Here is a 144,179-nt window from a genome sequence, read left to right as displayed (position 1 = left end):
CTAATTTGATGTCGAATTTCAACATTTCTCATATATTTGAGAGAGTTTGCATCTAACTTTGTCAGATATCGTCGATTAACTTCCATTGAAGCCCATTGAGGTCAACTGTCACTTTGTGTTGATTGAAAATTTCTAAAGTCTATCTTCCTAATTTGAAGTCGGATTTTAACATTTCTCATATATTTGAAAGAGTTTGCATCTAACTTTGTCAGATATCGTCGATTAGTATCCATTGAAGCCCATTGAGGTCGATTGTCAATTTGTGTTGATTGAAAATTTTCAAAGTCTATCTTCCTAATTTGAAGTCGAATTTCAACATTTCTCATATATTTGAGAGAGTTTGCATCTAACTTTGTCAGATATCGTCGATTAACATCCACTGAAGCCAATTGAGGTCGACTGTCACTTTGTGTTGATTGAAAATTTTCAAAGTCTATCTTCCTAATTTGAAGTCGAATTTCAACATTTCTCATATATTTGAGTGAGTTTGCATCTAACTTTGTCAGATATACGCGATTAACATCCATTGAAGCCCATTGAGGTCGATTGTCAATTTGTGTTGATTGAAAATTTTCAAAGTCTATCTTCCTAATTTGAAGTCGAATTTCAACATTTCTCATATATTTGAGAGAGTTTGCATCTAGCTTTGTCAGATATCGTAGATTAACTTCCATTGAAGCCCATTGAGGTCACCTGTCACTTTGTGTTGATTGAAAATTTTCAAAGTCTATCTTTCTAATTTGAAGTCGAATTTCAACATTTCTCATATATTTGAGTGAGTTTGCATCTAACTTTGTCAGATATACGCGATTAACATCCATTGAAGCCCATTGAGGTCAACTGTCACTTTGTGTTGATTGAAAATTTTTAAAGTCTATCTTCCTAATTTGAAGTCGAATTTTAACATTTCTTATATATTTGAGTGAGTTCGCATCTAACTTTGTCAGATATCGTCGATTAACATCCATTGAAGTCCATTGAGGTCGATTGTCACTTTGTGTTGATTGAAAATTTTCAAAGTCTATCTTCCTAATTTGAAGTCGAATTTCAACATTTCTCATATATTTGAGAGAGTTTGCATCTAACTTTGTCAGATATACGCGATTAACATCCATTGAAGCCCATTGAGGTCAACTGTCACTTTGTGTTGATTGAAAATTTTCAAAGTCTATCTTCCTAATTTGAAGTCGAATTTCAACATTTCTCATATATTTGAGAGAGTTTGCATCTAACTTTGTCAGATATCGTGGATTAACATCCATTGAAGTCCATTGAGGTCGATTGTCACTTTGTGTTGATTGAAAATTTTCAAAGTCTATCTTCCTAATTTGAAGTCGAATTTCGACATTTCTCATATATTTGAGAGAGTTTGCATCTAACTTTGTCAGATATCGTCGATTAACATCCACTGAAGCCAATTGAGGTCGACTGTCACTTTGTGTTGATTGAAAATTTTCAAAGTCTATCTTCCTAATTTGAAGTCGAATTTCAACATTTCTCATATATTTGAGAGAGTTTGCATCTAACTTTGTCAGATATCGTCGATTAACTTCCATTGAAGCCCATTGAGGTGAACTGTCACTTTGTGTTGATTGAAAATTTTTAAGTCTATCTTCCTAATTTGAAGTCGAATTTTAACATTTCTCATATATTTGAAAGAGTTTGCATCTAACTTTGTCAGATATCGTCGATTAGTATCCATTGAAGCCCATTGAGGTCGATTGTCAATTTGTGTTGATTGAAAATTTTCAAAGTCTATCTTCCTAATTTGAAGTCGAATTTCAACATTTCTCATATATTTGAGTGAGTTCGCATCTAACTTTGTCAGATATCGTCGATTAACTTCCACTGAAGCCCATTGAGGTCAACTGATACTTTGTGTTGATTGAAAATTTTCAAAATCGATCTTCCTAATTTGAAGACGAATTTCGACATTTCTCATATATTTGAGTGAGTTTGCATCTAACTTTGTCAGATATACCCGATTAACATCCATTGAAGCCCATTGAGGTCATCTGTCACTTTGTGTTGATTGAAAATTTTCAAAGTCTATCTTCCTAATTTGAAGACGAATTTCAACATTTCTCATATATTTGAGTGAGTTTGCATCTAACTTTGTCAGATATACCCGATTAACATCCACTGAAGCCAATAGAGGTCGACTGTCACTTTGTGTTGATTGAAAATTTTCAAAGTCTATCTTCCTAATTTGTAGACGAATTTCAACATTTCTCATATATTTGAGTGAGTTTGCATCTAACTTTGTCAGATATACCCGATTAACATCCATTGAAGCCCATTGTGGTAAACTGTCACTTTGTGTTGATTGAAAATTTTCAAAGTCTATCTTCCTAAGTTGAAGTCGAATTTCAACATTTCTTATATATTTGAGAGAGTTTGCATCTAACTTTGTCAGATATCGTCGATTAACATCCACTGAAGCCAATAGAGGTCGACTGTCACTTTGTGTTGATTGAAAATTTTCAAAGTCTATCTTCCTAATTTGAAGTCGAATTTCAACATTCCTCATATATTTGAGAGAGTTTGTATCTAACTTTGTCAGATATCGTCGATTAACATCCATTGAAGCCAATTGAGGTCGACTGTCACTTTGTGTTGATTGAAAATTTTCAAAGTCTATCTTCCTAATTTGAAGTCGAATTTCAACATTTCTCATATATTTGAGTGAGTTTGCATCTAACTTTGTCAGATATCGTCGATTAACATCCATTGAAGCCCATTGAGGTCGATTGTCAATTTGTGTTGATTGAAAATTTTCAAAGTCTATCTTCCTAATTTGAAGTCGAATTTCAACATTTCTTATATATTTAAGAGAGTTTGCATCTAACTTTGTCAGATATCGTCGATTAACTTCCATTGAAGCCCATTGAGGTCAACTGTCACTTTGTGTTGATTGAAAATTTTTAAAGTCTATCTTCCTAATTTGAAGTCGAATTTCAACATTTCTCATATATTTGAGTGAGTTTGCATCTAACTTTGTCAGATATCGTCGATTAGCATCCATTGAAGCCCATTGAGGTCGACTGTCAATTTGTGTTGATTGAAAATTTTCAAAGTCTATCTTCCTAATTTGAAGTCGAATTTCAACATTTCTCATATATTTGTGAGAGTTCGCATCTAACTTTGTAAGATATCGTCGATTAACTTCCATTGAAGCCCATTGAGGTCAACTGTCACTTTGTGTTGATTGAAAATTTTCGAAGTCTATCTTCCTAATTTGAAGTCGAATTTCAACATTTCTTATATATTTGAGAGAGTTTGCATCTAACTTTGTCAGATATTGTCGATTAACATCCACTGAAGCCAATTGAGCTCGACTGTCACTTTGTGTTGATTGAAAATTTTCAAAGTCTATCTTCCTAATTTGAAGTCGAATTTCAACATTTCTCATATATTTGAGTGAGTTCGCATCTAACTTTGTCAGATATCGTCGATTAACATCCACTGAAGCCCATTGGGGTCGACTGTCACTTTGTGTTGATTGAAAATTTTCAAAGTCGATCTTCCTAATTTGAAGACGAATTTCAACATTTCTCATATATTTGAGTGAGTTTGCATCTAACTTTGTCAGATATACCCGATTAACATCCATTGAGGCCCATTGAGCTAAACTGTCACTTTGTGTTGATTGAAAATTTTCAAAGTCTATCTTCCTAATTTGAAGTCGAATTTCAACATTTCTTATATATTCGAGAGAGTTTGCATCTAACTTTGTCAGATATCGTCGATTAACATCCACTGAAGCCAATAGAGGTCGACTGTCACTTTGTGTTGATTGAAAATTTTCAAAGTCTATCTTCCTAATTTGAAGTCGAATTTCAACATTTCTTATATATTTGAGAGAGTTAGCATCTAACTTTGTCAGATATCGTCGATTAACATCCATTGAAGCCAATTGAGGTCGATTGTCACTTTGTGTTGATTGAAAATTTTCAAAGTCTATCTTCCTAATTTGAAGTCGAATTTCAACATTTCTCATATATTTGAGTGAGTTTGCATCTAACTTTGTTAGATATCGTCGATTAACATCCATTGAAGCCCATTGAGGTCGATTGTCAATTTGTGTTGATTGGAAATTTTCAAAGTCTATCTTCCTAATTTGAAGTCGAATTTCAACATTTCTTATATATTTGAGAGAGTTTGCATCTAACTTTGTCAGATATCGTCGATTAACATCCACTGAAGCCAATTGAGGTCGACTGTCACTTTGTTTTGATTGAAAATTTTCAAAGTCTATCTTCCTAATTTGAAGTCGAATTTCAACATTTCTTATATATTTAAGAGAGTTTGCATCTAACTTTGTCAGATATCGTCGATTAATTTCCATTGAAGCCCATTGAGGTCAACTGTCACTTTGTGTTGATTGAAAATTTTCAAAGTCTATCTTCCTAATTTGAAGTCGAATTTCAACATTTCTTATATATTTGAGAGAGTTTGCATCTAACTTTGTCAGATATCGTCGATTAACATCCACTGAAGCCAATTGAGGTCGACTGTCACTTTGTTTTGATTGAAAATTTTCAAAGTCTATCTTCCTAATTTGAAGACGAATTTCAACATTTCTCATATATTTTAGTGAGTTCGCATCTAACTTTGTCAGATATCGTCGATTAACATCCATTGAAGTCCATTGAGGTCGATTGTCACTTTGTGTTGATTGAAAATTTTCAAAGTCTATTTTTCTAATTTGAAGTCGAATTTCAACATTTCTTATATATTTGAGAGAGTTTGCATCTATCTTTGTCAGATATCGTCGATTAACATCCACTGAAGCCAATTGAGGTCGACTGTCACTTTGTGTTGATTGAGAATTTTCAAAGTCTATCTTCCTAATTTGAAGTCGAATTTCAACATTTCTCATATATTTGAGTGAGTTTGCATCTAACTTTGTCAGATATACCCGATTAACATCCATTGAAGCCCATTGAGCTAAACTGTCACTTTGTGTTGATTGAAAATTTTCAAAGTCTATCTTTCTAATTTGAAGTCGAATTTCAACATTTCTCATATATTTGAGTGAGTTTGCGTCTAACTTTGTCAGATATACGCGATTAACATCCATTGAAGCCAATTGAGGTCGACTGTCACTTTGTGTTGATTGAAAATTTTCAAAGTCTATCTTCCTAATTTGAAGTCGAATTTCAACATTTCTCATATATTTGAGTGAGTTTGCATCTAACTTTGTCAGATATACGCGATTAACATCCATTGAAGCCCATTGAGGTCAACTGTCACTTTGTGTTGATTGGAAATTTTTAAAGTCTATCTTCCTAATTTGAAGTCGAATTTCAACATTTCTCATACATTTGAGTGAGTTTGCATCTAACTTTGTCAGATATCGTCGATTAACTTCCATTGAAGCCCATTGAGGTCAACTGTCACTTTGTGTTGATTGAAAATTTGTTGATTGAAAATTTTCAAAGTCTATCTTCCTAATTTGAAGTTGAATTTCAACATTTCTCATATATTTGAGTGAGTTTGCATCTAACTTTGTCAGATATCGTCGATTAACATCCATTGAAGCCCATTGAGGTCGATTGTCACTTTGTGTTGATTTAAAATTTTCAAAGTCTATCTTTCTAATTTGAAGTCGAATTTCAACATTTCTCATATATTTGAGAGAGTTTGCATCTATCTTTGTCAGATATCGTCGATTAACATCCACTGAAGCCAATTGAGGTCGACTGTCACTTTGTGTTGATTGAAAATTTTCAAAGTCTATCTTCCTAATTTGAAGTTGAATTTCAACATTTCTCATATATTTGAGTGAGTTCGCATCTAACTTTGTCAGATATACGCGATCAACATCCATTGAAGCCCATTGAGGTCAACTGTCACTTTGTGTTGATTGAAAATTTTTAAAGTCTATCTTCCTAATTTGAAGTCGAATTTCAACATTTCTCATATATTTGAGTGAGTTTGCATCTAACTTTGTCAGATATCGTCGATTAACTTCCATTGAAGCCCATTGAGGTCAACTGTCACTTTGTGTTGATTGAAAATTTTAAAAGTCTATCTTCCTAATTTGAAGTCGAATTTCAACATTTCTCATATATTTGAGTGAGTTTGCATCTAACTTTGTCAGATATCGTCGATTAACTTCCATTGAAGCCCATTGAGGTCAACTGTCACTTTGTGTTGATTGAAAATTTGTTGATTGAAAATTTTCAAAGTCTATCTTCCTAATTTGAAGTTGAATTTCAACATTTCTCATATATTTGAGTGAGTTCGCATCTAACTTTGTCAGATATACGCGATTAACATCCATTGAAGCCCATTGAGGTCAACTGTCACTTTGTGTTGATTGAAAATTTTTAAAGTCTATCTTCCTAATTTGAAGTCGAATTTCAACATTTCTCATATATTTGAGTGAGTTTGCATCTAACTTTGTCAGATATCGTCGATTAGCTTCCATTGAAGCCCATTGAGGTCAACTGTCACTTTGTGTTGATTGAAAATTTTAAAAGTCTATCTTCCTAATTTGAAGTCGAATTTCAACATTTCTCATATATTTGAGTGAGTTTGCATCTAACTTTGTCAGATATCGTCGATTAACTTCCATTGAAGCCCATTGAGGTCAACTGTCACTTTGTGTTGATTGAAAATTTGTTGATTGAAAATTTTCAAAGTCTATCTTCCTAATTTGAAGACGAATTTCAACATTTCTCATATATTTTAGTGAGTTCGCATCTAACTTTGTCAGATATCGTCGATTAACATCCATTGAAGTCCATTGAGGTCGATTGTCACTTTGTGTTGATTGAAAATTTTCAAAGTCTATTTTTCTAATTTGAAGTCGAATTTCAACATTTCTTATATATTTGAGAGAGTTTGCATCTATCTTTGTCAGATATCGTCGATTAACATCCACTGAAGCCAATTGAGGTCGACTGTCACTTTGTGTTGATTGAAAATTTTCAAAGTCTATCTTCCTAATTTGAAGTCGAATTTCAACATTCCTCATATATTTGAGTGAGTTTGCATCTAACTTTGTCAGATATACGCGATTAACATCCATTGAAGCCCATTGAGGTCAACTGTCACTTTGTGTTGATTGGAAATTTTTAAAGTCTATCTTCCTAATTTGAAGTCGAATTTCAACATTTCTCATATATTTGAGTGAGTTTGCATCTAACTTTGTCAGATATCGTCGATTAGCTTCCATTGAAGCCCATTGAGGTCAACTGTCACTTTGTGTTGATTGAAAATTTTAAAAGTCTATCTTCCTAATTTGAAGTCGAATTTCAACATTTCTCATATATTTGAGTGAGTTTGCATCTAACTTTGTCAGATATCGTCGATTAACTTCCATTGAAGCCCATTGAGGTCAACTGTCACTTTGTGTTGATTGAAAATTTGTTGATTGAAAATTTTCAAAGTCTATCTTCCTAATTTGAAGACGAATTTCAACATTTCTCATATATTTTAGTGAGTTCGCATCTAACTTTGTCAGATATACCCGATTAACATCCATTGAAGCCCATTGAGCTAAACTGTCACTTTGTGTTGATTGAAAATTTTCAAAGTCTATCTTTCTAATTTGAAGTCGAATTTCAACATTTCTCATATATTTGAGTGAGTTTGCGTCTAACTTTGTCAGATATACGCGATTAACATCCATTGAAGCCAATTGAGGTCGACTGTCACTTTGTGTTGATTGAAAATTTTCAAAGTCTATCTTCCTAATTTGAAGTCGAATTTCAACATTCCTCATATATTTGAGTGAGTTTGCATCTAACTTTGTCAGATATACGCGATTAACATCCATTGAAGCCCATTGAGGTCAACTGTCACTTTGTGTTGATTGGAAATTTTTAAAGTCTATCTTCCTAATTTGAAGTCGAATTTCAACATTTCTCATACATTTGAGTGAGTTTGCATCTAACTTTGTCAGATATCGTCGATTAACTTCCATTGAAGCCCATTGAGGTCAACTGTCACTTTGTGTTGATTGAAAATTTGTTGATTGAAAATTTTCAAAGTCTATCTTCCTAATTTGAAGTTGAATTTCAACATTTCTCATATATTTGAGTGAGTTTGCATCTAACTTTGTCAGATATCGTCGATTAACATCCATTGAAGCCCATTGAGGTCGATTGTCACTTTGTGTTGATTTAAAATTTTCAAAGTCTATCTTTCTAATTTGAAGTCGAATTTCAACATTTCTCATATATTTGAGAGAGTTTGCATCTATCTTTGTCAGATATCGTCGATTAACATCCACTGAAGCCAATTGAGGTCGACTGTCACTTTGTGTTGATTGAAAATTTTCAAAGTCTATCTTCCTAATTTGAAGTTGAATTTCAACATTTCTCATATATTTGAGTGAGTTCGCATCTAACTTTGTCAGATATCGTCGATTAACTTCCATTGAAGCCCATTGAGGTCAACTGTCACTTTGTGTTGATTGAAAATTTGTTGATTGAAAATTTTCAAAGTCTATCTTCCTAATTTGAAGTTGAATTTCAACATTTCTCATATATTTGAGTGAGTTTGCATCTAACTTTGTCAGATATCGTCGATTAACATCCATTGAAGTCCATTGAGGTCGATTGTCACTTTGTGTTGATTAAAAATTTTCAAAGTCTATCTTCCTAATTTGAAGTTGAATTTCAACATTTCTCATATATTTGAGTGAGTTTGCATCTTACTTTGTCAGATATACGCGATTAACATCCATTGAAGCCCATTGAGGTCGACTGTCACTTTGTGTTGATTGAAAATTTTCAAAGTCTATCTTCCTAATTTGAAGACGAATTTCAACATTTCTCATATATTTGAGTGAGTTCGCATCTAACTTTGTCAGATATCGTCGATTAACATCCATTGAAGTCCATTGAGGTCGATTGTCACTTTGTGTTGATTAAAAATTTTCAAAGAATATCTTTCTAATTTGAAGTCGAATTTCAACATTTCTCATATATTTGAGTGAGTTTGCATCTAACTTTGTCAGATATCGTCTATTAACTTCCATTGAAGCCCATTGAGGTCAACTGTCACTTTGTGTTGATTGAAAATTTGTTGATTGAAAATTTTCAAAGTCTATCTTCCTAATTTGAAGCCGAATTTCAACATTTCTCATATATTTGAGTGAGTTTGCATCTAACTTTGTCAAATATCGTCGATTAACATCCATTGAAGTCCATTGAGGTCGATTGTCACTTTGTGTTGATTGAAAATTTTCAAAGTCTATCTTCCTAATTTGAAGTCGAATTTCAACATTTCTCATATATTTGAGTGAGTTTGCATCTAACTTTGTCAGATATCGTCGATTAACTTCCATTGAAGCCCATTGAGGTCAACTGTCACTTTGTGTTGATTGAAAATTTTAAAAGTCTATCTTCCTAATTTGAAGTCGAATTTCAACATTTCTCATATATTTGAGGGAGTTTGCATCTAACTTTGTCAGATATCGTCGATTAACTTCCATTGAAGCCCATTGAGGTCAACTGTCACTTTGTGTTGATTGAAAATTTGTTGATTGAAAATTTTCAAAGTCTATCTTCCTAATTTGAAGCCGAATTTCAACATTTCTCATATATTTGAGTGAGTTTGCATCTAACTTTGTCAGATATCGTCGATTAACATCCATTGAAGTCCATTGAGGTCGATTGTCACTTTGTGTTGATAGAAAATTTTCAAAGTCTATCTTCCTAATTTGAAGTTGAATTTCAACATTTCTCATATATTTGAGTGAGTTCGCATCTAACTTTGTCAGATATCGTCGATTAACATCCATTGAAGTCCATTGAGGTCGATTGTCACTTTGTGTTGATTAAAAATTTTCAAAGAATATCTTTCTAATTTGAAGTCGAATTTCAACATTTCTTATATATTTGAGAGAGTTTGCATCTATCTTTGTCAGATATCGTCGATTAACATCCACTGAAGCCAATTGAGGTCGACTGTCACTTTGTGTTGATTGAGAATTTTCAAAGTCTATCTTCCTAATTTGAAGTCGAATTTCAACATTTCTCATATATTTGAGTGAGTTTGCATCTAACTTTGTCAGATATACGCGATTAACATCCATTGAAGCCCATTGAGGTCAACTGTCACTTTGTGTTGATTGAAAATTTTTAAAGTCTATCTTCCTAATTTGTAGTCGAATTTCAACATTTCTCATATATTTGAGTGAGTTTGCATCTAACTTTGTCAGATATACGCGATTAACATCCATTGAAGCCCATTGAGGTCAACTGTCACTTTGTGTTGATTGAAAATTTTCATAGTCTATCTTCCTAATTTGAAGTCGAATTTCAACATTTCTCATATATTTGAGTGAGTTCGCATCTAACTTTGTCAGATATCGTCGATTAACATCCATTGAAGCCCATTGAGGTCAACTGTCACTTTGTGTTGATTGAAAATTTTAAAAGTCTATCTTCCTAATTTGAAGTCGAATTTCAACATTTCTCATATATTTGAGGGAGTTTGCATCTAACATTGTCAGATATCGTCGATTAACTTCCATTGAAGCCCATTGAGGTCAACTGTCACTTTGTGTTGATTGAAAATTTTAAAAGTCTATCTTCCTAATTTGAAGTCGAATTTCAACATTTCTCATATATTTGAGGGAGTTTGCATCTAACATTGTCAGATATCGTCGATTAACTTCCATTGAAGCCCATTGAGGTCAACTGTCACTTTGTGTTGATTGAAAATTTTCAAAGTCTATCTTCCTAATTTGAAGTAGAATTTCAACATTTCTCATATATTTGAGGGAGTTTGCATCTAACTTTGTCAGATATCGTCGATTAACTTCCATTGAAGCCCATTGAGGTCAACTGTCACTTTGTGTTGATTAAAAATTTTCAAAGTCTATCTTCCTAATTTGAAGCCGAATTTCAACATTTCTCATATATTTGAGTGAGTTTGCATCTAACTTTGTCAGATATACGCGATTAATATCCATTGAAGCCCATTGAGGTCAACTGTCACTTTGTGTTGATTGAAAATTTTCAAAGTCTATCTTCCTAATTTGAAGTCGAATTTCAACATTTCTTATATATTTGAGAGAGTTTGCATCTAACTTTGTCAGATATCGTCGAATAACATCCATTGAAGCCAATTGAGGTCGACTGTCACTTTGTGTTGATTGAAAATTTTCAAAGTCTATCTTCCTAATTTGAAGTCGAATTTCAACATTTCTCATATATTTGAGTGAGTTTGCATCTAACTTTGTCAGATATCGTCGATTAACATCCATTGAAGCCCATTGAGGTAAACTGTCACTTTGTGTTGATTGAAAATTTTCAAAGTCTATCTTCCTAATTTGAAGTCGAATTTCAACATTCCTTATATATTTGAGAGAGTTTGCATCTAACTTTGTCAGATATCGTCGATTAACATCCATTGAAGCCAATTGAGGTCGACTGTCACTTTGTGTTGATTGAAAATTTTCAAAGTCTATCTTCCTAATTTGAAGTCGAATTTCAACATTTCTCATATATTTGAGTGAGTTTGCATCTAACTTTGTCAGATATCGTCGATTAACATCCATTGAAGCCCATTGAGGTCGATTGTCAATTTGTGTTGATTGAAAATTTTCAAAGTCTATCTTCCTAATTTGAAGTCGAATTTCAACATTTCTTATATATTTAAGAGAGTTTGCATCTAACTTTGTCAGATATCGTCGATTAACTTCCATTGAAGCCCATTGAGGTCAACTGTCACTTTGTGTTGATTGAAAATTTTTAAAGTCTATCTTCCTAATTTGAAGTCGAATTTCAACATTTCTCATATATTTGAGTGAGTTTGCATCTAACTTTGTCAGATATACGCGATTAACATCCATTGAAGCCCATTGAGGTCGACTGTCACTTTGTGTTGATTGAAAATTTTCAAAGTCTATCTTTCTAATTTGAAGTCGAATTTCAACATTTCTCATATATTTGAGTGAGTTTGCATCTAACTTTGTCAGATATCGTCGATTAGCATCCATTGAAGCCCATTGAGGTCGATTGTCAATTTGTGTTGATTGAAAATTTTCAAAGTCTATCTTCCTAATTTGAAGTCGAATTTCAACATTTCTCATATATTTGAGTGAGTTCGCATCTAACTTTGTCAGATATCGTCGATTAACATCCATTGAAGCCAATTGAGGTCGACTGTCACTTTGTGTTGATTGAAAATTTTCAAAGTCTATCTTCCTAATTTGAAGTCGAATTTCAACATTTCTCATATATTTGAGTGAGTTTGCATCTAACTTTGTCAGATATCGTCGATTAACTTCCATTGAAGCCCATTGAGGTCGACTGTCACTTTGTGTTGTTTGAAAATTTTCAAAGTCTATCTTCCTAATTTGAAGTCGAATTTCAACATTTCTTATATATTCGAGAGAGTTTGCATCTAACTTTGTCAGATATCGTCGATTAACATCCACTGAAGCCAATAGAGGTCGACTGTCACTTTGTGTTGATTGAAAATTTTCAAAGTCTATCTTCCTAATTTGAAGTCGAATTTCAATATTTCTTATATATTTGAGAGAGTTTGCATCTAACTTTGTCAGATATCGTCGATTAACATCCATTGAAGCCAATTGAGGTCGACTGTCACTTTGTGTTGATTGAAAATTTTCAAAGTCTATCTTCCTAATTTGAAGTCGAATTTCAACATTTCTCATATATTTGAGTGAGTTCGCATCTAACTTTGTCAGATATCGTCGATTAACATCCATTGAAGTCCATTGAGGTCGATTGTCACTTTGTGTTGATTAAAAATTTTCATAGTCTATCTTTCTAATTTGAAGTCGAATTTCAACATTTCTTATATATTTGAGAGAGTTTGCATCTAACTTTGTCAGATATCGTCGATTAACATCCACTGAAGCCAATTGAGGTCGACTGTCACTTTGTTTTGATTGAAAATTTTCAAAGTCTATCTTCCTAATTTGGAAACGGATTTCAACATTTCTCATATATTTGAGTGAGTTCGCATCTAACTTCTTTAGATATCGTCGATTAACATCCATTGAAGTCCATTGAGGTCGATTGTCACTTTGTGTTGATTGAAAATTTTCAAAGTCTATCTTTCTAATTTGAAGTCGAATTTCAACATTTCTTATATATTTGAGAGAGTTTGCATCTATCTTTGTCAGATATCGTCGATTAACATCCACTGAAGCCAATTGAGGTCGATTGTCACTTTGTGTTGATTAAAAATTTTCATAGTCTATCTTTCTAATTTGAAGTCGAATTTCAACATTTCTTATATATTTGAGAGAGTTTGCATCTATCTTTGTCAGATATCGTCGATTAACATCCACTGAAGCCCATTGAGGTCGACTGTCACTTTGTGTTGATTGAAAATTTTCAAAGTCGATCTTCCTAATTTGAAGACGAATTTCAACATTTCTCATATATTTGAGTGAGTTTGCATCTAACTTTGTCAGATATACCCGATTAACATCCATTGAAGCCCATTGAGCTAAACTGTCACTTTGTGTTGATTGAAAATTTTCAAAGTCTATCTTCCTAATTTGAAGTCGAATTTCAACATTTCTCATATATTTGAGTGAGTTTGCATCTAACTTTGTCAGATATACGCGATTAACATCCATTGAAGCCCATTGAGGTCAACTGTCACTTTGTGTTGATTGAAAATTTTCAAAGTCTATCTTCCTAATTTGAAGTCGAATTTCAACATTTCTCATATATTTGAGTGAGTTTGCATCTAACTTTGTCAGATATCGTCGATTAACTTCCATTGAAGCCCATTGAGGTCAACTGTCACTTTGTGTTGATTGAAAATTTTCAAAGTCTATCTTCCTAATTTGAAGTCGAATTTCAACATTTCTTATATATTCAAGAGAGTTTGCATCTAACTTTGTCAGATATCGTCGATTAACTTCCATTGAAGCCCATTGAGGTCAACTGTCACTTTGTGTTGATTGAAAATTTTCAAAGTCTATCTTCCTAATTTGAAGTCGAATTTCAACATTTCTTATATATTCAAAAGAGTTTGCATCTAACTTTGTCAGATATCGTCGATTAACTTCCATTGAAGCCCATTGAGGTCAACTGTCACTTTGTGTTTATTGAAAATTTTTAAAGTCTATCTTCCTAATTTGAAGTCGAATTTCAACATTTCTTATATATTCAAGAGAGTTTGCATCTAACTTTGTCAGATATCGTCGATTAACTTCCATTGAAGCCCATTGAGGTCAACTGTCACTTTGTGTTGATTGAAAATTTTCAAAGTCTATCTTCCTAATTTGAAGTCGAATTTCAACATTTCTTATATATTTGAGAGAGTTTGCATCTAACTTTGTCAGATATCGTCGATTAACATCCACTGAAGCCAATTGAGGTCGACTGTCACTTTGTTTTTATTGAAAATTTTCAAAGTCTATCTTCCTAATTTGAAGACGAATTTCAACATTTCTTATATATTTGAGAGAGTTTGCATCAAACTTTGTCAGATATCGTCGATTAACATCCATTGAAGTCCATTGAGGTCGATTGTCACTTTGTGTTGATTGAAAATTTTCAAAGTCTATCTTTCTAATTTGAAGTCGAATTTCAACATTTCTTATATATTTGAGAGAGTTTGCATCTATCTTTGTCAGATATCGTCGATAAACATCCACTGAAGCCAATTGAGGTCGACTGTCACTTTGTGTTGATTGGGAATTTTCAAAAGTCGATCTTCCTAATTTGAAGACGAATTTCAACATTTCTCATATAATATTTGAGTGAGTTTGCATCTAACTTTGTCAGATATACCCGATTAACATCTATTGAAGCCCATTGAGCTAAACTGTCACTTTGTGTTGATTGAAAATTTTCAAAGTCTATCTTCCTAATTTGAAGTCGAATTTCAACATTTCTCATATATTTGAGTGAGTTTGCATCTAACTTTGTCAGATATACGCGATTAACATCCATTGAAGCCCATTGAGGTCAACTGTCACTTTGTGTTGATTGAAAATTTTTAAAGTCTATCTTCCTAATTTGAAGTCGAATTTCAACATTTCTCATATATTTGAGTGAGTTTGCATCTAACTTTGTCAGATATCGTCGATTAACTTCCATTGAAGCCCATTGAGGTCAACTGTCACTTTGTGTTGATTGAAAATTTTTAAAGTCTATCTTCCTAATTTGAAGTCGAATTTTAACATTTCTTATATATTTGAGTGAGTTCGCATCTAACTTTGTCAGATATCGTCGATTAACATCCAATGAAGCCCATTGAGGTCGATTGTCACTTTGTGTTGATTAAAAATTTTCAAAGTCTATCTTCCTAATTTGAAGTCGAATTTCAACATTTCTTATATATTTGAGAGAGTTTGCATCTAACTTTGTCAGATATCGTCGAATAACATCCATTGAAGCCAATTGAGGTCGACTGTCACTTTGTGTTGATTGAAAATTTTCAAAGTCTATCTTCCTAATTTGAAGACGAATTTCAACATTTCTCATATATTTGAGTGAGTTTGCATCTAACTTTGTCAGATATACCCGATTAACATCCATTGAAGCCCATTGAGCTAAACTGTCACTTTGTGTTGATTGAAAATTTTCAAAGTCTATCTTCCTAATTTGAAGTCGAATTTCAACATTTCTCATATATTTGAGTGAGTTTGCATCTAACTTTGTCAGATATACGCGATTAACATCCATTGAAGCCCATTGAGGTCAACTGTCACTTTGTGTTGATTGAAAATTTTCAAAGTCTATCTTCCTAATTTGAAGTCGAATTTCAACATTTCTCATATATTTGAGTGAGTTTGCATCTAACTTTGTCAGATATCGTCGATTAACTTCCATTGAAGCCCATTGAGGTCAACTGTCACTTTGTGTTGATTGAAAATTTTCAAAGTCTATCTTCCTAATTTGAAGTCGAATTTCAACATTTCTTATATATTCAAGAGAGTTTGCATCTAACTTTGTCAGATATCGTCGATTAACTTCCATTGAAGCCCATTGAGGTCAACTGTCACTTTGTGTTGATTGAAAATTTTCAAAGTCTATCTTCCTAATTTGAAGTCGAATTTCAACATTTCTTATATATTCAAGAGAGTTTGCATCTAACTTTGTCAGATATCGTCGATTAACTTCCATTGAAGCCCATTGAGGTCAACTGTCACTTTGTGTTTATTGAAAATTTTTAAAGTCTATCTTCCTAATTTGAAGTCGAATTTCAACATTTCTTATATATTCAAGAGAGTTTGCATCTAACTTTGTCAGATATCGTCGATTAACTTCCATTGAAGCCCATTGAGGTCAACTGTCACTTTGTGTTGATTGAAAATTTTCAAAGTCTATCTTCCTAATTTGAAGTCGAATTTCAACATTTCTTATATATTTGAGAGAGTTTGCATCTAACTTTGTCAGATATCGTCGATTAACATCCACTGAAGCCAATTGAGGTCGACTGTCACTTTGTTTTTATTGAAAATTTTCAAAGTCTATCTTCCTAATTTGAAGACGAATTTCAACATTTCTTATATATTTGAGAGAGTTTGCATCAAACTTTGTCAGATATCGTCGATTAACATCCATTGAAGTCCATTGAGGTCGATTGTCACTTTGTGTTGATTGAAAATTTTCAAAGTCTATCTTTCTAATTTGAAGTCGAATTTCAACATTTCTTATATATTTGAGAGAGTTTGCATCTATCTTTGTCAGATATCGTCGATAAACATCCACTGAAGCCAATTGAGGTCGACTGTCACTTTGTGTTGATTGGGAATTTTCAAAGTCTATCTTCCTAATTTGAAGTCGAATTTCAACATTTCTCATATATTTGAGTGAGTTCGCATCTAACTTTGTCAGATATCGTCGATTAACATCCACTGAAGCCCATTGAGGTCGACTGTCACTTTGTGTTGATTGAAAATTTTCAAAAGTCGATCTTCCTAATTTGAAGACGAATTTCAACATTTCTCATATAATATTTGAGTGAGTTTGCATCTAACTTTGTCAGATATACCCGATTAACATCTATTGAAGCCCATTGAGCTAAACTGTCACTTTGTGTTGATTGAAAATTTTCAAAGTCTATCTTCCTAATTTGAAGTCGAATTTCAACATTTCTCATATATTTGAGTGAGTTTGCATCTAACTTTGTCAGATATACGCGATTAACATCCATTGAAGCCCATTGAGGTCAACTGTCACTTTGTGTTGATTGAAAATTTTTAAAGTCTATCTTCCTAATTTGAAGTCGAATTTCAACATTTCTCATATATTTGAGTGAGTTTGCATCTAACTTTGTCAGATATCGTCGATTAACTTCCATTGAAGCCCATTGAGGTCAACTGTCACTTTGTGTTGATTGAAAATTTTTAAAGTCTATCTTCCTAATTTGAAGTCGAATTTTAACATTTCTTATATATTTGAGTGAGTTCGCATCTAACTTTGTCAGATATCGTCGATTAACATCCACTGAAGCCAATTGAGGTCGACTGTCACTTTGTTTTTATTGAAAATTTTCAAAGTCTATCTTCCTAATTTGAAGACGAATTTCAACATTTCTTATATATTTGAGAGAGTTTGCATCAAACTTTGTCAGATATCGTCGATTAACATCCATTGAAGTCCATTGAGGTCGATTGTCACTTTGTGTTGATTGAAAATTTTCAAAGTCTATCTTTCTAATTTGAAGTCGAATTTCAACATTTCTTATATATTTGAGAGAGTTTGCATCTATCTTTGTCAGATATCGTCGATAAACATCCACTGAAGCCAATTGAGGTCGACTGTCACTTTGTGTTGATTGGGAATTTTCAAAGTCTATCTTCCTAATTTGAAGTCGAATTTCAACATTTCTCATATATTTGAGTGAGTTCGCATCTAACTTTGTCAGATATCGTCGATTAACATCCACTGAAGCCCATTGAGGTCGACTGTCACTTTGTGTTGATTGAAAATTTTCAAAAGTCGATCTTCCTAATTTGAAGACGAATTTCAACATTTCTCATATAATATTTGAGTGAGTTTGCATCTAACTTTGTCAGATATACCCGATTAACATCTATTGAAGCCCATTGAGCTAAACTGTCACTTTGTGTTGATTGACAATTTTCAAAGTCTATCTTCCTAATTTGAAGTCGAATTTCAACATTTCTTATATATTCAAGAGAGTTTGCATCTAACTTTGTCAGATATCGTCGATTAACTTCCATTGAAGCCCATTGAGGTCAACTGTCACTTTGTGTTGATTGAAAATTTTCAAAGTCTATCTTCCTAATTTGAAGTCGAATTTCAACATTTCTTATATATTTGAGAGAGTTTGCATCTAACTTTGTCAGATATCGTCGATTAACATCCACTGAAGCCAATTGAGGTCGACTGTCACTTTGTTTTTATTGAAAATTTTCAAAGTCTATCTTCCTAATTTGAAGACGAATTTCAACATTTCTTATATATTTGAGAGAGTTTGCATCAAACTTTGTCAGATATCGTCGATTAACATCCATTGAAGTCCATTGAGGTCGATTGTCACTTTGTGTTGATTGAAAATTTTCAAAGTCTATCTTTCTAATTTGAAGTCGAATTTCAACATTTCTTATATATTTGAGAGAGTTTGCATCTATCTTTGTCAGATATCGTCGATAAACATCCACTGAAGCCAATTGAGGTCGACTGTCACTTTGTGTTGATTGGGAATTTTCAAAGTCTATCTTCCTAATTTGAAGTCGAATTTCAACATTTCTCATATATTTGAGTGAGTTCGCATCTAACTTTGTCAGATATCGTCGATTAACATCCACTGAAGCCCATTGAGGTCGACTGTCACTTTGTGTTGATTGAAAATTTTCAAAAGTCGATCTTCCTAATTTGAAGACGAATTTCAACATTTCTCATATAATATTTGAGTGAGTTTGCATCTAACTTTGTCAGATATACCCGATTAACATCTATTGAAGCCCATTGAGCTAAACTGTCACTTTGTGTTGATTGAAAATTTTCAAAGTCTATCTTCCTAATTTGAAGTCGAATTTCAACATTTCTCATATATTTGAGTGAGTTTGCATCTAACTTTGTCAGATATACGCGATTAACATCCATTGAAGCCCATTGAGGTCAACTGTCACTTTGTGTTGATTGAAAATTTTTAAAGTCTATCTTCCTAATTTGAAGTCGAATTTCAACATTTCTCATATATTTGAGTGAGTTTGCATCTAACTTTGTCAGATATCGTCGATTAACTTCCATTGAAGCCCATTGAGGTCAACTGTCACTTTGTGTTGATTGAAAATTTTTAAAGTCTATCTTCCTAATTTGAAGTCGAATTTTAACATTTCTTATATATTTGAGTGAGTTCGCATCTAACTTTGTCAGATATCGTCGATTAACATCCAATGAAGCCCATTGAGGTCGATTGTCACTTTGTGTTGATTAAAAATTTTCAAAGTCTATCTTCCTAATTTGAAGTCGAATTTCAACATTTCTTATATATTTGAGAGAGTTTGCATCTAACTTTGTCAGATATCGTCGAATAACATCCATTGAAGCCAATTGAGGTCGACTGTCACTTTGTGTTGATTGAAAATTTTCAAAGTCTATCTTCCTAATTTGAAGACGAATTTCAACATTTCTCATATATTTGAGTGAGTTTGCATCTAACTTTGTCAGATATACCCGATTAACATCCATTGAAGCCCATTGAGCTAAACTGTCACTTTGTGTTGATTGAAAATTTTCAAAGTCTATCTTCCTAATTTGAAGTCGAATTTCAACATTTCTCATATATTTGAGTGAGTTTGCATCTAACTTTGTCAGATATACGCGATTAACATCCATTGAAGCCCATTGAGGTCAACTGTCACTTTGTGTTGATTGAAAATTTTTAAAGTCTATCTTCCTAATTTGAAGTCGAATTTCAACATTTCTCATATATTTGAGTGAGTTTGCATCTAACTTTGTCAGATATCGTCGATTAACTTCCATTGAAGCCCATTGAGGTCAACTGTCACTTTGTGTTGATTGAAAATTTTTAAAGTCTATCTTCCTAATTTGAAGTCGAATTTTAACATTTCTTATATATTTGAGTGAGTTCGCATCTAACTTTGTCAGATATCGTCGATTAACATCCAATGAAGCCCATTGAGGTCGATTGTCACTTTGTGTTGATTAAAAATTTTCAAAGTCTATCTTCCTAATTTGAAGTCGAATTTCAACATTTCTTATATATTTGAGAGAGTTTGCATCTAACTTTGTCAGATATCGTCGAATAACATCCATTGAAGCCAATTGAGGTCGACTGTCACTTTGTGTTGATTGAAAATTTTCAAAGTCTATCTTCCTAATTTGAAGTCGAATTTCAACATTTCTCATATATTTGAGTGAGTTTGCATCTAACTTTGTCAGATATCGTCGATTAACATCCATTGAAGCCCATTGAGGTAAACTGTCACTTTGTGTTGATTGAAAATTTTCAAAGTCTATCTTCCTAAGTTGAAGTCGAATTTCAACATTTCTTATATATTTGAGAGAGTTTGCATCTAACTTTGTCAGATATCGTCGATTAACATCCACTGAAGCCAATAGAGGTCGACTGTCACTTTGTGTTGATTGAAAATTTTCAAAGTCTATCTTCCTAATTTGAAGTCGAATTTCAACATTCCTTATATATTTGAGAGAGTTTGCATCTAACTTTGTCAGATATCGTCGATTAACATCCATTGAAGCCAATTGAGGTCGACTGTCACTTTGTGTTGATTGAAAATTTTCAAAGTCTATCTTCCTAATTTGAAGTCGAATTTCAACATTTCTCATATATTTGAGTGAGTTTGCATCTAACTTTGTCAGATATCGTCGATTAACATCCATTGAAGCCCATTGAGGTCGATTGTCAATTTGTGTTGATTGAAAATTTTCAAAGTCTATCTTCCTAATTTGAAGTCGAATTTCAACATTTCTTATATATTTGAGAGAGTTTGCATCTAACTTTGTCAGATATCGTCGATTAACTTCCATTGAAGCCCATTGAGGTCAACTGTCACTTTGTGTTGATTGAAAATTTTTAAAGTCTATCTTCCTAATTTGAAGTCGAATTTCAACATTTCTCATATATTTGAGTGAGTTTGCATCTAACTTTGTCAGATATACGCGATTAACATCCATTGAAGCCCATTGAGGTCGACTGTCACTTTGTGTTGATTGAAAATTTTCAAAGTCTATCTTTCTAATTTGAAGTCGAATTTCAACATTTCTTATATATTTGAGTGAGTTTGCATCTATCTTTGTCAGATATCGTCGATTAACATCCATTGAAGTCCATTGAGGTCGATTGTCACTTTGTGTTGATTAAAAATTTTCAAAGTCTATCTTCCTAATTTGAAGTCGAATTTCAACATTTCTTTTATATTTGAGAGAGTTTGCATCTATCTTTGTCAGATATCGTCCAATAACATCCACTGAAGCCAATTGAGGTCGACTGTCACTTTGTGTTGATTGAAAATTTTCAAAGTCTATCTTCCTAATTTGAAGTCGAATTTCAACATTTCTTATATATTTGAGAGAGTTTGCATCTAACTTTGTCAGATATCGTCGATTAACATCCATTGAAGCCAATTGAGGTCGACTGTCACTTTGTGTTGATTGAAAATTTTCAAAGTCTATCTTTCTAATTTGAAGTCGAATTTCAACATTTCTCATATATTTGAGTGAGTTTGCATCTAACTTTGTCAGAAATCGTTGATTAACATCCATTGAAGCCCATTGAGGTCGATTGTCAATTTGTGTTGATTGAAAGTTTTCAAAGTCTATCTTCCTAATTTGAAGTCGAATTTCAACATTTCTTATATATTTGAGAGAGTTTGCATCTAACTTTGTCAGATATCGTCGATTAACATCCATTGAAGCCAATTGAGTTCGACTGTCACTTTGTGTTGATTGAAAATTTTCAAAGTCTATCTTCCTAATTTGAAGTCGAATTTCAACATTTCTCATATATTTGAGTGAGTTTGCATCTAACTTTGTCAGATATCGTCGATTAACATCCATTGAAGCCCATTGAGGTCGATTGTCAATTTGTGTTGATTGAAAATTTTCCAATTCTATCTCCCTAATTTGAAGTCGAATTTCAACATTTCTCATATATTTGAGAGAGTTTGCATCTAACTTTGTCAGATATCGTCGATTAACTTCCATTGAAGCCAATTGAGGTCGACTGTCACTTTGTGTTGATTGAAAATTTTCAAAGTCTATCTTCCTAATTTGAAGACGAATTCCAACATTTCTCATATATTTGAGTGAGTTTGCATCTAACTTTGTCAGATATACGCGATTAACATCCATTGAAGCCCATTGAGGTCAACTGTCACTTTGTGTTGATTGAAAATTTTCAAAGTCTATCTTCCTGATTTGAAGTCGAATTTCAACATTTCTTATATATTTGAGAGAGTTTGCATCTGACTTTGTCAGATATCGTCGATTAACATCCACTGAAGCCAATTGAGGTCGACTGTCACTTTGTGTTGATTGAAAATTTTCAAAGTCTATCTTCCTAATTTTAAGTCGAATTTCAACATTTCTTATATATTTGAGAGAGTTTGCATCTAACTTTGTCAGATATCGTCGATTAACATCCACTGAAGCCAATTGAGGTCGACTGTCACTTTGTGTTGATTGAAAATTTTCAAAGTCTATCTTTCTAATTTGAAGTCGAATTTCAACATTTCTCATATATTTGAGTGAGTTTGCATCTAACTTTGTCAGATATCGTCGATTAACATCCATTGAAGCCCATTGAGGTCGATTGTCAATTTGTGTTGATTGAAAATTTTCCAATTCTATCTCCCTAATTTGAAGTCGAATTTCAACATTTCTCATATATTTGAGAGAGTTTGCATCTAACTTTGTCAGATATACGCGATTAACATCCATTGAAGCCCATTGAGGTCGACTGTCACTTTGTGTTGATTGAAAATTTTCAAAGTCTATCTTCCTAATTTGAAGTCGAATTTCAACATTTCTCATATATTTGAGTGAGTTTGCATCTAACTTTGTCAGATATACGCGATTAACATCCATTGAAGCCCATTGAGGTCGACTGTCACTTTGTGTTGATTGAAAATTTTCAAAGTCTATCTTCCTAATTTGAAGTCGAATTTCAACATTTCTCATATATTTGAGTGAGTTCGCATCTAACTTTGTCAGATATCGTCGATTAACTTCCTCTGAAGCCCATTGAGGTCGACTGTCACTTTGTGTTGATTGAAAATTTTCAAAGTCTATCTTCCTAATTTGAAGACGAATTTCAACATTTCTCATATATTTGAGTGAGTTTGCATCTAACTTTGTCAGATATACACGATTAACATCCATTGAAGCCCATTGAGGTCAACTGTCACTTTGTGTTGATTGAAAATTTTCAAAGTCTATCTTCCTAATTTGAAGTCGAATTTCAACATTTCTTATATATTTGAGAGAGTTTGCATCTAACTTTGTCAGATATCGTCGATTAACATCCACTGAAGCTAATTGAGGTCGACTGTCACTTTGTGTTGATTGAAAATTTTCAAAGTCTATCTTCCTAATTTGAAGTCGAATTCCAACATTTCTTATATATTTGAGAGAGTTTGCATCTAACTTTGTCAGATATCGTCGATTAACATCCACTGAAGCCAATTGAGGTCGACTGTCACTTTGTGTTGATTGAAAATTTTCAAAGTCTATCTTTCTAATTTGAAGTCGAATTTCAACATTTCTCATATATTTGAGTGAGTTTGCATCTAACTTTGTCAGATATCGTCGATTAACATCCAATGAAGCCAATTGAGGTCGACTGTCACTTTGTGTTGATTGAAAATTTTCAAAGTCTATCTTCCTAATTTGAAGTCGAATTTCAACATTTCTTATATATTTGAGAGAGTTTGCATCTAACTTTGTCAGATATCGTCGATTAACATCCACTGAAGCCAATTGAGGTCGACTGTCACTTTGTGTTGATTGAAAATTTTCAAAGTCTATCTTCCTAATTTGAAGTCGAATTTCAACATTTCTTATATATTTGAGAGAGTTTGCATCTAACTTCGTCAGATATCGTCGATTAACATCCATTGAAGCCAATTGAGGTCGACTGTCACTTTGTGTTGATTGAAAATTTTCAAAGTCTATCTTTCTAATTTGAAGTCGAATTTCAACATTTCTCATATATTTGAGTGAGTTTGCATCTAACTTTGTCAGAAATCGTCGATTAACATCCATTGAAGCCCATTGAGGTCGATTGTCAATTTGTGTTGATTGAAAGTTTTCAAAGTCTATCTTCCTAATTTGAAGTCGAATTTCAACATTTCTTATATATTTGAGAGAGTTTGCATCTAACTTTGTCAGATATCGTCGATTAACATCCATTGAAGCCAATTGAGTTCGACTGTCACTTTGTGTTGATTGAAAATTTTCAAAGTCTATCTTCCTAATTTGAAGTCGAATTTCAACATTTCTCATATATTCGAGTGAGTTTGCATCTAACTTTGTCAGATATCGTCGATTAACATCCATTGAAGCCCATTGAGGTCGATTGTCAATTTGTGTTGATTGAAAATTTTCAAAGTCTATCTTTCTAATTTGAAGTCGAATTTCAACATTTCTCATATATTTGAGTGAGTTTGCATCTAACTTTGTCAGATATCGTCGATTAACATCCATTGAAGCCCATTGAGGTCGATTGTCAATTTGTGTTGATTGAAAATTTTCCAATTCTATCTCCCTAATTTGAAGTCGAATTTCAACATTTCTCATATATTTGAGAGAGTTTGCATCTAACTTTGTCAGATATCGTCGATTAACTTCCATTGAAGCCAATTGAGGTCGACTGTCACTTTGTGTTGATTGAAAATTTTCAAAGTCTATCTTCCTAATTTGAAGACGAATTTCAACATTTCTCATATATTTCAGTGAGTTTGCATCTAACTTTGTCAGATATACGCGATTAACATCCACTGAAGCCAATTGAGGTCGACTGTCACTTTGTGTTGATTGAAAATTTTCAAAGTCTATCTTCCTAATTTGAAGTCGAATTTCAACATTTCTTATATATTTGAGAGAGTTTGCATCTATCTTTGTCAGATATCGTCGATTAACATCCACTGAAGCCAATTGAGGTCAACTGTCACTTTGTGTTGATTGAAAATTTTTAAAGTCTATCTTCCTAATTTGAAGTCAAATTTCAACATTTCTCATATATTTGAGTGAGTTTGCATCTAACTTTGTCAGATATACGCGATTAACATCCATTGAAGCCCATTGAGGTCAACTGTCACTTTGTGTTGATTGAAAATTTTTAAAGTCTATCTTCCTAATTTGAAGTCGAATTTCAACATTTCTCATATATTTGAGTGAGTTTGCATCTAACTTTGTCAGATATACGCGATTAACATCCATTGAAGCCCATTGAGGTCGACTGTCACTTTGTTTTGATTGAAAATTTTCAAAGTCTATCTTCCTAATTTGAAGACGAATTTCAACATTTCTCATATATTTTAGTGAGTTCGCATCTAACTTTGTCAGATATCGTCGATTAACATCCATTGAAGTCCATTGAGGTCGATTGTCACTTTGTGTTGATTGAAAATTTTCAAAGTCTATTTTTCTAATTTGAAGTCGAATTTCAACATTTCTTATATATTTGAGAGAGTTTGCATCTATCTTTGTCAGATATACGCGATTAACATCCACTGAAGCCAATTGAGGTCGACTGTCACTTTGTTTTGATTGAAAATTTTCAAAGTCTATCTTCCTAATTTGAAGACGAATTTCAACATTTCTTATATATTTGAGAGAGTTTGCATCTGACTTTGTCAGATATCGTCGATTAACATCCACTGAAGCCAATTGAGGTCGACTGTCACTTTGTGTTGATTGAAAATTTTCAAAGTCTATCTTCCTAATTTGAAGTCGAATTTCAACATTTCTTATATATTTGAGAGAGTTTGCATCTAACTTTGTCAGATATCGTCGATTAACATCCACTGAAGCCAATTGAGGTCGACTGTCACTTTGTGTTGATTGAAAATTTTCAAAGTCTATCTTCCTGATTTGAAGTCGAATTTCAACATTTCTTATATATTTGAGAGAGTTTGCATCTGACTTTGTCAGATATCGTCGATTAACATCCACTGAAGCCAATTGAGGTCGATTGTCACTTTGTGTTGATTGAAAATTTTCAAAGTCTATCTTCCTAATTTGAAGTCGAATTTCAACATTTCTTATATATTTGAGAGAGTTTGCATCTAACTTTGTCAGATATCGTCGATTAACATCCACTGAAGCCAATTGAGGTCGACTGTCACTTTGTGTTGATTGAAAATTTTCAAAGTCTATCTTTCTAATTTGAAGTCGAATTTCAACATTTCTCATATATTTGAGTGAGTTTGCATCTAACTTTGTCAGATATCGTCGATTAACATCCATTGAAGCCCATTGAGGTCGATTGTCAATTTGTGTTGATTGAAAATTTTCCAATTCTATCTCCCTAATTTGAAGTCGAATTTCAACATTTCTCATATATTTGAGAGAGTTTGCATCTAACTTTGTCAGATATACGCGATTAACATCCATTGAAGCCCATTGAGGTCGACTGTCACTTTGTGTTGATTGAAAATTTTCAAAGTCTATCTTCCTAATTTGAAGTCGAATTTCAACATTTCTCATATATTTGAGTGAGTTTGCATCTAACTTTGTCAGATATACTCGATTAACATCCATTGAAGCCCATTGAGGTCGACTGTCACTTTGTGTTGATTGAAAATTTTCAAAGTCTATCTTCCTAATTTGAAGTCGAATTTCAACATTTCTCATATATTTGAGTGAGTTCGCATCTAACTTTGTCAGATATCGTCGATTAACTTCCACTGAAGCCCATTGAGGTCGACTGTCACTTTGTGTTGATTGAAAATTTTCAAAGTCTATCTTCCTAATTTGAAGACGAATTTCAACATTTCTCATATATTTGAGTGAGTTTGCATCTAACTTTGTCAGATATACACGATTAACATCCATTGAAGCCCATTGAGGTCAACTGTCACTTTGTGTTGATTGAAAATTTTCAAAGTCTATCTTCCTAATTTGAAGTCGAATTTCAACATTTCTTATATATTTGAGAGAGTTTGCATCTAACTTTGTCAGATATCGTCGATTAACATCCACTGAAGCCAATTGAGGTCGACTGTCACTTTGTGTTGATTGAAAATTTTCAAAGTCTATCTTCCTAATTTGAAGTCGAATTCCAACATTTCTTATATATTTGAGAGAGTTTGCATCTAACTTTGTCAGATATCGTCGATTAACATCCACTGAAGCCAATTGAGGTCGACTGTCACTTTGTGTTGATTGAAAATTTTCAAAGTCTATCTTCCTAATTTGAAGTCGAATTTCAACATTTCTTATATATTTGAGAGAGTTTGCATCTAACTTTGTCAGATATCGTCGATTAACATCCACTGAAGCCAATTGAGGTCGACTGTCACTTTGTGTTGATTGAAAATTTTCAAAGTCTATCTTCCTAATTTGAAGTCGAATTTCAACATTTCTTATATATTTGAGAGAGTTTGCATCTAACTTTGTCAGATATCGTCGATTAACATCCACTGAAGCCAATTGAGGTCGACTGTCACTTTGTGTTGATTGAAAATTTTCAAAGTCTATCTTTCTAATTTGAAGTCGAATTTCAACATTTCTCATATATTTGAGTGAGTTTGCATCTAACTTTGTCAGATATCGTCGATTAACATCCATTGAAGCCCATTGAGGTCGATTGTCAATTTGTGTTGATTGAAAATTTTCCAATTCTATCTCCCTAATTTGAAGTCGAATTTCAACATTTCTCATATATTTGAGAGAGTTTGCATCTAACTTTGTCAGATATACGCGATTAACATCCATTGAAGCCCATTGAGGTCGACTGTCACTTTGTGTTGATTGAAAATTTTCAAAGTCTATCTTCCTAATTTGAAGTCGAATTTCAACATTTCTCATATATTTGAGTGAGTTTGCATCTAACTTTGTCAGATATACTCGATTAACATCCATTGAAGCCCATTGAGGTCGACTGTCACTTTGTGTTGATTGAAAATTTTCAAAGTCTATCTTCCTAATTTGAAGTCGAATTTCAACATTTCTCATATATTTGAGTGAGTTCGCATCTAACTTTGTCAGATATCGTCGATTAACTTCCACTGAAGCCCATTGAGGTCGACTGTCACTTTGTGTTGATTGAAAATTTTCAAAGTCTATCTTCCTAATTTGAAGACGAATTTCAACATTTCTCATATATTTGAGTGAGTTTGCATCTAACTTTGTCAGATATACACGATTAACATCCATTGAAGCCCATTGAGGTCAACTGTCACTTTGTGTTGATTGAAAATTTTCAAAGTCTATCTTCCTAATTTGAAGTCGAATTTCAACATTTCTTATATATTTGAGAGAGTTTGCATCTAACTTTGTCAGATATCGTCGATTAACATCCACTGAAGCCAATTGAGGTCGACTGTCACTTTGTGTTGATTGAAAATTTTCAAAGTCTATCTTCCTAATTTGAAGTCGAATTCCAACATTTCTTATATATTTGAGAGAGTTTGCATCTAACTTTGTCAGATATCGTCGATTAACATCCACTGAAGCCAATTGAGGTCGACTGTCACTTTGTGTTGATTGAAAATTTTCAAAGTCTATCTTCCTAATTTGAAGTCGAATTTCAACATTTCTTATATATTTGAGAGAGTTTGCATCTAACTTTGTCAGATATCGTCGATTAACATCCACTGAAGCCAATTGAGGTCGACTGTCACTTTGTGTTGATTGAAAATTTTCAAAGTCTATCTTCCTAATTTGAAGTCGAATTTCAACATTTCTTATATATTTGAGAGAGTTTGCATCTAACTTCGTCAGATATCGTCGATTAACATCCATTGAAGCCAATTGAGGTCGACTGTCACTTTGTGTTGATTGAAAATTTTCAAAGTCTATCTTTCTAATTTGAAGTCGAATTTCAACATTTCTCATATATTTGAGTGAGTTTGCATCTAACTTTGTCAGAAATCGTCGATTAACATCCATTGAAGCCCATTGAGGTCGATTGTCAATTTGTGTTGATTGAAAGTTTTCAAAGTCTATCTTCCTAATTTGAAGTCGAATTTCAACATTTCTTATATATTTGAAAGAGTTTGCATCTAACTTTGTCAGATATCGTCGATTAACATCCATTGAAGCCAATTGAGTTCGACTGTCACTTTGTGTTGATTGAAAATTTTCAAAGTCTATCTTCCTAATTTGAAGTCGAATTTCAACATTTCTCATATATTTGAGTGAGTTTGCATCTAACTTTGTCAGATATCGTCGATTAACATCCATTGAAGCCCATTGAGGTCGATTGTCAATTTGTGTTGATTGAAAATTTTCAAAGTCTATCTTTCTAATTTGAAGTCGAATTTCAACATTTCTCATATATTTGAGTGAGTTTGCATCTAACTTTGTCAGATATCGTCGATTAACATCCATTGAAGCCCATTGAGGTCGATTGTCAATTTGTGTTGATTGAAAATTTTCCAATTCTATCTCCCTAATTTGAAGTCGAATTTCAACATTTCTCATATATTTGAGAGAGTTTGCATCTAACTTTGTCAGATATCGTCGATTAACTTCCATTGAAGCCAATTGAGGTCGACTGTCACTTTGTGTTGATTGAAAATTTTGAAAGTCTATCTTCCTAATTTGAAGACGAATTTCAACATTTCTCATATATTTCAGTGAGTTTGCATCTAACTTTGTCAGATATACGCGATTAACATCCACTGAAGCCAATTGAGGTCGACTGTCACTTTGTGTTGATTGAAAATTTTCCAATTCTATCTCCCTAATTTGAAGTCGAATTTCAACATTTCTCATATATTTGAGAGAGTTTGCATCTAACTTTGTCAGATATCGTCGATTAACTTCCATTGAAGCCAATTGAGGTCGACTGTCACTTTGTGTTGATTGAAAATTTTGAAAGTCTATCTTCCTAATTTGAAGACGAATTTCAACATTTCTCATATATTTCAGTGAGTTTGCATCTAACTTTGTCAGATATACGCGATTAACATCCACTGAAGCCAATTGAGGTCGACTGTCACTTTGTGTTGATTGAAAATTTTCAAAGTCTATCTTCCTAATTTGAAGTCGAATTTCAACATTTCTTATATATTTGAGAGAGTTTGCATCTATCTTTGTCAGATATCGTCGATTAACATCCACTGAAGCCAATTGAGGTCAACTGTCACTTTGTGTTGATTGAAAATTTTTAAAGTCTATCTTCCTAATTTGAAGTCAAATTTCAACATTTCTCATATATTTGAGTGAGTTTGCATCTAACTTTGTCAGATATACGCGATTAACATCCATTGAAGCCCATTGAGGTCAACTGTCACTTTGTGTTGATTGAAAATTTTTAAAGTCTATCTTCCTAATTTGAAGTCGAATTTCAACATTTCTCATATATTTGAGTGAGTTTGCATCTAACTTTGTCAGATATACGCGATTAACATCCATTGAAGCCCATTGAGGTCGACTGTCACTTTGTTTTGATTGAAAATTTTCAAAGTCTATCTTCCTAATTTGAAGACGAATTTCAACATTTCTCATATATTTTAGTGAGTTCGCATCTAACTTTGTCAGATATCGTCGATTAACATCCATTGAAGTCCATTGAGGTCGATTGTCACTTTGTGTTGATTGAAAATTTTCAAAGTCTATTTTTCTAATTTGAAGTCGAATTTCAACATTTCTTATATATTTGAGAGAGTTTGCATCTATCTTTGTCAGATATACGCGATTAACATCCACTGAAGCCAATTGAGGTCGACTGTCACTTTGTTTTGATTGAAAATTTTCAAAGTCTATCTTCCTAATTTGAAGACGAATTTCAACATTTCTCATATATTTTAGTGAGTTCGCATCTAACTTTGTCAGATATCGTCGATTAACATCCATTGAAGTCCATTGAGGTCGATTGTCACTTTGTGTTGATTGAAAATTTTCAAAGTCTATTTTTCTAATTTGAAGTCGAATTTCAACATTTCTTATATATTTGAGAGAGTTTGCATCTATCTTTGTCAGATATCGTCGATTAACATCCACTGAAGCCAATTGAGGTCGACTGTCACTTTGTGTTGATTGAGAATTTTCAAAGTCTATCTTCCTAATTTGAAGTCGAATTTCAACATTTCTCATATATTTGAGTGAGTTTGCGTCTAACTTTGTCAGATATACGCGATTAACATCCATTGAAGCCAATTGAGGTCGACTGTCACTTTGTGTTGATTGAAAATTTTCAAAGTCTATCTTCCTAATTTGAAGACGAATTTCAACATTTCTCATATATTTGAGTGAGTTTGCATCTAACTTTGTCAGATATACACGATTAACATCCATTGAAGCCCATTGAGGTCAACTGTCACTTTGTGTTGATTGAAAATTTTCAAAGTCTATCTTCCTAATTTGAAGTCGAATTTCAACATTTCTTATATATTTGAGAGAGTTTGCATCTAACTTTGTCAGATATCGTCGATTAACATCCACTGAAGCCAATTGAGGTCGACTGTCACTTTGTGTTGATTGAAAATTTTCAAAGTCTATCTTCCTAATTTGAAGTCGAATTTCAACATTTCTCATATATTTGAGTGAGTTTGCATCTAACTTTGTCAGATATCGTCGATTAACATCCATTGAAGCCCATTGAGGTCGATTGTCAATTTGTGTTGATTGAAAATTTTCAAAGTCTATCTTTCTAATTTGAAGTCTAATTTCAACATTTCTCATATATTTGAGTGAGTTTGCATCTAACTTTGTCAGATATCGTCGATTAACATCCATTGAAGCCCATTGAGGTCGATTGTCAATTTGTGTTGATTGAAAATTTTCCAATTCTATCTCCCTAATTTGAAGTCGAATTTCAACATTTCTCATATATTTGAGAGAGTTTGCATCTAACTTTGTCAGATATCGTCGATTAACTTCCATTGAAGCCAATTGAGGTCGACTGTCACTTTGTGTTGATTGAAAATTTTCAAAGTCTATCTTCCTAATTTGAAGACGAATTCCAACATTTCTCATATATTTGAGTGAGTTTGCATCTAACTTTGTCAGATATACGCGATTAACATCCATTGAAGCCCATTGAGGTCAACTGTCACTTTGTGTTGATAGAAAATTTTCAAAGTCTATCTTCCTGATTTGAAGTCGAATTTCAACATTTCTTATATATTTGAGAGAGTTTGCATCTGACTTTGTCAGATATCGTCGATTAACATCCACTGAAGCCAATTGAGGTCGACTGTCACTTTGTGTTGATTGAAAATTTTCAAAGTCTATCTTCCTAATTTGAAGTCGAATTTCAACATTTCTCATATATTTGAGTGAGTTTGCATCTAACTTTGTCAGATATACGCGATTAACATCCATTGAAGCCCATTGAGGTCGACTGTCACTTTGTGTTGATTGAAAATTTTCAAAGTCTATCTTCCTAATTTGAAGTCGAATTTCAACATTTCTCATATATTTGAGTGAGTTTGCATCTAACTTTGTCAGATATACGCGATTAACATCCATTGAAGCCCATTGAGGTCAACTGTCACTTTGTGTTGATAGAAAATTTTCAAAGTCTATCTTCCTGATTTGAAGTCGAATTTCAACATTTCTTATATATTTGAGTGAGTTTGCATCTAACTTTGTCAGATATACGCGATTAACATCCACTGAAGCCAATTGAGGTCGACTGTCACTTTGTGTTGATTGAAAATTTTCAAAGTCTATCTTCCTAATTTGAAGTCGAATTTCAACATTTCTCATATATTTGAGTGAGTTTGCATCTAACTTTGTCAGATATACGCGATTAACATCCATTGAAGCCCATTGAGGTCGACTGTCACTTTGTGTTGATTGAAAATTTTCAAAGTCTATCTTCCTAATTTGAAGTCGAATTTCAACATTTCTCATATATTTGAGTGAGTTTGCATCTAACTTTGTCAGATATACGCGATTAACATCCATTGAAGCCCATTGAGGTCGACTGTCACTTTGTGTTGATTGAAAATTTTCAAAGTCTATCTTCCTAATTTGAAGTCGAATTTCAACATTTCTCATATATTTGAGTGAGTTCGCATCTAACTTTGTCAGATATCGTCGATTAACTTCCACTGAAGCCCATTGAGGTCGACTGTCACTTTGTGTTGATTGAAAATTTTCAAAGTCTATCTTCCTAATTTGAAGACGAATTTCAACATTTCTCATATATTTGAGTGAGTTCGCATCTAACTTTGTCAGATATCGTCGATTAACATCCATTGAAGTCCATTGAGGTCGATTGTCACTTTGTGTTGATTGAAAATTTTCAAAGTCTATTTTTCTAATTTGAAGTCGAATTTCAACATTTCTTATATATTTGAGAGAGTTTGCATCTATCTTTGTCAGATATACGCGATTAACATCCACTGAAGCCAATTGAGGTCGACTGTCACTTTGTTTTGATTGAAAATTTTCAAAGTCTATCTTCCTAATTTGAAGACGAATTTCAACATTTCTCATATATTTTAGTGAGTTCGCATCTAACTTTGTCAGATATCGTCGATTAACATCCATTGAAGTCCATTGAGGTCGATTGTCACTTTGTGTTGATTGAAAATTTTCAAAGTCTATTTTTCTAATTTGAAGTCGAATTTCAACATTTCTTATATATTTGAGAGAGTTTGCATCTATCTTTGTCAGATATCGTCGATTAACATCCACTGAAGCCAATTGAGGTCGACTGTCACTTTGTGTTGATTGAGAATTTTCAAAGTCTATCTTCCTAATTTGAAGTCGAATTTCAACATTTCTCATATATTTGAGTGAGTTTGCGTCTAACTTTGTCAGATATACGCGATTAACATCCATTGAAGCCAATTGAGGTCGACTGTCACTTTGTGTTGATTGAAAATTTTCAAAGTCTATCTTCCTAATTTGAAGACGAATTTCAACATTTCTCATATATTTGAGTGAGTTTGCATCTAACTTTGTCAGATATACACGATTAACATCCATTGAAGCCCATTGAGGTCAACTGTCACTTTGTGTTGATTGAAAATTTTCAAAGTCTATCTTCCTAATTTGAAGTCGAATTTCAACATTTCTTATATATTTGAGAGAGTTTGCATCTAACTTTGTCAGATATCGTCGATTAACATCCACTGAAGCCAATTGAGGTCGACTGTCACTTTGTGTTGATTGAAAATTTTCAAAGTCTATCTTCCTAATTTGAAGTCGAATTTCAACATTTCTCATATATTTGAGTGAGTTTGCATCTAACTTTGTCAGATATCGTCGATTAACATCCATTGAAGCCCATTGAGGTCGATTGTCAATTTGTGTTGATTGAAAATTTTCAAAGTCTATCTTTCTAATTTGAAGTCTAATTTCAACATTTCTCATATATTTGAGTGAGTTTGCATCTAACTTTGTCAGATATCGTCGATTAACATCCATTGAAGCCCATTGAGGTCGATTGTCAATTTGTGTTGATTGAAAATTTTCCAATTCTATCTCCCTAATTTGAAGTCGAATTTCAACATTTCTCATATATTTGAGAGAGTTTGCATCTAACTTTGTCAGATATCGTCGATTAACTTCCATTGAAGCCAATTGAGGTCGACTGTCACTTTGTGTTGATTGAAAATTTTCAAAGTCTATCTTCCTAATTTGAAGACGAATTCCAACATTTCTCATATATTTGAGTGAGTTTGCATCTAACTTTGTCAGATATACGCGATTAACATCCATTGAAGCCCATTGAGGTCAACTGTCACTTTGTGTTGATAGAAAATTTTCAAAGTCTATCTTCCTGATTTGAAGTCGAATTTCAACATTTCTTATATATTTGAGAGAGTTTGCATCTGACTTTGTCAGATATCGTCGATTAACATCCACTGAAGCCAATTGAGGTCGACTGTCACTTTGTGTTGATTGAAAATTTTCAAAGTCTATCTTCCTAATTTGAAGTCGAATTTCAACATTTCTCATATATTTGAGTGAGTTTGCATCTAACTTTGTCAGATATACGCGATTAACATCCATTGAAGCCCATTGAGGTCGACTGTCACTTTGTGTTGATTGAAAATTTTCAAAGTCTATCTTCCTAATTTGAAGTCGAATTTCAACATTTCTCATATATTTGAGTGAGTTTGCATCTAACTTTGTCAGATATACGCGATTAACATCCATTGAAGCCCATTGAGGTCAACTGTCACTTTGTGTTGATAGAAAATTTTCAAAGTCTATCTTCCTGATTTGAAGTCGAATTTCAACATTTCTTATATATTTGAGTGAGTTTGCATCTAACTTTGTCAGATATACGCGATTAACATCCACTGAAGCCAATTGAGGTCGACTGTCACTTTGTGTTGATTGAAAATTTTCAAAGTCTATCTTCCTAATTTGAAGTCGAATTTCAACATTTCTCATATATTTGAGTGAGTTTGCATCTAACTTTGTCAGATATACGCGATTAACATCCATTGAAGCCCATTGAGGTCGACTGTCACTTTGTGTTGATTGAAAATTTTCAAAGTCTATCTTCCTAATTTGAAGTCGAATTTCAACATTTCTCATATATTTGAGTGAGTTTGCATCTAACTTTGTCAGATATACGCGATTAACATCCATTGAAGCCCATTGAGGTCGACTGTCACTTTGTGTTGATTGAAAATTTTCAAAGTCTATCTTCCTAATTTGAAGTCGAATTTCAACATTTCTCATATATTTGAGTGAGTTCGCATCTAACTTTGTCAGATATCGTCGATTAACTTCCACTGAAGCCCATTGAGGTCGACTGTCACTTTGTGTTGATTGAAAATTTTCAAAGTCTATCTTCCTAATTTGAAGACGAATTTCAACATTTCTCATATATTTGAGTGAGTTTGCATCTAACTTTGTCAGATATACACGATTAAGATCCATTGAAGCCCATTGAGGTCAACTGTCACTTTGTGTTGATTGAAAATTTTCAAAGTCTATCTTCCTAATTTGAAGTCGAATTTCAACATTTCTTATATATTTGAGAGAGTTTGCATCTAACTTTGTCAGATATCGTCGATTAACATCCACTGAAGCCAATTGAGGTCGACTGTCACTTTGTGTTGATTGAAAATTTTCAAAGTCTATCTTCCTAATTTGAAGTCGAATTCCAACATTTCTTATATATTTGAGAGAGTTTGCATCTAACTTTGTCAGATATCGTCGATTAACATCCACTGATGCCAATTGAGGTCGACTGTCACTTTGTGTTGATTGAAAATTTTCAAAGTCTATCTTTCTAATTTGAAGTCGAATTTCAACATTTCTCATATATTTGAGTGAGTTTGCATCTAACTTTGTCAGATATCGTCGATTAACATCCATTGAAGCCCATTGAGGTCGATTGTCAATTTGTGTTGATTGAAAATTTTCAAAGTCTATCTTCCTAATTTGAAGTCGAATTTCAACATTTCTCATATATTTGAGTGAGTTTGCATCTAACTTTGTCAGATATCGTCGATTAACATCCACTGAAGCCAATTGAGGTCGACTGTCACTTTGTGTTGATTGAAAATTTTCAAAGTCTATCTTCCTAATTTGAAGTCGAATTTCAACATTTCTCATATATTTCAGAGAGTTTGCATCTAACTTTGTCAGATATCGTCGATTATCATCCACTGAAGCCAATTGAGGTCGACTGTCACTTTGTGTTGATTGAAAATTTTCAAAGTCTATCTTCCTAATTTGAAGTCGAATTTCAACATTTCTCATATATTTGAGTGAGTTTGCATCTAACTTTGTCAGATATACGCGATTAACATCCATTGAAGCCCATTGAGGTCAACTGTCACTTTGTGTTGATTGAAAATTTTCAAAGTCTATCTTCCTGATTTGAAGTCGAATTTCAACATTTCTTATATATTTGAGAGAGTTTGCATCTGACTTTGTCAGATATCGTCGATTAACATCCACTGAAGCCAATTGAGGTCGACTGTCACTTTGCGTTGATTGAAAATTTTCAAAGTCTATCTTTCTAATTTGAAGTCGAATTTCAACATTTCTCATATATTTGAGTGAGTTTGCATCTAACTTTGTCAGATATCGTCGATTAACATCCATTGAAGCCCATTGAGGTCGATTGTCAATTTGTGTTGATTGAAAATTTTCAAAGTCTATCTTCCTAATTTGAAGTCGAATTTCAACATTTCTCATATATTTGAGTGAGTTTGCATCTAACTTTGTCAGATATCGTCGATTAACATCCACTGAAGCCAATTGAGGTCGACTGTCACTTTTTGTTGATTGAAAATTTTCAAAGTCTATCTTCCTAATTTGAAGTCGAATTTCAACATTTCTCATATATTTTAGAGAGTTTGCATCTAACTTTGTCAGATATCGTCGATTATCATCCACTGAAGCCAATTGAGGTCGACTGTCACTTTGTGTTGATTGAAAATTTTCAAAGTCTATCTTCCTAATTTGAAGTCGAATTTCAACATTTCTCATATATTTGAGTGAGTTCGCATCTAACTTTGTCAGATATACACGATTAACATCCATTGAAGCCCATTGAGGTCAACTGTCACTTTGTGTTGATTGAAAATTTTCAAAGTCTATCTTCCTAATTTGAAGACGAATTCCAACATTTCTCATATATTTGAGTGAGTTTGCATCTAACTTTGTCAGATATACGCGATTAACATCCATTGAAGCCCATTGAGGTCAACTGTCACTTTGTGTTGATTGAAAATTTTCAAAGTCTATCTTCCTGATTTGAAGTCGAATTTCAACATTTCTTATATATTTGAGAGAGTTTGCATCTGACTTTGTCAGATATCGTCGATTAACATCCACTGAAGCCAATTGAGGTCGACTGTCACTTTGTGTTGATTGAAAATTTTCAAAGTCTATCTTCCTAATTTGAAGTCGAATTTCAACATTTCTCATATATTTGAGTGAGTTTGCATCTAACTTTGTCAGATATCGTCGATTAACATCCATTGAAGCCAATTGAGGTCGACTGTCACTTTGTGTTGATTGAAAATTTTCAAAGTCTATCTTCCTAATTTGAAGTCGAATTTCAACATTTCTCATATATTTGAGTGAGTTTGCATCTAACTTTGTCAGATATCGTCGATTAACATCCATTGAAGTCCATTGAGGTCGATTGTCACTTTGTGTTGATTAAAAATTTTCAAAGTCTATCTTCCTAATTTGAAGTCGAATTTCAACATTTCTCATATATTTGAGAGAGTTTGCATCTATCTTTGTCAGATATCGTCGATTAACATCCACTGAAGCCAATTGAGGTCGACTGTCACTTTGTGTTGATTGAAAATTTTCAAAGTCTATCTTCCTAATTTGAAGTCGAATTTCAACATTTCTCATATATTTTAGAGAGTTTGCATCTAACTTTGTCAGATATCGTCGATCATCATCCACTGAAGCCAATTGAGGTCGACTGTCACTTTGTGTTGATTGAAAATTTTCAAAGTCTATCTTCCTAATTTGAAGTCGAATTTCAACATTTCTCATATATTTGAGTGAGTTCGCATCTAACTTTGTCAGATATCGTCGATTAACATCCACTGAAGCCAAATGAGGTCGACTGTCACTTTGTGTTGATTGAAAATTTTCAAAGTCTATCTTCCTAATTTGAAGACGAATTCCAACATTTCTCATATATTTGAGTGAGTTTGCATCTAACTTTGTCAGATATACGCGATTAACATCCATTGAAGCCCATTGAGGTCAACTGTCACTTTGTGTTGATTGAAAATTTTCAAAGTCTATCTTCCTGATTTGAAGTCGAATTTCAACATTTCTTATATATTTGAGAGAGTTTGCATCTGACTTTGTCAGATATCGTCGATTAACATCCACTGAAGCCAATTGAGGTCGACTGTCACTTTGTGTTGATTGAAAATTTTCAAAGTCTATCTTCCTAATTTGAAGTCGAATTTCAACATTTCTTATATATTTGAGAGAGTTTGCATCTAACTTTGTCAGATATCGTCGATTAACATCCACTGAAGCCAATTGAGGTCGACTGTCACTTTGTGTTGATTGAAAATTTTCAAAGTCTATCTTCCTAATTTGAAGTCGAATTTCAACATTTCTCATATATTTGAGAGAGTTTGCATCTAACTTTGTCAGATATCGTCGATTAATTTCCATTGAAGCCCATTGAGGTCAACTGTCACTTTGTGTTGATTGAAAATTTTCAAAGTCTATCTTCCTAATTTGAAGTCGAATTTCAACATTTCTCATATATTTGAGTGAGTTTGCATCTAACTTTGTCAGATATCGTCGATTAACTTCCATTGAAGCCCATTGAGGTCAACTGTCACTTTGTGTTGATTGAAAATTTTCAAAGTCTATCTTCCTAATTTGAAGTCGAATTTTAACATTTCTCATATATTTGAGTGAGTTTGCATCTAACTTTGTCAGATATCGTCGATTAATTTCCATTGAAGCCCATTGAGGTCAACTGTCACTTTGTGTTGATTGAAAATTTTCAAAGTCTATCTTCCTAATTTGAAGTCGAATTTCAACATTTCTCATATATTTGAGTGAGTTTGCATCTAACTTTGTCAGATATCGTCGATTAACATCCACTGAAGCCAATTGAGGTCGACTGTCACTTTGTGTTGATTGAAAATTGTCAAGGTCTATCTTTCTAATTTGAAGTCGAATTTCAACATTTCTCATATATTTGAGTGAGTTTGCATCTAACTTTGTCAGATATCGTCGAGTAACATCCACTGAAGCCAATTGAGGTCGACTGTCACTTTGTGTTGATTGAAAATTGTCAAGGTCTATCTTTCTAATTTGAAGTCGAATTTCAACATTTCTCATATATTTGAGTGAGTTTGCATCTAACTTTGTCAGATATCGTCGATTAACATCCACTGAAGCCAATTGAGGTCGACTGTCACATTGTGTTGATTGAAAATTTTTAAAGTCTATCTTCCTAATTTGAAGCCGAATTTCAACATTTCTCATATATTTGAGTGAGTTTGCATCTAACTTTGTCAGATATACTTGATTAACATCCATTGAAGCCCATTGAGGTCAACTGTCACTTTGTGTTGATTGAAAATTTTTAAAGTCTATCTTCCTAATTTGACGTCGAATTTTAACATTTCTTATATATTTGAGTGAGTTCGCATCTAACTTTGTCAGATATCGTCGATTAACATCCATTGAAGTCCATTGAGGTCGATTGTCACTTTGTGTTGATTAAAAATTTTCAAAGTCTATCTTCCTAATTTGAAGTCGAATTTCAACATTTCTTATATATTTGAGAGAGTTTGCATCTATCTTTGTCAGATATCGTCGATTAACATCCACTGAAGCCAATTGAGGTCGACTGTCACTTTGTGTTGATTGAAAATTTTCAAAGTCTATCTTCCTAATTTGGAGTCGAATTTCAACATTTTTCATATATTTGAGTGAGTTTGCATCTAACTTTGTCAGATATACGCGATTAACATCCATTGAAGCCCATTGAGGTCAACTGTCACTTTGTGTTGATTGAAAATTTTCAAAGTCTATCTTCCTAATTTGAAGTCGAATTTCAACATTTCTTATATATTTGAGAAAGTTTGCATCTAACTTTGTCAGATATACGCGATTAACATCCATTGAAGCCCATTGAGGTCAACTGTCACTTTGTGTTGATTGAAAAATTTTCAAAGTCTATCTTCCTAATTTGAAGTCGAATTTCAACATTTCTTATATATTTGAGAGAGTTTGCATCTAACTTTGTCAGATATCGTCGATTAACATCCACTGAAGCCAATTGAGGTCGACTGTCACTTTGTGTTGATTGAAAATTGTCAAGGTCTATCTTTCTAATTTGAAGTCGAATTTCAACATTTCTCATATATTTGAGTGAGTTTGCATCTAACTTTGTCAGATATCGTCGATTAACATCCACTGGAGCCAATTGAGGTCGACTGTCACTTTGTGTTGATTGAAAATTTTCAAAGTCTATCTTTCTAATTTGGAGTCGAATTTCAACATTTCTCATATATTTGAGTGAGTTTGCATCTAACTTTGTCAGATATCGTCGATTAACATCCACTGAAGCCAATTGAGGTCGACTGTCACTTTGTGTTGATTGAAAATTGTCAAGGTCTATCTTTCTAATTTGAAGTCGAATTTCAACATTTCTCATATATTTGAGTGAGTTTGCATCTAACTTTGTCAGATATCGTCGAGTAACATCCACTGAAGCCAATTGAGGTCGACTGTCACTTTGTGTTGATTGAAAATTTTCAAAGTCTATCTTCCTAATTTGAAGTCGAATTTCAACATTTCTTATATATTTGAGAGAGTTTGCATCTATCTTTGTCAGATATCGTCGATTAACATCCACTGAAGCCAATTGAGGTCGACTGTCACTTTGTGTTGATTGAAAATTTTCAAAGTCTATCTTCCTAATTTGGAGTCGAATTTCAACATTTTTCATATATTTGAGTGAGTTTGCATCTAACTTTGTCAGATATACGCGATTAACATCCATTGAAGCCCATTGAGGTCAACTGTCACTTTGTGTTGATTGAAAATTTTCAAAGTCTATCTTCCTAATTTGAAGTCGAATTTCAACATTTCTTATATATTTGAGAAAGTTTGCATCTAACTTTGTCAGATATACGCGATTAACATCCATTGAAGCCCATTGAGGTCAACTGTCACTTTGTGTTGATTGAAAATTTTCAAAGTCTATCTTCCTAATTTGAAGTCGAATTTCAACATTTCTTATATATTTGAGAGAGTTTGCATCTAACTTTGTCAGATATCGTCGATTAACATCCACTGAAGCCAATTGAGGTCGACTGTCACTTTGTGTTGATTGAAAATTGTCAAGGTCTATCTTTCTAATTTGAAGTCGAATTTCAACATTTCTCATATATTTGAGTGAGTTTGCATCTAACTTTGTCAGATATCGTCGATTAACATCCACTGGAGCCAATTGAGGTCGACTGTCACTTTGTGTTGATTGAAAATTTTCAAAGTCTATCTTTCTAATTTGAAGTCGAATTTCAACATTTCTCATATATTTGAGTGAGTTTGCATCTAACTTTGTCAGATATCGTCGATTAACATCCATTGAAGCCCATTGAGGTCGATTGTCAATTTGTGTTGATTGAAAATTTTCAAAGTCTATCTTCCTAATTTGAAGTCGAATTCCAACATTTCTTATATATTTGAGAGAGTTTGCATCTAACTTTGTCAGATATCGTCGATTAACATCCACTGAAGCCAATTGAGGTCGACTGTCACTTTGTGTTGATTGAAAATTGTCAAGGTCTATCTTTCTAATTTGAAGTCGAATTTCAACATTTCTCATATATTTGAGTGAGTTTGCATCTAACTTTGTCAGATATCGTCGATTAACATCCACTGAAGCCAATTGAGGTCGACTGTCACTTTGTGTTGATTGAAAATTTTCAAAGTCTATCTTTCTAATTTGAAGTCGAATTTCAACATTTCTCATATATTTGAGTGAGTTTGCATCTAACTTTGTCAGATATCGTCGATTAACATCCATTGAAGCCCATTGAGGTCGATTGTCAATTTGTGTTGATTGAAAATTTTCAAAGTCTATCTTCCTAATTTGAAGTCGAATTTCAACATTTCTCATATATTTGAGTGAGTTTGCATCTAACTTTGTCAGATATCGTCGATTAACATCCACTGAAGCCAATTGAGGTCGACTGTCACTTTGTGTTGATTGAAAATTTTCAAAGTCTATCTTTCTAATTTGAAGTCGAATTTCAACATTTCTCATATATTTGAGTGAGTTTGCATCTAACTTTGTCAGATATCGTCGATTAACATCCATTGAAGCCCATTGAGGTCGATTGTCAATTTGTGTTGATTGAAAATTTTCAAAGTCTATCTTCCTAATTTGAAGTCGAATTTCAACATTTCTTATATATTTGAGAGAGTTTGCATCTAACTTTGTCAGATATCGTCGATTAACATCCATTGAAGCCCATTGAGGTCGATTGTCAATTTGTGTTGATTGAAAATTTTCAAAGTCTATCTTCCTAATTTGAAGTCGAATTTCAACATTTCTTATATATTTGAGACAGTTTGCATCTAACTTTGTCAGATATCGTCGATTAACATCCACTGAAGCCAATTGAGGTCGACTGTCACTTTGTGTTGATTGAAAATTTTCAAAGTCTATCTTTCTAATTTGAAGTCGAAATTAACATCCACTGAAGCCAATTGAGGTGGACTGTCACTTTGTGTTGATTGAAAATTTTCAAAGTCTATCTTTCTAATTTGAAGTCGAATTTCAACATTTCTCATATATTTGAGTGAGTTTGCATCTAACTTTGTCAGATATCGTCGATTAACATCCATTGAAGCCCATTGAGGTCGATTGTCAATTTGTGTTGATTGAAAATTTTCAAAGTCTATCTTCCTAATTTGAAGTCGAATTTCAACATTTCTTATATATTTGAGAGAGTTTGCATCTAACTTTGTCAGATATCGTCGATTAACTTCCATTGAAGCCCATTGAGGTCAACTGTCACTTTGTGTTGATTGAAAATTTTCAAAGTCTATCTTCCTAATTAGAAGTCGAATTTCAACATTTCTCATATATTTGAGTGAGTTTGCATCTAACTTTGTCAGATATCGTCGATTAATATCCATTGAAGCCCATTGAGGTCGATTGTCAATTTGTGTTGATTGAAAATTTTCAAAGTCTATCTTCCTAATTTGAAGTCGAATTTCAACATTTCTTATATATTTAAGAGAGTTTGCATCTAACTTTGTCAGATATCGTCGATTAACTTCCATTGAAGCCCATTGAGGTCAACTGTCACTTTGTGTTGATTGAAAATTTTCAAAGTCTATCTTCCTAATTTGAAGTCGAATTTCAACATTTCTTATATATTTGAGAGAGTTTGCATCTAACTTTGTCAGATATCGTCGATTAACATCTACTGAAGCCAATTGAGGTCGACTGTCACTTTGTGTTGATTGAAAATTTTCAAAGTCTATCTTCCTAATTTGAAGTCGAATTTCAACATTTCTCATATATTTGAGTGTGTTTGCATCTTACTTTGTCAGATATACGCGATTAACATCCATTGAAGTCCATTGACGTCAACTGACACTTTGTGTTGATTGAAAATTTTTAAAGTCTATCTTCCTAATTTGAAGTCGAATTTCAACATTTCTCATATATTTCAGTGAGTTTGCATCTAACTTTGTCAGATATAGGCGATTAACATCCATTGAAGCCCATTGAGGTCGATTGTCAATTTGTGTTGATTGAAAATTTTCAAATTCTATCTTCCTAATTTGGAGACGAATTTCAACATTTCTTATATATTTGAGTGAGTTCGCATCTAACTTTGTCAGATATCGTCGATTAATATCCATTGAAGTCCATTGAGGTCAACTGTCACTTTGTGTTGATTGAAAATTTTCAAAGTCTATCTTCCTAATTTGGAGTCGAATTTCAACATTTCTCATATATTTGAGAGAGTTTGCATCAAACTTTGTCAGATATCGTCGATTAACATCCACTGAAGCCCATTGAGGTCAACTGTCACTTTGTGTTGATTGAAAATTTTTAAAGTCTATCTCCCTAATTTGAAGTCGAATTTCAACATTTCTTATATATTTGAGAGAGTTTGCATCTAACTTTGTCAGATATAGGCGATTAACATCCATTGAAGTCCATTGAGGTCAACTGTCACTTTGTGTTGATCGAAAATTTTTAAAGTCTATCTTCCTAATTTGAAGTCGAATTTCAACATTTCTCATATATTTGAGTGAGTTTGCATCTAACTTTGTCAGATATAGGCGATTAACATCCATTGAAGCCCATTGAGGTCGACTGTCACTTTGTGTTGATTGAAAATTTTTAAAGTCTATCTCCCTAATTTGAAGTCAAATTTCAACATTTCTCATATATTTGAGTGTGTTTGCATCTAACTTTGTCAGATATACGCGATTAACATCCATTGAGGTCCATTGAGGTCAACTGTCACTTTGTGTTGATTGAAAATTTTCAAAGTCTATCTTCCTAATTTGAAGTCGAATTTCAACATTTCTCATATATTTGAGAGAGTTTGCATCAAACTTTGTCAGATATCGTCGATTAACATCCACTGAAGCCCATTGAGGTCAACTGTCACTTTGTGTTGATCGAAAATTTTTAAACTCTATCTTCCTAATTTGAAGTCGAATTTCAACATTTCTCATATATTTGAGAGAGTTTGCATCAAACTTTGTCAGATATCGTCGATTAACATCCACTGAAGCCCATTGAGGTCAACTGTCACTTTGTGTTGATCGAAAATTTTTAAAGTCTATCTTCCTAATTTGAAGTCGAATTTCAACATTTCTCATATATTTGAGTGAGTTCGCATCTAACTTTGTCAGATATCGTCGATTAACATCCACTGAAGCCCATTGAGGTCGATTGTCAATTTGTGTTGATTGAAAATTTTCAAAGTCTATCTTCCTAATTTGAAGTCGAATTTCAACATTTCTTATATATTTGAGAGAGTTTGCATCTAACTTTGTCAGATATCGTCGATTAACATCTACTGAAGCCAATTGAGGTCGACTGTCACTTTGTGTTGATTGAAAATTTTCAAAGTCTATCTTCCTAATTTGAAGTCGAATTTCAACATTTCTCATATATTTGAGTGTGTTTGCATCTAACTTTGTCAGATATACGCGATTAACAACCATTGAGGTCCATTGAGGTCAACTGTCACTTTGTGTTGATTGAAAATTTTCAAAGTCTATCTTCCTAATTTGAAGTCGAATTTCAACATTTCTTATATATTTGAGAGAGTTTGCATCATACTTTGTCAGATATCGTCGATTAACATCCACTGAAGCCCATTGAGGTCAACTGTCACTTTGTGTTGATCGAAAATTTTTAAAGTCTATCTTTCTAATTTGAAGTCGAATTTCAACATTTCTCATATATTTGAGTGAGTTTGCATCTAACTTTGTCAGATATAGGCGATTAACATCCATTGAAGCCCATTGAGGTCGATTGTCAATTTGTGTTGATTGAAAATTTTCAAAGTCTATCTTCCTAATTTGGAGTCGAATTTCAACATTTCTTATATATTTGAGAGAGTTTGCATCTAACTTTGTCAGATATAGGCGATTAACATCCATTGAAGCCCATTGAGGTCGATTGTCAATTTGTGTTGATTGAAAATTTTCAAAGTCTATCTTCCTAATTTGGAGTCGAATTTCAACATTTCTTATATATTTGAGAGAGTTTGCATCTAACTTTGTCAGATATAGGCGATTAACATCCACTGAAGCCCATTGAGGTCGATTGTCAATTTGTGTTCATGGAAAATTTTCAAAGTCTCTCTTCCTAATTTGAAGTCGAATTTCAACATTTCTCATATATTTGAGTGAGTTTGCATCTAACTTTGTCAGATATACGCGATTAACATCCATTGAGGTCCATTGAGGTCAACTGTCACTTTGTGTTGATTGAAAATTTTCAAAGCCTATCTTCCTAATTTGAAGTCGAATTTCAACATTTCTTATATATTTGAGAGAGTTTGCATCAAACTTTGTCAGATATCGTCGATTAACATCCACTGAAGCCCATTGAGGTCAACTGTCACTTTGTGTTTATCGAAAATTTTTAAACTCTATCTTCCTAATTTGAAGTCGAATTTCAACATTTCTCATATATTTGAGTGAGTTCGCATCTAACTTTATCAGATATCGTCAATTAACATCCACTGAAGCCCATTGAGGTCGATTGTCAATTTGTGTTGATTGAAAATTTTCAAAGTCTATCTTCCTAATATGAAGTCGAATTCCAACATTCCTCATATATTTGAGTGAGTTTGCATCTAACTTTGTCAGATATAGGCGATTAACATCCATTGAAGCCCATTGAGGTCGACTGTCACTTTGTGTTGATTGAAAATTTTTAAAGTCTATCTCCCTAATTTGAAGTCAAATTTCAACATTTCTCATATATTTGAGTGAGTTTGCATCTAACTTTGTCAGATATAGGCGATTAACATCCATTGAAGCCCATTGAGGTCGATTGTCAATTTGTGTTGATTGAAAATTTTCAAAGTCTATCTTCCTAATTTGAAGTCGAATTTCAACATTTCTTATATATTTGAGTGAGTTTGCATCTAACTTTGTCAGATATAGGCGATTAACATCCATTGAAGCCCATTGAGGTCGATTGTCAATTTGTGTTGATTGAAAATTTTCAAAGTCTATCTCCCTAATTTGAAGTCAAATTTCAACATTTCTCATATATTTGAGTGTGTTTGCATCTAACTTTGTCAAATATACGCGATTAACATCCATTGAAGTCCATTGAGGTCAACTGTCACTTTGTGTTGATTGAAAATTTTCAAAGTCTATCTTCCTAATTTGAAGTCGAATTTCAACATTTCTCATATATTTGAGTGAGTTCGCATCTAACTTTGTCAGATATCGTCGATTAACATCCACTGAAGCCCATTGAGGTCGATTGTTAATTTGTGTTGATTGAAAATTTTGAAAGACTATCTCCCTAATTCGTAGTCAAATTTCAACATTTCTCATATATTTGAGTGTGTTTGCATCTAACTTTGTCAGATATCGTCGATTAACATCCACTGAAGCCCATTGAGGTCGATTGTCAATTTGTGTTGATTGAAAATTTTCAAAGTCTATCTTCCTAATATGAAGTCGAATTCCAACATTCCTCATATATTTGAGTGAGTTTGCATCTAACTTTGTCAGATATAGGCGATTAACATCCATTGAAGCCCATTGAGGTCGATTGTCAATTTTTGTTGATTGAAAATTTTCAAAGTCTATCTCCCTAATTTGAAGTCAAATTTCAACATTTCTCATATATTTGAGTGTGTTTGCATCTAACTTTGTCAGATATACGCGATTAACATCCATTGAAGTCCATTGAGGTCAACTGTCACTTTGTGTTGATTGAAAATTTTCAAAGTCTATCTTCCTAATTTGAAGTCGAATTTCAACATTTCTCATATATTTGAGTGAGTTCGCATCTAACTTTGTCAGATATCGTCGATTAACATCCACTGAAGCCCATTGAGGTCGATTGTCAATTTGTGTTGATTGAAAATTTTCAAAGTCTATCTTCCTAATTTGAAGTCGAATTTCAACATTTCTCATATATTTGAGTGAGTTTCCATCTAACTTTGTCAGATATAGGCGATTAACATCCATTGAAGCCCATTGAGGTCGACTGTCACTTTGTGTTGATTGAAAATTTTTAAAGTCTATCTCCCTAATTCGAAGTCAAATTTCAACATTTCTCATATATTTGAGTGTGTTTGCATCTAACTTTGTCAGATATACGCGATTAACATCCATTGAGGTCCATTGAGGTCAACTGTCACTTTGTGTTGATTGAAAATTTTCAAAGTCTATCTTCCTAATTTGAAGTCGAATTTCAACATTTCTCATATATTTGAGTGAGATCCATCTAACTTTGTCAGATATAGGCGATTAACATCCATTGAGGTCCATTGAGGTCAACTGTCACTTTGTGTTGATTGAAAATTTTCAAAGTCTATCTTCCTAATTTGAAGTCGAATTTCAACATTTCTCATATATTTGAGTGAGATCCATCTAACTTTGTCAGATATAGGCGATTAACATCCATTGAGGTCCATTGAGGTCAACTGTCACTTTGTGTTGATTGAAAATTTCAAAGTCTATCTTCCTAATTTGAAGTCGAATTTCAACATTTCTCATATATTTGAGTGTGTTTGCATCTAACTTTGTCAGATATACGCGATTAACATCCATTGAGGTCCATTGAGGTCAACTGTCACATTGTGTTGATTGAAAATTTTCAAAGTCTATCTTCCTAATTTGAAGTCGAATTTCAACATTTCTTATATATTTGAGAGAGTTTGCATCTAACTTTGTCAGATATCGTCGATTAACATCTACTGAAGCCAATTGAGGTCAACTGACACTTTGTGTTGATTGAAAATTTTCAAAGTCTATCTTCCTAATTTGAAGTCGAATTTCAACATTTCTCATATATTTGAGTGAGTTCGCATCTAACTTTGTCAGATATCGTCGATTAACATCCACTGAAGCCCATTGAGGTCGATTGTCAATTTGTGTTGATTGAAAATTTTCAAAGTCTATCTTCCTAATTTGAAGTCGAATTTCAACATTTCTCATATATTTGAGTGTGTTTGCATCTAACTTTGTCAGATATACGCGATTAACATCCATTGAGGTCCATTGAGGTCAACTGTCACTTTGTGTTGATTGAAAATTTTCAAAGTCTATCTTCCTAATTTGAAGTCGAATTTCAACATTTCTTATATATTTGAGAGAGTTTGCATCAAACTTTGTCAGATATCGTCGATTAACATCCACTGAAGCCCATTGAGGTCAACTGTCACTTTGTGTTGATCGAAAATTTTTAAAGTCTATCTTCCTAATTTGAAGTCGAATTTCAACATTTCTCATATATTTGAGTGAGTTTGCATCTAACTTTGTCAGATATAGGCGATTAACATCCATTGAAGCCCATTGAGGTCGATTGTCAATTTGTGTTGATTGAAAATTTTCAAAGTCTATCTTCCTAATTTGAAGTCGAATTTCAACATTTCTTATATATTTGAGAGAATTTGCATCTAACTTTGTCAGATATCGTCGATTAACATCTACTGAAGACAATTGAGGTCGACTGTCACTTTGTGTTGATTGAAAATTTTCAAAGTCTATCTTCCTAATTTGAAGTCGAATTTCAACATTTCTTATATATTTGAGAGAGTTTGCATCTAACTTTGTCAGATATCGTCGATTAACATCTACTGAGGCCAATTGAGGTCGACTGTCACTTTGTGTTGATTGGAAATTTTCAAAGTCTATCTTCCTAATTTGAAGTCGAATTTCAACATTTCTCATATATTTGAGTGAGTTTGCATCTAACTTTGTCAGATATAGGCGATTAACATCCATTGAAGCCCATTGAGGTCGATTGTCAATTTGTGTTGATTTAAAATTTTCAAAGTCTATCTTCCTAATTTGAAGTCGAATTTCAACATTTCTTATATATTTGAGAGAGTTTGCATCTAACTTTGTCAGATATCGTCGATTAACATTTACTGAAGCCAATTGAGGTCAACCGTCACTTTGTGTTGATTGAAAATTTTCAAAGACTATCTTCCTAATTTGAAGTCGAATTTCAACATTTCTTATATATTTGAGTGAGTTTGCATCTAACTTTGTCAGATATAGGCGATTAACATCCATTGAAGCCCATTGAGGTCGACTGTCACTTTGTGTTGATTGAAAATTTTTAAAGTCTATCTCCCTAATTTGAAGTCAAATTTCAACATTTCTCATATATTTGAGTGTGTTTGCATCTAACTTTGTCAGATATACGCGATTAACATCCATTGAAGCCCATTGAGGTCGACTGTCACTTTGTGTTGATTGAAAATTTTTAAAGTCTATCTCCCTAATTTGAAGTCAAATTTCAACATTTCTCATATATTTGAGTGTGTTTGCATCTAACTTTGTCAGATATACGCGATTAACATCCATTGAAGTCCATTGAGGTCAACTGACACTTTGTGTTGATTGAAAATTTTCAAAGTCTATCTTCCTAATTTGAAGTCGAATTTCAACATTTCTTATATATTTGAGTGAGTTTGCATCTAACTTTGTCAGATATAGGCGATTAACATCCATTGAAGCCCATTGAGGTCGACTGTCACTTTGTGTTGATTGAAAATTTTTAAAGTCTATCTCCCTAATTTGAAGTCGAATTTCAACATTTCTCATATATTTGAGTGTGTTTGCATCTAACTTTGTCAGATATCGTCGATTAACATTTACTGAAGCCAATTGAGGTCAACTGTCACTTTGTGTTGATTGAAAATTCTCAAAGTCTATCTTCCTAATTTGAAGTCGAATTTCAACATTTCTCATATATTTGAGTGTGTTTGCATCTAACTTTGTCAGATATACGCGATTAACATCCATTGAGGTCCATTGAGGTCAACTGTCACTTTGTGTTGATTGAAAATGTTCAAAGTCTATCTTCCTAATTTGAAGTCGAATTTCAACATTTCTTATATATTTGAGAGAGTTTGCATCAAACTTTGTCAGATATCGTCGATTAACATCCACTGAAGCCCATTGAGGTCAACTGTCACTTTGTGTTGATCGAAAATTTTTAAAGTCTATCTTCCTAATTTGGAGTCGAATTTCAACATTTCTCATATATTTGAGTGTGTTTGCATCTAACTTTGTCAGATATACGCGATTAACATCCATTGAAGTCCATTGAGGTCAACTGTCACTTTGTGTTGATTGAAAATTTTCAAAGACTATCTTCCTAATTTGAAGTCGAATTTCAACATTTCTTATATATTTGAGAGAGTTTGCATCTAACTTTGTCAGATATCGTCGATTAACATTTACTGAAGCCAATTGAGGTCAACCGTCACTTTGTGTTGATTGAAAATTTTCAAAGACTTTCTTCCTAATTTGAAGTCAAATTTCAACATTTCTCATATATTTGAGTGTGTTTGCATCTAACTTTGTCAGATATACGCGATTAACATCCATTGAAGTCCATTGAGGTCAACTGACACTTTGTGTTGATTGAAAATTTTCAAAGTCTATCTTCCTAATTTGAAGTCGAATTTCAACATTTCTCATATATTTGAGTGTGTTTGCATCTAACTTTGTCAGATATACGCGATTAACATCCATTGAAGTCCATTGAGGTCAACTGACACTTTGTGTTGATTGGAAATTTTTAAAGTCTATCTTCCTAATTTGAAGTCGAATTTCAACATTTCTCATATATTTGAGTGTGTTTGCATCTAACTTTGTCAGATATCGTCGATTAACATTTACTGAAGCCAATTGAGGTCAACTGTCACTTTGTGTTGATTGAAAATTTTCAAAGTCTATCTTCCTAATTTGAAGTCGAATTTCAACATTTCTCATATATTTGAGTGTGTTTGCATCTAACTTTGTCAGATATACGCGATTAACATCCATTGAGGTCCATTGAGGTCAACTGTCACTTTGTGTTGATTGAAAATGTTCAAAGTCTATCTTCCTAATTTGAAGTCGAATTTCAACATTTCTTATATATTTGAGAGAGTTTGCATCAAACTTTGTCAGATATCGTCGATTAACATCCACTGAAGCCCATTGAGGTCAACTGTCACTTTGTGTTGATCGAAAATTTTTAAAGTCTATCTTCCTAATTTGAAGTCGAATTTCAACATTTCTCATATATTTGAGTGAGTTTGCATCTAACTTTGTCAGATATACGCGATTAACATCCATTGAAGTCCATTGAGGTCAACTGTCACTTTGTGTTGATTGAAAATTTTCAAAGACTATCTTCCTAATTTGAAGTCGAATTTCAACATTTTTTATATATTTGTGTGAGTTTGCATCTAACTTTGTCAGATATAGGCGATTAACATCCATTGAAGCCCATTGAGGTCGACTGTCACTTTGTGTTGATTGAAAATTTTTAAAGTCTATCTCCCTAATTTGAAGTCAAATTTCAACATTTCTCATATATTTGAGTGTGTTTGCATCTAACTTTGTCAGATATACGCGATTAACATCCATTGAAGTCCATTGAGGTCAACTGACACTTTGTGTTGATTGGAAATTTTTAAAGTCTATCTTCCTAATTTGAAGTCGAATTTCAACATTTCTCATATATTTGAGTGTGTTTGCATCTAACTTTGTCAGATATCGTCGATTAACATTTACTGAAGCCAATTGAGGTCAACTGTCACTTTGTGTTGATTGAAAATTTTCAAAGTCTATCTTCCTAATTTGAAGTCGAATTTCAACATTTCTCATATATTTGAGTGTGTTTGCATCTAACTTTGTCAGATATACGCGATTAACATCCATTGAGGTCCATTGAGGTCAACTGTCACTTTGTGTTGATTGAAAATGTTCAAAGTCTATCTTCCTAATTTGAAGTCGAATTTCAACATTTCTTATATATTTGAGAGAGTTTGCATCAAACTTTGTCAGATATCGTCGATTAACATCCACTGAAGCCCATTGAGGTCAACTGTCACTTTGTGTTGATCGAAAATTTTTAAAGTCTATCTTCCTAATTTGAAGTCGAATTTCAACATTTCTCATATATTTGAGTGAGTTTGCATCTAACTTTGTCAGATATAGGCGATTAACATCCATTGAAGCCCATTGAGGTCGATTGTCAATTTGTGTTGATTGAAAATTTTCAAAGTCTATCTTCCTAATTTGAAGTCGAATTTCAACATTTCTTATATATTTGAGAGAGTTTGCATCTAACTTTGTCAGATATCGTCGATTAACATCTACTGAAGCCAATTGAGGTCGACTGTCACTTTGTGTTGATTGAAAATTTTCAAAGTCTATCTTCCTAATTTGAAGTCGAATTTCAACATTTCTCATATATTTGAGTGTGTTTGCATCTAACTTTGTCAGATATACGCGATTAACATCCATTGAAGTCCATTGAGGTCAACTGACACTTTGTGTTGATTGAAAATTTTTAAAGTCTATCTTCCTAATTTGAAGTCGAATTTCAACATTTCTCATATATTTGAGTGAGTTTGCATCTCACTTTGTCAGATATAGGCGATTAACATCCATTGAAGCCCATTGAGGTGGATTGTCAATTTGTGTTGATTGAAAATTTTCAAAGTCTATCTTCCTAATTTGAAGTCGAATTTCAACATTTCTTATATATTTGAGAGAGTTTGCATCTAACTTTGTCAGATATAGGCGATTAACATCCATTGAAGCCCATTGAGGTGGATTGTCAATTTGTGTTGATTGAAAATTTTCAAAGTCTATCTTCCTAATTTGAAGTCGAATTTCAACATTTCTTATATATTTGAGAGAGTTTGCATCTATCTTTGTCAGATATCGTCGATTAACTTCCATTGAAGCCCATTGAGGTCTACTGTCACTTTGTGTTGATTGAAAATTTCAAAGTCTATCTTCCTAATTTGAAGTCGAATTTCAACATTTCTTATATATTTGAGTGAGTTTACATCTAACTTTGTCAGATATAGGCGATTAACATCCATTGAAGCCCATTGAGGTCGATTGTCAATTTGTGTTGATTGAAAATTTTCAAAGTCTATCTTCCTAATTTGAAGTCGAATTTCAACATTTCTTATATATTTGAGAGAGTTTGCATCTATCTTTGTCAGATATCGTCGATTAACTTCCATTGAAGCCCATTGAGGTCTACTGTCACTTTGTGTTGATTGAAAATTTCAAAGTCTATCTTCCTAATTTGAAGTCGAATTTCAACATTTCTTATATATTTGGGAGAGTTTGCATCTAACTTTGTCAGATATCGTCGATTAACATCTACTGAAGCCAATTGAAGTCAACTGTCACTTTGTGTTGATTGAAAATTTTCAAAGTCTATCTTCCTAATTTGAAGTCGAATTTCAACATTTCTTATATATTTGAGTGAGTTTGCATCTAACTTTGTCAGATATAGGCGATTAACATCCATTGAAGCCCATTGAGGTCGACTGTCACTTTGTGTTGATTGAAAATTTTTAAAGTCTATCTCCCTAATTTGAAGTCAAATTTCAACATTTCTCATATATTTGAGTGTGTTTGCATCTAACTTTGTCAGATATACGCGATTAACATCCATTGAAGTCCATTGAGGTCAACTGACACTTTGTGTTGATTGAAAATTTTCAAAGTCTATCTTCCTAATTTGAAGTCGAATTTCAACATTTCTTATATATTTGAGTGAGTTTGCATCTATCTTTGTCAGATATCGTCGATTAACTTCCATTGAAGCCCATTGAGGTCTACTGTCACTTTGTGTTGATTGAAAATTTCAAAGTCTATCTTCCTAATTTGAAGCCGAATTTCAACATTTCTTATATATTTGAGAGAGTTTGCATCTATCTTTGTCAGATATCGTCGATTAACTTCCATTGAAGCCCATTGAGGTCTACTGTCACTTTGTGTTGATTGAAAATTTGAAAGTCTATCTTCCTAATTTGAAGTCGAATTTCAACATTTCTTATATATTTGAGAGAGTTTGCATCTAACTTTGTCAGATATCGTCGATTAACATCTACTGAAACCAATTGAGGTCGACTGTCACTTTGTGTTGATTGAAAATTTTCAAAGTCTATCTTCCTAATTTGAAGTCGAATTTCAACATTTCTCATATATTTGAGTGAGTTTGCATCTAACTTTGTCAGATATAGGCGATTAACATCCATTGAAGTCCATTGAGGTCAACTGTCACTTTGTGTTGATTGAAAATTTTTAAAGTCTATCTCCCTAATTCGAAGTCAAATTTCAACATTTCTCATATATTTGAGTGTGTTTGCATCTAACTTTGTCAGATATACGCGATTAATATCCATTGAGGTCCATTGAGGTCAACTGTCACTTTGTGTTGATTGAAAATTTTCAAAGTCTATCTTCCTAATTTGAAGTCGAATTTCAACATTTCTCATATATTTGAGTGAGTTTGCATCTAACTTTGTCAGATATAGGCGATTAACATCCATTGAAGCCCATTGAGGTCGATTGTCAATTTGTGTTGATTGAAAATTTTCAAAGTCTATCTTCCTAATTTGAAGTCGAATTTCAACATTTCTTATATATTTGAGAGAGTTTGCATCTAACTTTGTCAGATATCGTCGATTAACATCTACTGAAGCCAATTGAGGTCGACTGTCACTTTGTGTTGATTGAAAATTTTCAAAGTCTATCTTCCTAATTTGAAGTCGAATTTCAACATTTCTCATATATTTGAGTGTGTTTGCATCTAACTTTGTCAGATATACGCGATTAACATCCATTGAAGTCCATTGAGGTCAACTGACACTTTGTGTTGATTGAAAATTTTTAAAGTCTATCTTCCTAATTTGAAGTCGAATTTCAACATTTCTCATATATTTGAGTGAGTTTGCATCTAACTTTGTCAGATATAGGCGATTAACATCCATTGAAGCCCATTGAGGTGGATTGTCAATTTGTGTTGATTGAAAATTTTCAAAGTCTATCTTCCTAATTTGAAGTCGAATTTCAACATTTCTTATATATTTGAGAGAGTTTGCATCTAACTTTGTCAGATATAGGCGATTAACATCCATTGAAGCCCATTGAGGTGGATTGTCAATTTGTGTTGATTGAAAATTTTCAAAGTCTATCTTCCTAATTTGAAGTCGAATTTCAACATTTCTTATATATTTGAGAGAGTTTGCATCTATCTTTGTCAGATATCGTCGATTAACTTCCATTGAAGCCCATTGAGGTCTACTGTCACTTTGTGTTGATTGAAAATTTCAAAGTCTATCTTCCTAATTTGAAGTCGAATTTCAACATTTCTTATATATTTGAGTGAGTTTACATCTAACTTTGTCAGATATAGGCGATTAACATCCATTGAAGCCCATTGAGGTCGATTGTCAATTTGTGTTGATTGAAAATTTTCAAAGTCTATCTTCCTAATTTGAAGTCGAATTTCAACATTTCTCATATATTTGAGTGAGTTCGCATCTAACTTTGTCAGATATCGTCGATTAACATCCACTGAAGCCCATTGAGGTCGATTGTCAATTTGTGTTGATTGAAAATTTCAAAGTCTATCTTCCTAATTTGAAGCCGAATTTCAACATTTCTTATATATTTGAGTGAGTTTACATCTAACTTTGTCAGATATAGGCGATTAACATCCATTGAAGCCCATTGAGGTCGATTGTCAATTTGTGTTGATTGAAAATTTTCAAAGTCTATCTTCCTAATTTGAAGTCGAATTTCAACATTTCTTATATATTTGAGAGAGTTTGCATCTATCTTTGTCAGATATCGTCGATTAACTTCCATTGAAGCCCATTGAGGTCTACTGTCACTTTGTGTTGATTGAAAATTTCAAAGTCTATCTTCCTAATTTGAAGTCGAATTTCAACATTTCTTATATATTTGAGAGAGTTTGCATCTAACTTTGTCAGATATCGTCGATTAACATCTACTGAAGCCAATTGAAGTCAACTGTCACTTTGTGTTGATTGAAAATTTTCAAAGTCTATCTTCCTAATTTGAAGTCGAATTTCAACATTTCTTATATATTTGAGTGAGTTTGCATCTAACTTTGTCAGATATACGCGATTAACATCCATTGAAGTCCATTGAGGTCAACTAACACTTTGTGTTGATTGAAAATTTTCAAAGTCTATCTTCCTAATTTGAAGTCAAATTTCAACATTTCTCATATATTTGAGTGTGTTTGCATCTAACTTTGTCAGATATACGCGATTAACATCCATTGAAGTCCATTGAGGTCAACTAACACTTTGTGTTGATTGAAAATTTTCAAAGTCTATCTTCCTAATTTGAAGTCGAATTTCAACATTTCTTATATATTTGAGTGAGTTTGCATCTATCTTTGTCAGATATCGTCGATTAACTTCCATTGAAGCCCATTGAGGTCTACTGTCACTTTGTGTTGATTGAAAATTTCAAAGTCTATCTTCCTAATTTGAAGCCGAATTTCAACATTTCTTATATATTTGAGAGAGTTTGCATCTATCTTTGTCAGATATCGTCGATTAACTTCCATTGAAGCCCATTGAGGTCTACTGTCACTTTGTGTTGATTGAAAATTTGAAAGTCTATCTTCCTAATTTGAAGTCGAATTTCAACATTTCTTATATATTTGAGAGAGTTTGCATCTAACTTTGTCAGATATCGTCGATTAACATCTACTGAAGCCAATTGAGGTCGACTGTCACTTTGTGTTGATTGAAAATTTTCAAAGTCTATCTTCCTAATTTGAAGTCGAATTTCAACATTTCTCATATATTTGAGTGAGTTTGCATCTAACTTTGTCAGATATAGGCGATTAACATCCATTGAAGTCCATTGAGGTCAACTGTCACTTTGTGTTGATTGAAAATTTTCAAAGTCTATCTCCCCAATTCGAAGTCAAATTTCAACATTTCTCATATATTTGAGTGTGTTTGCATCTAACTTTGTCAGATATACGCGATTAACATCCATTGAGGTCCATTGAGGTCAACTGTCACTTTGTGTTGATTGAAAATTTTCAAAGTCTATCTTCCTAATTTGAAGTCGAATTTCAACATTTCTCATATATTTGAGTGAGTTTGCATCTAACTTTGTCAGATATAGGCGATTAACATCCATTGAAGCCCATTGAGGTCGATTGTCAATTTGTTTTGATTGAAAATTTTCAAAGTCTATCTTCCTAATTTGAAGTCGAATTTCAACATTTCTTATATATTTGAGAGAGTTTGCATCTATCTTTGTCAGATATCGTCGATTAACATCTACTGAAGCCAATTGAGGTCGACTGTCACTTTGTGTTGATTGAAAATTTTCAAAGTCTATCTTCCTAAATTGAAGTCGAATTTCAACATTTCTCATATATTTGAGTGAGTTTGCATCTAACTTTGTCAGATATAGGCGATTAATATCCATTGAAGTCCATTGAGGTCAACTGTCACTTTGTGTTGATTGAAAATTTTTAAAGTCTATCTCCCTAATTCGAAGTCAAATTTCAACATTTCTCATATATTTGAGTGTGTTTGCATCTAACTTTGTCAGATATACGCGATTAACATCCATTGAGGTCCATTGAGGTCAACTGTCACTTTGTGTTGATTGAAAATATTCAAAGTCTATCTTCCTAATTTGAAGTCGAATTTCAACATTTCTTATATATTTGAGAGAGTTTGCATCTAACTTTGTCAGATATAGGCGATTAACATCCATTGAAGCCCATTGAGGTCGATTGTCAATTTGTGTTGATTGAAAATTTTCAAAGTCTATCTTCCTAATTTGAAGTCGAATTTCAACATTTCTTATATATTTGAGAGAGTTTGCATCTAACTTTGTCAGATATAGGCGATTAACATCCATTGAAGCCCATTGAGGTCGATTGTCAATTTGTGTTGATTGAAAATTTTCAAAGTCTATCTTCCTAATTTGAAGTCGAATTTCAACATTTCTTATATATTTGAGTGAGTTTGCATCTAACTTTGTCAGATATAGGCGATTAACATCCATTGAAGTCCATTGAGGTCAACTGACACTTTGTGTTGATTGAAAATTTTTAAAGTCTATCTTCCTAATTTGAAGTCGAATTTCAACATTTCTTATATATTTGAGAGAGTTTGCATCTATCTTTGTCAGATATCGTCGATTAACTTCCATTGAAGCCCATTGAGGTCTACTGTCACTTTGTGTTGATTGAAAATTTCAAAGTCTATCTTCCTAATTTGAAGTCGAATTTCAACATTTCTTATATATTTGAGAGAGTTTGCATCTAACTTTGTCAGATATCGTCGATTAACATCTACTGAAGCCAATTGAAGTCAACTGTCACTTTGTGTTGATTGAAAATTTTCAAAGTCTATCTTCCTAATTTGAAGTCGAATTTCAACATTTCTTATATATTTGAGTGAGTTTGCATCTAACTTTGTCAGATATAGGCGATTAACATCCATTGAAGCCCATTGAGGTCGACTGTCACTTTGTGTTGATTGAAAATTTTTAAAGTCTATCTCCCTAATTTGAAGTCAAATTTCAACATTTCTCATATATTTGAGTGTGTTTGCATCTAACTTTGTCAGATATACGCGATTAACATCCATTGAAGTCCATTGAGGTCAACTGACACTTTGTGTTGATTGAAAATTTTCAAAGTCTATCTTCCTAATTTGAAGTCGAATTTCAACATTTCTTATATATTTGAGTGAGTTTGCATCTATCTTTGTCAGATATCGTCGATTAACTTCCATTGAAGCCCATTGAGGTCTACTGTCACTTTGTGTTGATTGAAAATTTCAAAGTCTATCTTCCTAATTTGAAGCCGAATTTCAACATTTCTTATATATTTGAGAGAGTTTGCATCTATCTTTGTCAGATATCGTCGATTAACTTCCATTGAAGCCCATTGAGGTCTACTGTCACTTTGTGTTGATTGAAAATTTGAAAGTCTATCTTCCTAATTTGAAGTCGAATTTCAACATTTCTCATATATTTGAGTGAGTTTGCATCTAACTTTGTCAGATATAGGCGATTAACATCCATTGAAGTCCATTGAGGTCAACTGTCACTTTGTGTTGATTGAAAATTTTTAAAGTCTATCTCCCTAATTCGAAGTCAAATTTCAACATTTCTCATATATTTGAGTGTGTTTGCATCAAACTTTGTCAGATATCGTCGATTAACATCCACTGAAGCCCATTGAGGTCAACTGTCACTTTGTGTTGATCGAAAATTTTTAAAGTCTATCTTCCTAATTTGAAGTCGAATTTCAACATTTCTCATATATTTGAGTGAGTTTGCATCTAACTTTGTCAGATATAGGCGATTAACATCCATTGAAGCCCATTGAGGTCGATTGTCAATTTGTGTTGATTGAAAATTTTCAAAGTCTATCTTCCTAATTTGAAGTCGAATTTCAACATTTCTTATATATTTGAGAGAGTTTGCATCTAACTTTGTCAGATATCGTCGATTAACATCTACTGAAGCCAATTGAGGTCGACTGTCACTTTGTGTTGATTGAAAATTTTCAAAGTCTATCTTCCTAATTTGAAGTCGAATTACAACATTTCTCATATATTTGAGTGTGTTTGCATCTAACTTTGTCAGATATACGCGATTAACATCCATTGAAGTCCATTGAGGTCAACTGACACTTTGTGTTGATTGAAAATTTTTAAAGTCTATCTTCCTAATTTGAAGTCGAATTTCAACATTTCTCATATATTTGAGTGAGTTTGCATCTAACTTTGTCAGATATAGGCGATTAACATCATATATATTGATCTTCCTAATTTGAAGTCGAATTTCAACATTTCTTATATATTTGAGAGAGTTTGCATCTATCTTTGTCAGATATCGTCGATTAACATTTACTGAAGCCAATTGAGGTCAACTGTCACTTTGTGTTGATTGAAAATTTTCAAAGTCTATCTTCCTAATTTGAAGTCGAATTTCAACATTTCTTATATATTTGAGTGAGTTTGCATCTAACTTTGTCAGATATAGGCGATTAACATCCATTGAAGCCCATTGAGGTCGACTGTCACTTTGTGTTGATTGAAAATTTTTAAAGTCTATCTCCCTAATTTGAAGTCAAATTTCAACATTTCTCATATATTTGAGTGTGTTTGCATCTAACTTTGTCAGATATACGCGATTAACATCCATTGAAGTCCATTGAGGTCAACTGACACTTTGTGTTGATTGAAAATTTTTAAAGTCTATCTTCCTAATTTGAAGTCGAATTTCAACATTTCTCATATATTTGAGTGAGTTTGCATCTAACTTTGTCAGATATAGGCGATTAACATCCATTGAAGCCTATTGAGGTCGATTGTCAATTTGTGTTGATTGAAAATTTTCAAAGTCTATCTTCCTAATTTGAAGTCGAATTTCAACATTTCTTATATATTTGAGTGAGTTTGCATCTAACTTTATCAGATATAGGCGATTAACATCCATTGAAGCCCATTGAGGTCGATTGTCAATTTGTGTTGATTGAAAATTTTCAAAATCTATCTTCCTAATTTGAAGTCGAATTTCAACATTTCTTATATATTTGAGAGAGTTTGCATCTAACTTTGTCAGATATCGTCGATTAACATCTACTGAAGACAATTGAGGTCGACTGTCACTTTGTGTTGATTGAAAATTTTCAAAGTCTATCTTCCTAATTTGAAGTCGAATTTCAACATTTCTTATATATTTGAGTGAGTTTGCATCTAACTTTGTCAGATATAGGCGATTAACATCCATTGAAGCCCATTGAGGTCAATTGTCAATTTGTGTTGATTGAAAATTTTCAAAGTCTATCTTCCTAATTTGAAGTCGAATTTCAACATTTCTTATATATTTGAGAGAGTTTGCATCTAACTTTGTCAGATATCGTCGATTAACATCCACTGAAGACAATTCAGGTCGACTGTCACTTTGTGTTGATTGGAAATTTTCAAAGTCTATCTTCCTAATTTGAAGTCGAATTTCAACATTTCTTATATATTTGAGAGAGTTTGCATCTAACTTTGTCAGATATCGTCGATTAACATCTACTGAAGCCAATTGAGGTCGACTGTCACTTTGTGTTGATTGAAAATTTTCAAAGTCTATCTTCCTAATTTGAAGTCGAATTTCAACATTTCTCATATATTTGAGTGAGTTTGCATCTAACTTTGTCAGATATAGGCGATTAACATCCATTGAAGCCCATTGAGGTCGATTGTCAATTTGTGTTGATTGAAAATTTCAAAGTCTATCTTCCTAATTTGAAGTCGAATTTCAACATTTCTTATATATTTGAGAGAGTTTGCATCTATCTTTGTCAGATATCGTCGATTAACATTTACTGAAGCCAATTGAGGTCAACTGTCACTTTGTGTTGATTGAAAATTTTTAAAGTCTATCTTCCTAATTTGAAGTCGAATTTCAACATTTCTCATATATTTGAGTGAGTTTGCATCTAACTTTGTCAGATATAGGCGATTAACATCCATTGAAGCCCATTGAGGTCGATTGTCAATTTGTGTTGATTGAAAATTTTCAAAATCTATCTTCCTAATTTGAAGTCCAATTTCAACATTTCTTATATATTTGAGTGAGTTTGCATCTAACTTTGTCAGATATAGGCGATTAACATCCATTGAAGCTCATTGAGGTCGATTGTCAATTTGTGTTGATTGAAAATTTTCAAAGTCTATCTTCCTAATTTGAAGTCGAATTTCAACATTTCTTATATATTTGAGAGAGTTTGCATCTAACTATGTCAGATATCGTCGATTAACATCTACTGAAGACAATTCAGGTCGACTGTCACTTTGTGTTGATTGAAAATTTTCAAAGTCTATCTTCCTAATTTGAAGTCGAATTTCAACATTTCTTATATATTTGAGAGAGTTTGCATCTAACTTTGTCAGATATCGTCGATTAACATCTACTGAAGCCAATTGAGGTCGACTGTCACTTTGTGTTGATTGAAAATTTTCAAAGTCTATCTTCCTAATTTGAAGTCGAATTTCAACATTTCTCATATATTTGAGTGAGTTTGCATCTAACTTTGTCAGATATAGGCGATTAACATCCATTGAAGCCCATTGAGGTCGATTGTCAATTTGTGTTGATTGAAAATTTTCAAAGTCTATCTTCCTAATTTGAAGTCGAATTTCAACATTTCTTATATATTTGAGAGAGTTTGCATCTATCTTTGTCAGATATCGTCGATTAACTTCCATTGAAGCCCATTGAGGTCTACTGTCACTTTGTGTTGATTGAAAATTTCAAAGTCGATCTTCCTAATTTGAAGTCGAATTTCAACATTTCTTATATATTTGAGAGAGTTTGCATCTATCTTTGTCAGATATCGTCGATTAACATTTACTGAAGCCAATTGAGGTCAACTGTCACTTTGTGTTGATTGAAAATTTTCAAAGTCTATCTTCCTAATTTGAAGTCGAATTTCAACATTTCTTATATATTTGAGTGAGTTTGCATCTAACTTTGTCAGATATAGGCGATTAACATCCATTGAAGCCTATTGAGGTCGATTGTCAATTTGTGTTGATTGAAAATTTTCAAAGTCTATCTTCCTAATTTGAAGTCGAATTTCAACATTTCTTATATATTTGAGTGAGTTTGCATCTAACTTTGTCAGATATAGGCGATTAACATCCATTGAAGCCCATTGAGGTCGATTGTCAATTTGTGTTGATTAAAAATTTTCAAAGTCTATCTTCCTAATTTGAAGTCGAATTTCAACATTTCTTATATATTTGAGAGAGTTTGCATCTAACTTTGTCAGATATCGTCGATTAACATCTACTGAAGCCAATTGAGGTCGACTGTCACTTTGTGTTGATTGAAAATTTTCAAAGTCTATCTTCCTAATTTGAAGTCGAATTTCAACATTTCTTATATATTTGAGTGAGTTTGCATCTAACTTTGTCAGATATAGGCGACTAACACCCATTGAAGCCCATTGAGGTCGATTGTCAATTTGTGTTGATTGAAAATTTTCAAAGTCTATCTTCCTAATTTGAAGTCGAATTTCAACATTTCTCATATATTTGAGTGAGTTCGCATCTAACTTTGTCAGATATAGGCGATTAACATCCATTGAAGCCCATTGAGGTCGATTGTCAATTTGTGTTGATTGAAAATTTTCAAAGTCTATCTTCCTAATTTGAAGTCGAATTTCAACATTTCTTATATATTTGAGAGAGTTTGCATCTAACTTTGTCAGATATCGTCGATTAACATCTACTGAAGACAATTCAGGTCGACTGTCACTTTGTGTTGATTGAAAATTTTCAAAGTCTATCTTCCTAATTTGAAGTCGAATTTCAACATTTCTTATATATTTGAGAGAGTTTGCATCTAACTTTGTCAGATATCGTCGATTAACATCTACTGAAGCCAATTGAGGTCGACTGTCACTTTGTGTTGATTGAAAATTTTCAAAGTCTATCTTCCTAATTTGAAGTCGAATTTCAACATTTCTCATATATTTGAGTGAGTTTGCATCTAACTTTGTCAGATATAGGCGATTAACATCCATTGAAGCCCATTGAGGTCGATTGTCAATTTGTGTTGATTGAAAATTTTCAAAGTCTATCTTCCTAATTTGAAGTCGAATTTCAACATTTCTTATATATTTGAGAGAGTTTGCATCTATCTTTGTCAGATATCGTCGATTAACATTTACTGAAGCCAATTGAGGTCAACTGTCACTTTGTGTTGATTGAAAATTTTCAAAGTCTATCTTCCTAATTTGAAGTCGAATTTCAACATTTCTCATATATTTGAGTGAGTTTGCATCTAACTTTGTCAGATATAGGCGATTAACATCCATTGAAGCCCATTGAGGTCGATTGTCAATTTGTGTTGATTGAAAATTTTCAAAGTCTATCTTCCTAATTTGAAGTCGAATTTCAACATTTCTTATATATTTGAGAGAGTTTGCATCTATCTTTGTCAGATATCGTCGATTAACTTCCATTGAAGCCCATTGAGGTCTACTGTCACTTTGTGTTGATTGAAAATTTCAAAGTCGATCTTCCTAATTTGAAGTCGAATTTCAACATTTCTTATATATTTGAGAGAGTTTGCATCTATCTTTGTCAGATATCGTCGATTAACATTTACTGAAGCCAATTGAGGTCAACTGTCACTTTGTGTTGATTGAAAATTTTCAAAGTCTATCTTCCTAATTTGAAGTCGAATTTCAACATTTCTTATATATTTGAGTGAGTTTGCATCTAACTTTGTCAGATATAGGCGATTAACATCCATTGAAGCCCATTGAGGTCGACTGTCACTTTGTGTTGATTGAAAATTTTTAAAGTCTATCTCCCTAATTTGAAGTCAAATTTCAACATTTCTCATATATTTGAGTGTGTTTGCATCTAACTTTGTCAGATATACGCGATTAACATCCATTGAAGTCCATTGAGGTCAACTGACACTTTGTGTTGATTGAAAATTTTTAAAGTCTATCTTCCTAATTTGAAGTCGAATTTCAACATTTCTCATATATTTGAGTGAGTTTGCATCTAACTTTGTCAGATATAGGCGATTAACATCCATTGAAGCCTATTGAGGTCGATTGTCAATTTGTGTTGATTGAAAATTTTCAAAGTCTATCTTCCTAATTTGAAGTCGAATTTCAACATTTCTTATATATTTGAGTGAGTTTGCATCTAACTTTGTCAGATATAGGCGATTAACATCCATTGAAGCCCATTGAGGTCGATTGTCAATTTGTGTTGATTAAAAATTTTCAAAGTCTATCTTCCTAATTTGAAGTCGAATTTCAACATTTCTTATATATTTGAGAGAGTTTGCATCTAACTTTGTCAGATATCGTCGATTAAAATCTACTGAAGCCAATTGAGGTCGACTGTCACTTTGTGTTGATTGAAAATTTTCAAAGTCTATCTTCCTAATTTGAAGTCGAATTTCAACATTTCTTATATATTTGAGTGAGTTTGCATCTAACTTTGTCAGATATAGGCGACTAACACCCATTGAAGCCCATTGAGGTCGATTGTCAATTTGTGTTGATTGAAAATTTTCAAAGTCTATCTTCCTAATTTGAAGTCGAATTTCAACATTTCTCATATATTTGAGTGAGTTCGCATCTAACTTTGTCAGATATAGGCGATTAACATCCATTGAAGCCCATTGAGGTCGATTGTCAATTTGTGTTGATTGAAAATTTTCAAAGTCTATCTTCCTAATTTGAAGTCGAATTTCAACATTTCTTATATATTTGAGAGAGTTTGCATCTAACTTTGTCAGATATCGTCGATTAACATCTACTGAAGACAATTCAGGTCGACTGTCACTTTGTGTTGATTGAAAATTTTCAAAGTCTATCTTCCTAATTTGAAGTCGAATTTCAACATTTCTTATATATTTGAGAGAGTTTGCATCTAACTTTGTCAGATATCGTCGATTAACATCTACTGAAGCCAATTGAGGTCGACTGTCACTTTGTGTTGATTGAAAATTTTCAAAGTCTATCTTCCTAATTTGAAGTCGAATTTCAACATTTCTTATATATTTGAGTGAGTTTGCATCTAACTTTGTCAGATATAGGCGATTAACATCCATTGAAGCCCATTGAGGTCGATTGTCAATTTGTGTTGATTAAAAATTTTCAAAGTCTATCTTCCTAATTTGAAGTCGAATTTCAACATTTCTTATATATTTGAGAGAGTTTGCATCTAACTTTGTCAGATATCGTCGATTAACATCTACTGAAGCCAATTGAGGTCGACTGTCACTTTGTGTTGATTGAAAATTTTCAAAGTCTATCTTCCTAATTTGAAGTCGAATTTCAACATTTCTCATATATTTGAGTGAGTTTGCATCTAACTTTGTCAGATATAGGCGATTAACATCCATTGAAGCCTATTGAGGTCGATTGTCAATTTGTGTTGATTGAAAATTTTCAAAGTCTATCTTCCTAATTTGAAGTCGAATTTCAACATTTCTCATATATTTGAGTGAGTTCGCATCTAACTTTGTCAGATATAGGCGATTAACATCCATTGAAGCCCATTGAGGTCGATTGTCAATTTGTGTTGATTGAAAATTTTCAAAGTCTATCTTCCTAATTTGAAGTCGAATTTCAACATTTCTTATATATTTGAGAGAGTTTGCATCTAACTTTGTCAGATATCGTCGATTAACATCTACTGAAGACAATTCAGGTCGACTGTCACTTTGTGTTGATTGAAAATTTTCAAAGTCTATCTTCCTAATTTGAAGTCGAATTTCAACATTTCTTATATATTTGAGAGAGTTTGCATCTAACTTTGTCAGATATCGTCGATTAACATCTACTGAAGCCAATTGAGGTCGACTGTCACTTTGTGTTGATTGAAAATTTTCAAAGTCTATCTTCCTAATTTGAAGTCGAATTTCAACATTTCTCATATATTTGAGTGAGTTTGCATCTAACTTTGTCAGATATAGGCGATTAACATCCATTGAAGCCCATTGAGGTCGATTGTCAATTTGTGTTGATTGAAAATTTTCAAAGTCTATCTTCCTAATTTGAAGTCGAATTTCAACATTTCTTATATATTTGAGAGAGTTTGCATCTATCTTTGTCAGATATCGTCGATTAACATTTACTGAAGCCAATTGAGGTCAACTGTCACTTTGTGTTGATTGAAAATTTTCAAAGTCTATCTTCCTAATTTGAAGTCGAATTTCAACATTTCTCATATATTTGAGTGAGTTTGCATCTAACTTTGTCAGATATAGGCGATTAACATCCATTGAAGCCCATTGAGGTCGATTGTCAATTTGTGTTGATTGAAAATTTTCAAAGTCTATCTTCCTAATTTGAAGTCGAATTTCAACATTTCTTATATATTTGAGAGAGTTTGCATCTATCTTTGTCAGATATCGTCGATTAACTTCCATTGAAGCCCATTGAGGTCTACTGTCACTTTGTGTTGATTGAAAATTTCAAAGTCGATCTTCCTAATTTGAAGTCGAATTTCAACATTTCTTATATATTTGAGAGAGTTTGCATCTATCTTTGTCAGATATCGTCGATTAACATTTACTGAAGCCAATTGAGGTCAACTGTCACTTTGTGTTGATTGAAAATTTTCAAAGTCTATCTTCCTAATTTGAAGTCGAATTTCAACATTTCTTATATATTTGAGTGAGTTTGCATCTAACTTTGTCAGATATAGGCGATTAACATCCATTGAAGCCCATTGAGGTCGACTGTCACTTTGTGTTGATTGAAAATTTTTAAAGTCTATCTCCCTAATTTGAAGTCAAATTTCAACATTTCTCATATATTTGAGTGTGTTTGCATCTAACTTTGTCAGATATACGCGATTAACATCCATTGAAGTCCATTGAGGTCAACTGACACTTTGTGTTGATTGAAAATTTTTAAAGTCTATCTTCCTAATTTGAAGTCGAATTTCAACATTTCTCATATATTTGAGTGAGTTTGCATCTAACTTTGTCAGATATAGGCGATTAACATCCATTGAAGCCTATTGAGGTCGATTGTCAATTTGTGTTGATTGAAAATTTTCAAAGTCTATCTTCCTAATTTGAAGTCGAATTTCAACATTTCTTATATATTTGAGTGAGTTTGCATCTAACTTTGTCAGATATAGGCGATTAACATCCATTGAAGCCCATTGAGGTCGATTGTCAATTTGTGTTGATTAAAAATTTTCAAAGTCTATCTTCCTAATTTGAAGTCGAATTTCAACATTTCTTATATATTTGAGAGAGTTTGCATCTAACTTTGTCAGATATCGTCGATTAAAATCTACTGAAGCCAATTGAGGTCGACTGTCACTTTGTGTTGATTGAAAATTTTCAAAGTCTATCTTCCTAATTTGAAGTCGAATTTCAACATTTCTTATATATTTGAGTGAGTTTGCATCTAACTTTGTCAGATATAGGCGACTAACACCCATTGAAGCCCATTGAGGTCGATTGTCAATTTGTGTTGATTGAAAATTTTCAAAGTCTATCTTCCTAATTTGAAGTCGAATTTCAACATTTCTCATATATTTGAGTGAGTTCGCATCTAACTTTGTCAGATATAGGCGATTAACATCCATTGAAGCCCATTGAGGTCGATTGTCAATTTGTGTTGATTGAAAATTTTCAAAGTCTATCTTCCTAATTTGAAGTCGAATTTCAACATTTCTTATATATTTGAGAGAGTTTGCATCTAACTTTGTCAGATATCGTCGATTAACATCTACTGAAGACAATTCAGGTCGACTGTCACTTTGTGTTGATTGAAAATTTTCAAAGTCTATCTTCCTAATTTGAAGTCGAATTTCAACATTTCTTATATATTTGAGAGAGTTTGCATCTAACTTTGTCAGATATCGTCGATTAACATCTACTGAAGCCAATTGAGGTCGACTGTCACTTTGTGTTGATTGAAAATTTTCAAAGTCTATCTTCCTAATTTGAAGTCGAATTTCAACATTTCTTATATATTTGAGTGAGTTTGCATCTAACTTTGTCAGATATAGGCGATTAACATCCATTGAAGCCCATTGAGGTCGATTGTCAATTTGTGTTGATTAAAAATTTTCAAAGTCTATCTTCCTAATTTGAAGTCGAATTTCAACATTTCTTATATATTTGAGAGAGTTTGCATCTAACTTTGTCAGATATCGTCGATTAACATCTACTGAAGCCAATTGAGGTCGACTGTCACTTTGTGTTGATTGAAAATTTTCAAAGTCTATCTTCCTAATTTGAAGTCGAATTTCAACATTTCTTATATATTTGAGTGAGTTTGCATCTAACTTTGTCAGATATAGGCGACTAACACCCATTGAAGCCCATTGAGGTCGATTGTCAATTTGTGTTGATTGAAAATTTTCAAAGTCTATCTTCCTAATTTGAAGTCGAATTTCAACATTTCTCATATATTTGAGTGAGTTCGCATCTAACTTTGTCAGATATAGGCGATTAACATCCATTGAAGCCCATTGAGGTCGATTGTCAATTTGTGTTGATTGAAAATTTTCAAAGTCTATCTTCCTAATTTGAAGTCGAATTTCAACATTTCTTATATATTTGAGAGAGTTTGCATCTAACTTTGTCAGATATCGTCGATTAACATCTACTGAAGACAATTCAGGTCGACTGTCACTTTGTGTTGATTGAAAATTTTCAAAGTCTATCTTCCTAATTTGAAGTCGAATTTCAACATTTCTTATATATTTGAGAGAGTTTGCATCTAACTTTGTCAGATATCGTCGATTAACATCTACTGAAGCCAATTGAGGTCGACTGTCACTTTGTGTTGATTGAAAATTTTCAAAGTCTATCTTCCTAATTTGAAGTCGAATTTCAACATTTCTCATATATTTGAGTGAGTTTGCATCTAACTTTGTCAGATATAGGCGATTAACATCCATTGAAGCCCATTGAGGTCGATTGTCAATTTGTGTTGATTGAAAATTTTCAAAGTCTATCTTCCTAATTTGAAGTCGAATTTCAACATTTCTTATATATTTGAGAGAGTTTGCATCTATCTTTGTCAGATATCGTCGATTAACTTCCATTGAAGCCCATTGAGGTCTACTGTCACTTTGTGTTGATTGAAAATTTCAAAGTCTATCTTCCTAATTTGAAGTCGAATTTCAACATTTCTTATATATTTGAGAGAGTTTGCATCTATCTTTGTCAGATATCGTCGATTAACATTTACTGAAGCCAATTGAGGTCAACTGTCACTTTGTGTTGATTGAAAATTTTCAAAGTCTATCTTCCTAATTTGAAGTCGAATTTCAACATTTCTTATATATTTGAGAGAGTTTGCATCTATCTTTGTCAGATATCGTCGATTAACTTCCATTGAAGCCCATTGAGGTCTACTGTCACTTTGTGTTGATTGAAAATTTCAAAGTCTATCTTCCTAATTTGAAGTCGAATTTCAACATTTCTTATATATTTGAGTGAGTTTGCATCTAACTTTGTCAGATATAGGCGATTAACATCCATTGAAGCCCATTGAGGTCGACTGTCACTTTGTGTTGATTGAAAATTTTTAAAGTCTATCTCCCTAATTTGAAGTCAAATTTCAACATTTCTCAAATATTTGAGTGTGTTTGCATCTAACTTTGTCAGATATACGCGATTAACATCCATTGAAGTCCATTGAGGTCAACTGACACTTTGTGTTGATTGAAAATTTTTAAAGTCTATCTTCCTAATTTGAAGTCGAATTTCAACATTTCTCATATATTTGAGTGAGTTTGCATCTAACTTTGTCAGATATAGGCGATTAACATCCATTGAAGCCTATTGAGGTCGATTGTCAATTTGTGTTGATTGAAAATTTTCAAAGTCTATCTTCCTAATTTGAAGTCGAATTTCAACATTTCTTATATATTTGAGAGAGTTTGCATCTATCTTTGTCAGATATCGTCGATTAACTTCCATTGAAGCCCATTGAGGTCTACTGTCACTTTGTGTTGATTGAAAATTTCAAAGTCTATCTTCCTAATTTGAAGTCGAATTTCAACATTTCTTATATATTTGAGAGAGTTTGCATCTAACTTTGTCAGATATCGTCGATTAACATCTACTGAAGACAATTCAGGTCGACTGTCACTTTGTGTTGATTGAAAATTTTCAAAGTCTATCTTCCTAATTTGAAGTCGAATTTCAACATTTCTTATATATTTGAGAGAGTTTGCATCTAACTTTGTCAGATATCGTCGATTAACATCTACTGAAGCCAATTGAGGTCGACTGTCACTTTGTGTTGATTGAAAATTTTCAAAGTCTATCTTCCTAATTTGAAGTCGAATTTCAACATTTCTCATATATTTGAGTGAGTTTGCATCTAACTTTGTCAGATATAGGCGATTAACATCCATTGAAGCCCATTGAGGTCGATTGTCAATTTGTGTTGATTGAAAATTTTCAAAGTCTATCTTCCTAATTTGAAGTCGAATTTCAACATTTCTTATATATTTGAGAGAGTTTGCATCTATCTTTGTCAGATATCGTCGATTAACTTCCATTGAAGCCCATTGAGGTCTACTGTCACTTTGTGTTGATTGAAAATTTCAAAGTCTATCTTCCTAATTTGAAGTCGAATTTCAACATTTCTTATATATTTGAGAGAGTTTGCATCTATCTTTGTCAGATATCGTCGATTAACATTTACTGAAGCCAATTGAGGTCAACTGTCACTTTGTGTTGATTGAAAATTTTCAAAGTCTATCTTCCTAATTTGAAGTCGAATTTCAACATTTCTTATATATTTGAGTGAGTTTGCATCTAACTTTGTCAGATATAGGCGATTAACATCCATTGAAGCCCATTGAGGTCGACTGTCACTTTGTGTTGATTGAAAATTTTTAAAGTCTATCTCCCTAATTTGAAGTCAAATTTCAACATTTCTCATATATTTGAGTGTGTTTGCATCTAACTTTGTCAGATATACGCGATTAACATCCATTGAAGTCCATTGAGGTCAACTGACACTTTGTGTTGATTGAAAATTTTTAAAGTCTATCTTCCTAATTTGAAGTCGAATTTCAACATTTCTCATATATTTGAGTGAGTTTGCATCTAACTTTGTCAGATATAGGCGATTAACATCCATTGAAGCCTATTGAGGTCGATTGTCAATTTGTGTTGATTGAAAATTTTCAAAGTCTATCTTCCTAATTTGAAGTCGAATTTCAACATTTCTTATATATTTGAGTGAGTTTGCATCTAACTTTGTCAGATATAGGCGATTAACATCCATTGAAGCCCATTGAGGTCGATTGTCAATTTGTGTTGATTAAAAATTTTCAAAGTCTATCTTCCTAATTTGAAGTCGAATTTCAACATTTCTTATATATTTGAGAGAGTTTGCATCTAACTTTGTCAGATATCGTCGATTAACATCCATTGAGGTCAACTGTCACTTTGTTTTGATTGAAAATTTTCAAAGTCTATCTTCCTAATTTGAAGTCGAATTTCAACATTTCTTATATATTTGAGAGAGTTTGCATCTATCTTTGTCAGATATCGTCGATTAACTTCCATTGAAGCCCATTGAGGTCTACTGTCACTTTGTGTTGATTGAAAATTTTCAAAGTCTATCTTCCTAATTTGAAGTCGAATTTCAACATTTCTTATATATTTGAGTGAGTTTGCATCTAACTTTGTCAGATATAGGCGATTAACATCCATTGAAGCCCATTGAGGTCGACTGTCACTTTGTGTTGATTGAAAATTTTTAAAGTCTATCTCCCTAATTTGAGGTCAAATTTCAACATTTCTCATATATTTGAGTGTGTTTGCATCTAACTTTGTCAGATATACGCGATTAACATCCATTGAAGTCCATTGAGGTCAACTGACACTTTGTGTTGATTGAAAATTTTCAAAGTCTATCTTCCTAATTTGAAGTCGAATTTCAACATTTCTCATATATTTGAGTGAGTTTGCATCTAACTTTGTCAGATATAGGCGATTAACATCCATTGAAGCCCATTGAGGTCGATTGTCAATTTGTGTTGATTGAAAATTTTCAAAGTCTATCTTCCTAATTTGAAGTCGAATTTCAACATTTCTTATATATTTGAGAGAGTTTGCATCTATCTTTGTCAGATATCGTCGATTAACTTCCATTGAAGCCCATTGAGGTCTACTGTCACTTTGTGTTGATTGAAAATTTCAAAGTCTATCTTCCTAATTTGAAGTCGAATTTCAACATTTCTTATATATTTGAGAGAGTTTGCATCTAACTTTGTCAGATATCGTCGATTAACATCTACTGAAGCCAATTGAAGTCAACTGTCACTTTGTGTTGATTGAAAATTTTCAAAGTCTATCTTCCTAATTTGAAGTCGAATTTCAACATTTCTTATATATTTGAGTGAGTTTGCATCTAACTTTGTCAGATATAGGCGATTAACATCCATTGAAGCCCATTGAGGTCGACTGTCACTTTGTGTTGATTGAAAATTTTTAAAGTCTATCTCCCTAATTTGAAGTCAAATTTCAACATTTCTCATATATTTGAGTGTGTTTGCATCTAACTTTGTCAGATATACGCGATTAACATCCATTGAAGTCCATTGAGGTCAACTGACACTTTGTGTTGATTGAAAATTTCAAAGTCTATCTTCCTAATTTGAAGTCGAATTTCAACATTTCTTATATATTTGAGAGAGTTTGCATCTAACTTTGTCAGATATCGTCGATTAACATCTACTGAAGCCAATTGAAGTCAACTGTCACTTTGTGTTGATTGAAAATTTTCAAAGTCTATCTTCCTAATTTGAAGTCGAATTTCAACATTTCTAATATATTTGAGTGAGTTTGCATCTATCTTTGTCAGATATCGTCGATTAACTTCCATTGAAGCCCATTGAGGTCTACTGTCACTTTGTGTTGATTGAAAATTTCAAAGTCTATCTTCCTAATTTGAAGTCGAATTTCAACATTTCTTATATATTTGAGAGAGTTTGCATCTATCTTTGTCAGATATCGTCGATTAACTTCCATTGAAGCCCATTGAGGTCTACTGTCACTTTGTGTTGATTGAAAATTTGAAAGTCTATCTTCCTAATTTGAAGTCGAATTTCAACATTTCTTATATATTTGAGAGAGTTTGCATCTAACTTTGTCAGATATAGGCGACTAACACCCATTGAAGCCCATTGAGGTCGATTGTCAATTTGTGTTGATTGAAAATTTTCAAAGTCTATCTTCCTAATTTGAAGTCGAATTTCAACATTTCTCATATATTTGAGTGAGTTCGCATCTAACTTTGTCAGATATCGTCGATTAACATCCACTGAAGCCCATTGAGGTCGATTGTCAATTTGTGTTGATTGAAAATTTTCAAAGTCTATCTTCCTAATTTGAAGTCGAATTTCAACATTTCCCATATATTTCAGTGAGTTTGCATCTAACTTTGTCAGATATAGGCGATTAACATCCATTGAAGCCCATTGAGGTCAACTGTCACTTTGTGTTGATTGAAAATTTTCAAAGTCTATCTTCCTAATTTGAAGTCGAATTTCAACATTTCTCATATATTCGAGAGAGTTTGCATCTAACTTTGTCAGATATCGTCGATTAACATCCATTGAGGTCAACTGTCACTTTGTTTTGATTGAAAATTTTCAAAGTCTATCTTCCTAATTTGAAGTCGAATTTCAACATTTCTTATATATTTGAGAGAGTTTGCATCTATCTTTGTCAGATATCGTCGATTAACTTCCATTGAAGCCCATTGAGGTCTACTGTCACTTTGTGTTGATTGAAAATTTTCAAAGTCTATCTTCCTAATTTGAAGTCGAATTTCAACATTTCTTATATATTTGAGTGAGTTTGCATCTAACTTTGTCAGATATAGGCGATTAACATCCATTGAAGCCCATTGAGGTCGACTGTCACTTTGTGTTGATTGAAAATTTTTAAAGTCTATCTCCCTAATTTGAGGTCAAATTTCAACATTTCTCATATATTTGAGTGTGTTTGCATCTAACTTTGTCAGATATACGCGATTAACATCCATTGAAGTCCATTGAGGTCAACTGACACTTTGTGTTGATTGAAAATTTTCAAAGTCTATCTTCCTAATTTGAAGTCGAATTTCAACATTTCTCATATATTTGAGTGAGTTTGCATCTAACTTTGTCAGATATAGGCGATTAACATCCATTGAAGCCCATTGAGGTCGATTGTCAATTTGTGTTGATTGAAAATTTTCAAAGTCTATCTTCCTAATTTGAAGTCGAATTTCAACATTTCTTATATATTTGAGAGAGTTTGCATCTATCTTTGTCAGATATCGTCGATTAACTTCCATTGAAGCCCATTGAGGTCTACTGTCACTTTGTGTTGATTGAAAATTTCAAAGTCTATCTTCCTAATTTGAAGTCGAATTTCAACATTTCTTATATATTTGAGAGAGTTTGCATCTAACTTTGTCAGATATCGTCGATTAACATCTACTGAAGCCAATTGAAGTCAACTGTCACTTTGTGTTGATTGAAAATTTTCAAAGTCTATCTTCCTAATTTGAAGTCGAATTTCAACATTTCTTATATATTTGAGTGAGTTTGCATCTAACTTTGTCAGATATAGGCGATTAACATCCATTGAAGCCCATTGAGGTCGACTGTCACTTTGTGTTGATTGAAAATTTTTAAAGTCTATCTCCCTAATTTGAAGTCAAATTTCAACATTTCTCATATATTTGAGTGTGTTTGCATCTAACTTTGTCAGATATACGCGATTAACATCCATTGAAGTCCATTGAGGTCAACTGACACTTTGTGTTGATTGAAAATTTTCAAAGTCTATCTTCCTACTTTGAAGTCGAATTTCAACATTTCTTATATATTTGAGTGAGTTTGCATCTATCTTTGTCAGATATCGTCGATTAACTTCCATTGAAGCCCATTGAGGTCTACTGTCACTTTGTGTTGATTGAAAATTTCAAAGTCTATCTTCCTAATTTGAAGTCGAATTTCAACATTTCTTATATATTTGAGAGAGTTTGCATCTATCTTTGTCAGATATCGTCGATTAACTTCCATTGAAGCCCATTGAGGTCTACTGTCACTTTGTGTTGATTGAAAATTTGAAAGTCTATCTTCCTAATTTGAAGTCGAATTTCAACATTTCTTATATATTTGAGAGAGTTTGCATCTAACTTTGTCAGATATCGTCGATTAACATCTACTGAAGCCAATTGAGGTCCACTGTCACTTTGTGTTGATTGAAAATTTTCAAAGTCTATCTTCCTAATTTGAAGTCGAATTTCAACATTTCTCATATATTTGAGTGAGAATGCATCTAACTTTGTCAGATATAGGCAATTAACATCCATTGAAGTCAATTGAGGTCAACTGTCACTTTGTGTTGATTGAAAATTTTTAAAGTCTATCTCCCTAATTCGAAGTCAAATTTCAACATTTCTCATATATTTGAGTGTGTTTGCATCTAACTTTGTCAGATATACGCGATTAACATCCATTGAGGTCCATTGAGGTCAACTGTCACTTTGTGTTGATTGAAAATTTTCAAAGTCTATCTTCCTATTTTGAAGTCAAATTTCAACATTTCTCATATATTTGAGTGAGTTTGCATCTAACTTTGTCAGATATAGGCGATTAACATCCATTGAAGTCCATTGAGGTCAACTGTCACTTTGTGTTGATTGAAAATTTTCAAAGTCTATCTTCCTAATTTGAAGTCAAATTTCAACATTTCTCATATATTTGAGTGAGTTTGCATCTAACTTTGTCAGATATAGGCGATTAACATCCATTGAAGTCCATTGAGATCAACTGTCACTTTGTGTTGATTGAAAATTTTTAAAGTCTATCTCCCTAATTCGAAGTCAAATTTCAACATTTCTCATATATTTGAGTGTGTTTGCATCTAACTTTGTCAGATATACGCGATTAACATCCATTGAGGTCCATTGAGGTCAACTGTCACTTTGTGTTGATTGAAAATATTCAAAGTCTATCTTCCTAATTTGAAGTCGAATTTCAACATTTCTCATATATTTGAGTGAGTTTGCATCTAACTTTGTCAGATATAGGCGATTAACATCCATTGAAGCCCATTGAGGTCGATTGTCAATTTGTGTTGATTGAAAATTTTCAAAGTCTATCTTCCTAATTTGAAGTCGAATTTCAACATTTCTTATATATTTGAGAGAGTTTGCATCTATCTTTGTCAGATATCGTCGATTAACTTCCATTGAAGCCCATTGAGGTCTACTGTCACTTTGTGTTGATTGAAAATTTGAAAGTCTATCTTCCTAATTTGAAGTCGAATTTCAACATTTCTTATATATTTGAGAGAGTTTGCATCTAACTTTGTCAGATATCGTCGATTAACATCTACTGAAGCCAATTGAGGTCGACTGTCACTTTGTGTTGATTGAAAATTTTCAAAGTCTATCTTCCTAATTTGAAGTCGAATTTCAACATTTCTCATATATTTGAGTGAGAATGCATCTAACTTTGTCAGATATAGGCAATTAACATCCATTGAAGTCAATTGAGGTCAACTGTCACTTTGTGTTGATTGAAAATTTTTAAAGTCTATCTTCCTAATTTGAAGTCGAATTTCAACATTTCTCATATATTTGAGTGAGTTTGCATCTAACTTTGTCAGATATACGCGATTAACATCCATTGAGGTCCATTGAGGTCAACTGTAACTTTGTGTTGATTGAAAATTTTTAAAGTCTATCTCCCTAATTCGAAGTCAAATTTCAACATTTCTCATATATTTGAGTGTGTTTGCATCTAACTTTGTCAGATATACGCGATTAACATCCATTGAGGTCCATTGAGGTCAACTGTCACTTTGTGTTGATTGAAAATATTCAAAGTCTATCTTCCTAATTTGAAGTCGAATTTCAACATTTCTCATATATTTGAGTGAGTTTGCATCTAACTTTGTCAGATATAGGCGATTAACATCCATTAAAGCCCATTGAGGTCGATTGTCAATTTGTGTTGATTGAAAATTTTCAAAGTCTATCTTCCTAATTTGAAGTCGAATTTCAACATTTCTCATATATTTGAGTGAGTTTGCATCTAACTTTGTCAGATATAGGCGATTAACATCCATTGAAGCCCATTGAGGTCAACTGTCACTTTGTGTTGATTGAAAATTTTCAAAGTCTATCTTCCTAATTTGAAGTCGAATTTCACCATTTCTCATATATTTGAGTGTGTTTGCATCTAACTTTGTCAGATATACGCGATTAACATCCATTGAGGTCCATTGAGGTCAACTGTCACTTTGTGTTGATTGAAAATTTTCAAAGTCTATCTTCCTAATTTGAAGTCGAATTTCAACATTTCCCATATATTTGAGTGAGTTTGCATCTAACTTTGTCAGATATAGGCGATTAACATCCATTGAAGCCCATTGAGGTCAACTGTCACTTTGTGTTGATTGAAAATTTTCAAAGTCTATCTTCCTAATTTGAAGTCGAATTTCAACATTTCTCATATATTCGAGAGAGTTTGCATCTAACTTTGTCAGATATCGTCGATTAACATCCATTGAGGTCAACTGTCACTTTGTTTTGATTGAAAATTTTTAAAGTCTATCTTCCTAATTTGAAGTCGAATTTCAACATTTCTTATATATTTGAGAGAGTTTGCATCTATCTTTGTCAGATATCGTCGATTAACTTCCATTGAAGCCCATTGAGGTCTACTGTCACTTTGTGTTGATTGAAAATTTCAAAGTCTATCTTCCTAATTTGAAGTCGAATTTCAACATTTCTTATATATTTGAGAGAGTTTGCATCTAACTTTGTCAGATATCGTCGATTAACATCCATTGAAGTCCATTGAGGTTAACTGTCACTTTGTGTTGATTGAAAATTTTCAAAGTCTATCTTCCTAATTTGAAGTCGAATTTCAACATTTCTTATATATTCGAGAGAGTTTGCATCTAACTTTGTCAGATATCGTCGATTAACATCCATTGAAGTCCATTGAGGTCAACTGTCACTTTGTGTTGATTGAAAATTTTCAAAGTCTATCTTCCTAATTTGAAGTCGAATTTCAACATTTCTTATATATTCGAGAGAGTTTGCATCTAACTTTGTCAGATATCGTCGAATAACTTCCATTGAAGCCAATTGAGGTCGACTGTCACTTTGTGTTGATTGAAAATTTCAAAGTCTATCTTCCTAATTTGAAGTCGAATTTCAACATTTCTTATATATTTGAGAGAGTTTGCATCTAACTTTGTCAGATATCGTCGATTAACATCTACTGAAGCCAATTGAAGTCAACTGTCACTTTGTGTTGATTGAAAATTTTCAAAGTCTATCTTCCTAATTTGAAGTCGAATTTCAACATTTCTTATATATTTGAGTGAGTTTGCATCTAACTTTGTCAGATATAGGCGATAAACATCCATTGAAGCCCATTGAGGTCGACTGTCACTTTGTGTTGATTAAAAATTTTTAAAGTCTATCTCCCTAATTTGAAGTCAAATTTCAACATTTCTCATATATTTGAGTGTGTTTGCATCTAACTTTGTCAGATATACGCGATTAACATCCATTGAAGTCCATTGAGGTCAACTGACACTTTGTGTTGATTGAAAATTTTCAAAGTCTATCTTCCTAATTTGAAGTCGAATTTCAACATTTCTTATATATTTGAGTGAGTTTGCATCTAACTTTGTCAGATATAGGCGATTAACATCCATTGAAGCCCATTGAGGTCGACTGTCACTTTGTGTTGATTGAAAATTTTTAAAGTCTATCTCCCTAATTTGAAGTCAAATTTCAACATTTCTCATATATTTGAGTGTGTTTGCATCTAACTTTGTCAGATATACGCGATTAACATCCATTGAAGTCCATTGAGGTCAACTGACACTTTGTGTTGATTGAAAATTTTCAAAGTCTATCTTCCTAATTTGAAGTCGAATTTCAACATTTCTTATATATTTGAGTGAGTTTGCATCTATCTTTGTCAGATATCGTCGATTAACTTCCATTGAAGCCCATTGAGGTCTACTGTCACTTTGTGTTGATTGAAAATTTCAAAGTCTATCTTCCTAATTTGAAGTCGAATTTCAACATTTCTTATATATTTGAGAGAGTTTGCATCTATTTTTGTCAGATATCGTCGATTAACTTCCATTGAAGCCCATTGAGGTCTACTGTCACTTTGTGTTGATTGAAAATTTTCAAAGTCTATCTTCCTAATTTGAAGTCGAATTTCAACATTTCCCATATATTTGAGTGAGTTTGCATCTAACTTTGTCAGATATAGGCGATTAACATCCATTGAAGCCCATTGAGGTCAACTGTCACTTTGTGTTGATTGAAAATTTTCAAAGTCTATCTTCCTAATTTGAAGTCGAATTTCAACATTTCTCATATATTCGAGAGAGTTTGCATCTAACTTTGTCAGATATCGTCGATTAACATCCATTGAGGTCAACTGTCACTTTGTTTTGATTGAAAATTTTTAAAGTCTATCTTCCTAATTTGAAGTCGAATTTCAACATTTCTTATATATTTGAGAGAGTTTGCATCTAACTTTGTCAGATATAGGCGATTAACATCCACTGAAGTCCCATTGAGGTCGATTGTCAATTTGTGTTGATTGAAAATTTTCAAAGTCTATCTTCCTAATTGAAGTCGAATTTCAACATTTCTTATATATTTGAGAGAGTTTGCATCTATCTTTGTCAGATATCGTCGATTAACTTCCATTGAAGCCCATTGAGGTCTACTGTCACTTTGTGTTGATTGAAAATTTCAAAGTCTATCTTCCTAATTTGAAGTCGAATTTCAACATTTCTTATATATTTGAGAGAGTTTGCATCTAACTTTGTCAGATATCGTCGATTAACATCCATTGAAGCCCATTGAGGTCGATTGTCAATTTGTGTTGATTGAAAATTTTCAAAGTCTATCTTCCTAATTTGAAGTCGAATTTCAACATTTCTCATATATTTGAGTGTGTTTGCATCTAACTTTGTCAGATATACGCGATTAACATCCATTGAGGTCCATTGAGGTCAACTGTCACTTTGTGTTGATTGAAAATTTTCAAAGTCTATCTTCCTAATTTGAAGTCGAATTTCAACATTTCTTATATATTCGAGAGAGTTTGCATCTAACTTTGTCAGATATCGTCGATTAACTTCCATTGAAGCCAATTGAGGTCGACTGTCACTTTGTGTTGATTGAAAATTTCAAAGTCTATCTTCCTAATTTGAAGTCGAATTTCAACATTTCTTATATATTTGAGAGAGTTTGCATCTAACTTTGTCAGATATCGTCGATTAACATCTACTGAAGCCAATTGAAGTCAACTGTCACTTTGTGTTGATTGAAAATTTTCAAAGTCTATCTTCCTAATTTGAAGTCGAATTTCAACATTTCTTATATATTTGAGTGAGTTTGCATCTAACTTTGTCAGATATAGGCGATTAACATCCATTGAAGCCCATTGAGGTCAACTGTCACTTTGTGTTGATTGAAAATTTTCAAAGTCTATCTTCCTATTTTGAAGTCGAATTTCAACATTTCTCATATATTTGAGTGAGTTTGCATCTAACTTTGTCAGATATAGGCGATTAACATCCATTGAAGTCCATTGAGGTCAACTGTCACTTTGTGTTGATTGAAAATTTTCAAAGTCTATCTTCCTAATTTGAAGTCGAATTTCAACATTTCTCATATATTTGAGTGTATTTGCATCTAACTTTGTCAGATATACGCGATTAACATCCATTGAGGTCCATTGAGGTCAACTGTCACTTTGTGTTGATTGAAAATTTTCAAAGTCTATCTTCCTAATTTGAAGTCGAATTTCAACATTTCTCATATATTTGAGTGTGTTTGCATCTAACTTTGTCAGATATACGCGATTAACATCCATTGAGGTCCATTGAGGTCAACTGTCACTTTGTGTTGATTGAAAATTTTCAAAGTCTATCTTCCTAATTTGAAGTCGAATTTCAACATTTCTCATATATTTGAGTGAGTTTGCATCTAACTTTGTCAGATATAGGCGATTAACATCCATTGAAGCCCATTGAGGTCGATTGTCAATTTGTGTTGATTGAAAATTTTCAAAGTCTATCTTCCTAATTTGAAGTCGAATTTCAACATTTCTCATATATTTGAGTGTGTTTGCATCTAACTTTGTCAGATATACGCGATTAACATCCATTGAGGTCCATTGAGGTCAACTGTCACTTTGTGTTGATTGAAAATTTTCAAAGTCTATCTTCCTAATTTGAAGTCGAATTTCAACATTTCTCATATATTTGAGTGTATTTGCATCTAACTTTGTCAGATATACGCGATTAACATCCATTGAGGTCCATTGAGGTCAACTGTCACTTTGTGTTGATTGAAAATTTTCAAAGTCTATCTTCCTAATTTGAAGTCGAATTTCAACATTTCTCATATATTTGAGTGTGTTTGCATCTAACTTTGTCAGATATACGCGATTAACATCCATTGAGGTCCATTGAGGTCAACTGTCACTTTGTGTTGATTGAAAATTTTCAAAGTCTATCTTCCTAATTTGAAGTCGAATTTCAACATTTCTCATATATTTGAGAGAGTTTGCATCTAACTTTGTCAGATATCGTCGATTAACATCTACTGAAGCCAATTGAGGTCGACTGTCACTTTGTGTTGATTGAAAATTTTCAAAGTCCATCTTCCTAATTTGAAGTCGAATTTCAACATTTCTCATATATTTGAGTGTGTTTGCATCTAACTTTGTCAGATATACGCGATTAACATCCATTGAAGTCCATTGAGGTCAACTGACACTTTGTGTTGATTGAAAATTTTTAAAGTCTATCTTCCTAATTTGAAGTCGAATTTCAACATTTCTCATATATTTGAGTGAGTTTGCATCTAACTTTGTCAGATATAGGCGATTAACATCCATTGAAGCCCATTGAGGTCGATTGTCAATTTGTGTTGATTGAAAATTTTCAAAGTCTATCTTCCTAATTTGAAGTCGAATTTCAACATTTCTTATATATTCGAGAGAGTTTGCATCTAACTTTGTCAGATATCGTCGATTAACTTCCATTGAAGCCAATTGAGGTCGACTGTCACTTTGTGTTGATTGAAAATTTCAAAGTCTATCTTCCTAATTTGAAGTCGAATTTCAACATTTCTTATATATTTGAGAGAGTTTGCATCTAACTTTGTCAGATATCGTCGATTAACATCTACTGAAGCCAATTGAAGTCAACTGTCACTTTGTGTTGATTGAAAATTTTCAGTCTATCTTCCTAATTTGAAGTCGAATTTCAACATTTCTTATATATTTGAGTGAGTTTGCATCTAACTTTGTCAGATATAGGCGATAAACATCCATTGAAGCCCATTGAGGTCGACTGTCACTTTGTGTTGATTAAAAATTTTTAAAGTCTATCTCCCTAATTTGAAGTCAAATTTCAACATTTCTCATATATTTGAGTGTGTTTGCATCTAACTTTGTCAGATATACGCGATTAACATCCATTGAAGTCCATTGAGGTCAACTGACACTTTGTGTTGATTGAAAATTTTCAAAGTCTATCTTCCTAATTTGAAGTCGAATTTCAACATTTCTTATATATTTGAGTGAGTTTGCATCTAACTTTGTCAGATATAGGCGATTAACATCCATTGAAGCCCATTGAGGTCGACTGTCACTTTGTGTTGATTGAAAATTTTTAAAGTCTATCTCCCTAATTTGAAGTCAAATTTCAACATTTCTCATATATTTGAGTGTGTTTGCATCTAACTTTGTCAGATATACGCGATTAACATCCATTGAAGTCCATTGAGGTCAACTGACACTTTGTGTTGATTGAAAATTTTCAAAGTCTATCTTCCTAATTTGAAGTCGAATTTCAACATTTCTTATATATTTGAGTGAGTTTGCATCTATCTTTGTCAGATATCGTCGATTAACTTCCATTGAAGCCCATTGAGGTCTACTGTCACTTTGTGTTGATTGAAAATTTCAAAGTCTATCTTCCTAATTTGAAGTCGAATTTCAACATTTCTTATATATTTGAGAGAGTTTGCATCTATTTTTGTCAGATATCGTCGATTAACTTCCATTGAAGCCCATTGAGGTCTACTGTCACTTTGTGTTGATTGAAAATTTTCAAAGTCTATCTTCCTAATTTGAAGTCGAATTTCAACATTTCCCATATATTTGAGTGAGTTTGCATCTAACTTTGTCAGATATAGGCGATTAACATCCATTGAAGCCCATTGAGGTCAACTGTCACTTTGTGTTGATTGAAAATTTTCAAAGTCTATCTTCCTAATTTGAAGTCGAATTTCAACATTTCTCATATATTCGAGAGAGTTTGCATCTAACTTTGTCAGATATCGTCGATTAACATCCATTGAGGTCAACTGTCACTTTGTTTTGATTGAAAATTTTTAAAGTCTATCTTCCTAATTTGAAGTCGAATTTCAACATTTCTTATATATTTGAGAGAGTTTGCATCTAACTTTGTCAGATATAGGCGATTAACATCCACTGAAGCCCATTGAGGTCGACTGTCACTTTGTGTTGATTGAAAATTTTTAAAGTCTATCTCCCTAATTTGAAGTCAAATTTCAACATTTCTCATATATTTGAGTGTGTTTGCATCTAACTTTGTCAGATATACGCGATTAACATCCATTGAAGTCCATTGAGGTCAACTGACACTTTGTGTTGATTGAAAATTTTCAAAGTCTATCTTCCTAATTTGAAGTCGAATTTCAACATTTCTCATATATTTGAGTGTGTTTGCATCTAACTTTGTCAGATATACGCGATTAACATCCATTGAGGTCCATTGAGGTCAACTGTCACTTTGTGTTGATTGAAAATTTTCAAAGTCTATCTTCCTAATTTGAAGTCGAATTTCAACATTTCTTATATATTCGAGAGAGTTTGCATCTAACTTTGTCAGATATCGTCGATTAACTTCCATTGAAGCCAATTGAGGTCGACTGTCACTTTGTGTTGATTGAAAATTTCAAAGTCTATCTTCCTAATTTGAAGTCGAATTTCAACATTTCTTATATATTTGAGAGAGTTTGCATCTAACTTTGTCAGATATCGTCGATTAACATCTACTGAAGCCAATTGAAGTCAACTGTCACTTTGTGTTGATTGAAAATTTTCAAAGTCTATCTTCCTAATTTGAAGTCGAATTTCAACATTTCTTATATATTTGAGTGAGTTTGCATCTAACTTTGTCAGATATAGGCGATTAACATCCATTGAAGCCCATTGAGGTCAACTGTCACTTTGTGTTGATTGAAAATTTTCAAAGTCTATCTTCCTATTTTGAAGTCGAATTTCAACATTTCTCATATATTTGAGTGAGTTTGCATCTAACTTTGTCAGATATAGGCGATTAACATCCATTGAAGTCCATTGAGGTCAACTGTCACTTTGTGTTGATTGAAAATTTTCAAAGTCTATCTTCCTAATTTGAAGTCGAATTTCAACATTTCTCATATATTTGAGTGAGTTTGCATCTAACTTTGTCAGATATAGGCGATTAACATCCATTGAAGTCCATTGAGGTCAACTGTCACTTTGTGTTGATTGAAAATTTTCAAAGTCTATCTTCCTAATTTGAAGTCGAATTTCAACATTTCTCATATATTTGAGTGTATTTGCATCTAACTTTGTCAGATATACGCGATTAACATCCATTGAGGTCCATTGAGGTCAACTGTCACTTTGTGTTGATTGAAAATTTTCAAAGTCTATCTTCCTAATTTGAAGTCGAATTTCAACATTTCTCATATATTTGAGTGTGTTTGCATCTAACTTTGTCAGATATACGCGATTAACATCCATTGAGGTCCATTGAGGTCAACTGTCACTTTGTGTTGATTGAAAATTTTCAAAGTCTATCTTCCTAATTTGAAGTCGAATTTCAACATTTCTCATATATTTGAGTGAGTTTGCATCTAACTTTGTCAGATATAGGCGATTAACATCCATTGAAGCCCATTGAGGTCGATTGTCAATTTGTGTTGATTGAAAATTTTCAAAGTCTATCTTCCTAATTTGAAGTCGAATTTCAACATTTCTCATATATTTGAGTGTGTTTGCATCTAACTTTGTCAGATATACGCGATTAACATCCATTGAGGTCCATTGAGGTCAACTGTTACTTTGTGTTGATTGAAAATTTTCAAAGTCTATCTTCCTAATTTGAAGTCGAATTTCAACATTTCTCATATATTTGAGTGTATTTGCATCTAACTTTGTCAGATATACGCGATTAACATCCATTGAGGTCCATTGAGGTCAACTGTCACTTTGTGTTGATTGAAAATTTTCAAAGTCTATCTTCCTAATTTGAAGTCGAATTTCAACATTTCTCATATATTTGAGTGTGTTTGCATCTAACTTTGTCAGATATACGCGATTAACATCCATTGAGGTCCATTGAGGTCAACTGTCACTTTGTGTTGATTGAAAATTTTCAAAGTCTATCTTCCTAATTTGAAGTCGAATTTCAACATTTCTCATATATTTGAGAGAGTTTGCATCTAACTTTGTCAGATATCGTCGATTAACATCTACTGAAGCCAATTGAGGTCGACTGTCACTTTGTGTTGATTGAAAATTTTCAAAGTCCATCTTCCTAATTTGAAGTCGAATTTCAACATTTCTCATATATTTGAGTGTGTTTGCATCTAACTTTGTCAGATATACGCGATTAACATCCATTGAAGTCCATTGAGGTCAACTGACACTTTGTGTTGATTGAAAATTTTTAAAGTCTATCTTCCTAATTTGAAGTCGAATTTCAACATTTCTCATATATTTGAGTGAGTTTGCATCTAACTTTGTCAGATATAGGCGATTAACATCCATTGAAGCCCATTGAGGTCGATTGTCAATTTGTGTTGATTGAAAATTTTCAAAATCTATCTTCCTAATTTGAAGTCGAATTTCAACATTTCTTATATATTTGAGTGAGTTTGCATCTAACTTTGTCAGATATAGGCGATTAACATCCATTGAAGCCCATTGAGGTCGATTGTCAATTTGTGTTGATTGAAAATTTTCAAAGTCTATCTTCCTAATTTGAAGTCGAATTTCAACATTTCTTATATATTTGAGAGAGTTTGCATCTAACTTTGTCAGATATCGTCGATTAACATCTACTGAAGACAATTGATGTCGACTGTCACTTTGTGTTGATTGAAAATTTTCAAAGTCTATCTTCCTAATTTGAAGTCGAATTTCAACATTTCTTATATATTTGAGAGAGTTTGCATCTAACTTTGTCAGATATCGTCGATTAACATCTACTGAAGCCAATTGAGGTCGACTGTCACTTTGTGTTGATTGAAAATTTTCAAAGTCTATCTTCCTAATTTGAAGTCGAATTTCAACATTTCTCATATATTTGAGTGAGTTTGCATCTAACTTTGTCAGATATAGGCGATTAACATCCATTGAAGCCCATTGAGGTCAATTGTCAATTTGTGTTGATTGAAAATTTTCAAAGTCTATCTTCCTAATTTGAAGTCGAATTTCAACATTTCTTATATATTTGAGAGAGTTTGCATCTAACTTTGTCAGATATCGTCGATTAACATTTACTGAAGCCAATTGAGGTCAACTGTCACTTTGTGTTGATTAAAAATTTTTAAAGTCTATCTTCCTAATTTGAAGTCGAATTTCAACATTTCTCATATATTTGAGTGAGTTTGCATCTAACTTTGTCAGATATAGGCGATTAACATCCATTGAAGCCCATTGAGGTCGATTGTCAATTTGTGTTGATTGAAAATTTTCAAAGTCTATCTTCCTAATTTGAAGTCGAATTTCAACATTTCTTATATATTTGAGTGAGTTTGCATCTAACTTTGTCAGATATAGGCGATTAACATCCATTGAAGCCCATTGAGGTCGATTGTCAATTTGTGTTGATTAAAAATTTTCAAAGTCTATCTTCCTAATTTGAAGTCGAATTTCAACATTTCTTATATATTTGAGAGAGTTTGCATCTAACTTTGTCAGATATCGTCGATTAACATCTACTGAATGAAGCCAATTGAGGTCGACTGTCACTTTGTGTTGATTGAAAATTTTCAAAGTCTATCTTCCTAATTTGAAGTCGAATTTCAACATTTCTTATATATTTGAGTGAGTTTGCATCTAACTTTGTCAGATATAGGCGATTAACATCCATTGAAGCCCATTGAGGTTGATTGTCAATTTGTGTTGATTGAAAATTTTCAAAGTCTATCTTCCTAATTTGAAGTCGAATTTCAACATTTCTCATATATTTGAGTGAGTTCGCATCTAACTTTGTCAGATATCGTCGATTAACATCCACTGAAGCCCATTGAGGTCGATTGTCAATTTGTGTTGATTGAAAATATTCAAAGTCTATCTTCCTAATTTGAAGTCGAATTTCAACATTTCTCATATATTTGAGCGAGTTTGCATCTAACTTTGTCAGATATAGGCGATTAACATCCATTGAAGCCCATTGAGGTCGATTGTCAATTTGTGTTGATTGAAAATTTTCAAAGTCTATCTTCCTAATTTGAAGTCGAATTTCAACATTTCTTATATATTTGAGTGAGTTTGCATCTAACTTTGTCAGATATAGGCGATTAACATCCATTGAAGCCCATTGAGGTCGATTGTCAATTTGTGTTGATTAAAAATTTTCAAAGTCTATCTTCCTAATTTGAAGTCGAATTTCAACATTTCTTATATATTTGAGAGAGTTTGCATCTAACTTTGTCAGATATCGTCGATTAACATCTACTGAAGCCAATTGAGGTCGACTGTCACTTTGTGTTGATTGAAAATTTTCAAAGTCTATCTTCCTAATTTGAAGTCGAATTTCAACATTTCTTATATATTTGAGTGAGTTTGCATCTAACTTTGTCAGATATAGGCGATTAACATCCATTGAAGCCCATTGAGGTCGATTGTCAATTTGTGTTGATTGAAAATTTTCAAAGTCTATCTTCCTAATTTGAAGTCGAATTTCAACATTTCTTATATATTTGAGTGAGTTTGCATCTAACTTTGTCAGATATAGGCGATTAACATCCATTGAAGCCCATTGAGGTCGATTGTCAATTTGTGTTGATTAAAAATTTTCAAAGTCTATCTTCCTAATTTGAAGTCGAATTTCAACATTTCTTATATATTTGAGAGAGTTTGCATCTAACTTTGTCAGATATCGTCGATTAACATCTACTGAATGAAGCCAATTGAGGTCGACTGTCACTTTGTGTTGATTGAAAATTTTCAAAGTCTATCTTCCTAATTTGAAGTCGAATTTCAACATTTCTTATATATTTGAGTGAGTTTGCATCTAACTTTGTCAGATATAGGCGATTAACATCCATTGAAGCCCATTGAGGTTGATTGTCAATTTGTGTTGATTGAAAATTTTCAAAGTCTATCTTCCTAATTTGAAGTCGAATTTCAACATTTCTCATATATTTGAGTGAGTTCGCATCTAACTTTGTCAGATATCGTCGATTAACATCCACTGAAGCCCATTGAGGTCGATTGTCAATTTGTGTTGATTGAAAATATTCAAAGTCTATCTTCCTAATTTGAAGTCGAATTTCAACATTTCTCATATATTTGAGCGAGTTTGCATCTAACTTTGTCAGATATAGGCGATTAACATCCATTGAAGCCCATTGAGGTCGATTGTCAATTTGTGTTGATTGAAAATTTTCAAAGTCTATCTTCCTAATTTGAAGTCGAATTTCAACATTTCTTATATATTTGAGTGAGTTTGCATCTAACTTTGTCAGATATAGGCGATTAACATCCATTGAAGCCCATTGAGGTCGATTGTCAATTTGTGTTGATTAAAAATTTTCAAAGTCTATCTTCCTAATTTGAAGTCGAATTTCAACATTTCTTATATATTTGAGAGAGTTTGCATCTAACTTTGTCAGATATCGTCGATTAACATCTACTGAAGCCAATTGAGGTCGACTGTCACTTTGTGTTGATTGAAAATTTTCAAAGTCTATCTTCCTAATTTGAAGTCGAATTTCAACATTTCTTATATATTTGAGTGAGTTTGCATCTAACTTTGTCAGATATAGGCGATTAACATCTACTGAAGCCAATTGAGGTCGATTGTCAATTTGTGTTGATTGAAAATTTTCAAAGTCTATCTTCCTAATTTGAAGTCGAATTTCAACATTTCTTATATATTTGAGTGAGTTTGCATCTAACTTTGTCAGATATAGGCGATTAACATCCATTGAAGCCCATTGAGGTCGATTGTCAATTTGTGTTGATTAAAAATTTTCAAAGTCTATCTTCCTAATTTGAAGTCGAATTTCAACATTTCTTATATATTTGAGAGAGTTTGCATCTAACTTTGTCAGATATCGTCGATTAACATCTACTGAATGAAGCCAATTGAGGTCGACTGTCACTTTGTGTTGATTGAAAATTTTCAAAGTCTATCTTCCTAATTTGAAGTCGAATTTCAACATTTCTTATATATTTGAGTGAGTTTGCATCTAACTTTGTCAGATATAGGCGATTAACATCCATTGAAGCCCATTGAGGTTGATTGTCAATTTGTGTTGATTGAAAATTTTCAAAGTCTATCTTCCTAATTTGAAGTCGAATTTCAACATTTCTCATATATTTGAGTGAGTTCGCATCTAACTTTGTCAGATATCGTCGATTAACATCCACTGAAGCCCATTGAGGTCGATTGTCAATTTGTGTTGATTGAAAATATTCAAAGTCTATCTTCCTAATTTGAAGTCGAATTTCAACATTTCTCATATATTTGAGCGAGTTTGCATCTAACTTTGTCAGATATAGGCGATTAACATCCATTGAAGCCCATTGAGGTCGATTGTCAATTTGTGTTGATTGAAAATTTTCAAAGTCTATCTTCCTAATTTGAAGTCGAATTTCAACATTTCTTATATATTTGAGTGAGTTTGCATCTTTGTCAGATATAGGCGATTAACATCCATTGAAGCCCATTGAGGTCGATTGTCAATTTGTGTTGATTAAAAATTTTCAAAGTCTATCTTCCTAATTTGAAGTCGAATTTCAACATTTCTTATATATTTGAGAGAGTTTGCATCTAACTTTGTCAGATATCGTCGATTAACATTTACTGAAGCCAATTGAGGTCGACTGTCACTTTGTGTTGATTGAAAATTTTCAAAGTCTATCTTCCTAATTTGAAGTCGAATTTCAACATTTCTTATATATTTGAGTGAGTTTGCATCTAACTTTGTCAGATATAGGCGATTAACATCCATTGAAGCCCATTGAGGTCGATTGTCACTTTGTGTTGATTGAAAATTTTTAAAGTCTATCTCCCTAATTCGAAGTCAAATTTCAACATTTCTCATATATTTGAGTGTGTTTGCATCTAACTTTGTCAGATATACGCGATTAACATCCATTGAGGTCCATTGAGGTCAACTGTCACTTTGTGTTGATTGAAAATATTCAAAGTCTATCTTCCTAATTTGAAGTCGAATTTCAACATTTCTCATATATTTGAGTGTGTTTGCATCTAACTTTGTCAGATATAGGCGATTAACATCCATTGAAGCCCATTGAGGTCGATTGTCAATTTGTGTTGATTGAAAATTTTCAAAGTCTATCTTCCTAATTTGAAGTCGAATTTCAACATTTCTTATATATTCGAGAGAGTTTGCATCTAACTTTGTCAGATATCGTCGATTAACATCCATTGAAGTCCATTGAGGTCAACTGTCACTTTGTGTTGATTGAAAATTTTCAAAGTCTATCTTCCTAATTTGAAGTCGAATTTCAACATTTCTTATATATTCGAGAGAGTTTGCATCTAACTTTGTCAGATATCGTCGATTAACTTCCATTGAAGCCAATTGAGGTCGACTGTCACTTTGTGTTGATTGAAAATTTTCAAAGTCTATCTTCCTAATTTGAAGTCGAATTTCAACATTTCTCATATATTTGAGTGTGTTTGCATCTAACTTTGTCAGATATACGCGATTAACATCCATTGAGGTCCATTGAGGTCAACTGTCACTTTGTGTTGATTGAAAATTTTCAAAGTCTATCTTCCTAATTTGAAGTCCAATTTCAACATTTCTTATATATTTGAGAGAGTTTGCATCAAACTTTGTCAGATATCGTCGATTAACATCCACTGAAGCCCATTGAGGTCAACTGTCACTTTGTGTTGATCGAAAATTTTTAAAGTCTATCTTCCTAATTTGAAGTCGAATTTCAACATTTCTCATATATTTGAGTGAGTTTGCATCTAGCTTTGTCAGATATAGGCGATTAACATCCATTGAAGCCCATTGAGGTCGATTGTCAATTTGTGTTGATTGAAAATTTTCAAAGTCTATCTTCCTAATTTGAAGTCGAATTTCAACATTTCTTATATATTTGAGAGAGTTTGCATCTAACTTTGTCAGATATCGTCGATTAACATCTACTGAAGCCAATTGAGGTCGACTGTCACTTTGTGTTGATTGAAAATTTTCAAAGTCTATCTTCCTAATTTGAAGTCGAATTTCAACATTTCTCATATATTTGAGTGTGTTTGCATCTAACTTTGTCAGATATACGCGATTAACATCCATTGAAGTCCATTGAGGTCAACTGACACTTTGTGTTGATTGAAAATTTTTAAAGTCTATCTTCCTAATTTGAAGTCGAATTTCAACATTTCTCATATATTTGAGTGAGTTTGCATCTAACTTTGTCAGATATAGGCGATTAACATCCATTGAAGCCCATTGAGGTCGATTGTCAATTTGTGTTGATTGAAAATTTTCAAAATCTATCTTCCTAATTTGAAGTCGAATTTCAACATTTCTTATATATTTGAGTGAGTTTGCATCTAACTTTGTCAGATATAGGCGATTAACATCCATTGAAGCCCATTGAGGTCGATTGTCAATTTGTGTTGATTGAAAATTTTTAAAGTCTATCTTCCTAATTTGAAGTCGAATTTCAACATTTCTTATATATTTGAGAGAGTTTGCATCTAACTTTGTCAGATATCGTCGATTAACATATACTGAAGACAATTGAGGTCGACTGTCACTTTGTGTTGATTGAAAATTTTCAAAGTCTATCTTCCTAATTTGAAGTCGAATTTCAACATTTCTTATATATTTGAGAGAGTTTGCATCTAACTTTGTCAGATATCGTCGATTAACATCTACTGAAGCCAATTGAGGTCGACTGTCACTTTGTGTTGATTGAAAATTTTCAAAGTCTATCTTCCTAATTTGAAGTCGAATTTCAACATTTCTCATATATTTGAGTGAGTTTGCATCTAACTTTGTCAGATATAGGCGATTAACATCCATTGAAGCCCATTGAGGTCAATTGTCAATTTGTGTTGATTGAAAATTTTCAAAGTCTATCTTCCTAATTTGAAGTCGAATTTCAACATTTCTTATATATTTGAGAGAGTTTGCATCTATCTTTGTCAGATATCGTCGATTAACTTCCATTGAAGCCCATTGAGGTCTACTGTCACTTTGTGTTGATTGAAAATTTCAAAGTCTATCTTCCTAATTTGAAGTCGAATTTCAACATTTCTTATATATTTGAGAGAGTTTGCATCTAACTTTGTCAGATATCGTCGATTAACATTTACTGAAGCCAATTGAGGTCAACTGTCACTTTGTGTTGATTGAAAATTTTCAAAGTCTATCTTCCTAATTTGAAGTCGAATTTCAACATTTCTTATATATTTGAGTGAGTTTGCATCTAACTTTGTCAGATATAGGCGATTAACATCCATTGAAGCCCATTGAGGTCGACTGTCACTTTGTGTTGATTGAAAATTTTTAAAGTCTATCTCCCTAATTTGAAGTCAAATTTCAACATTTCTCATATATTTGAGTGTGTTTGCATCTAACTTTGTCAGATATACGCGATTAACATCCATTGAAGTCCATTGAGGTCAACTGACACTTTGTGTTGATTGAAAATTTTTAAAGTCTATCTTCCTAATTTGAAGTCGAATTTCAACATTTCTTATATATTTGAGATAGTTTGCATCTAACTTTGTCAGATATCGTCGATTAACATCTACTGAAGCCAATTGAGGTCGACTGTCACTTTGTGTTGATTGAAAATTTTCAAAGTCTATCTTCCTAACTTGAAGTCGAATTTCAACATTTCTTATATATTTGAGTGAGTTTGCATCTAACTTTGTCAGATATAGGCGATTAACATCCATTGAAGCCCATTGAGGTCGATTGTCAATTTGTGTTGATTGAAAATATTCAAAGTCTATCTTCCTAATTTGAAGTCGAATTTCAACATTTCTCATATATTTGAGTGAGTTTGCATCTAACTTTGTCAGATATAGGCGATTAACATCCATTGAAGCCCATTGAGGTCGATTGTCAATTTGTGTTGATTGAAAATTTTTAAAGTCTATCTCCCTAATTCGAAGTCAAATTTCAACATTTCTCATATATTTGAGTGTGTTTGCATCTAACTTTGTCAGATATCGTCGATTAACATCCATTGAAGCCCATTGAGGTCGATTGTCAATTTGTGTTGATTGAAAATTTTCAAAGTCTATCTTCCTAATTTGAAGTCGAATTTCAACATTTCTCATATATTTGAGTGTGTTTGCATCTAACTTTGTCAGATATCGTCGATTAACATCCACTGAAGCCCATTGAGGTCGATTGTCAATTTGTGTTGATTGAAAATTTTCAAAGTCTATCTTCCTAATTTGAAGTCGAATTTCAACATTTCTTATATATTTGAGTGAGTTTGCATCTAACTTTGTCAGATATAGGCGATTAACATCCATTGAAGCCCATTGAGGTCAATTGTCAATTTGTGTTGATTGAAAATTTTCAAAGTCTATCTTCCTAATTTGAAGTCGAATTTCAACATTTCTTATATATTTGAGAGAGTTTGCATCTATCTTTGTCAGATATCGTCGATTAACTTCCATTGAAGCCCATTGAGGTCTACTGTCACTTTGTGTTGATTGAAAATTTCAAAGTCTATCTTCCTAATTTGAAGTCGAATTTCAACATTTCTTATATATTTGAGAGAGTTTGCATCTAACTTTGTCAGATATCGTCGATTAACATTTACTGAAGCCAATTGAGGTCAACTGTCACTTTGGGTTGATTGAAAATTTTCAAAGTCTATCTTCCTAATTTGAAGTCGAATTTCAACATTTCTTATATATTTGAGTGAGTTTGCATCTAACTTTGTCAGATATAGGCGATTAACATCCATTGAAGCCCATTGAGGTCGACTGTCACTTTGTGTTGATTGAAAATTTTTAAAGTCTATCTCCCTAATTTGAAGTCAAATTTCAACATTTCTCATATATTTGAGTGTGTTTGCATCTAACTTTGTCAGATATACGCGATTAACATCCATTGAAGTCCATTGAGGTCAACTGACACTTTGTGTTGATTGAAAATTTTTAAAGTCTATCTTCCTAATTTGAAGTCGAATTTCAACATTTCTCATATATTTGAGTGAGTTTGCATCTAACTTTGTCAGATATCGTCGATTAACATCTACTGAAGCCAATTGAGGTCGACTGTCACTTTGTGTTGATTGAAAATTTTCAAAGTCTATCTTCCTAATTTGAAGTCGAATTTCAACATTTCTTATATATTTGAGTGAGTTTGCATCTAACTTTGTCAGATATAGGCGATTAACATCCATTGAAGCCCATTGAGGTCGATTGTCAATTTGTGTTGATTGAAAATTTTCAAAGTCTATCTTCCTAATTTGAAGTCGAATTTCAACATTTCTCATATATTTGAGTGAGTTCGCATCTAACTTTGTCAGATATCGTCGATTAACATCCACTGAAGCCCATTGAGGTCGATTGTCAATTTGTGTTGATTGAAAATATTCAAAGTCTATCTTACTAATTTGAAGTCGAATTTCAACATTTCTCATATATTTGAGTGAGTTTGCATCTAACTTTGTCAGATATAGGCGATTAACATCCATTGAAGCCCATTGAGGTCGACTGTCACTTTGTGTTGATTGAAAATTTTTAAAGTCTATCTCCCTAATTCGAAGTCAAATTTCAACATTTCTCATATATTTGAGTGTGTTTGCATCTAACTTTGTCAGATATCGTCGATTAACATCCATTGAAGCCCATTGAGGTCGATTGTCAATTTGTGTTGATTGAAAATTTTCAAAGTCTATCTTCCTAATTTGAAGTCGAATTTCAACATTTCCCATATATTTGAGTGAGTTTGCATCTAACTTTGTCAGATATAGGCGATTAACATCCATTGAAGCCCATTGAGGTCGACTGTCACTTTGTGTTGATTGAAAATTTTTAAAGTCTATCTCCCTAATTCGAAGTCAAATTTCAACATTTCTCATATATTTGAATGTGTTTGCATCTAACTTTGTCAGATATCGTCGATTAACATCCACTGAAGCCCATTGAGGTCGATTGTCAATTTGTGTTGATTGAAAATATTCAAAGTCTATCTTCCTAATTTGAAGTCGAATTTCAACATTTCTCATATATTTGAGTGTTTTTGCATCTAACTTTGTCAGATATCGTCGATTAACATCCACTGAAGCCCATTGAGGTCGATTGTCAATTTGTGTTGATTGAAAATTTTCAAAGTCTATCTTCCTAATTTGAAGTCGAATTTCAACATTTCTCATATATTCGAGAGAGTTTGCATCTAACTTTGTCAGATATCGTCGATTAACATCCATTGAAGTCCATTGAGGTCAACTGTCACTTTGTTTTGATTGAAAATTTTTAAAGTCTATCTTCCTAATTTGAAGTCGAATTTCAACATTTCTTATATATTTGAGAGAGTTTGCATCAAACTTTGTCAGATATCGTCGATTAACATCCACTGAAGCCCATTGAGGTCGACTGTCACTTTGTGTTGATTGAAAATTTTCAAAGTCTATCTTCCTAATTTGAAGTCGAATTTCAACATTTCTCATATATTTGAGTGAGTTTGCATCTAACTTTGTCAGATATAGGCGATTAACATCCATTGAAGTCCATTGAGGTCAACTGTCACTTTGTGTTGATTGAAAATTTTTAAAGTCTATCTTCCTAATTTGAAGTCGAATTTCAACATTTCTTATATATTTGAGATAGTTTGCATCAAACTTTTTCAGATATCGTCGATTAACATCCACTGAAGCCCATTGAGGTCGATTGTCAATTTGTGTTGATTGAAAATTTTCAAAGTCTATCTTCCTAATTTGAAGTCGAATTTCAACATTTCTCATATATTCGAGAGAGTTTGCATCTAACTTTGTCAGATATCGTCGATTAACATCCATTGAAGTTCATTGAGGTCAACTGTCACTTTGTTTTGATTGAAAATTTTTAAAGTCTATCTTCCTAATTTGAAGTCGAATTTCAACATTTCTTATATATTTGAGAGAGTTTGCATCTAACTTTGTCAGATATAGGCGATTAACATCCACTGAAGCCCATTGAGGTCGATTGTCAATTTGTGTTGATTGAAAATTTTCAAAGTCTATCTTCCTAATTTGAAGTCGAATTTCAACATTTCTTATATATTTGAGAGAGTTTGCATCTATCTTTGTCAGATATCGTCGATTAACTTCCATTGAAGCCCATTGAGGTCTACTGTCACTTTGTGTTGATTGAAAATTTCAAAGTCTATCTTCCTAATTTGAAGTCGAATTTCAACATTTCTTATATATTTGAGATAGTTTGCATCTATCTTTGTCAGATATCGTCGATTAACATCTACTGAAGCCAATTGAAGTCAACTGTCACTTTGTGTTGATTGAAAATTTTCAAAGTCTATCTTCCTAATTTGAAGTCGAATTTCAACATTTCTTATATATTTGAGAGAGTTTGCATCTAACTTTGTCAGATATCGTCGATTAACATATACTGAAGACAATTGAGGTCGACTGTCACTTTGTGTTGATTGAAAATTTTCAAAGTCTATCTTCCTAATTTGAAGTCGAATTTCAACATTTCTTATATATTTGAGAGAGTTTGCATCTAACTTTGTCAGATATCGTCGATTAACATCTACTGAAGCCAATTGAGGTCGACTGTCACTTTGTGTTGATTGAAAATTTTCAAAGTCTATCTTCCTAATTTGAAGTCGAATTTCAACATTTCTCATATATTTGAGTGAGTTTGCATCTAACTTTGTCAGATATAGGCGATTAACATCCATTGAAGCCCATTGAGGTCAATTGTCAATTTGTGTTGATTGAAAATTTTCAAAGTCTATCTTCCTAATTTGAAGTCGAATTTCAACATTTCTTATATATTTGAGAGAGTTTGCATCTATCTTTGTCAGATATCGTCGATTAACTTCCATTGAAGCCCATTGAGGTCTACTGTCACTTTGTGTTGATTGAAAATTTCAAAGTCTATCTTCCTAATTTGAAGTCGAATTTCAACATTTCTTATATATTTGAGAGAGTTTGCATCTAACTTTGTCAGATATCGTCGATTAACATTTACTGAAGCCAATTGAGGTCAACTGTCACTTTGTGTTGATTGAAAATTTTCAAAGTCTATCTTCCTAATTTGAAGTCGAATTTCAACATTTCTTATATATTTGAGTGAGTTTGCATCTAACTTTGTCAGATATAGGCGATTAACATCCATTGAAGCCCATTGAGGTCGACTGTCACTTTGTGTTGATTGAAAATTTTTAAAGTCTATCTCCCTAATTTGAAGTCAAATTTCAACATTTCTCATATATTTGAGTGTGTTTGCATCTAACTTTGTCAGATATACGCGATTAACATCCATTGAAGTCCATTGAGGTCAACTGACACTTTGTGTTGATTGAAAATTTTTAAAGTCTATCTTCCTAATTTGAAGTCGAATTTCAACATTTCTTATATATTTGAGATAGTTTGCATCTAACTTTGTCAGATATCGTCGATTAACATCTACTGAAGCCAATTGAGGTCGACTGTCACTTTGTGTTGATTGAAAATTTTCAAAGTCTATCTTCCTAACTTGAAGTCGAATTTCAACATTTCTTATATATTTGAGTGAGTTTGCATCTAACTTTGTCAGATATAGGCGATTAACATCCATTGAAGCCCATTGAGGTCGATTGTCAATTTGTGTTGATTGAAAATATTCAAAGTCTATCTTCCTAATTTGAAGTCGAATTTCAACATTTCTCATATATTTGAGTGAGTTTGCATCTAACTTTGTCAGATATAGGCGATTAACATCCATTGAAGCCCATTGAGGTCGATTGTCAATTTGTGTTGATTGAAAATTTTTAAAGTCTATCTCCCTAATTCGAAGTCAAATTTCAACATTTCTCATATATTTGAGTGTGTTTGCATCTAACTTTGTCAGATATCGTCGATTAACATCCATTGAAGCCCATTGAGGTCGATTGTCAATTTGTGTTGATTGAAAATTTTCAAAGTCTATCTTCCTAATTTGAAGTCGAATTTCAACATTTCTCATATATTTGAGTGAGTTTGCATCTAACTTTGTCAGATATAGGCGATTAACATCCATTGAATCCCATTGAGGTCGATTGTCAATTTGTGTTGATTGAAAATTTTCAAAGTCTATCTTCCTAATTTGAAGTCGAATTTCAACATTTCCCACATATTTGAGTGAGTTTGCATCTAACTTTGTCAGACATAGGCGATTAACATCCATTGAAGCCCATTGAGGTCGACTGTCACTTTGTGTTGATTGAAAATTTTTAAAGTCTATCTCCCTAATTCGAAGTCAAATTTCAACATTTCTCATATATTTGAGTGTGTTTGCATCTAACTTTGTCAGATATCGTCGATTAACATCCACTGAAGCCCATTGAGGTCGATTGTCAATTTGTGTTGATTGAAAATTTTCAAAGTCTATCTTCCTAATTTGAAGTCGAATTTCAACATTTCTTATATATTTGAGTGAGTTTGCATCTAACTTTGTCAGATATAGGCGATTAACATCCATTGAAGCCCATTGAGGTCAATTGTCAATTTGTGTTGATTGAAAATTTTCAAAGTCTATCTTCCTAATTTGAAGTCGAATTTCAACATTTCTTATATATTTGAGAGAGTTTGCATCTATCTTTGTCAGATATCGTCGATTAACTTCCATTGAAGCCCATTGAGGTCTACTGTCACTTTGTGTTGATTGAAAATTTCAAAGTCTATCTTCCTAATTTGAAGTCGAATTTCAACATTTCTTATATATTTGAGAGAGTTTGCATCTAACTTTGTCAGATATCGTCGATTAACATTTACTGAAGCCAATTGAGGTCAACTGTCACTTTGGGTTGATTGAAAATTTTCAAAGTCTATCTTCCTAATTTGAAGTCGAATTTCAACATTTCTTATATATTTGAGTGAGTTTGCATCTAACTTTGTCAGATATAGGCGATTAACATCCATTGAAGCCCATTGAGGTCGACTGTCACTTTGTGTTGATTGAAAATTTTTAAAGTCTATCTCCCTAATTTGAAGTCAAATTTCAACATTTCTCATATATTTGAGTGTGTTTGCATCTAACTTTGTCAGATATACGCGATTAACATCCATTGAAGTCCATTGAGGTCAACTGACACTTTGTGTTGATTGAAAATTTTTAAAGTCTATCTTCCTAATTTGAAGTCGAATTTCAACATTTCTCATATATTTGAGTGAGTTTGCATCTAACTTTGTCAGATATCGTCGATTAACATCTACTGAAGCCAATTGAGGTCGACTGTCACTTTGTGTTGATTGAAAATTTTCAAAGTCTATCTTCCTAATTTGAAGTCGAATTTCAACATTTCTTATATATTTGAGTGAGTTTGCATCTAACTTTGTCAGATATAGGCGATTAACATCCATTGAAGCCCATTGAGGTCGATTGTCAATTTGTGTTGATTGAAAATTTTCAAAGTCTATCTTCCTAATTTGAAGTCGAATTTCAACATTTCTCATATATTTGAGTGAGTTCGCATCTAACTTTGTCAGATATCGTCGATTAACATCCACTGAAGCCCATTGAGGTCGATTGTCAATTTGTGTTGATTGAAAATATTCAAAGTCTATCTTACTAATTTGAAGTCGAATTTCAACATTTCTCATATATTTGAGTGAGTTTGCATCTAACTTTGTCAGATATAGGCGATTAACATCCATTGAAGCCCATTGAGGTCGACTGTCACTTTGTGTTGATTGAAAATTTTTAAAGTCTATCTCCCTAATTCGAAGTCAAATTTCAACATTTCTCATATATTTGAGTGTGTTTGCATCTAACTTTGTCAGATATCGTCGATTAACATCCATTGAAGCCCATTGAGGTCGATTGTCAATTTGTGTTGATTGAAAATTTTCAAAGTCTATCTTCCTAATTTGAAGTCGAATTTCAACATTTCCCATATATTTGAGTGAGTTTGCATCTAACTTTGTCAGATATAGGCGATTAACATCCATTGAAGCCCATTGAGGTCGACTGTCACTTTGTGTTGATTGAAAATTTTTAAAGTCTATCTCCCTAATTCGAAGTCAAATTTCAACATTTCTCATATATTTGAGTGTGTTTGCATCTAACTTTGTCAGATATCGTCGATTAACATCCACTGAAGCCCATTGAGGTCGATTGTCAATTTGTGTTGATTGAAAATATTCAAAGTCTATCTTCCTAATTTGAAGTCGAATTTCAACATTTCTCATATATTTGAGTGTTTTTGCATCTAACTTTGTCAGATATCGTCGATTAACATCCACTGAAGCCCATTGAGGTCGATTGTCAATTTGTGTTGATTGAAAATTTTCAAAGTCTATCTTCCTAATTTGAAGTCGAATTTCAACATTTCTCATATATTCGAGAGAGTTTGCATCTAACTTTGTCAGATATCGTCGATTAACATCCATTGAAGTCCATTGAGGTCAACTGTCACTTTGTTTTGATTGAAAATTTTTAAAGTCTATCTTCCTAATTTGAAGTCGAATTTCAACATTTCTTATATATTTGAGAGAGTTTGCATCAAACTTTGTCAGATATCGTCGATTAACATCCACTGAAGCCCATTGAGGTCGACTGTCACTTTGTGTTGATTGAAAATTTTCAAAGTCTATCTTCCTAATTTGAAGTCGAATTTCAACATTTCTCATATATTTGAGTGAGTTTGCATCTAACTTTGTCAGATATAGGCGATTAACATCCATTGAAGTCCATTGAGGTCAACTGTCACTTTGTGTTGATTGAAAATTTTTAAAGTCTATCTTCCTAATTTGAAGTCGAATTTCAACATTTCTTATATATTTGAGATAGTTTGCATCAAACTTTTTCAGATATCGTCGATTAACATCCACTGAAGCCCATTGAGGTCGATTGTCAATTTGTGTTGATTGAAAATTTTCAAAGTCTATCTTCCTAATTTGAAGTCGAATTTCAACATTTCTCATATATTCGAGAGAGTTTGCATCTAACTTTGTCAGATATCGTCGATTAACATCCATTGAAGTTCATTGAGGTCAACTGTCACTTTGTTTTGATTGAAAATTTTTAAAGTCTATCTTCCTAATTTGAAGTCGAATTTCAACATTTCTTATATATTTGAGAGAGTTTGCATCTAACTTTGTCAGATATAGGCGATTAACATCCACTGAAGCCCATTGAGGTCGATTGTCAATTTGTGTTGATTGAAAATTTTCAAAGTCTATCTTCCTAATTTGAAGTCGAATTTCAACATTTCTTATATATTTGAGAGAGTTTGCATCTATCTTTGTCAGATATCGTCGATTAACTTCCATTGAAGCCCATTGAGGTCTACTGTCACTTTGTGTTGATTGAAAATTTCAAAGTCTATCTTCCTAATTTGAAGTCGAATTTCAACATTTCTTATATATTTGAGATAGTTTGCATCTATCTTTGTCAGATATCGTCGATTAACATCTACTGAAGCCAATTGAAGTCAACTGTCACTTTGTGTTGATTGAAAATTTTCAAAGTCTATCTTCCTAATTTGAAGTCGAATTTCAACATTTCTTATATATTTGAGTGAGTTTGCATCTAACTTTGTCAGATATAGGCGATTAACATCCATTGAAGCCCATTGAGGTCGACTGTCACTTTGTGTTGATTGAAAATTTTTAAAAGTCTATCTCCCTAATTTGAAGTCAAATTTCAACATTTCTCATATATTTGAGTGTGTTTGCATCTAACTTTGTCAGATATACGCGATTAACATCCATTGAAGTCCATTGAGGTCAACTGACAATTTGTGTTGATTGAAAATTTTCATAGTCTATCTTCCTAATTTGAAGTCGAATTTCAACATTTCTTATATATTTGAGTGAGTTTGCATCTATCTTTGTCAGATATCGTCGATTAACTTCCATTGAAGCCCATTGAGGTCTACTGTCACTTTGTGTTGATTGAAAATTTCAAAGTCTATCTTCCTAATTTGAAGTCGAATTTCAACATTTCTTATATATTTGAGAGAGTTTGCATCTATCTTTGTCAGATATCGTCGATTAACTTCCATTGAAGCCCATTGAGGTCTACTGCCACTTTGTGTTGATTGAAAATTTCAAAGTCTATCTTCCTAATTTGAAGTCGAATTTCAACATTTCTTATATATTTGAGTGAGTTTGCATCTAACTTTGTCAGATATAGGCGATTAACATCCATTGAAGCCCATTGAGGTCGATTGTCAATTTGTGTTGATTGAAAATTTTCAAAGTCTATCTTCCTAATTTGAAGTCGAATTTCAACATTTCTCATATATTCGAGATAGTTTGCATCTAACTTTGTCAGATATCGTCGATTAACATCCATTGAAGTCCATTGAGGTCAACTGTCACTTTGTTTTGATTGAAAATTTTCAAAGTCTATCTTCCTAATTTGAAGTCGAATTTCAACATTTCTCATATATTCGAGAGAGTTTGCATCTAACTTTGTCAGATATCGTCGATTAACATCCATTGAAGTCCATTGAGGTCAACTGTCACTTTGTTTTGATTGAAAATTTTTAAAGTCTATCTTCCTAATTTGAAGTCGAATTTCAACATTTCTTATATATTTGAGAGAGTTTGCATCAAACTTTGTCAGATATCGTCGATTAACATCCACTGAAGCCCATTGAGGTCGACTGTCACTTTGTGTTGATTGAAAATTTTCAAAGTCTATCTTCCTAATTTGAAGTCGAATTTCAACATTTCTCATATATTTGAGTGAGTTTGCATCTAACTTTGTCAGATATAGGCGATTAACATCCATTGAAGTCCATTGAGGTCAACTGTCACTTTGTGTTGATTGAAAATTTTTAAAGTCTATCTTCCTAATTTGAAGTCGAATTTCAACATTTCTTATATATTTGAGATAGTTTGCATCAAACTTTTTCAGATATCGTCGATTAACATCCACTGAAGCCCATTGAGGTCGATTGTCAATTTGTGTTGATTGAAAATTTTCAAAGTCTATCTTCCTAATTTGAAGTCGAATTTCAACATTTCTCATATATTCGAGAGAGTTTGCATCTAACTTTGTCAGATATCGTCGTTTAACATCCATTGAAGTTCATTGAGGTCAACTGTCACTTTGTTTTGATTGAAAATTTTTAAAGTCTATCTTCCTAATTTGAAGTCGAATTTCAACATTTCTTATATATTTGAGAGAGTTTGCATCTAACTTTGTCAGATATAGGCGATTAACATCCACTGAAGCCCATTGAGGTCGATTGTCAATTTGTGTTGATTGAAAATTTTCAAAGTCTATCTTCCTAATTTGAAGTCGAATTTCAACATTTCTTATATATTTGAGAGAGTTTGCATCTATCTTTGTCAGATATCGTCGATTAACTTCCATTGAAGCCCATTGAGGTCTACTGTCACTTTGTGTTGATTGAAAATTTCAAAGTCTATCTTCCTAATTTGAAGTCGAATTTCAACATTTCTTATATATTTGAGATAGTTTGCATCTATCTTTGTCAGATATCGTCGATTAACATCTACTGAAGCCAATTGAAGTCAACTGTCACTTTGTGTTGATTGAAAATTTTCAAAGTCTATCTTCCTAATTTGAAGTCGAATTTCAACATTTCTTATATATTTGAGTGAGTTTGCATCTAACTTTGTCAGATATAGGCGATTAACATCCATTGAAGCCCATTGAGGTCGACTGTCACTTTGTGTTGATTGAAAATTTTTAAAAGTCTATCTCCCTAATTTGAAGTCAAATTTCAACATTTCTCATATATTTGAGTGTGTTTGCATCTAACTTTGTCAGATATACGCGATTAACATCCATTGAAGTCCATTGAGGTCAACTGACAATTTGTGTTGATTGAAAATTTTCATAGTCTATCTTCCTAATTTGAAGTCGAATTTCAACATTTCTTATATATTTGAGTGAGTTTGCATCTATCTTTGTCAGATATCGTCGATTAACTTCCATTGAAGCCCATTGAGGTCTACTGTCACTTTGTGTTGATTGAAAATTTCAAAGTCTATCTTCCTAATTTGAAGTCGAATTTCAACATTTCTTATATATTTGAGAGAGTTTGCATCTATCTTTGTCAGATATCGTCGATTAACTTCCATTGAAGCCCATTGAGGTCTACTGCCACTTTGTGTTGATTGAAAATTTCAAAGTCTATCTTCCTAATTTGAAGTCGAATTTCAACATTTCTTATATATTTGAGTGAGTTTGCATCTAACTTTGTCAGATATAGGCGATTAACATCCATTGAAGCCCATTGAGGTCGATTGTCAATTTGTGTTGATTGAAAATTTTCAAAGTCTATCTTCCTAATTTGAAGTCGAATTTCAACATTTCTCATATATTCGAGATAGTTTGCATCTAACTTTGTCAGATATAGGCGATTAACATCCATTGAAGTCCATTGAGGTCAACTGTCACTTTGTGTTGATTGAAAATTTTTAAAGTCCATCTTCCTAATTTGAAGTCGAATTTCAACATTTCTTATATATTTGAGAGAGTTTGCATCTATCTTTGTCAGATATCGTCGATTAACTTCCATTGAAGCCCATTGAGGTCTACTGCCACTTTGTGTTGATTGAAAATTTCAAAGTCTATCTTCCTAATTTGAAGTCGAATTTCAACATTTCTTATATATTTGAGAGAGTTTGCATCTATCTTTGTCAGATATCGTCGATTAACTTCCATTGAAGCCCATTGAGGTCTACTGCCACTTTGTGTTGATTGAAAATTTCAAAGTCTATCTTCCTAATTTGAAGTCGAATTTCAACATTTCTTATATATTTGAGTGAGTTTGCATCTAACTTTGTCAGATATAGGCGATTAACATCCATTGAAGCCCATTGAGGTCTACTGTCACTTTGTGTTGATTGAAAATTTCAAAGTCTATCTTCCTAATTTGAAGTCGAATTTCAACATTTCTTATATATTTGAGAGAGTTTGCATCTATCTTTGTCAGATATCGTCGATTAACTTCCATTGAAGCCCATTGAGGTCTACTGCCACTTTGTGTTGATTGAAAATTTCAAAGTCTATCTTCCTAATTTGAAGTCGAATTTCAACATTTCTTATATATTTGAGTGAGTTTGCATCTAACTTTGTCAGATATAGGCGATTAACATCCATTGAAGTCCATTGAGGTCAACTGACAATTTGTGTTGATTGAAAATTTTCATAGTCTATCTTCCTAATTTGAAGTCGAATTTCAACATTTCTCATATATTTGAGTGAGTTTGCATCTAACTTTGTCAGATATAGGCGATTAACATCCATTGAAGTCCATTGAGGTCAACTGTCACTTTGTGTTGATTGAAAATTTTTAAAGTCCATCTTCCTAATTTGAAGTCGAATTTCAACATTTCTTATATATTTGAGAGAGTTTGCATCAAACTTTGTCAGATATCGTCGATTAACATCCACTGAAGCCCATTGAGGTCGATTGTCAATTTGTGTTGATTGAAAATTTTCAAAGTCTATCTTCCTAATTTGAAGTCGAATTTCAACATTTCTCATATATTCGAGAGAGTTTGCATCTAACTATGTCAGATATCGTCGATTAACATCCATTGAAGTTCATTGAGGTCAACTGTCACTTTGTTTTGATTGAAAATTTTTAAAGTCTATCTTCCTAATTTGAAGTCGAATTTCAACATTTCTTATATATTTGAGAGAGTTTGCATCTAACTTTGTCAGATATAGGCGATTAACATCCACTGAAGCCCATTGAGGTCGATTGTCAATTTGTGTTGATTGAAAATTTTCAAAGTCTATCTTCCTAATTTGAAGTCAAATTTCAACATTTCTCATATATTCGAGAGAGTTTGCATCTAACTATGTCAGATATCGTCGATTAACATCCATTGAAGTTCATTGAGGTCAACTGTCACTTTGTTTTGATTGAAAATTTTTAAAGTCTATCTTCCTAATTTGAAGTCGAATTTCAACATTTCTTATATATTTGAGAGAGTTTGCATCTATCTTTGTCAGATATCGTCGATTAACTTCCATTGAAGCCCATTGAGGTCTACTGTCACTTTGTGTTGATTGAAAATTTCAAAGTCTATCTTCCTAATTTGAAGTCGAATTTCAACATTTCTTATATATTTGAGAGAGTTTGCATCTAACTTTGTCAGATATCGTCGATTTACATCCATTGAAGTCCATTGAGGTCAACTGTCACTTTGTGTTGATTGAAAATTTTCAAAGTCTATCTTCCTAATTTGAAGTCGAATTTCAATATTTCTTATATATTCGAGAGAGTTTGCATCTAACTTTGTCAGATATCGTCGATTAACATCTACTGAAGCTAATTGAGGTCGACTGTCACTTTGTGTTGATTGAAAATTTTCAAAGTCTATCTTCCTAATTTGAAGTCGAATTTCAATATTTCTCATATATTTGAGTGAGTTTGCATCTAACTTTGTCAGATATAGGCGATTAACATCCATTGAACCCCATTGAGGTCGATTGTCAATTTGTGTTGATTGAAAATTTTCAAAGTCTATCTTCCTAATTTGAAGTCGAATTTCAACATTTCTTATATATTTGAGAGAGTTTGCATCTATCTTTGTCAGATATCGTCGATTAACTTCCATTGAAGCCCATTGAGGTCTACTGTCACTTTGTGTTGATTGAAAATTTCAAAGTCTATCTTCCTAATTTGAAGTCGAATTTCAACATTTCTTATATATTTGAGAGAGTTTGCATCTAACTTTGTCAGATATCGTCGATTAACATCTACTGAAGCCAATTGAAGTCAACTGTCACTTTGTGTTGATTGAAAATTTTCAAAGTCTATCTTCCTAATTTGAAGTCGAATTTCAACATTTCTTATATATTTGAGTGAGTTTGCATCTAACATTGTCAGATATAGGCGATTAACATCCATTGAAGCCCATTGAGGAAGACTGTCACTTTGTGTTGATTGAAAATTTTTAAAGTCTATCTCCCTAATTTGAAGTCAAATTTCAACATTTCTCATATATTTGAATGTGTTTGCATCTAACTTTGTCAGATATCGTCGATTAACATCCATTGAAGTCCATTGAGGTCAACTGACACTTTGTGTTGATTGAAAATTTTCAAAGTCTATCTTCCTAATTTGAAGTCGAATTTCAACATTTCTTATATATTTGAGTGAGTTTGCATCTATCTTTGTCAGATATCGTCGATTAACTTCCATTGAAGCCCATTGAGGTCTTCTGTCACTTTGTGTTGATTGAAAATTTCAAAGTCTATCTTCCTAATTTGAAGTCGAATTTCAACATTTCTTATATATTTGAGAGAGTTTGCATCTAACTTTGTCAGATATCGTCGATTAACATCTACTGAAGCCAATTGAAGTCAACTGTCACTTTGTGTTGATTGAAAATTTTCAAAGTCTATCTTCCTAATTTGAAGTCGAATTTCAACATTTCTTATATATTTGAGTGAGTTTGCATCTAACATTGTCAGATATAGGCGATTAACATCCATTGAAGCCCATTGAGGAAGACTGTCACTTTGTGTTGATTGAAAATTTTTAAAGTCTATCTCCCTAATTTGAAGTCAAATTTCAACATTTCTCATATATTTGAATGTGTTTGCATCTAACTTTGTCAGATATACGCGATTAACATCCATTGAAGTCCATTGAGGTCAACTGACACTTTGTGTTGATTGAAAATTTTCAAAGTCTATCTTCCTAATTTGAAGTCGAATTTCAACATTTCTTATATATTTGAGTGAGTTTGCATCTAACTTTGTCAGATATAGGCGATTAACATCCACTGAAGCCCATTGAGGTCGATTGTCAATTTGTGTTGATTGAAAATTTTCAAAGTCTATCTTCCTAATTTGAAGTCGAATTTCAACATTTCTTATATATTTGAGTGAGTTTGCATCTAACATTGTCAGATATAGGCGATTAACATCCATTGAAGCCCATTGAGGAAGACTGTCACTTTGTGTTGATTGAAAATTTTTAAAGTCTATCTCCCTAATTTGAAGTCAAATTTCAACATTTCTCATATATTTGAATATGTTTGCATCTAACTTTGTCAGATATACGCGATTAACATCCATTGAAGTCCATTGAGGTCAACTGACACTTTGTGTTGATTGAAAATTTTCAAAGTCTATCTTCCTAATTTGAAGTCGAATTTCAACATTTCTTATATATTTGAGTGAGTTTGCATCTAACATTGTCAGATATAGGCGATTAACATCCATTGAAGCCCATTGAGGAAGACTGTCACTTTGTGTTGATTGAAAATTTTTAAAGTCTATCTCCCTAATTTGAAGTCAAATTTCAACATTTCTCATATATTTGAATGTGTTTGCATCTAACTTTGTCAGATATACGCGATTAACATCCATTGAAGTCCATTGAGGTCAACTGACACTTTGTGTTGATTGAAAATTTTCAAAGTCTATCTTCCTAATTTGAAGTCGAATTTCAACATTTCTTATATATTTGAGTGAGTTTGCATCTATCTTTGTCAGATATCGTCGATTAACTTCCATTGAAGCCCATTGAGGTCTTCTGTCACTTTGTGTTGATTGAAAATTTCAAAGTCTATCTTCCTAATTTGAAGTCGAATTTCAACATTTCTTATATATTTGAGAGAGTTTGCATCTATCTTTGTCAGATATCGTCGATTAACTTCCATTGAAGCCCATTGAGGTCGACTGTCACTTTGTGTTGATTGAAAATTTTTAAAGTCTATCTTCCTAATTTGAAGTCGAATTTCAACATTTCTTATATATTTGAGAGAGTTTGCATCTAACTTTGTCAGATATAGGCGATTAACATCCACTGAAGCCCATTGAGGTCGATTGTCAATTTGTGTTGATTGAAAATATTCAAAGTCTATCTCCCTAATTCGAAGTCAAATTTCAACATTTCTCATATATTTGAGTGTGTTTGCATCTAACTTTGTCAGATATCGTCGATTAACATTCACTGAAGCCCATTGAGGTCGATTGTCAATTTGTGTTGATTGAAAATATTCAAAGTCTATCTTCCTAATTTGAAGTCGAATTTCAACATTTCTTATATATTTGAGAGAGTTTGCATCAAACTTTGTCAGATATCGTCGATTAACATCCACTGAAGCCCATTGAGGTCGATTGTCAATTTGTGTTGATTGAAAATTTTTAAAGTCTATCTCCCTAATTTGAAGTCAAATTTCAACATTTCTCATATATTTGAGTGAGTTTGCATCTAACTTTGTCAGATATCGTCGATTAACATCCATTGAAGTTCATTGAGGTCAACTGTCACTTTGTTTTGATTGAAAATTTTTAAAGTCTATCTTCCTAATATGAAGTCGAATTCCAACATTCCTCATATATTTGAGTGAGTTTGCATCTAACTTTGTCAGATATAGGCGATTAACATCCATTGAAGCCCATTGAGGTCGACTGTCACTTTGTGTTGATTGAAAATTTTTAAAGTCTATCTCCCTAATTTGAAGTCAAATTTCAACATTTCTCATATATTTGAGTGAGTTTGCATCTAACTTTGTCAGATATCGTCGATTAACATCCATTGAAGTTCATTGAGGTCAACTGTCACTTTGTTTTGATTGAAAATTTTTAAAGTCTATCTTCCTAATTTGAAGTCGAATTTCAACATTTCTTATATATTTGAGAGAGTTTGCATCTAACTTTGTCAGATATAGGCGATTAACATCCACTGAAGCCCATTGAGGTCGATTGTCAATTTGTGTTGATTGAAAATTTTCAAAGTCTATCTTCCTAATTTGAAGTCGAATTTCAACATTTCTTATATATTTGAGAGAGTTTGCATCTATCTTTGTCAGATATCGTCGATTAACTTCCATTGAAGCCCATTGAGGTCTACTGTCACTTTGTGTTGATTGAAAATTTCAAAGTCTATCTTCCTAATTTGAAGTCGAATTTCAACATTTCTTATATATTTGAGAGAGTTTGCATCTAATTATGTCAGATATCGTCGATTAACATCCATTGAAGTCCATTGAGGTCAACTGTCACTTTGTGTTGATTGAAAATTTTCAAAGTCTATCTTCCTAATTTGAAGTCGAATTTCAACATTTCTCATATATTCGAGAGAGTTTGCATCTAACTTTGTCAGATATCGTCGATTAACATCTACTGAAGCTAATTGAGGTCGACTGTCACTTTGTGTTGATTGAAAATTTTCAAAGTCTATCTTCCTAATTTGAAGTCGAATTTCAACATTTCTCATATATTTGAGTGAGTTTGCATCTAACTTTGTCAGATATAGGCGATTAACATCCATTGAAGCCCATTGAGGTCGATTGTCAATTTGTGTTGATTGAAAATTTTCAAAGTCTATCTTCCTAATTTGAAGTCGAATTTCAACATTTCTTATATATTTGAGATAGTTTGCATCTATCTTTGTCAGATATCGTCGATTAACTTCCATTGAAGCCCATTGAGGTCTACTGTCACTTTGTGTTGATTGAAAATTTCAAAGTCTATCTTCCTAATTTGAAGTCGAATTTCAACATTTCTTATATATTTGAGAGAGTTTGCATCTAACTTTGTCAGATATCGTCGATTAACATCTACTGAAGCCAATTGAAGTCAACTGTCACTTTGTGTTGATTGAAAATTTTCAAAGTCTATCTTCCTAATTTGAAGTCGAATTTCAACATTTCTTATATATTTGAGTGAGTTTGCATCTAACTTTGTCAGATATAGGCGATTAACATCCATTGAAGCCCATTGAGGTCGACTGTCACTTTGTGTTGATTGAAAATTTTTAAAGTCTATCTCCCTAATTTGAAGTCAAATTTCAACATTTCTCATATATTTGAGTGTGTTTGCATCTAACTTTGTCAGATATACGCGATTAACATCCATTGAAGTCCATTGAGGTCAACTGACACTTTGTGTTGATTGAAAATTTTCAAAGTCTATCTTCCTAATTTGGAGTCGAATTTCAACATTTCTTATATATTTGAGTGAGTTTGCATCTATCTTTGTCAGATATCGTCGATTAACTTCCATTGAAGCCCATTGAGGTCGATTGTCAATTTGTGTTGATTGAAAATTTTCAAAGTCTATCTTCCTAATTTGAAGTCGAATTTCAACATTTCTTATATATTTGAGAGAGTTTGCATCTATCTTTTTCAGATATCGTCGATTAACTTCCATTGAAGCCCATTGAGGTCGACTGTCACTTTGTGTTGATTGAAAATTTTTAAAGTCTATCTCCCTAATTCGAAGTCAAATTTCAACATTTCTCATATATTTGAGTGTGTTTGCATCTAACTTTGTCAGATATCGTCGATTAACATCCACTGAAGCCCATTGAGGTCGATTGTCAATTTGTGTTGATTGAAAATATTCAAAGTCTATCTTCCTAATTTGAAGTCGAATTTCAACATTTCTCATATATTTGAGTGTGTTTGCATCTAACTTTGTCAGATATCGTCGATTAACATCCACTGAGGCCCATTGAGGTCGATTGTCAATTTGTGTTGATTGAAAATTTTCAAAGTCTATCTTCCTAATTTGAAGTCGAATTTCAACATTTCTCATATATTCGAGAGAGTTTGCATCTAACTTTGTCAGATATCGTCGATTAACATCCATTGAAGTCCATTGAGGTCAACTGTCACTTTGTTTTGATTGAAAATTTTTAAAGTCTATCTTCCTAATTTGAAGTCGAATTTCAACATTTCTTATATATTTGAGAGAGTTTGCATCAAACTTTGTCAGATATCGTCGATTAACATCCACTGAAGCCCATTGAGGTCGACTGTCACTTTGTGTTGATTGAAAATTTTCAAAGTCTATCTTCCTAATTTGAAGTCGAATTTCAACATTTCTCATATATTTGAGTGAGTTTGCATCTAACTTTGTCAGATATAGGCGATTAACATCCATTGAAGTCCATTGAGGTCAACTGTCACTTTGTGTTGATTGAAATCTTTTAAAGTCTATCTTCCTAATTTGAAGTCGAATTTCAACATTTCTTATATATTTGAGAGAGTTTGCATCAAACTTTGTCAGATATCGTCGATTAACATCCACTGAAGCCCATTGAGGTCGATTGTCAATTTGTGTTGATTGAAAATTTTCAAAGTCTATCTTCCTAATTTGAAGTCGAATTTCAACATTTCTCATATATTCGAGAGAGTTTGCATCTAACTTTGTCAGATATCGTCGATTAACATCTACTGAAGCTAATTGAGGTCGACTGTCACTTTGTGTTGATTGAAAATTTTCAAAGTCTATCTTCCTAATTTGAAGTCGAATTTCAACATTTCTCATATATTTGAGTGAGTTTGCATCTAACTTTGTCAGATATAGGCGATTAACATCCATTGAAGCCCATTGAGGTCGATTGTCAATTTGTGTTGATTGAAAATTTTCAAAGTCTATCTTCCTAATTTGAAGTCGAATTTCAACATTTCTCATATATTCGAGAGAGTTTGCATCTAACTTTGTCAGATATCGTCGATTAACATCCATTGAAGTTCATTGAGGTCAACTGTCACTTTGTTTTGATTGAAAATTTTTAAAGTCTATCTTCCTAATTTGAAGTCGAATTTCAACATTTCTTATATATTTGAGTGAGTTTGCATCTATCTTTGTCAGATATCGTCGATTAACTTCCATTGAAGCCCATTGAGGTCTACTGTCACTTTGTGTTGATTGAAAATTTCAAAGTCTATCTTCCTAATTTGAAGTCGAATTTCAACATTTCTTATATATTTGAGAGAGTTTGCATCTATCTTTGTCAGATATCGTCGATTAACTTCCATTGAAGCCCATTGAGGTCTACTGTCACTTTGTGTTGATTGAAAATTTCAAAGTCTATCTTCCTAATTTGAAGTCGAATTTCAACATTTCTTATATATTTGAGTGAGTTTGCATCTAACTTTGTCAGATATAGGCGATTAACATCCATTGAAGCCCATTGAGGTCGATTGTCAATTTGTGTTGATTGAAAATTTTCAAAGTCTATCTTCCTAATTTGAAGTCGAATTTCAACATTTCTCATATATTCGAGAGAGTTTGCATCTAACTTTGTCAGATATCGTCGATTAACATCCATTGAAGTCCATTGAGGTCAACTGTCACTTTGTTTTGATTGAAAATTTTTAAAGTCTATCTTCCTAATTTGAAGTCGAATTTCAACATTTCTTATATATTTGAGAGAGTTTGCATCAAACTTTGTCAGATATCGTCGATTAACATCCACTGAAGCCCATTGAGTTCGACTGTCACTTTGTGTTGATTGAAAATTTTCAAAGTCTATCTTCCTAATTTGAAGTCGAATTTCAACATTTCTCATATATTTGAGTGAGTTTGCATCTAACTTTGTCAGATATAGGCGATTAACATCCATTGAAGTCCATTGAGGTCAACTGTCACTTTGTGTTGATTGAAAATTTTTAAAGTCTATCTTCCTAATTTGAAGTCGAATTTCAACATTTCTTATATATTTGAGAGAGTTTGCATCAAACTTTGTCAGATATCGTCGATTAACATCCACTGAAGCCCATTGAGGTCGATTGTCAATTTGTGTTGATTGAAAATTTTCAAAGTCTATCTTCCTAATTTGAAGTCGAATTTCAACATTTCTTATATATTTGAGAGAGTTTGCATCTATCTTTGTCAGATATCGTCGATTAACTTCCATTGAAGCCCATTGAGGTCTACTGTCACTTTGTGTTGATTGAAAATTTCAAAGTCTATCTTCCTAATTTGAAGTCGTATTTCAACATTTCTTATATATTTGAGAGAGTTTGCATCTAACTTTGTCAGATATCGTCGATTTACATCCATTGAAGTCCATTGAGGTCAACTGTCACTTTGTGTTGATAGAAAATTTTCAAAGTCTATCTTCCTAATTTGAAGTCGAATTTCAATATTTCTTATATATTCGAGAGAGTTTGCATCTAACTTTGTCAGATATCGTCGATTAACATCTACTGAAGCTAATTGAGGTCGACTGTCACTTTGTGTTGATTGAAAATTTTCAAAGTCTATCTTCCTAATTTGAAGTCGAATTTCAACATTTCTCATATATTTGAGTGAGTTTGCATCTAACTTTGTCAGATATAGGCGATTAACATCCATTGAAGCCCATTGAGGTCGATTGTCAATTTGTGTTGATTGAAAATTTTCAAAGTCTATCTTCCTAATTTGAAGTCGAATTTCAACATTTCTTATATATTTGAGAGAGTTTGCATCTATCTTTGTCAGATATCGTCGATTAACTTCCATTGAAGCCCATTGAGGTCTACTGTCACTTTGTGTTGATTGAAAATTTCAAAGTCTATCTTCCTAATTTGAAGTCGAATTTCAACATTTCTTATATATTTGAGAGAGTTTGCATCTAACTTTGTCAGATATCGTCGATTAACATCTACTGAAGCCAATTGAAGTCAACTGTCACTTTGTGTTGATTGAAAATTTTCAAAGTCTATCTTCCTAATTTGAAGTCGAATTTCAACATTTCTTATATATTTGAGTGAGTTTGCATCTAACTTTGTCAGATATAGGCGATTAACATCCATTGAAGCCCATTGAGGTCGACTGTCACTTTGTGTTGATTGAAAATTTTTAAAGTCTATCTTCCTAATTTGAAGTCGAATTTCAACATTTCTTATATATTTGAGAGTGTTTGCATCTATCTTTGTCAGATATCGTCGATTAACTTCCATTGAAGCCCATTGAGGTCTACTGTCACTTTGTGTTGATTGAAAATTTCAAAGTCTATCTTCCTAATTTGAAGTCGAATTTCAACATTTCTTATATATTTGAGTGAGTTTGCATCTAACTTTGTCAGATATAGGCGATTAACATCCATTGAAGCCCATTGAGGTCGATTGTCAATTTGTGTTGATTGAAAATTTTCAAAGTCTATCTTCCTAATTTGAAGTCGAATTTCAACATTTCTCATATATTCGAGAGAGTTTGCATCTAACTTTGTCAGATATCGTCGATTAACATCCATTGAAGTCCATTGAGGTCAACTGTCACTTTGTTTCGATTGAAAATTTTTAAAGTCTATCTTCCTAATTTGAAGTCGAATTTCAACATTTCTTATATATTTGAGAGAGTTTGCATCAAACTTTGTCAGATATCGTCGATTAACATCCACTGAAGCCCATTGAGTTCGACTGTCACTTTGTGTTGATTGAAAATTTTCAAAGTCTATCTTCCTAATTTGAAGTCGAATTTCAACATTTCTCATATATTTGAGTGAGTTTGCATCTAACTTTGTCAGATATAGGCGATTAACATCCATTGAAGTCCATTGAGGTCAACTGTCACTTTGTGTTGATTGAAAATTTTTAAAGTCTATCTTCATAATTTGAAGTCGAATTTCAACATTTCTTATATATTTGAGAGAGTTTGCATCAAACTTTGTCAGATATCGTCGATTAACATCCACTGAAGCCCATTGAGGTCGATTGTCAATTTGTGTTGATTGAAAATTTTCAAAGTCTATCTTCCTAATTTGAAGTCGAATTTCAACATTTCTTATATATTTGAGAGAGTTTGCATCTATCTTTGTCAGATATCGTCGATTAACTTCCATTGAAGCCCATTGAGGTCTACTGTCACTTTGTGTTGATTGAAAATTTCAAAGTCTATCTTCCTAATTTGAAGTCGAATTTCAACATTTCTTATATATTTGAGAGAGTTTGCATCTAACTTTGTCAGATATCGTCGATTTACATCCATTGAAGTCCATTGAGGTCAACTGTCACTTTGTGTTGATAGAAAATTTTCAAAGTCTATCTTCCTAATTTGAAGTCGAATTTCAATATTTCTTATATATTCGAGAGAGTTTGCATCTAACTTTGTCAGATATCGTCGATTAACATCTACTGAAGCTAATTGAGGTCGACTGTCACTTTGTGTTGATTGAAAATTTTCAAAGTCTATCTTCCTAATTTGAAGTCGAATTTCAACATTTCTCATATATTTGAGTGAGTTTGCATCTAACTTTGTCAGATATAGGCGATTAACATCCATTGAAGCCCATTGAGGTCGATTGTCAATTTGTGTTGATTGAAAATTTTCAAAGTCTATCTTCCTAATTTGAAGTCGAATTTCAACATTTCTTATATATTTGAGAGAGTTTGCATCTATCTTTGTCAGATATCGTCGATTAACTTCCATTGAAGCCCATTGAGGTCTACTGTCACTTTGTGTTGATTGAAAATTTCAAAGTCTATCTTCCTAATTTGAAGTCGTATTTCAACATTTCTTATATATTTGAGAGAGTTTGCATCTAACTTTGTCAGATATCGTCGATTTACATCCATTGAAGTCCATTGAGGTCAACTGTCACTTTGTGTTGATAGAAAATTTTCAAAGTCTATCTTCCTAATTTGAAGTCGAATTTCAATATTTCTTATATATTCGAGAGAGTTTGCATCTAACTTTGTCAGATATCGTCGATTAACATCTACTGAAGCTAATTGAGGTCGACTGTCACTTTGTGTTGATTGAAAATTTTCAAAGTCTATCTTCCTAATTTGAAGTCGAATTTCAACATTTCTCATATATTTGAGTGAGTTTGCATCTAACTTTGTCAGATATAGGCGATTAACATCCATTGAAGCCCATTGAGGTCGATTGTCAATTTGTGTTGATTGAAAATTTTCAAAGTCTATCTTCCTAATTTGAAGTCGAATTTCAACATTTCTTATATATTTGAGAGAGTTTGCATCTATCTTTGTCAGATATCGTCGATTAACTTCCATTGAAGCCCATTGAGGTCTACTGTCACTTTGTGTTGATTGAAAATTTCAAAGTCTATCTTCCTAATTTGAAGTCGAATTTCAACATTTCTTATATATTTGAGAGAGTTTGCATCTAACTTTGTCAGATATCGTCGATTAACATCTACTGAAGCCAATTGAAGTCAACTGTCACTTTGTGTTGATTGAAAATTTTCAAAGTCTATCTTCCTAATTTGAAGTCGAATTTCAACATTTCTTATATATTTGAGTGAGTTTGCATCTAACTTTGTCAGATATAGGCGATTAACATCCATTGAAGCCCATTGAGGTCGACTGTCACTTTGTGTTGATTGAAAATTTTTAAAGTCTATCTTCCTAATTTGAAGTCGAATTTCAACATTTCTTATATATTTGAGAGTGTTTGCATCTATCTTTGTCAGATATCGTCGATTAACTTCCATTGAAGCCCATTGAGGTCTACTGTCACTTTGTGTTGATTGAAAATTTCAAAGTCTATCTTCCTAATTTGAAGTCGAATTTCAACATTTCTTATATATTTGAGTGAGTTTGCATCTAACTTTGTCAGATATAGGCGATTAACATCCATTGAAGCCCATTGAGGTCGATTGTCAATTTGTGTTGATTGAAAATTTTCAAAGTCTATCTTCCTAATTTGAAGTCGAATTTCAACATTTCTCATATATTCGAGAGAGTTTGCATCTAACTTTGTCAGATATCGTCGATTAACATCCATTGAAGTCCATTGAGGTCAACTGTCACTTTGTTTCGATTGAAAATTTTTAAAGTCTATCTTCCTAATTTGAAGTCGAATTTCAACATTTCTTATATATTTGAGAGAGTTTGCATCAAACTTTGTCAGATATCGTCGATTAACATCCACTGAAGCCCATTGAGTTCGACTGTCACTTTGTGTTGATTGAAAATTTTCAAAGTCTATCTTCCTAATTTGAAGTCGAATTTCAACATTTCTCATATATTTGAGTGAGTTTGCATCTAACTTTGTCAGATATAGGCGATTAACATCCATTGAAGTCCATTGAGGTCAACTGTCACTTTGTGTTGATTGAAAATTTTTAAAGTCTATCTTCATAATTTGAAGTCGAATTTCAACATTTCTTATATATTTGAGAGAGTTTGCATCAAACTTTGTCAGATATCGTCGATTAACATCCACTGAAGCCCATTGAGGTCGATTGTCAATTTGTGTTGATTGAAAATTTTCAAAGTCTATCTTCCTAATTTGAAGTCGAATTTCAACATTTCTTATATATTTGAGAGAGTTTGCATCTATCTTTGTCAGATATCGTCGATTAACTTCCATTGAAGCCCATTGAGGTCTACTGTCACTTTGTGTTGATTGAAAATTTCAAAGTCTATCTTCCTAATTTGAAGTCGAATTTCAACATTTCTTATATATTTGAGAGAGTTTGCATCTAACTTTGTCAGATATCGTCGATTTACATCCATTGAAGTCCATTGAGGTCAACTGTCACTTTGTGTTGATAGAAAATTTTCAAAGTCTATCTTCCTAATTTGAAGTCGAATTTCAATATTTCTTATATATTCGAGAGAGTTTGCATCTAACTTTGTCAGATATCGTCGATTAACATCTACTGAAGCTAATTGAGGTCGACTGTCACTTTGTGTTGATTGAAAATTTTCAAAGTCTATCTTCCTAATTTGAAGTCGAATTTCAACATTTCTCATATATTTGAGTGAGTTTGCATCTAACTTTGTCAGATATAGGCGATTAACATCCATTGAAGCCCATTGAGGTCGATTGTCAATTTGTGTTGATTGAAAATTTTCAAAGTCTATCTTCCTAATTTGAAGTCGAATTTCAACATTTCTTATATATTTGAGAGAGTTTGCATCTATCTTTGTCAGATATCGTCGATTAACTTCCATTGAAGCCCATTGAGGTCTACTGTCACTTTGTGTTGATTGAAAATTTCAAAGTCTATCTTCCTAATTTGAAGTCGAATTTCAACATTTCTTATATATTTGAGAGAGTTTGCATCTAACTTTGTCAGATATCGTCGATTAACATCTACTGAAGCCAATTGAAGTCAACTGTCACTTTGTGTTGATTGAAAATTTTCAAAGTCTATCTTCCTAATTTGAAGTCGAATTTCAACATTTCTTATATATTTGAGTGAGTTTGCATCTAACTTTGTCAGATATAGGCGATTAACATCCATTGAAGCCCATTGAGGTCGACTGTCACTTTGTGTTGATTGAAAATTTTTAAAGTCTATCTCCCTAATTTGAAGTCAAATTTCAACATTTCTCATATATTTGAATGTGTTTGCATCTAACTTTGTCAGATATACGCGATTAACATCCATTGAAGTCCATTGAGGTCAACTGACACTTTGTGTTGATTGAAAATTTTCAAAGTCTATCTTCCTAATTTGAAGTCGAATTTCAACATTTCTTATATATTTGAGTGAGTTTGCATCTATCTTTGTCAGATATCGTCGATTAACTTCCATTGAAGCCCATTGAGGTCTACTGTCACTTTGTGTTGATTGAAAATTTCAAAGTCTATCTTCCTAATTTGAAGTCGAATTTCAACATTTCTTATATATTTGAGAGAGTTTGCATCTATCTTTGTCAGATATCGTCGATTAACTTCCATTGAAGCCCATTGAGGTCTACTGTCACTTTGTGTTGATTGAAAATTTCAAAGTCTATCTTCCTAATTTGAAGTCGAATTTCAACATTTCTTATATATTTGAGAGAGTTTGCATCTAACTTTGTCAGATATCGTCGATTTACATCCATTGAAGTCCATTGAGGTCAACTGTCACTTTGTGTTGATAGAAAATTTTCAAAGTCTATCTTCCTAATTTGAAGTCGAATCTCAATATTTCTTATATATTCGAGAGAGTTTGCATCTAACTTTGTCAGATATCGTCGATTAACATCTACTGAAGCTAATTGAGGTCGACTGTCACTTTGTGTTGATTGAAAATTTTCAAAGTCTATCTTCCTAATTTGAAGTCGAATTTCAACATTTCTTATATATTTGAGAGAGTTTGCATCTAACTTTGTCAGATATAGGCGATTAACATCCACTGAAGCCCAATGAGGTCGATTGTCAATTTGTGTTGATTGAAAATTTTCAAAGTCTATCTTCCTAATTTGAAGTCGAATTTCAACATTTCTTATATATTTGAGAGAGTTTGCATCTATCTTTGTCAGATATCGTCGATTAACTTCCATTGAAGCCCATTGAGGTCTACTGTCACTTTGTGTTGATTGAAAATTTCAAAGTCTATCTTCCTAATTTGAAGTCGAATTTCAACATTTCTTATATATTTGAGAGAGTTTGCATCTAACTTTGTCAGATATCGTCGATTTACATCCATTGAAGTCCATTGAGGTCAACTGTCACTTTGTGTTGATTGAAAATTTTCAAAGTCTATCTTCCTAATTTAAAGTCGAATTTCAATATTTCTTATATATTCGAGAGAGTTTGCATCTAACTTTGTCAGATATCGTCGATTAACATCTACTGAAGCTAATTGAGGTCGACTGTCACTTTGTGTTGATTGAAAATTTTCGAAGTCTATCTTCCTAATTTGAAGTCGAATTTCAACATTTCTCATATATTTGAGTGAGTTTGCATCTAACTTTGTCAGATATAGGCGATTAACATCCATTGAAGCCCATTGAGGTCGATTGTCAATTTGTGTTGATTGAAAATTTTCAAAGTCTATCTTCCTAATTTGAAGTCGAATTTCAACATTTCTTATATATTTGAGAGAGTTTGCATCTATCTTTGTCAGATATCGTCGATTAACTTCCATTGAAGCCCATTGAGGTCTACTGTCACTTTGTGTTGATTGAAAATTTCAAAGTCTATCTTCCTAATTTGAAGTCGAATTTCAACATTTCTTATATATTTGAGAGAGTTTGCATCTAACTTTGTCAGATATCGTCGATAAACATCTACTGAAGCCAATTGAAGTCAACTGTCACTTTGTGTTGATTGAAAATTTTCAAAGTCTATCTTCCTAATTTGAAGTCGAATTTCAACATTTCTTATATATTTGAGTGAGTTTGCATCTAACTTTGTCAGATATAGGCGATTAACATCCATTGAAGCCCATTGAGGTCGACTGTCACTTTGTGTTGATTGAAAATTTTTAAAGTCTATCTCCCTAATTTGAAGTCGAATTTCAACATTTCTTATATATTTGAGTGAGTTTGCATCTATCTTTGTCAGATATCGTCGATTAACTTCCATTGAAGCCCATTGAGGTCTACTGTCACTTTGTGTTGATTGAAAATTTTCAAAGTCTATCTTCCTAATTTGAAGTCAAATTTCAACATTTCTCATATATTTGAATGTGTTTGCATCTAACTTTGTCAGATATACGCGATTAACATCCATTGAAGTCCATTGAGGTCAACTGACACTTTGTGTTGATTGAAAATTTTCAAAGTCTATCTTCCTAATTTGAAGTCGAATTTCAACATTTCTTATATATTTGAGTGAGTTTGCATCTATCTTTGTCAGATATCGTCGATTAACTTCCATTGAAGCCCATTGAGGTCTACTGTCACTTTGTGTTGATTGAAAATTTCAAAGTCTATCTTCCTAATTTGAAGTCGAATTTCAACATTTCTTATATATTTGAGAGAGTTTGCATCTATCTTTGTCAGATATCGTCGATTAACTTCCATTGAAGCCCATTGAGGTCTACTGTCACTTTGTGTTGATTGAAAATTTCAAAGTCTATCTTCCTAATTTGAAGTCGAATTTCAACATTTCTTATATATTTGAGTGAGTTTGCATCTAACTTTGTCAGATATAGGCGATTAACATCCATTGAAGCCCATTGAGGTCGATTGTCAATTTGTGTTGATTGAAAATTTTCAAAGTCTATCTTCCTAATTTGAAGTCGAATTTCAACATTTCTTATATATTTGAGTGAGTTTGCATCTAACCTTGTCAGATATAGGCGATTAACATCCATTGAAGCCCATTGAGGTCGACTGTCACTTTGTGTTGATTGAAAATTTTTAAAGTCTATCTCCCTAATTTGAAGTCAAATTTCAACATTTCTCATATATTTGAGTGTGTTTGCATCTAACTTTGTCAGATATACGCGATTAACATCCATTGAAGTCCATTGAGGTCAACTGACACTTTGTGTTGATTGAAAATTTTCAAAGTCTATCTTCCTAATTTGAAGTCGAATTTCAACATTTCTTATATATTTGAGTGAGTTTGCATCTATCTTTGTCAGATATCGTCGATTAACTTCCATTGAAGCCCATTGAGGTCTACTGTCACTTTGTGTTGATTGAAAATTTCAAAGTCTATCTTCCTAATTTGAAGTCGAATTTCAACATTCCTTATATATTTGAGAGAGTTTGCATCTATCTTTGTCAGATATCGTCGATTAACTTCCATTGAAGCCCATTGAGGTCTACTGTCACTTTGTGTTGATTGAAAATTTCAAAGTCTATCTTCCTAATTTGAAGTCGAATTTCAACATTTCTTATATATTTGAGAGAGTTTGCATCTAACTTTGTCAGATATCGTCGATTAACTTCCATTGAAGCCCATTGAGGTCTACTGTCACTTTGTGTTGATTGAAAATTTCAAAGTCTATCTTCCTAATTTGAAGTCGAATTTCAACATTTCTTATATATTTGAGTGAGTTTGCATCTAACTTTGTCAGATATAGGCGATTAACATCCATTGAAGCCCATTGAGGTCGATTGTCAATTTGTGTTGATTGAAAATTTTCAAAGTCTATCTTCCTAATTTGAAGTCGAATTTCAATATTTCTTATATATTTGAGTGAGTTTGCATCTAACCTTGTCAGATATAGGCGATTAACATCCATTGAAGCCCATTGAGGTCGACTGTCACTTTGTGTTGATTGAAAATTTTTAAAGTCTATCTCCCTAATTTAAAGTCAAATTTCAACATTTCTCATATATTTGAGTGTGTTTGCATCTAACTTTGTCAGATATACGCGATTAACATCCATTGAAGTCCATTGAGGTCAACTGACACTTTGTGTTGATTGAAAATTTTCAAAGTCTATCTTCCTAATTTGAAGTCGAATTTCAACATTTCTTATATATTTGAGTGAGTTTGCATCTATCTTTGTCAGATATCGTCGATTAACTTTCCATTGAAGCCCATTGAGGTCTACTGTCACTTTGTGTTGATTGAAAATTTCAAAGTCTATCTTCCTAATTTGAAGTCGAATTTCAACATTCCTTATATATTTGAGAGAGTTTGCATCTATCTTTGTCAGATATCGTCGATTAACTTCCATTGAAGCCCATTGAGGTCTACTGTCACTTTGTGTTGATTGAAAATTTCAAAGTCTATCTTCCTAATTTGAAGTCGAATTTCAACATTTCTTATATATTTGAGTGAGTTTGCATCTAACTTTGTCAGATATAGGCGATTAACATCCATTGAAGCCCATTGAGGTCGATTGTCAATTTGTGTTGATTGAAAATTTTCAGTCTATCTTCCTAATTTGAAGTCGAATTTCAACATTTCTTATATATTTGAGAGAGTTTGCATCTAACTTTGTCAGATATCGTCGATTAACATCTACTGAAGCCAATTGAAGTCAACTGTCACTTTGTGTTGATTGAAAATTTTCAAAGTCTATCTTCCTAATTTGAAGTCGAATTTCAACATTTCTTATATATTTGAGTGAGTTTGCATCTATCTTTGTCAGATATCGTCGATTAACTTCCATTGAAGCCCATTGAGGTCTACTGTCACTTTGTGTTGATTGAAAATTTCAAAGTCTATCTTCCTAATTTGAAGTCGAATTTCAACATTTCTCATATATTTGAGAGAGTTTGCATCTATCTTTGTCAGATATCGTCGATTAACTTCCATTGAAGCCCATTGAGGTCTACTGTCACTTTGTGTTGATTGAAAATTTCAAAGTCTATCTTCCTAATTTGAAGTCGAATTTCAACATTTCTTATATATTTGAGTGAGTTTGCATCTATCTTTGTCAGATATCGTCGATTAACTTCCATTGAAGCCCATTGAGGTCTACTGTCACTTTGTGTTGATTGAAAATTTCAAAGTCTATCTTCCTAATTTGAAGTCGAATTTCAACATTTCTTATATATTTGAGTGAGTTTGCATCTAACTTTGTCAGATATAGGCGATTAACATCCATTGAAGCCCATTGAGGTCGACTGTCACTTTGTGTTGATTGAAAATTTTTAAAGTCTATCTCCCTAATTTGAAGTCAAATTTCGACATTTCTCATATATTTGAGTGTGTATGCATCTAACTTTGTCAGATATACGCGATTAACATTCATTGAAGTCCATTGAGGTCAACTGTCACTTTGTGTTGATAGAAAATTTTCAAAGTCTATCTTCCTAATTTGAAGTCGAATCTCAATATTTCTTATATATTCGAGAGAGTTTGCATCTAACTTTGTCAGATATCGTCGATTAACATCTACTGAAGCTAATTGAGGTCGACTGTCACTTTGTGTTGATTGAAAATTTTCAAAGTCTATCTTCCTAATTTGAAGTCGAATTTCAACATTTCTTATATATTTGAGAGAGTTTGCATCTAACTTTGTCAGATATAGGCGATTAACATCCACTGAAGCCCAATGAGGTCGATTGTCAATTTGTGTTGATTGAAAATTTTCAAAGTCTATCTTCCTAATTTGAAGTCGAATTTCAACATTTCTTATATATTTGAGAGAGTTTGCATCTAACTTTGTCAGATATAGGCGATTAACATCCACTGAAGCCCAATGAGGTCGATTGTCACTTTGTGTTGATTGAAAATTTTCAAAGTCTATCTTCCTAATTTGAAGTCGAATTTCAACATTTCTTATATATTTGAGAGAGTTTGCATCTAACTTTGTCAGATATAGGCGATTAACATCCACTGAAGCCCAATGAGGTCGATTGTCACTTTGTGTTGATTGAAAATTTTCAAAGTCTATCTTCCTAATTTGAAGTCGAATTTCAACATTTCTTATATATTTGAGAGAGTTTGCATCTATCTTTGTCAGATATCGTCGATTAACTTCCATTGAAGCCCATTGAGGTCTACTGTCACTTTGTGTTGATTGAAAATTTCAAAGTCTATCTTCCTAATTTGAAGTCGAATTTCAACATTTCTTATATATTTGAGAGAGTTTGCATCTAACTTTGTCAGATATCGTCGATTTACATCCATTGAAGTCCATTGAGGTCAACTGTCACTTTGTGTTGATTGAAAATTTTCAAAGTCTATCTTCCTAATTTAAAGTCGAATTTCAATATTTCTTATATATTCGAGAGAGTTTGCATCTAACTTTGTCAGATATCGTCGATTAACATCTACTGAAGCTAATTGAGGTCGACTGTCACTTTGTGTTGATTGAAAATTTTCGAAGTCTATCTTCCTAATTTGAAGTCGAATTTCAACATTTCTCATATATTTGAGTGAGTTTGCATCTAACTTTGTCAGATATAGGCGATTAACATCCATTGAAGCCCATTGAGGTCGATTGTCAATTTGTGTTGATTGAAAATTTTCAAAGTCTATCTTCCTAATTTGAAGTCGAATTTCAACATTTCTTATATATTTGAGAGAGTTTGCATCTATCTTTGTCAGATATCGTCGATTAACTTCCATTGAAGCCCATTGAGGTCTACTGTCACTTTGTGTTGATTGAAAATTTCAAAGTCTATCTTCCTAATTTGAAGTCGAATTTCAACATTTCTTATATATTTGAGAGAGTTTGCATCTAACTTTGTCAGATATCGTCGATAAACATCTACTGAAGCCAATTGAAGTCAACTGTCACTTTGTGTTGATTGAAAATTTTCAAAGTCTATCTTCCTAATTTGAAGTCGAATTTCAACATTTCTTATATATTTGAGTGAGTTTGCATCTAACTTTGTCAGATATAGGCGATTAACATCCATTGAAGCCCATTGAGGTCGACTGTCACTTTGTGTTGATTGAAAATTTTTAAAGTCTATCTCCCTAATTTGAAGTCAAATTTCAACATTTCTCATATATTTGAATGTGTTTGCATCTAACTTTGTCAGATATACGCGATTAACATCCATTGAAGTCCATTGAGGTCAACTGACACTTTGTGTTGATTGAAAATTTTCAAAGTCTATCTTCCTAATTTGAAGTCGAATTTCAACATTTCTTATATATTTGAGTGAGTTTGCATCTATCTTTGTCAGATATCGTCGATTAACTTCCATTGAAGCCCATTGAGGTCTACTGTCACTTTGTGTTGATTGAAAATTTCAAAGTCTATCTTCCTAATTTGAAGTCGAATTTCAACATTTCTTATATATTTGAGAGAGTTTGCATCTATCTTTGTCAGATATCGTCGATTAACTTCCATTGAAGCCCATTGAGGTCTACTGTCACTTTGTGTTGATTGAAAATTTCAAAGTCTATCTTCCTAATTTGAAGTCGAATTTCAACATTTCTTATATATTTGAGTGAGTTTGCATCTAACTTTGTCAGATATAGGCGATTAACATCCATTGAAGCCCATTGAGGTCGATTGTCAATTTGTGTTGATTGAAAATTTTCAAAGTCTATCTTCCTAATTTGAAGTCGAATTTCAACATTTCTTATATATTTGAGTGAGTTTGCATCTAACCTTGTCAGATATAGGCGATTAACATCCATTGAAGCCCATTGAGGTCGACTGTCACTTTGTGTTGATTGAAAATTTTTAAAGTCTATCTCCCTAATTTGAAGTCAAATTTCAACATTTCTCATATATTTGAGTGTGTTTGCATCTAACTTTGTCAGATATACGCGATTAACATCCATTGAAGTCCATTGAGGTCAACTGACACTTTGTGTTGATTGAAAATTTTCAAAGTCTATCTTCCTAATTTGAAGTCGAATTTCAACATTTCTTATATATTTGAGTGAGTTTGCATCTATCTTTGTCAGATATCGTCGATTAACTTCCATTGAAGCCCATTGAGGTCTACTGTCACTTTGTGTTGATTGAAAATTTCAAAGTCTATCTTCCTAATTTGAAGTCGAATTTCAACATTCCTTATATATTTGAGAGAGTTTGCATCTATCTTTGTCAGATATCGTCGATTAACTTCCATTGAAGCCCATTGAGGTCTACTGTCACTTTGTGTTGATTGAAAATTTCAAAGTCTATCTTCCTAATTTGAAGTCGAATTTCAACATTTCTTATATATTTGAGAGAGTTTGCATCTAACTTTGTCAGATATCGTCGATTAACTTCAATTGAAGCCCATTGAGGTCTACTGTCACTTTGTGTTGATTGAAAATTTCAAAGTCTATCTTCCTAATTTGAAGTCGAATTTCAACATTTCTTATATATTTGAGTGAGTTTGCATCTAACTTTGTCAGATATAGGCGATTAACATCCATTGAAGCCCATTGAGGTCGATTGTCAATTTGTGTTGATTGAAAATTTTCAAAGTCTATCTTCCTAATTTGAAGTCGAATTTCAATATTTCTTATATATTTGAGTGAGTTTGCATCTAACCTTGTCAGATATAGGCGATTAACATCCATTGAAGCCCATTGAGGTCGACTGTCACTTTGTGTTGATTGAAAATTTTTAAAGTCTATCTCCCTAATTTAAAGTCAAATTTCAACATTTCTCATATATTTGAGTGTGTTTGCATCTAACTTTGTCAGATATACGCGATTAACATCCATTGAAGTCCATTGAGGTCAACTGACACTTTGTGTTGATTGAAAATTTTCAAAGTCTATCTTCCTAATTTGAAGTCGAATTTCAACATTTCTTATATATTTGAGTGAGTTTGCATCTATCTTTGTCAGATATCGTCGATTAACTTTCCATTGAAGCCCATTGAGGTCTACTGTCACTTTGTGTTGATTGAAAATTTCAAAGTCTATCTTCCTAATTTGAAGTCGAATTTCAACATTCCTTATATATTTGAGAGAGTTTGCATCTATCTTTGTCAGATATCGTCGATTAACTTCCATTGAAGCCCATTGAGGTCTACTGTCACTTTGTGTTGATTGAAAATTTCAAAGTCTATCTTCCTAATTTGAAGTCGAATTTCAACATTTCTTATATATTTGAGTGAGTTTGCATCTAACTTTGTCAGATATAGGCGATTAACATCCATTGAAGCCCATTGAGGTCGATTGTCAATTTGTGTTGATTGAAAATTTTCAGTCTATCTTCCTAATTTGAAGTCGAATTTCAACATTTCTTATATATTTGAGAGAGTTTGCATCTAACTTTGTCAGATATCGTCGATTAACATCTACTGAAGCCAATTGAAGTCAACTGTCACTTTGTGTTGATTGAAAATTTTCAAAGTCTATCTTCCTAATTTGAAGTCGAATTTCAACATTTCTTATATATTTGAGTGAGTTTGCATCTATCTTTGTCAGATATCGTCGATTAACTTCCATTGAAGCCCATTGAGGTCTACTGTCACTTTGTGTTGATTGAAAATTTCAAAGTCTATCTTCCTAATTTGAAGTCGAATTTCAACATTTCTCATATATTTGAGAGAGTTTGCATCTATCTTTGTCAGATATCGTCGATTAACTTCCATTGAAGCCCATTGAGGTCTACTGTCACTTTGTGTTGATTGAAAATTTCAAAGTCTATCTTCCTAATTTGAAGTCGAATTTCAACATTTCTTATATATTTGAGTGAGTTTGCATCTATCTTTGTCAGATATCGTCGATTAACTTCCATTGAAGCCCATTGAGGTCTACTGTCACTTTGTGTTGATTGAAAATTTCAAAGTCTATCTTCCTAATTTGAAGTCGAATTTCAACATTTCTTATATATTTGAGTGAGTTTGCATCTAACTTTGTCAGATATAGGCGATTAACTTCCATTGAAGCCCATTGAGGTCTACTGTCACTTTGTGTTGATTGAAAATTTCAAAGTCTATCTTCCTAATTTGAAGTCGAATTTCAACATTTCTTATATATTTGAGAGAGTTTGCATCTAACTTTGTCAGATATCGTCGATTTACATCCATTGAAGTCCATTGAGGTCAACTGTCACTTTGTGTTGATTGAAAATTTTCAAAGTCTATCTTCCTAATTTGAAGTCGAATTTCAATATTTCTTATATATTCGAGAGAGTTTGCATCTAACTTTGTCAGATATCGTCGATTAACATCTACTGAAGCTAATTGAGGTCGACTGTCACTTTGTGTTGATTGAAAATTTTCAAAGTCTATCTTCCTAATTTGAAGTCGAATTTCAACATTTCTCATATATTTGAGTGAGTTTGCATCTAACTTTGTCAGATATAGGCGATTAACATCCATTGAAGCCCATTGAGGTCGATTGTCAATTTGTGTTGATTGAAAATTTTCAAAGTCTATCTTCCTAATTTGAAGTCGAATTTCAACATTTCTTATATATTTGAGAGAGTTTGCATCTATCTTTGTCAGATATCGTCGATTAACTTCCATTGAAGCCCATTGAGGTCTACTGTCACTTTGTGTTGATTGAAAATTTCAAAGTCTATCTTCCTAATTTGAAGTCGAATTTCAACATTTCTTATATATTTGAGAGAGTTTGCATCTAACTTTGTCAGATATCGTCGATTAACATCTACTGAAGCCAATTGAAGTCAACTGTCACTTTGTGTTGATTGAAAATTTTCAAAGTCTATCTTCCTAATTTGAAGTCGAATTTCAACATTTCTTATATATTTGAGTGAGTTTGCATCTAACTTTGTCAGATATAGGCGATTAACATCCATTGAAGCCCATTGAGGTCGACTGTCACTTTGTGTTGATTGAAAATTTTTAAAGTCTATCTCCCTAATTTGAAGTCAAATTTCAACATTTCTCATATATTTGAATGTGTTTGCATCTAACTTTGTCAGATATACGCGATTAACATCCATTGAAGTCCATTGAGGTCAACTGACACTTTGTGTTGATTGAAAATTTTCAAAGTCTATCTTCCTAATTTGAAGTCGAATTTCAACATTTCTTATATATTTGAGTGAGTTTGCATCTATCTTTGTCAGATATCGTCGATTAACTTCCATTGAAGCCCATTGAGGTCTACTGTCACTTTGTGTTGATTGAAAATTTCAAAGTCTATCTTCCTAATTTGAAGTCGAATTTCAACATTTCTTATATATTTGAGAGAGTTTGCATCTATCTTTGTCAGATATCGTCGATTAACTTCCATTGAAGCCCATTGAGGTCTACTGTCACTTTGTGTTGATTGAAAATTTCAAAGTCTATCTTCCTAATTTGAAGTCGAATTTCAACATTTCTTATATATTTGAGTGAGTTTGCATCTAACTTTGTCAGATATAGGCGATTAACATCCATTGAAGCCCATTGAGGTCGATTGTCAATTTGTGTTGATTGAAAATTTTCAAAGTCTATCTTCCTAATTTGAAGTCGAATTTCAACATTTCTTATATATTTGAGTGAGTTTGCATCTAACTTTGTCAGATATAGGCGATTAACATCCATTGAAGCCCATTGAGGTCGACTGTCACTTTGTGTTGATTGAAAATTTTTAAAGTCTATCTCCCTAATTTGAAGTCAAATTTCAACATTTCTCATATATTTGAGTGTGTTTGCATCTAACTTTGTCAGATATACGCGATTAACATCCATTGAAGTCCATTGAGGTCAACTGACACTTTGTGTTGATTGAAAATTTTCAAAGTCTATCTTCCTAATTTGAAGTCGAATTTCAACATTTCTTATATATTTGAGTGAGTTTGCATCTATCTTTGTCAGATATCGTCGATTAACTTCCATTGAAGCCCATTGAGGTCTACTGTCACTTTGTGTTGATTGAAAATTTCAAAGTCTATCTTCCTAATTTGAAGTCGAATTTCAACATTTCTTATATATTTGAGTGAGTTTGCATCTATCTTTGTCAGATATCGTCGATTAACATCTACTGAAGCCAATTGAAGTCAACTGTCACTTTGTGTTGATTGAAAATTTTCAAAGTCTATCTTCCTAATTTGAAGTCGAATTTCAACATTTCTTATATATTTGAGAGAGTTTGCATCTAACTTTGTCAGATATCGTCGATTAACATCCATTGAAGTCCATTGAGGTCAACTGTCACTTTGTGTTGATTGAAAATTTTCAAAGTCTATCTTCCTAATTTGAAGTCGAATTTCAACATTTCTTATATATTCGAGAGAGTTTGCATCTAACTTTGTCAGATATCGTCGATTAACATCTACTGAAGCTAATTGAGGTCGACTGTCACTTTGTGTTGATTGAAAATTTTCAAAGTCTATCTTCCTAATTTGAAGTCGAATTTCAACATTTCTCATATATTTGAGTGAGTTTGCATCTAACTTTGTCAGATATAGGCGATTAACATCCATTGAAGCCCATTGAGGTCGATTGTCAATTTGTGTTGATTGAAAATTTTCAAAGTCTATCTTCCTAATTTGAAGTCGAATTTCAACATTTCTTATATATTTGAGATAGTTTGCATCTATCTTTGTCAGATATCGTCGATTAACTTCCATTGAAGCCCATTGAGGTCTACTGTCACTTTGTGTTGATTGAAAATTTCAAAGTCTATCTTCCTAATTTGAAGTCGAATTTCAACATTTCTTATATATTTGAGAGAGTTTGCATCTAACTTTGTCCGATATCGTCGATTAACATCCATTGAAGTCCATTGAGGTCAACTGACACTTTGTGTTGATTGAAAATTTTCAAAGTCTATCTTCCTAATTTGAAGTCGAATTTCAACATTTCTTATATATTTGAGTGAGTTTGCATCTATCTTTGTCAGATATCGTCGATTAACTTCCATTGAAGCCCATTGAGGTCTACTGTCACTTTGTGTTGATTGAAAATTTCAAAGTCTATCTTCCTAATTTGAAGTCGAATTTCAACATTTCTTATATATTTGAGAGAGTTTGCATCTATCTTTGTCAGATATCGTCGATTAACTTCCATTGAAGCCCATTGAGGTCTACTGTCACTTTGTGTTGATTGAAAATTTCAAAGTCTATCTTCCTAATTTGAAGTCGAATTTCAACATTTCTTATATATTTGAGTGAGTTTGCATCTATCTTTGTCAGATATCGTCGATTAACTTCCATTGAAGCCCATTGAGGTCTACTGTCACTTTGTATTGATTGAAAATTTCAAAGTCTATCTTCCTAATTTGAAGTCGAATTTCAACATTTCTTATATATTTGAGAGAGTTTGCATCTATCTTTGTCAGATATCGTCGATTAACTTCCATTGAAGCCCATTGAGGTCTACTGTCACTTTGTGTTGATTGAAAATTTCAAAGTCTGTCTTCCTAATTTGAAGTCGAATTTCAACATTTCTTATATATTTGAGTGAGTTTGCATCTAACTTTGTCAGATATAGGCGATTAACATCCATTGAAGCCCATTGAGGTCGATTGTCAATTTGTGTTGATTGAAAATTTTCAAAGTCTATCTTCCTAATTTGAAGTCGAATTTCAACATTTCTCATATATTCGAGAGAGTTTGCATCTAACTTTGTCAGATATCGTCGATTAACATCCATTGAAGTCCATTGAGGTCAACTGTCACTTTGTTTTGATTGAAAATTTTTAAAGTCTATCTTCCTAATTTGAAGTCGAATTTCAACATTTCTTATATATTTGAGAGAGTTTGCATCAAACTTTGTCAGATATCGTCGATTGACATCCACTGAAGCCCATTGAGTTCGACTGTCACTTTGTGTTGATTGAAAATTTTCAAAGTCTATCTTCCTAATTTGAAGTCGAATTTCAACATTTCTCATATATTTGAGTGAGTTTGCATCTAACTTTGTCAGATATAGGCGATTAACATCCATTGAAGTCCATTGAGGTCAACTGTCACTTTGTGTTGATTGAAAATTTTTAAAGTCTATCTTCCTAATTTGAAGTCGAATTTCAACATTTCTTATATATTTGAGAGAGTTTGCATCAAACTTTGTCAGATATCGTCGATTAACATCCACTGAAGCCCATTGAGGTCGATTGTCAATTTGTGTTGATTGAAAATTTTCAAAGTCTATCTTCCTAATTTGAAGTCGAATTTCAACATTTCTCATATATTCGAGAGAGTTTGCATCTAACTTTGTCAGATATCGTCGATTAACATCCATTGAAGTTCATTGAGGTCAACTGTCACTTTGTTTTGATTGAAAATTTTTAAAGTCTATCTTCCTAATTTGAAGTCGAATTTCAACATTTCTTATATATTTGAGAGAGTTTGCATCTAACTTTGTCAGATATAGGCGATTAACATCCACTGAAGCCCATTGAGGTCGATTGTCAATTTGTGTTGATTGAAAATTTTCAAAGTCTATCTTCCTAATTTGAAGTCGAATTTCAACATTTCTTATATATTTGAGAGAGTTTGCATCTATCTTTGTCAGATATCGTCGATTAACTTCCATTGAAGCCCATTGAGGTCTACTGTCACTTTGTGTTGATTGAAAATTTCAAAGTCTATCTTCCTAATTTGAAGTCGAATTTCAACATTTCTTATATATTTGAGAGAGTTTGCATCTAACTTTGTCAGATATCGTCGATTTACATCCATTGAAGTCCATTGAGGTCAACTGTCACTTTGTGTTGATTGAAAATTTTCAAAGTCTATCTTCCTAATTTGAAGTCGAATTTCAATATTTCTTATATATTCGAGAGAGTTTGCATCTAACTTTGTCAGATATCGTCGATTAACATCTACTGAAGCTAATTGAGGTCGACTGTCACTTTGTGTTGATTGAAAATTTTCAAAGTCTATCTTCCTAATTTGAAGTCGAATTTCAACATTTCTTATATATTTGAGAGAGTTTGCATCTAACTTTGTCAGATATCGTCGATTTACATCCATTGAAGTCCATTGAGGTCAACTGTCACTTTGTGTTGATTGAAAATTTTCAAAGTCTATCTTCCTAATTTGAAGTCGAATTTCAATATTTCTTATATATTCGAGAGAGTTTGCATCTAACTTTGTCAGATATCGTCGATTAACATCTACTGAAGCTAATTGAGGTCGACTGTCACTTTGTGTTGATTGAAAATTTTCAAAGTCTATCTTCCTAATTTGAAGTCGAATTTCAACATTTCTTATATATTTGAGAGAGTTTGCATCTAACTTTGTCAGATATAGGCGATTAACATCCATTGAAGCCCATTGAGGTCGATTGTCAATTTGTGTTGATTGAAAATTTTCAAAGTCTATCTTCCTAATTTGAAGTCGAATTTCAACATTTCTTATATATTTGAGAGAGTTTGCATCTATCTTTGTCAGATATCGTCGATTAACTTCCATTGAAGCCCATTGAGGTCTACTGTCACTTTGTGTTGATTGAAAATTTCAAAGTCTATCTTCCTAATTTGAAGTCGAATTTCAACATTTCTTATATATTTGAGAGAGTTTGCATCTAACTTTGTCAGATATCGTCGATTAACATCTACTGAAGCCTATTGAAGTCAACTGTCACTTTGTGTTGATTGAAAATTTTCAAAGTCTATCTTCCTAATTTGAAGTCGAATTTCAACATTTCTTATATATTTGAGTGAGTTTGCATCTAACTTTGTCAGATATAGGCGATTAACTTCCATTGAAGCCCATTGAGGTCGACTGTCACTTTGTGTTGATTGAAAATTTTTAAAGTCTATCTCCCTAATTTGAAGTCAAATTTCAACATTTCTCATATATTTGAATGTGTTTGCATCTAACTTTGTCAAATATACGCGATTAACATCCATTGAAGTCCATTGAGGTCAACTGACACTTTGTGTAGATTGAAAATTTTCAAAGTCTATCTTCCTAATTTGAAGTCGAATTTCAACATTTCTTATATATTTGAGTGAGTTTGCATCTATCTTTGTCAGATATCGTCGATTAACTTCCATTGAAGCCCATTGAGGTCTACTGTCACTTTGTGTTGATTGAAAATTTCAAAGTCTATCTTCCTAATTTGAAGTCGAATTTCAACATTTCTTATATATTTGAGAGAGTTTGCATCTATCTTTGTCAGATATCGTCGATTAACTTCCATTGAAGCCCATTGAGGTCTACTGTCACTTTGTGTTGATTGAAAATTTCAAAGTCTATCTTCCTAATTTGAAGTCGAATTTCAACATTTCTTATATATTTGAGTGACTTTGCATCTAACTTTGTCAGATATAGGCGATTAACATCCATTGAAGCCCATTGAGGTCGATTGTCAATTTGTGTTGATTGAAAATTTTCAAAGTCTATCTTCCTAATTTGAAGTCGAATTTCAACATTTCTTATATATTTGAGTGAGTTTTTATCTAACTTTGTCAGATATAGGCTATTAACATCCATTGAAGCCCATTGAGGTCGACTGTCACTTTGTGTTGATTGAAAATTTTTAAAGTCTATCTCCCTAATTTGAAGTCAAATTTCAACATTTCTCATATATTTGAGTGTGTTTGCATCTAACTTTGTCAGATATATGCGATTAACATCCATTGAAGTCCATTGAGGTCAACTGACACTTTGTGTTGATTGAAAATTTTCAAAGTCTATCTTCCTAATTTGAAGTCGAATTTCAACATTTCTTATATATTTGAGTGAGTTTGCATCTATCTTTGTCAGATATCGTCGATTAACTTCCATTGAAGCCCATTGAGGTCTACTGTCACTTTGTGTTGATTGAAAATTTTCAAAGTCTATCTTCCTAATTTGAAGTCGAATTTCAACATTTCTTATATATTTGAGAGAGTTTGCATCTAACTTTGTCAGATATCGTCGATTAACTTCCATTGAAGCCCATTGAGGTCTACTGTCACTTTGTGTTGATTGAAAATTTCAAAGTCTATCTTCCTAATTTGAAGTCGAATTTCAACATTTCTTATATATTTGAGAGAGTTTGCATCTATCTTTGTCAGATATCGTCGATTAACTTCCATTGAAGTTCATTGAGGTCAACTGTCACTTTGTTTTGATTGAAAATTTTTAAAGTCTATCTTCCTAATTTGAAGTCGAATTTCAACATTTCTTATATATTTGAGAGAGTTTGCATCTATCTTTGTCAGATATCGTCGATTAACTTCCATTGAAGCCCATTGAGGTCTACTATCACTTTGTGTTGATTGAAAATTTCAAAGTCTATCTTCCTAATTTGAAGTCGAATTTCAACATTTCTTATATATTTGAGTGAGTTTGCATCTAACTTTGTCAGATATAGGCGATTAACATCCATTGAAGCCCATTGAGGTCGATTGTCAATTTGTGTTGATTGAAAATTTTCAAAGTCTATCTTCCTAATTTGAAGTCGAATTTCAACATTTCTTATATATTTGAGTGAGTTTGCATCTAACTTTGTCAGATATAGGCGATTAACATCCATTGAAGCCCATTGAGGTCGACTGTCACTTTGTGTTGATTGAAAATTTTTAAAGTCTATCTCCCTAATTTGAAGTCAAATTTCGACATTTCTCATATATTTGAGTGTGTTTGCATCTAACTTTGTCAGATATACGCGATTAACATCCATTGAAGTCCATTGAGGTCAACTGACACTATGTGTTGATTGAAAATTTTCAAAGTCTATCTTCCTAATTTGAAGTCGAATTTCAACATTTCTTATATATTTGAGAGAGTTTGCATCTATCTTTGTCAGATATCGTCGATTAACTTCCATTGAAGCCCATTGAGGTCTACTGTCACTTTGTGGTGATTGAAAATTTCAAAGTCTATCTTCCTAATTTGAAGTCGAATTTCAACATTTCTTATATATTTGAGAGAGTTTGCATCTAACTTTGTCAGATATCGTCGATTAACATCTACTGAAGCCAATTGAAGTCAACTGTCACTTTGTGTTGATTGAAAATTTTCAAAGTCTATCTTCCTAATTTGAAGTCGAATTTCAACATTTCTTATATATTTGAGTGAGTTTGCATCTAACTTTGTCAGATATAGGCGATTAACTTCCATTGAAGCCCATTGAGGTCGACTGTCACTTTGTGTTGATTGAAAATTTTTAAAGTCTATCTCCCTAATTTGAAGTCAAATTTCAACAATTCTCATATATTTGAATGTGTTTGCATCTAACTTTGTCAAATATACGCGATTAACATCCATTGAAGTCCATTGAGGTCAACTGACACTTTGTGTAGATTGAAAATTTTCAAAGTCTATCTTCCTAATTTGAAGTCGAATTTCAACATTTCTTATATATTTGAGTGAGTTTGCATCTATCTTTGTCAGATATCGTCGATTAACTTCCATTGAAGCCCATTGAGGTCTACTGTCACTTTGTGTTGATTGAAAATTTCAAAGTCTATCTTCCTAATTTGAAGTCGAATTTCAACATTTCTTATATATTTGAGAGAGTTTGCATCTATCTTTGTCAGATATCGTCGATTAACTTCCATTGAAGCCCATTGAGGTCTACTGTCACTTTGTGTTGATTGAAAATTTCAAAGTCTATCTTCCTAATTTGAAGTCGAATTTCAACATTTCTTATATATTTGAGTGACTTTGCATCTAACTTTGTCAGATATAGGCGATTAACATCCATTGAAGCCCATTGAGGTCGATTGTCAATTTGTGTTGATTGAAAATTTTCAAAGTCTATCTTCCTAATTTGAAGTCGAATTTCAACATTTCTTATATATTTGAGTGAGTTTTTATCTAACTTTGTCAGATATAGGCTATTAACATCCATTGAAGCCCATTGAGGTCGACTGTCACTTTGTGTTGATTGAAAATTTTTAAAGTCTATCTCCCTAATTTGAAGTCAAATTTCAACATTTCTCATATATTTGAGTGTGTTTGCATCTAACTTTGTCAGATATATGCGATTAACATCCATTGAAGTCCATTGAGGTCAACTGACACTTTGTGTTGATTGAAAATTTTCAAAGTCTATCTTCCTAATTTGAAGTCGAATTTCAACATTTCTTATATATTTGAGTGAGTTTGCATCTATCTTTGTCAGATATCGTCGATTAACTTCCATTGAAGCCCATTGAGGTCTACTGTCACTTTGTGTTGATTGAAAATTTTCAAAGTCTATCTTCCTAATTTGAAGTCGAATTTCAACATTTCTTATATATTTGAGAGAGTTTGCATCTAACTTTGTCAGATATCGTCGATTAACTTCCATTGAAGCCCATTGAGGTCTACTGTCACTTTGTGTTGATTGAAAATTTCAAAGTCTATCTTCCTAATTTGAAGTCGAATTTCAACATTTCTTATATATTTGAGAGAGTTTGCATCTATCTTTGTCAGATATCGTCGATTAACTTCCATTGAAGTTCATTGAGGTCAACTGTCACTTTGTTTTGATTGAAAATTTTTAAAGTCTATCTTCCTAATTTGAAGTCGAATTTCAACATTTCTTATATATTTGAGAGAGTTTGCATCTATCTTTGTCAGATATCGTCGATTAACTTCCATTGAAGCCCATTGAGGTCTACTATCACTTTGTGTTGATTGAAAATTTCAAAGTCTATCTTCCTAATTTGAAGTCGAATTTCAACATTTCTTATATATTTGAGTGAGTTTGCATCTAACTTTGTCAGATATAGGCGATTAACATCCATTGAAGCCCATTGAGGTCGATTGTCAATTTGTGTTGATTGAAAATTTTCAAAGTCTATCTTCCTAATTTGAAGTCGAATTTCAACATTTCTTATATATTTGAGTGAGTTTGCATCTAACTTTGTCAGATATAGGCGATTAACATCCATTGAAGCCCATTGAGGTCGACTGTCACTTTGTGTTGATTGAAAATTTTTAAAGTCTATCTCCCTAATTTGAAGTCAAATTTCGACATTTCTCATATATTTGAGTGTGTTTGCATCTAACTTTGTCAGATATACGCGATTAACATCCATTGAAGTCCATTGAGGTCAACTGACACTATGTGTTGATTGAAAATTTTCAAAGTCTATCTTCCTAATTTGAAGTCGAATTTCAACATTTCTTATATATTTGAGTGAGTTTGCATCTATCTTTGTCAGATATCGTCGATTAACTTCCATTGAAGCCCATTGAGGTCTACTGTCACTTTGTGTTGATTGAAAATTTCAAAGTCTATCTTCCTAATTTGAAGTCGAATTTCAACATTTCTTATATATTTGAGAGAGTTTGCATCTATCTTTGTCAGATATCGTCGATTAACTTCCATTGAAGTTCATTGAGGTCAACTGTCACTTTGTTTTGATTGAAAATTTTTAAAGTCTATCTTCCTAATTTGAAGTCGAATTTCAACATTTCTTATATATTTGAGAGAGTTTGCATCTAACTTTGTCAGATATAGGCGATTAACATCCACTGAAGCCCATTGAGGTCGATTGTCAATTTGTGTTGATTGAAAATTTTCAAAGTCTATCTTCCTAATTTGAAGTCGAATTTCAACATTTCTTATATATTTGAGAGAGTTTGCATCTATCTTTGTCAGATATCGTCGATTAACTTCCATTGAAGCCCATTGAGGTCTACTGTCACTTTGTGTTGATTGAAAATTTCAAAGTCTATCTTCCTAATTTGAAGTCGAATTTCAACATTTCTTATATATTTGAGAAAGTTTGCATCTAACTTTGTCAGATATCGTCGATTTACATCCATTGAAGTCCATTGAGGTCAACTGTCACTTTGTGTTGATTGAAAATTTTTAAAGTCTATCTCCCTAATTTGAAGTCAAATTTCGACATTTCTCATATATTTGAGTGTGTTTGCATCTAACTTTGTCAGATATACGCGATTAACATCCATTGAAGTCCATTGAGGTCAACTGACACTTTGTGTTGATTGAAAATTTTCAAAGTCTATCTTCCTAATTTGAAGTCGAATTTCAACATTTCTTATATATTTGAGTGAGTTTGCATCTATCTTTGTCAGATATAGGCGATTAACATCCATTGAAGCCCATTGAGGTCGATTGTCAATTTGTGTTGATTGAAAATTTTCAAAGTCTATCTTCCTAATTTGAAGTCGAATTTCAACATTTCTTATATATTTGAGAGAGTTTGCATCTATCTTTGTCAGATATCGTCGATTAACATCCATTGAAGCCCATTGAGGTCTACTGTCACTTTGTGTTGATTGAAAATTTTCAAAGTCTATCTTCCTAATTTGAAGTCGAATTTCAACATTCTTCTTATATATTTGAGTGAGTTTGCATCTATCTTTGTCAGATATCGTCGATTAACTTCCATTGAAGCCCATTGAGGTCGACTGTCACTTTGTGTTGATTGAAAATTTTTAAAGTCTATCTCCCTAATTTGAAGTCAAATTTCAACATTTCTTATATATTTGAATGTGTTTGCATCTAACTTTGTCAGATATACGCGATTAACATCCATTGAAGTCCATTGAGGTCAACTGACACTTTGTGTTGATTGAAAATTTTCAAAGTCTATCTTCCTAATTTGAAGTCGAATTTCAACATTTCTTATATATTTGAGTGAGTTTGCATCTATCTTTGTCAGATATCGTCGATTAACTTCCATTGAAGCCCATTGAGGTCTACTGTCACTTTGTGTTGATTGAAAATTTCAAAGTCTATCTTCCTAATTTGAAGTCGAATTTCAACATTTCTTATATATTTGAGAGAGTTTGCATCTATCTTTGTCAGATATCGTCGATTAACTTCCATTGAAGCCCATTGAGGTCTACTGTCACTTTGTGTTGATTGAAAATTTCAAAGTCTATCTTCCTAATTTGAAGTCGAATTTCAACATTTCTTATATATTTGAGTGAGTTTGCATCTAACTTTGTCAGATATAGGCGATTAACATCCATTGAAGCCCATTGAGGTCGATTGTCAATTTGTGTTGATTGAAAATTTTCAAAGTCTATCTTCCTAATTTGAAGTCGAATTTCAACATTTCTTATATATTTGAGAGAGTTTGCATCTAACTTTGTCAGATATCGTCGATTAACATCTACTGAAGCCAATTGAAGTCAACTGTCACTTTGTGTTGATTGAAAATTTTCAAAGTCTATCTTCCTAATTTGAAGTCGAATTTCAACATTTCTTATATATTTGAGTGAGTTTGCATCTATCTTTGTTAGATATCGTCGATTAACTTCCATTGAAGCCCATTGAGGTCTACTGTCACTTTGTGTTGATTGAAAATTTCAAAGTCTATCTTCCTAATTTGAAGTCGAATTTCAACATTTCTTATATATTTGAGAGAGTTTGCATCTATCTTTGTCAGATATCGTCGATTAACTTCCATTGAAGCCCATTGAGGTCTACTGTCACTTTGTGTTGATTGAAAATTTCAAAGTCTATCTTCCTAATTTGAAGTCGAATTTCAACATTTCTTATATATTTGAGTGAGTTTGCATCTAACTTTGTCAGATATAGGCGATTAACATCCATTGAAGCCCATTGAGGTCGATTGTCAATTTGTGTTGATTGAAAATTTTCAAAGTCTATCTTCCTAATTTGAAGTCGAATTTCAACATTTCTTATATATTTGAGTGAGTTTGCATCTAACTTTGTCAGATATAGGCGATTAACATCCATTGAAGCCCATTGAGGTCGACTGTCACTTTGTGTTGATTGAAAATTTTTAAAGTCTATCTCCCTAATTTGAAGTCAAATTTCGACATTTCTCATATATTTGAGTGTGTTTGCATCTAACTTTGTCAGATATACGCGATTAACATCCATTGAAGTCCATTGAGGTCAACTGACACTTTGTGTTGATTGAAAAATTTCAAAGTCTATCTTCCTAATTTGGAGTCGAATTTCAACATTTCTTATATATTTGAGAGAGTTTGCATCTATCTTTGTCAGATATCGTCGATTAACTTCCATTGAAGCCCATTGAGGTCTACTGTCACTTTGTGTTGATTGAAAATTTCAAAGTCTATCTTCCTAATTTGAAGTCGAATTTCAACATTTCTTATATATTTGAGAGAGTTTGCATCTATCTTTGTCAGATATCGTCGATTAACTTCCATTGAAGCCCATTGAGGTCTACTGTCACTTTGTGTTGATTGAAAATTTCAAAGTCTATCTTCCTAATTTGAAGTCGAATTTCAACATTTCTTATATATTTGAGTGAGTTTGCATCTAACTTTGTCAGATATAGGCGATTAACATCCATTGAAGCCCATTGAGGTCGACTGTCACTTTGTGTTGATTGAAAATTTTTAAAGTCTATCTCCCTAATTTGAAGTCAAATTTCGACATTTCTCATATATTTGAGTGTGTTTGCATCTAACTTTGTCAGATATACGCGATTAACATCCATTGAAGTCCATTGAGGTCAACTGACACTTTGTGTTGATTGAAAATTTTCAAAGTCTATCTTCCTAATTTGAAGTCGAATTTCAACATTTCTTATATATTTGAGTGAGTTTGCATCTATCTTTGTCAGATATCGTCGATTAACTTCCATTGAAGCCCATTGAGGTCTACTGTC

This window comes from Diorhabda sublineata, chromosome 10 (assembly GCF_026230105.1).
Source record: "Diorhabda sublineata isolate icDioSubl1.1 chromosome 10, icDioSubl1.1, whole genome shotgun sequence".
NCBI lineage: Eukaryota > Metazoa > Arthropoda > Insecta > Coleoptera > Chrysomelidae > Diorhabda > Diorhabda sublineata.
The sequence above is the reverse complement of the archived record's forward strand: the minus strand, read 5'-3'. Positions refer to the sequence as shown.